This window comes from Diceros bicornis, chromosome 20 (assembly GCF_020826845.1).
Source record: "Diceros bicornis minor isolate mBicDic1 chromosome 20, mDicBic1.mat.cur, whole genome shotgun sequence".
Lineage (NCBI taxonomy): Eukaryota > Metazoa > Chordata > Mammalia > Perissodactyla > Rhinocerotidae > Diceros > Diceros bicornis.
In genome coordinates this window covers 19794238-19938416 of record NC_080759.1, presented here as the reverse complement: position 1 = coordinate 19938416, position 144179 = coordinate 19794238, and the positions used below count along the sequence as shown (strand labels likewise).

General features: G+C 39.5%; 1 protein-coding gene across 5 annotated transcripts; it reads right to left on the bottom strand.

Moving 5' to 3' along the window:
* Window positions 1–32848: 32848 nt before the first annotated feature.
* Window positions 32849–103892, bottom strand: IL6ST (interleukin 6 cytokine family signal transducer). Of its 5 annotated transcripts, none has more exons than XM_058564061.1 (17): window positions 103710–103891; window positions 86588–86675; window positions 80946–81024; window positions 75919–76224; window positions 74902–75022; window positions 70827–70993; window positions 69858–70012; window positions 61533–61692; window positions 59001–59083; window positions 58099–58309; window positions 57327–57509; window positions 54919–55020; window positions 54607–54753; window positions 53931–54071; window positions 50310–50406; window positions 38769–38850; window positions 32849–37910 (listed from the first exon to the last, which is right to left on the bottom strand). In XM_058564061.1, the coding sequence occupies exons 3-17, from the start codon at window positions 81007–81009 to the stop codon at window positions 37170–37172; spliced, it is 2760 nt and encodes a 919-aa protein (XP_058420044.1). In that variant the 5' UTR covers window positions 81010–81024; window positions 86588–86675; window positions 103710–103891; the 3' UTR covers window positions 32849–37169. The 5 variants fall into 5 exon arrangements, with proteins under 5 accessions (XP_058420044.1, XP_058420048.1, XP_058420047.1 ...); XM_058564065.1 differs by having other exon boundaries at window positions 76129–76224; XM_058564064.1 differs by lacking the exon at window positions 54919–55020 and having other exon boundaries at window positions 103710–103892.
* Window positions 103893–144179: the final 40287 nt, after the last annotated feature.

The window sequence follows — 144179 nt, the reverse complement described above, 5'->3', positions numbered from 1 at the left end:
TCTTTCAGTATAACCAAGATTATCATTTTATCAAGTAAAAGATTAACTTTCCATAGGTGTGTGTATGTGTAATTGTGTAACAGCTATACAACTGGATATCTAAGCACTCATGTGTACCAAAGGATTCACAGAATCAGTAATTTGTAGTCAGGAAATGATGCCTCTGTTCTTCTGCTGGATTTCTAGATGATGAAGTCCGGTGGAGGAGCCACGCACAGTGATGGCTCCTTTCTTGCCCACTGACTCCATGCTCCCGGCACGCTCTCATCAGCCCACATGATCCCACTTACCTTCCTTCCACAGAAATTAGGAAAGGAGGATGGGCAGTGAGTTCATAAAGGCTGACAATGAAAATGTGCTATGAAATGTAACTCAAGGTCTCTAATGAGACAGAAACACATTTACTCTGAGAAGGCCATGCTCTTGAGGGTGTGTGAATTTCTTGTGCACGCAATGTGAGGGTTATTTGTAGGAACTTAAACTTCATAATGTAAAATGTCTGTGTAGCTATATTTGTTTGTTTTATATACTTGAGGCTGATCAAAGAACACAAGAAAAAAAAAGCTGCACTGCCCAATAGAAATTCCCTCTCCTTCTCTGAGGCTGTTTTTCTTTTTCTCCTTCCCTGCAATGGAAATATGTGAGACAGCAAAGCTTTGACTCAAGCCTATACCAGAGCCCAGGAAAATTTCCAAGACCCTTGAGATGCCCAAGGACCAGGGGCTTGTTAAATGCAGCAAGAAGCATCTTCCTGGCACCATGAGGATTAGCAATGAATTACAGTAAAATCTGGAGTGACAAGAGCGAGGAAGCCAAAAGGCACCCAGGTCTGCCCACCTAGGATGAGACGCAGAGTTCTCCCAAAGAGGGTGTCACAGCCTGTAACAGCCCCCAGGGAGCTCTGATGGGCCCAGCAGTGTGGGGAAGTGTCCATTTCATCTACAGCACCAATGGGGGAGGGGCTGACCCAGGGAAGATGCACTGTCTTTGTAGTGGACACACAGGATGAGCAGTTGCACGGACAGCAGTTAAGATCTGTGTCAGCAGAGTCAAGTCTGTGATGGAGACGCGTATTGATGAAAACACACACACAGAAAACCAGTGTCTCAGGGAACCCCACCAGAACCACGCGGTCCTCTTGGTTCTCCAGAAAAGGGAGCGCAGGTTTAGAAGAGGCACGGGTCCTCAAAGAAATCTTTTACCTAACTGTGGAGCTAATGTGGCCAGCTCTCTCTGCTCTCTACTTCCTGTTCTCTCACACAGAGCTCACCTCCTGGCATAGCAGCTGCCTGGTGGGAGTCTGTGTTAGACAAACACGGTCTTTCCCTCCTGAGCAGGGAAAAACTCAGCTCTCCACCTCCTGTGTGTTTCTCCTTTACTTTTACACAGAACGCTTCACTTCTGACACGGTCACCAAATGTGTGGGGTGTTTTCCCCCCACACCAAGCAATTCCCCACGACACCAGCTGGGTGTCCTATAGTTTAACTTGATTCTGGCACTATAGTGTCAGATCCCACAAGTTAAGGGCTTAGTGTCACAAGACTGCTCCCACCCCACTTCAGATGCAAATCACAAATAGTAGGTCCCCAGGTTACCCACCACTTCCATCCCACTTTGCTATAAATTGGAGGTTCCCACGACCCCTACTCGGGTTCCATTAATTTGCTGGAGCGGCTCACAGAATTCAGGGAAACACTTACTTATGTTTACCAGTTTATTAAAGGATGTGATAAAGGATACAGAAGAACATCCAGATGAAGAGTTTCAAAGGGCCAGGTCTGGGATGGTCCCAAGCACAGAAGCTTCTGTCTCCCATGGTGTTGGGGTGTGTCACGCTCCTGTAACGTGGATGTTGTCGCCTGATCCCTGTACTTTTGAGATTTTATGGAGGCTTCCTTATGTAGGCATGATCAATATTAACTCCATTTTCAGCCCTTCTCCCTTGTCAAGAGAATGAGGGGTGGGACGAAAAATTCCAAGCTTCTACTCATGGCTTGGTCTTTCTGGTGACCAGCCCTCATCCAGGAGCTATCCAGGAGCCCATCTAGAGTCTCCTCATTAGAACAAAAGACAGTCCTGTCACCTAGGAAATGACAAGGGTTTCAGGAGCACAGTGTCAGTAACTGGGGTCAAAAACTGGGGTTGTTTTAAGAAACTTCCAAACTATTTTCCAGAGTGATTGTTGCCATTTTACATGCCTACCAGCAATAGATGTGTGATCCAGTTTCTCTGCATCCTCGTCAGCATTTGGTGTTATCACTGTTCTTTATTTTAGTCATTCTGATAGGTGAGTGGTGATATCACACAATCTCTGTGATGGCATTAATTTTTGTAAAAGACAGAATGAACCTCAAGTCCGTTCTGAGTGCCCCCACCCTGCAAAAGTGCCAAACTCAAGAAGTCTGATCCCGGAGTGTTCCAATGGTGGGTGAGGCAGGGTCTCTGAGGCAGCCCATCATGAAAGGTGGCATCTAAGCTTTTATTATCACAGACATTTATCTCCAGGAGCCACTGTAGTCAAGAAGTCTGCTTGTACTTGTTCTGTTAGTCCTTACTTAGTATTGTGATTACTATTGTCAGTGATGAGCCATTTCTAGTAAGGACTGTTCAGGTTTTGATCTTGGTAGCAGAGCCATTGATGAGATGATTCTTTTCCAATTCTTTCTCTTGGGAGCTGGCATTTTAAACTTGGACCTTATTGGCAAATGTACTGGGGTTTACGTTTGTCATAAATACCTGAAATACCTGAACCTCTTAATCTCAAATTCGTGTGCCCAATATGCAGCAAGCCAATCACTGAGACATCGGTGCTTGGAGATGGAGAAAAGTTTATTCAAATTGGCCAAAATGAGAAGGCGGGAGGACAGGTTCTCTCAAATCTGCCTTAACAAGAGAAGAAAGCAGGGGGTTTTACGGAGCTAGGGGGCTTGGCAGGAGGAGTTTTGGAGAAACAAAGGGTCATCTGTGTTTCTTTCACTCCCAATAAGCCCCTGGGCAATGTGACTTCTGGGTTTGAATGGCAGCTGCGAGCTGGTTGTCTGGTGATCCTTGAAGGCATTCTTTTTCTTCTGTAAAACAAGGTCATAAATCCTTGTGACCCTTGAGTCACCACTCAGGTTAAACAAGAAAACAGCAAATTGACAAGATTAATTTCTTTTCATAACAAAGTCAAAAGGTAATCTTATTGAATATTTACAGTAACCTTCAGGTACCTACCTTCACAATGTTCACTTATTTCAAGGCTGCAAGAAATGGTGAAGCCTGTCTCTGTTTGTTTGGTTTTTTTTTGGTGAGGAAGATTGGCCCTGAGCTAACGTCTGTTGCCAATCTTCCTCTTTTTGCTTGAGAAGGATTGTCTCTGACCTAACATCTGTGCCACCCTTCTTCTATTTTGTATATGGGACATGGCCACAGCATGGCTTGATGAGGAGTGTGTAGGTCCACACCTGGGATTGGAATCTGCGAATCCTAGGCCACCAAAGCGGAGCATATGAACCTAACCACTATGCCACCGGGCCGGCCTCAAAGGCTGTCTCTGTTCATCCAGAGCCCTGCAGCCATGGGTCTCTCTTCCTTCTCTGGTGTCCCTGGAGCCATGTTCTGACGCTGTCTTTGTTACTGTTTTCACCAGGGCCAGCACTAACTCTGGAGAAGGTGAGGGAAGCAATCTGTACTGGTTTTGCTCAGTCAGTGACACTACTCCCACCACATCATCCGGCCCCCCCAGCCACTGGTTTCCCTACACCAGGGCTTCTAATCCAGGCCTATGACCAGACGACTTTGCTCTTCCTCGTCATTAACTCATCCCACAACAAAACTTCCATCATAGGTTCAACATTCCTGGCCTTGCCAAATAACTAGCTAGTGGGATAAGCTGCCTGCAATGTGGCAACAGTTATAACCACCAGAGCCTGGGATGGGGTTACCCAGGTGTCTTCAAGGGCAGGCAGGTGACAGCATGTGAGGCAGGGGCTGTGCCAGAATCAGGAGGGTTTGGGCAAATGGCAAATGGTGCAGCAGCAAATCCCCATCTATAAGGATTTAAATGATTCAAAATGCTGGTGTTTGCAGCCCTGGATTAAAGGGTTAACCTCTTTAAGGAAAGCAGAAAAGTCGCTGTTTAACATCCATGTGCAGAATCAGATCAGTAAAAGAAAAGGGCAAAGCCCTGTTTTAAGGACCCAAGTTTGGTTTTTTAAGCGGAGGGGCTGTATGAGCTGAGAATATGGGTGGGAGGATTTCTGGGAGGAGTCTTCCTTGAAAATCCTGGTAGGGCTGATGAAGTTTCCTTAGAAAAAGAGGCGCTTCTCCTGCAAGAAAAGTTGCCAAGGGCATTGAAGTTAAGCTTTGCTAAACTAGGCTAGTGGAAGGGAGCCCTGCCAGCCCACGGGCCATCATGATTCTCAAAGTTTAGGGCTGTTATATATACAGATAGACACAAAACAGGAAGGAAAAAGAGCCTGAGAGCTGGAATCTGTGATCTCTTTTTGGGTCTGGGACTAGCAATAGAAAACCATGTCCTTCTGGAAATCAAAACAGCCTCACCCTGATAAGACCAGCAGGCCGAGAAGAGAGGCTGTGGAGCTTTAGGAGCGTCAGAAGCCTCAGGGCTAAACTTCTGGATTTTAGAAGGTTTAGAGTAAGATTTATGTCCCGAGGTTTAGACTGATAATCTCTAGTTATAGTGAGATCAAGTACTGCTTTCTAAGAATTCACAAACAAGGAAAAATAATGATAAAGATTTAAAAGACATAGACACTAAAAATAAAATTTGTTGAACATCTCTGTACCAGGCATTGTCTCGATCTTCATAACAGTCCTAAGGAGGAGGTATAATTATCCTCTTGTTACAGATGAGGACACTGAGGATCAGAGAGATGAAGAAACTTGTCTAATCAGTAAATGACTCGAGGGACCATGGTCTTTCTATTCTGATTTTTATGGAAAAAACAATATGGATGGAGTGATGTTCAGGGCTCTGGGACTTCAGTTAGAAAGGTTTGGGAAGAAGCTTGATCCTTGTTGGATCTATGTTGGTCTCACAGTATAGTGGTTCATGTTCTGAACCAAAGTTGGACTTGGTAAGGGATTGTTGTCTCACTTCTGGATGCCTGTCAGGTAAAGAGCAAATCCTTGAGCAAGATCTAGAAGGTTCTTTGTTGCCTAGTTTCCAGTTACAATTCTAGCCCATGTCTCCCCATCATATGCCCAGAGAGTGCTTGTACCTGTGCTGTTTCTCTTTGCTGGGTGTACCCTGAGTCAACCTCATTGATACTTTCCTACCCATTTAAAATAACTCAGCTTGGGCCGTCTCCTTGGTGAGGATGTTCTGGGCCTTGCCCCCTCACTTCCCAGTGTTGGGGAAGAGGGAGAATCCCTCTTTCCTTTAAGGGAAAGAACCTTTCCCTTAAGGTTCTTATAGCTGGTCAAATAATTAAAAAGGCAAGTTAGCAGGAGAAAATAAAACAAAGTTTAATAACATGTATACGTAGGAGAAACTCAGGAAAAACTGAGCAACTTGCTAAAATGGCAGAGGTTCTAATCTTAAATACTATCTTCAGCTAAAGACAAAATATTGGGGGTAGTGGGAGTCAGCTATGGGAGATTACCAGAAAAGCACAGTACACAAGAGTAAGGTTAATATGCAGATTTAAGTCTTTGCCTTTTGCACTGATAAGAGTTTCTAGAGATAAGGTTATCCCCCCTTCTTCCTGGTACAGAGAGGGAGACACCTTTACAAATGGAGATTTTCCTTATAAATGTAAATGTCTCTTACAAAGGCTAACTTCTACTTTCACTTGGTTTTCAGAGCTTTGATAAAAATGGGCTTAGGAAGTACCCTCCCAGTCTATCCATACTGGGAGTTATCTATGGTGATGGTCTGTCCCTTTTTTTTTTGTGAGGAAGATCAGCCCTGAGCTAACATATGCCAATCCTCCTCTTTTTGCTGAGGAAGACTGGCCCTGGGCTAACATCCATGCCCATCTTCCTCCGCTTTATATGGGATGCTGCCACAGCATGGCTTGACAAGTGGTGCATTGGTGCGCGCCCGGGATCTGAACCGGCGAACCCCAGGCCGCTGCAGTAGAGTGTGCACACTTAACCACTTGCACCACTGGGTGGGCCCCAGTCCCTTCTACCTTAAATTCTTTTAGGCAGTTAGTAGGTGGGGAGGTCAAAGTTTCTTTCAGAGTCTTTTGTTCTTGAAAATAATCAAGGTAAAGAGACATATTTTGAGGTGGCTAATTCTGATCCCCTACACCAGTCTGCCAGACAGCATCAGTCACTCCTTGCCTGTGTTCTCATAACCCTGTTGCATGCTTCTCCAGGAGGCGTTGTTGCGTTGTATCACAATGTGTGTGTGTGAGTCTGATGCTGTCTTAAGAGATCTGTTATTTTTAAATACTTCTGCATATACCGTGCCATAGGATGTGTGCACAGCTAGTTTAGGCTCTAACCAAAGGTTTCTGGACCCTAATCAAGAGTGCACAATCCAGAGGCAAAGCATGTCTGTTATTCATATCTCTGTCAATAACGAGTGCCTTGCCAATTAGCATAGTTCATGTCAGAATTGTTTTTTAATTGGTGAAACTAGTGGCATTTGATTGACACGATGAAAATTAGGAATAGGATCTCCTTGGTAAATATAAAGATATTCAAGATAAGCGAATTAGTTAAAAGAAACTCTCCACTCTTGCCTGAATAGGATATATGTATTCAGCTAGAATTATAACCTGCACCCTTAGAATGATGGCTTAGGTAAACCTTTATCTGGGCTTGGGTCCAGCCATGAACTCTGGAGGACTCTGGTTGCCCCGTACTGGCTATACTGGCAATTGTCTTGAGAGAACCTTGCATGGAAGTTTGTATGAACTACTTTTTTGCCTGTTTACTAATAAATATTTAGTTAATAATTGTCTGTAGGTGCAGCAGAATTTGGCTGGAGGCTTGCTTTTATCATAGCTGGGTAACATGGTTGTAGAGGAGAGTAGCTAACATACCTGATTTAACAGTTCCTCGGTGGCTCCCATTTTAGCGTGAGTAATCTGTCTCAGGGCGGTTTGCAAGACCCACTCACCAGAGTGTGAGTTTCTGGAGGGCAAAAACTTATCTGATTTACATAAGCATCTGTGAAATGGTTGAAAGTGAAAGGCATCTGGGAGACGGAGTTTAGATGTCAAAATACCAGCATTTCAGGGAAAAATGGCACAGCATAATTGAATTCAGAAAACACGGGGCCCACGATTGCCATGTTTAAGGGGGTGCGGCTCTCTCCCCAATGTCTGGTTCTGAATTGCAGACCCAGTGACTGAGGACCTGAGCAGCCCCCATGGGACACACCTTACAAACTCACACTACTAAGATTCACAAAGACCATATTCCCTGAACCCAGGAAAATATTGACTGACTCGGGACTCTCAAAGCAGAGCTACCCGCTCAGAATCACCTGGGATGCTTGTTGCAAATGCAAATTCCTCATCACATTCCAGACCTCCTGATTTGGCACCTGTTCTTATGGGGCCCAGGTGTCTAAATTTTTAACAGGTTTTCCAGGGGTTCTTCTCTATTTAATAACAATGAACCTAACAATTGTCAGGGGAAATAAAGAAGCATTACCACATTACAGAGTCACTTTGATTGTAAAAATGCATCCTGATTCAGAAACATTAAAATGTGGGTGAAATGTGCATCTTAGAATAAAGGCAAAATTGCATCACATCTTCCTAGATAACGTATTTGCATTTTAACCAGGCCCTCACTGCCTAAATGAAGATATGAGGTAAATGTGAGGTTTTTTCCCGGCCTGGAGCAAGCCAATGAGAGATACTTGGGGACTGGGCAGTCTCTCCAGGGCCTCTCAAATCACATTAAACTGGTTTTATCTCCTCACTCTGTCCCCACGTCCTTAGACATGCAGGAGCTCCCTTCATTTTGAGATTGATTGATTTTTTTGAGGAAGATTAGCCCTGAGCTACTATCTGTTGCCAATCTTCCTCCTTTTTTTTCCTCCCCAAAGCCCCAGTAGATAGTTGTATGTCATAGTTGTACATCCTTCTTAGTTGCTCTATGTGGGACGCCTCCTCAGCATGGCCTGATGAGCGGTGCGTAGGTCCTCGCCCAGGATCTGAACCGGCAAACCCCGGGCCACTGAAGCAGAGGGTGCGAACTTAACTGCTATGCCACCAGGCCAGCCCCGCACTTTGAGATTTAAATACTGAGGCATAGAGTCAGAGTAGACAACCCTGCCAAAGCCCCCCTCTAAGGAAGTCAGTGCTAAGGCAAAACACACCAGCAGACTTCTGACTCTCAATTTCTTCACTGAAGAAGCCACAAGCCTCTCCTTCCCGTAGGCTCTAGCACGAAGCCTTTCACAGATGAATTCCTAACCTAAAGAGTTCCTTTCCTTTCCTTTAAAATTCATAAAGGCCCAACAAAACAGATTAGAGCACTGAGTGCAAATAAATCTACCCACTAGTAGCTCTTACATCCCTATTTCGTTCCTCAGGAAAATAAGAAGGGAAAATATACTTTTTATTATTCTCTAGAAAGTATTTCTTTAAAAAGCAGGTTAGGGTGCCTGCCCGGTGGCATAGTGGTTAAGTTCGAGCTATCTGCTTCTGTGGCCCAGGGTTTGCCAGTTTGGATCCTGGGCTCAGACCTACTCACCGCTCATCAAGCCATGCTGAGGTGGCGTCCCATATAGAAGAGCTACAACTCTACGATTATAATATACGACTATATACCGGGGCTTTGGGAAGAAAAAAAAAGAAAAAGAGAAAGATTGGCAACAGATGTTAGCACAGGGCCAATCACTGTCAAAAAAAAGTTAAAAAAAAAAAGAAGCAAGGTAGGAATGATGTACTTCTCCTTCACAAACAAAACTTTTCAAAATTTCCAGTTTTTTAATTCTCCTCGTCAGTCAGTGGCATCTGCTGAGGATGTCCTGTGTGCAGAGAATTGAAATACACCATGGGGAGGCTTCGGGTGGGGGAGAGTCAAAGAAATAGAAAATATGGTTTCAACCCTCAGGAAACAGAAGTTCCAGCTTAAGAGACAAAAACACCCCACAGACCAGATGATTGTATCTCTGAGTAAAATTCTGGAAAGCATTTGTTCACCTCTTTTTATTAACCTGTCAATAGCCATATCCCACAGTGGGGTAAAGTCAGCCATGGAGGAAACTTTGAGGTAAAGTCAGCTGGAGATGGGGTCTAAATCAGGAGGAGTGGAGGATCACGGCAGGAACAGCATTACAGTCTGAATGTTCCCGATTCAGGTGAAGGTACATAGTGGGAGAAGTGAGCAGGTCAAAGGGCAGCAGGCAGCAGCAGAACCCAGGTGGCATGGATCATGTTCTTTGGGATCACTTAGACCTGGTGGCTTCCCGTCCTTCACCACGCACAGTTGTGCCATGTTGGGCAGATCGCCTTCCTGAGCCTGTCTCCTTGGTTATGAAAACGGGAGGATTAGCTCTACCTCATAGGGTTGCTTTGAGAATTAAAATAATGTGCAATGCCTGGTACGTAGTAGACATTAAATAAAGGAGCAGTTTGCCTTCGGAGTAGAGAATGATTAAATGTGAAATGGGTGAAATGAGAGAAGGGGTTGAGGTCACTGGCAAAAGGAAAGAGAACCCCAAATGTTTAAACTCTGTAGCGCTTCCCCAGGAGACGAAATCCACACCACTGCATAGAAGCTGTTTTTCAGCTTCTTTTCAGATATTGAGCTCTGAAAAAACAAAAACAAAGCAAAAAACAAAAACGTGGCAGACTGCTGACCATGGCACAGGTGGAAATCTTGAGGCGTCAAAATTACCGGACACACACGGGTTTCAATCACTAAGCTGACCCCAATACTATGGCCACAAAGATTCTAAGACTTAAGTATAAGGAGAAAGCCAAGATGAAAGAAGACCCCCAGAGGAAATAAACATGCCTATATTATTATTTAAGCAAGTGATTTCTGATGACAAATGGCACATTAAAAAAAATCTCTCATCTGACATGGACTTTATGTGTTAGGGCCCAATACACTTTGGACACTATCTGTGATTCTTTTTCCTGGTGGAGGAGAGAAGAAAGTTTTGCTCTTCGGTTTTTCCATCTCTGTTTTATGGAGAGCTCTATCAGTCAGGGAAGCAGATGTCACACTCAAATTAGGATGATTTGGAAAGGGTTTATTTACAGACTGACTGCAGCAGTGTGGGCATAGAAGAAGCAGAGGAGATAGGGGAGTGGCCTGGGGCTGGTATCAGCAGAGCTGTTACCATCCCTAGGCCGGAGTCTTTGAGGGGAGGAGAGAGCCATGTAGGAGGGGACTGCCTTGAGAGAAGACGTAATCTCCAATTGAGGGACACAGTCGGCCTGAGGTGACCTTGCAGGAAAAGAGCCAGGGGAATAAATATTGAAGGGTAGCAGAATATGTCACCCAAAACACGCCTCTTTGGCATACGGATTATTCTGAGCTGATTATTTTGATAACAGCAGACACCGGAGAAGTTCTGAAAACAGAGTAGAGGTTACCCTTTTGTAAAGGACATTTGCATTTATAAAGAAAATTTCCATTTATAAGAGTGTCTCTCTCTCTCTCTGTACCAGGAAGAGAAAGATGACTCTAAATCACAAGAGAACATAATCAGTGGAGAAGCACCTACTTAAATCTGTATAACAACTCTTACCCTTGTTTACCTTGTTTTTCCTGGTAACCTCCCCATAACTGGCCTCCTCCTGCACCTTGCTTGCTTTTGTCTTTAACTGAAGATGGAATTTAAGCTGGAGTTCTAAACCACTGGGGAGAGTTACTAATTTTTTACTGGATATCTCCCATGTACACATGATGTATACATGTTAATAAACTTCTGTTTATTTTTTCTCTTGTTAATATGTCCTTTATTACAAGGGTCTCAGCCAAGAACTCAGAAGGGTAGAGGGAGTTAAACCTTCAACATATGAATTTTGGGAGGACATGATTCAATCCATAACAGTCGGCCATCGGGTTTATACCAGTACACTCTTTAAATGGTTGCTATGAACAGGTAGGTAACTGGAGTAGCTCACAGAACTGCCAGAACCTCTCATTTTCATTCAAGTGCCCATCACATTATTCTTCCAAACACCCTTTTCTGGTATTGGATATCTACTTCTACCCCTCTGACCATAAGTCCCTTGAGACATAGGAATCTTACCTGGGTCATTGATTTCTAGTTGTCAGATCTAGTGAAGTTTGTTCTAATCTAGAGCTTCATTCAATCCTGCGAGTAACTTTGCATTCTTACCAGCAACATGAATCAACAAATTCCCTTGTTACTGAATCTAATTTGAATTGTGTTTCTGCCACTTGTGTCCCCAACTCTGGACTAGTCCTGACTAGGGATAGAGGGCATTTATCTGTGAGAATTTTGTTCTAGTTGCATAGGGGCAGGAAAAAATTAGAAATGTCACTCACAATTGAGATTTGAAGCCAGTTTTCTAAAATAGCAACCGGCCTATCCATATCCCTAGCGGATGGGTCTACCCCTTGAAGGGATCCACAGAGCTGGGGAGGGGACATAGCTCTCCTGTTTAGTGATCACTGCAGCCAGTCATGATGTTTCTCAACACTGACCTTTAGAAAGATGTCACGTACAATATCACTGTTTATATGCGGCATTGACAGGATCACTTAGGTATCAGAGAAGGGTTAATCCTAGATCCCCCTGCCTGCTCGTTTCCTCGTTCTTGATGAGATGGGTGGGTTGCAGCCAGGATGCTCTGGAGACAACAGCGGCTTCATCAACCCTCTAATAAAATGCCTTGAATATATTGCCTCAGAGGCTGCAGACAGCTACCGTGCTAAATTATTCACTCTGACTTTTACTGGGTACCTTCCTCCCATTTCAATTACTTGGGATTTTTATAGAAAATTGGCTGTGGGAATTTGACTGCTCCAACTGCCTGGTAATAATCTGATCTGGATAGTAAACTCAGCATGGGTTGATTCTGAGACGAGGCAGAGCGTTCTCAAAAGAATTCGTGAGGAGCTGCCCTCAGCTGCCGAGAAAGCTAGGAATCTGTTTATACAAAATGATGCTATTTATTTGTGAGAATTTTGTGCTGTTTACATAGTAGCAGGAAAAAATTAGAAATGTCACTCAATCAAGATTTGACTCTGGTTTTCTAAAATAGCAACCAGCCTTTTCAGAAATGCTTTGACTACTGTCAAATGGGGCTATGAAAATGCTTTTGAACATCTGTGTTATAATACAAAACAATTTTGACATACACACACACAGCCATAAACATAGTGGCTAAAAGCTTGGCTGGGTGCTTACTCTGTGCCAGGTACTGTGCTGTGTTTATATTTGTTAGCTCATCTAATGCTAACAACAATCCAACGGGATAATGGCTGTGTTATCCTCATTTTGCAGATGAGAATATTGAGGGTCTGAGAGATTAAGCGACACAGTGAGTTTAACATAGCTTCTAAGCGGTGGTTTGATTTTAGAGTCTGATTCTTCTTGACAAGCTAAAATACTTTACAGTTAGGCCATGTTTGAAGCAGACAAAAGTAAATATTAAATTCTTTAATTAGTTTGTTTACACTCCATAGTCAACTCTACTCACTTCTTGAGTTTTCTTTCGTTAAGATCAATAGTGTCCATAAATACAAGGAAAGTGTTTTGGGTCCCCCCAAACACACTGCATTGTGTTTCACATGTGGACTCAGCCTCACTTGACTCACATCTACAGTGGTGATTATTGCCCGGTGTGAGAACTGGGGGGTGTCCAAGCTTGAGGGCCTAACCTATGTATCCTAGGTCTTCAGACATGCCTGGGTGGCCAGTGGGGTGGCAAGACTCATCCGTTAGTGTAGTGAAAGTCATTTACGCAAACTCGGCTCAAGGATGGGCGACCAGCATCGGAGAGAGCTCAGTTAGAACTTTCGGGATTTGCTCTTTTTCTGAATCCCCAGAACACGTGCAGAGTCCTGGGGAGATGAAGTAGTAAGATGAAGAGAGCCAGGAGGCTTTTCACTTGTCTCTGTGGCCGCTTGAACGCAGAAGGCAGGGTAGCCCAGCACTGCTGCACTTCAGTGAGGGGACTGCCGGAGCACGTGACACAGAGGCCAGCAGGTCTCTGAAACAGGGGAGATGGGATCTGTCCTAGATCTGGCACCGAGAAGCAGCAGTCTCCAAAGCAGGAGAGAAGGAACGAGCGGGTCCCACATCGCAGCTATAAGAACTTGAGGAGGGAATGGTGCTCTCTCTTGATAGCCAGGTCATCTCCATCCCCACACTCAATACACCCAGGAGCTTCCTCAACTACTTAGGAGATTTTAAGGAAGCCAGCCTCCCCAAAAATGTGTGAGTGAGTTGACGCCAGAGAAATAGTGTCCTGTTGCCATTAGTGAGATTCTAATGGTGTGGGAAATGCAGATCAATGCAAATTAAGAAAAAACTTGTTTTTTTTTTTAGCTTTTGCAGCTTTTTTTTTTTTTGAGAAGTATGCAAAGAAAGACAAATAAGGCTCTTTCCAACCTGGACCTTGGGTGGAACCCTTGGCTCTTCAAAGATCTCATTTGATATACCATTCTTCTTCCCCATGCCTTTCGCGTCTGGAACTTTCACTAACTTTAGGTCATAGAAACAGAATAGGAGTTTTTTTTTTTTTTTTTTTACCTCAGCTATGAGTAAGCAGATCTTTAAAAGTGTGCTCCGTTCATTATAAAGGAATGTGGTTAGTAAGGATCTCAATGTTTGTGGAAGGATCACAGATATCCAATAACCCATTGAGCAGCTATTAATCTGAGAATACACATTGACTAAATCCATCAGTGTCACACCCAGCATTTTACTAGATCAAACTACCCTGAAAATAAATTAATCAATCAATTGCATGCTATATAGTGTCAATCAAATACCACACTATGTAGAGGCTGCATAAAATGATACCCTCCAAATGGTCCTAAGCAATCGTACTCATGATGCTGAATTCTCTTGGTAGTCAAGTCACTTTCTAAGATCTCTCCACTGTGTGACTTCTCATCGTGGGCAATTCAGAGAGACAGGCTCCAGGGTATTATTGTTAGCAAGTCGCAGTCTCCTTAGCGCCTAATTTAGCTTTCACTCTTTCTAGTGATCAAATGCCTGACAGGGGTGTTATTTTTCCCAATGTCTTTACCGTGAGCCAGGCATGGTACATGGGGACATAGAGGTGAGAAAGCAAGGAGAATTCAGTTCCACATGTCACATATTCTGGAGCACCTGAAGCAGTTCAGAGCCTACAAGTACCTTATTTTGTGTTTCTGGGACATTTTGGAAGAAAAATTTTAATCAAGATCTCTGCCAATATTTCAAAATTGAACTAAAAATTCATGATACTGCGGCAAAAGATTCCTTGATATTTCAGCTTCTTACACTGTTCAATTTTCTGTTTAATGGGAAGAGAAAATAAACTGTCCCTGTCAATGGGGAGTACTTCAGGGCTTGTGTGATCATGGAAACTAAAAATCCAGAGCAGACAGCTCTAAGGCAATAGGGAAGTTCCACTCAAATTTGGTGTCCAGCAGTTTCCATCTCCAGGGGTGCATGGAGGAAAAAATAGCTGTCAACACTGTGCCCCGCCACCCCTCACCCTCAGGATATGTGGCTTTGCAAAGTCTCTTGTAAGCCAGCTCAGTACATCTATTCCTGATGCAGTCACATGAAAGTCTACAGTTTTTCTCCCTGTGGCTAGGGTGTCAGAAGAGTGCTTTCCTTTTATATTTTGAAATTTATACGTTCAGTCAAAATAGGCTAATTGGATATTATAATGAATATGTGTGTTTTTGAGCACCAGAAATCCTATGGGGCTATGCCTCTCCCAATCTCAGGCCATGGCGTTTGGTGAAATGGTCCCATCCTGTATCCCTGTGTGTGTGGTGGTGGTGGTGGGGGGGTGCATTGTATTAGTTACCTATTGCTGTATAACAAATAATCCCACAACTTAATGGCTTACAACAAGAAACACCATCTCATAGCTTCTTTGGATCAGTAATCTGGGTGCAGCTTTCCTGTCTGCTTTTGCCTCAAGAGCTCTCACAAGACTGTAATCAAGGTGTCAGCAGGGCTGTAATCATCTCAAGGCTCAACTCAGGGGAGATCTGCTTCTAAGCTCACTCATATACCTGGTGGCAGGCCTTTAGTCCTTGCTGGCTCTTGGACAGAGTCATCAGTTTCTTGCCACATAGGCCTCTCCATAGGACAGTTCACAATACGGCACAGTGAGCAAGACGGAAGTCATGATCTTTTTGTAACATAATCTCAGAAGTGATAGCCCATCACTTTTGCTGCATTCTGTTCATTAGAGGTGAGTCCAGCTTACACTCAAGAAAAAGAAAATATACAAGGGCATGAAAACCAGGAGACAGGAACCAATGGAGGCCATCTTAGAGGCTGTCTACCACAGGGTGTGCTGACAAGCCTGGAAAATCATCTGGAGTGTTCCATTTCTCTGGCCACATGATTGGCTCATGGATGGGCAGACAATCCAAGTCAGGCGAATGAGACTTAACTCTGGAACTTTGGCTAGAACTCTTGGGAAAGAGAACTTCTCTTTCCACTGGAGTTTCTAGGATGTTGGCCTGGAGCCTCAGTGGCCACCTCTGTCACCATCTTGGGAAAACACCTTGAAAACAAGGCCAAAAGAGAGGAAAATATGACCAAAAGATGGAAGTGAAATATCCCTGGTGTCATTGTTTGAATACCTTCGACCCAGGTGTATCTAGAGCCAATTCTATCCCTGGATTTTCTGTGACATGACCCAATGAAAAGCTTCTCTTTTTTGTTTAAGCCAACTTGAAGTGGATTTCTGTCACTTGCTATTGAAAGATTACTGATATACAGATATAGTATAATAAAGACACTATAATTTTTTTTTTATATTTCTGTCTGGTAAAAAAAAATCAGCAAAAGCTTAGGGTTGGGTAGTGAAGATAGACCAAATCACTCCTTATATTTGTAGCAAACTATTTTTCAGTACCTTAAATTTACCAGGTCTGGGAGAATTTCAACTCCCTTGTCCTAAATCCTTGTTATCACAACAGCAGAATAGTTCTCTGTTGCCCTTCAGATGCTCAGCTGACTCCTTGTGTCCGGCTGAACTTGGGTTTGAGAGGTACCACTGCTCTAAATCAGTGTTTCTCAACCAGGGGTGATTTGGCAATATCTAGGGACATTTTTGTTGTCATAACTGAGGGAGGACAGTGCTAAGCTACTGTCATGTAATGGGTAGAGGTCAGGGATGCTGCTAAATTTTCTACAACGTACAGGACTGCCCCCCCAAAACAAAGAATAATCCAGCCCAAAATCTCCGTAGTGCTGAGGTTGGGAAATCCTGCTCTACACTGCCTGTGGGTAACTTAGCAAATTACAGTGGGGGATTGCGTTAGCTTGTTTCTGGTTAAATAATAATACAAGAAGGTTCAAGCTTGAACATGTCAGAACATGTTGGCTTGGAGGAGAGCCTGTCTTCATCCTGCCTCCCATGGTGAGTCCTAAAGTTGGATAGTGACACAACAGGGAATGGATTCTTAATGTTTTTCAATACCTATTCAAAAACTGATTCTTCAGACATATATTCACATCCTCTGTTCTGTTCTCATAGAATAATTTCCATTTCAGGATGATCTGGGATGCTGAGTAAGGAAAGAAAATGATTTAGGATCTACTCATGAGATCTGGTTCCATATCATCCTTATAGACACAAATCTCCATTGAGATCCTGATTTCAAAGATTAAAGGGTTTTGCTTCTAGCTGGAAAACAGGGCAATTAGTTTTTTTTTTTTTTTTGGTGAGGAAGATTGTCCCTGAGCTAACATCTGTGTCAATCTTCCTCTAATTTGTATGTGGGTTGCCACCACAGCATGGCTTCATGAGCGGTGTGTGTTTGTGCCTGAGATCCAAACCTGTGAACCCTGGGCCGCTGAAGCAGAGCACGTGAACTTAACCACTATGCCACGGAGCCAGCCCCACAAATTTATTATTTTATAGTTCTATAGATTAGAAGTCCAGCACAGTCTCACTGGGCTAAAATAAAGCAGGGCCATGTTCTTTCTGGAGGCTCTAGGAGAGAATTCATTTCCTTGCCTTTTGCAGCTTCTAGAGGCTGCCTTTATTCCTTGGCTTGTGGCCTCCTTGTGGGGGGCATCTACAAAGCCAGCCACGTATCTCTGACAGTTCTTCTGCAGTCATTTCTCTCTCTGCTTGCCGGGGCTAGGTTCAGCCTAAGGCCTGGAGCACATCACTAAGGCCCCAACCAAAGCCTGGCTCTCTATCTGTTAACTTTCTCCTGAGATGCCAGTGTCTGTCTACTTCTCAGTGTTTCTGGCCCATGGACCAGCGTTGTCTGAGACCAGAGCCCAGTGGGAGCTAGATAGGAACCAAGCCCAGACAGAGATCAAGATATCATCTAATTGCTAACAAAGCTGCCTAAAGAACCTGGCCCTATCTGTGGCCCAGTGGGCTTGCTAATGGTGACCCTGGAATTAAACCAACTGGGTCATGGGCCCAGCTGGACTCCCACAGGCCTTGCTCTGCAGGGACAGGCCCCCTACCTCCTGTGGGGCGGAGAGCTGACTAGGGCACATCGTCCTCCAGATAGGCTGGCTCCTAGACAGAAGGAGCTGAGAGAGCAGACCTGGGGGCTGTCCTTGGCTGACTGGGCCTGTGGGGGCCCTGGCCCATTAGAACCACATGAGCAGGTTCCTGAGAAGAAACAAAGGCACGTGAGGCTGGGTCCAAACAACTTCAGTCTCAGTTTAGAATTCCAAAGTATTGATGACGTTCAGGACAGTGCAGGGCTCAGCACACCATCAACGAGTGGACAACCCAGGGTGCTGGAGGTGTCGACACAGTGACTTGATACATACACATCTCAGAGCTTCTTTACTCCAAATCTTCCTTCTTAGGAAACAACCCGCAGGATGAAAAAAACTTTCAGTTGCCTTTCCAAATAAATAATAAATGTTTACTTGGAAGCTAAATTGAATGTTTTCTCTATGAGAGGCAGCATGTAAGTCAAGCCCCTCCCAAGACATGTTTTATTAGCCAGCCTTTGTTGTCCTCCAGGAAAAAACATGAATTCTAGGAAAAATGACAGGCTTGCTGGATGTTGATTTCCTCATGGTAAGATGATAGCCTCTGTTGGGGAAGAGGGAGAATCCCCCTCCACCCTTTCCCTTAAGGCTCTTCTGGCTGGCCAAATAATTAAAAGACAGATTAGCAGGAAAAAATAATGCCAAGTTTAATAACATGTATACATGGGAGAAACCGTGGAAACTGAGTTTCTCAACAAAATGGCAGAGATTCTCATCTTAAATACTATCTTCAGCTAAAGACAAAGGAGGATATTGGGAGTGGGAGAGGAGACAGCTATGGGAGATTACCAGAAAAGCACAGTAAACAAGAGTATGCAGATTTAAGTTCTCTCCTTCTGTATTGAAAAGAGTTTTCAGAGATAAGATCATCTCCCCCTCTTTCCAGTACAGAGAGGGAGATACCTTTACAAATGGAGATTTCCCTTATAAATGTAAATGTTTGTCTGGCAACCCTTCACAGGGCCACCTAGAGAATATGGCAAAATGTTTGATAAGATGGGCTTGGTGGTGCCTTTCCTATTGTAACATCTATTTTACATTATAGTACAGCCATCATATGATAGTGGCTCCTTCCTGAAACAGGTCTTCTATGTTAAATTCTTTAGGCAGTTTGGGGAACGTCAACTGTCCATCAGAGAAAATAATCAAGGTGAAGAGACATATTTCAGGGTGGCCAATTTTGATCTTCCACACCTCCTAAGCTGACAATTCCGTACATTTCCCTGGTTGGTTGCCAAGAACAATTTATACTTTAACCAAAGGGAGAATGCTCCATCCAAAGGCAGTGTCTCTTGGACACAAAGCGATATTTTCCATCATAGTCAGACTTCTCTTTCTTCCCTAGATCCTGGTCCTTTCGCTATCCCTCCCCCTGTCAAGAAACAAAACAAAAATACCAAAAGAAACAAAAAACCAGAAACAAACAAGCAAAAAAACCTAAAACAAAAACTTCTAAAAAGAGCAACCCCAAAACAAAACAAGGAAATGAAACTCCAGGGCTCCTACTGTCTGAATATCATCTTTTGAGTCCTCCTGCCCTCCTTGGCTGGGAGAGCCATGAGTGAATGAGCTGGGGATGGTCCTTCCAAGGTCTGTGGTGTCAGGTGGGGACAGGGTGGCACTGGGGACCCGTCACTATGCTGCCCATGGCAGGGTGGACGTGCAGGCCCACAGACCAGCACTTCCCTCTAGGGTATTCCTGACTCCTTAGGCCAGGAGGGCAGTCAGGCTCCTTGAGCACCTGGGAACAGCTCATAGTTGTGTCTGGCATTGGAGCCACAGTCCTCAGGGGGGCAGAGCCACCCTCAGGGCAAGTGAATACCAATGGTAACCCCAGCTTCCTCCCCACTCCCACTGGCCTTGGCGCCCAGCATCCTTGGCTGGTGAAGGGCAGCAGGGAGGAAGTGACTCATGGCTAAGCCTCCAGGGCATTTGCACACTGGTACCCTAGCTTCCTCAGGCCACACCCTCATGGGATTAGGACAGAGCTCAATAACAAACCAGGAATTCTCTGGCACACTGCTCACCAGCAAGACTATGGAACCCCAGCAACAAAGCCCTCTTTTCTAGGCTTACATGGCTGCCTCCTTCTCCCTCCTGCAATCTGCTGTGCCCCCAGCTCCTGAGGGGCTGTGTGGAGCCCTGGCTTTGGTTAGAGTGCCCAGCCATGTGGGTCTGATGGGTTTCCCAGGGTGTGGGCTGTGCCATGCTAAAACTCAAAAGTCCAGGCAAACTGGGATGGTGTGACCCTACAATGTCGCTCCTGGGCCCATCCCCTCTTTAAAAGTTATGTTACCTGTTCTGGTGTTATCTTGAGTGTGATGCCCCCAGCTGCCCCCAGACCCTCAGCCAGCTTATGCCCAGTGACTCTACCCCTCAGGGAACCCCTCCCTGACTGCAACACAAGCTGGGGTGTGAGTGTGGCCCTTGCTCCCCATGCCTTGGCAGGCTTGCTCCCCAGGTCCATCAGCCTCCCGTAAGGTTCCAGTATCCCTCCCAGTTCCCATGATGTTCCTCGTGACCCCAGCTGGCCCCCTCTGTATACCTGGTCATGTCACAGAGAACGCCCCATGAAACATTCATTCCTTTTCTCACAACAAACTGGACTGTCTCCTGGCTTCACCCCTGTGGCCGATGTCCATTTTAACCTGTTTTTGCCATTGAGTCAGGTGGGTGTGGGACCTAGACCTCAGGGTTTGCTCTGTCCCATCTCCTAGGATGACCTGGATCCTAAACACAGACCCCCCCCCGCAACATCCCCAAGGGGCACTGGTGTCATAGAAGCATTCACTCCTCCCAGTGGACCAGAGCCCTGTCAAGCCCTTGGCAAAGTCTGCTGTGTCCATCCTTGTCCTCACTTTGAGGCTCTGACCAGGCCCCTCAGATTAGATTGGTCAAATGTCCCATCTCCTGTAACACGATGGAGAATAGAGTGATCTCTGGGCCGTCTGTCAGAATTGTGCTTGATGAGTTGGGCATGAAACTAGGTGGGGATGGAATAGTATGTGCTAAAAGCTGGGACCCCTGAGAGCTGTCATAGGACCCAGGGAGCCCACATACTGTCAAATATATTGAAATTTCCACATTTCACATTAATTATAATTTTTTTGTCATAAAAATTTTGGAAGTGTTTTTATGTTTTGTTTTTGAAATTATTTGGCTATGTGGAACTTTGTTTTATGATTTCTCAGCAGTCATCCTGCATCTGTAGGGATTCTTGTGAATTGAGAAAATCCATCTATTCTAATCTAATTTACAAATTGTTTATAAATGTAATAACATTTTTATGAATTCTAAATGAAGGTGATATTATGTTTTATATCCACTGAATTAAATATCCTTCAATTTCAATTTTGCAATTTTCTTTTCTTGCTTTTTGGCCAACAATTGTTTTTTTCAGGTTGCTGTGTATGTTCGTAGGTCCCTGAGACACTCACTGGCCTTGGATACTGGGCCTCCTGTGCCAGAGCATAGAACATCTCTGGCTAAGTGTTGTGATTGAAAACACCAAACTGGCAACTACTTGGAAACTGGTGGAGGCCAACATCTTTAAAACGGGACGTGGAGCAAAAAGGAGGCAGTGCTGTTTACTGGGGGGGAAGGGTGGTTCCAGGAGGAGGGCTGGGGCTCAGGGGTCAGCTTGTGTTGTGGGTGGAGAAGCAGGGCAGGCCCCACAGGGCTGATGGGATCCAGCCATAGGTTCCCTTCCGTCCATGTTTCCAAATGGAGCCTGGCTGTTAAATGGGATGCGTGAACAGGTGATCCCGATGGGCCCCTTTGAGTTTGGTAAACTGGGGCCAGGTGAGTCTGATCCTTTGAGTGAGTCTGCCTCTGACCATCACCTGGGCCCCTCCTTGCACACGTGCCCACTCTCACCCCAGATAAAGGCCAGGTCCGTATGGTCAGAGTACTGAAGGCTGCACCTCTGCAGGGTGCGGGTAGGGATGGTGGTATAGGTTAAGTCGCCAGAAGCAAACCCAGAGACACAGATTCAGGTGTGACTAATTTATTACGGGCGTGTTCCCAGGAGAAACTGGTAGAAGAGTGAGGGGAGCTTCATGGGGAAGGGGAAGAAGCCAAGCAGGGTGGGATTTCAAAGTCCCGCAGAGGGCAGTCCCAGCCTGATTCTGCTGAGGCCGCGGGAGGTAAGTGACTGGTCCCCAGCGTGTGTCCCCTGCCAAGGCAAGGGCCCTGGGTTCTCACATTCCTAAACCTCTCAGTCATTGCTAAGGGCTTCCTCACTGGGTGGGTAACTTGCAGGGACTTTTGACCGTGTGGAAGCCAAGGAGGCCGGCTGCCTGGGAGGAGCCGCAGGGGCAGGCGGAGAGAAGCAAGGCTCGCCATGGGAGGGCTGCCAGATGTTGTAACCAAAAGTGCAGAGCACGTGTTTATTTAACATGCACCAGATACTATGCTGTGTGTGTTTGTCAAAGATTGTCATTTAATATTCCCGTGGAGGCTCTCTGAGGGGCACCCCTGATTTTTAAGGTGGAGCTTGGTGGTTTGGAGCAGGAGCACTGCAGTGGGACCTGTCTGAGCCCCAGCTTTGCTGCCTGCTGGCCTGTGGCCTCACATGAGCTCCTTGACCTCCCTAAGCCTCAGTTTCTTTATCAATGAAATGGGGGGAAACATTGTATCACTGCCTATAATTAAGGGGAGATTAAGTGAAGTCTTGATTGTTCTGAGCTGCACACAGCACGAAGTAAAATCCCAGTGAATAACAGATATGCCTATTGTGTTTTTTAAAAAAAATTTTATAGTATTTTGAATGTGAGGCAGCCTCATCTCACAGGAGAGTAAATGGCGATGGAAGTTTTGAGGAGTAAAGGAAAGGTAAAGAATAGTTCTTGCCGTGACGAAAGAATTTTACATGTGAAATTGGCGAGTCACGGTGCTGGTCTGCCCAAAACTATTTGGCATGGAGGAGAAGAGGGTAATTAGGTTTATCCAGGGTATGGACTTCTAGCTGAGTGGGACAGAGGGAGCGACAGGCCCTTGCAGAGTTTTGGTGTGGGTGAAGGCAGAGGAAGCTGATAGAGAAGGGCGGAGGCATTGGTTATGGAAATGGAGGCCTAAGGAGGGCCAGGAGGTGGCCAGGGGGTTTCCTGTGGGAGTGTCAAGTGAGTTGGAAGGGGAGGTGGTTGGAGACGTAGGATTAGTGATTTGGAGGCGCTGGGGTGTGGTGAGATCAAATTCAGGGTGTGATCGTGGGCTTGTGGGGCTGAGGGGAAGGAGAAGAAGTACTCTGGAGATTTTGAGGGAACTCAGAGGCCAGGTGGGTTGTTTGCTTCAGGCCTTCAGGCCGGCCTCAGCACGTCTTAGTGTTGTTCATCTCCCTCAGTGTTCTTCAGAGCTTGGAAAAAATTACTGATATCTTCTTTGTAAGAAAATTGAAAAAACTGTACTGTATCCCTTTGCTTATGATTCTCAAGCCTTTGCCTCTAGCCCAGATATTGCTGCTGTTCCAGACTCCTTTTCACGCACCACACACACACTTTTAAAGCCAACTTGGCTTGAACGTCCCCACCTTGTTCTCTTCCCGCATTGACTGCCTTTCCTCTTACATTCGGTGAAGCAGCTCGAGTGGCTGCTCTCCCTCACCTGCCCGTTGAATCAGTGGAGCACGTACTGACGATCCCACCTCATTAAGACCCTTTCCTACCCATTCCTTCCTCTCGGTCTTCCTGACTCGCCGTAGTTCAAGCCTTTACTCTCTCTCCCTGCGTTCCAGCAACAGCCTCCCGCTGCTCTCCTTTTTCACACCCTACCTTAGAACCAAGCATTTCTCCCCCCTGAACACAAAGTGGTCTTTTAACTTTTTAGGTCATATTCCTTCTTAGTGGACTTAAGTGGCAGCAACTTTGCCGCCAGCCCCTCCAACCCAAGCTCCTTCTGAGGCTCTCTCGTGTCTCGAGCTGTCCTAGACTATCTTCGGTCCTGGAGGCGTGCCAGGACGTTTGTCTCCGTGCAGACAGTAGGTGCTTCCTTTTCCTTCTCTGTCTGTTGAACTCCTTTTAAGATTATGTTGGAACAGCAATGGTAGAACCTTCCCTAATCTCCTAATGTTAAATTAAAACTCCCTTCCATTGTATGTTCTGGAACTGACGTTCAGTCTTCCTAAGGTATATTAGAAAGGAAAAGAAAACTTAGAAATGCAGGTTTGTGTTCTTTCTCCCTACCTTCCACATAATTTTAATAACACTCAATGCCATTTATTGAGTACTTATTATGGACCAGTCACTGTGCTAAAAGTTTTATGTGTCTTATTTCATTTAAGCCTCACAACATATCTGTGAAGTAGGTTCAATTATTCCTCTCATTATAAAAAAATAGAGCTAATGAGGTGACATTGCCCAAGATCATAACACTTGAAAGTGATGGAATCGGGGTTCAATAAAATTCAGGTCCATCTGAGAAAGCTGTGTTCTTAATATACTTAATGCCTCTCTCTATCTTCACAATTTCAGTGTTTTGTAGAGTAGATTGGAAGCTTACATGAATTTAGTTTAGGAGTTTTATGATTTCAGGCCTTAAGTTCAAGTCTTGAATGCATTATGTGGTAAGATAACGGTCTACTTTCATTCTTCTCCATGTGGCTGTCCAGTTTTCCCAGCACCATTTATTGAAGAGACTGTCCTTTCTCCATTGTATATTCTTGGCTCCTGTGCCATAAATTAATTGACCATATACGCGTGGGTTTTTTTCTGGGCTCTCTGTTCTGTTCCATTGATCTATGTGTCTGTGTTTATGCCAATACCGTACTGTTTTGATCACTATAGTTTGTAATATAGTTTGAAATCAGGGAGCGTGATACCTCTAGCTTTGTTGTACTTTCTCAAGATTGCTTTGGCTATTTAGGATCTTTTGTGGATCCACATACATTTTAGGATTGTTTGTTCTATTTCTGTGAAAAAATGCCATAGGGATTTTGATAGAGATTCCATTGAATCTGTAGATTGCTTTGGGTAGTATGGACATTTTAACAATATTAATTCTGCTAATCCATAAGCATAGAATATCTTTCCATTTGTTTATGTCTTTTTCAATTTCTTTCATCAATGTCTTAAAGTTTTCACCTCCTTGGTTACATTTATTCCTAGGTATTTTATTCTTTTTGATGCAATTGTAAATGGGATTGTTTTCTTAATTTCTCTTTCTGATAGTTTGTTATTAGTGTATGGAAATACAACTGATGTTTGTATATTGATTTTATATCTTACAACTTTACTAAATTCATTAATTCTAACAGTGTTTTGGTGGAGTCTTTAGGATTTTCTATATATAATATCATGTCATCTGCAAATAGTGACAGTTTTACTTCTTCCTTTCTGATTTGGATGCCTTTTATGACCTTTTCGTGCCTAATTGCTCTGGCTAGGACTTCCAATACTATGTTGAATAAAAGTGGTGAGAGTGGGCATCCTTGTCTTATTCCTGATCTTAGAGGAAAAGCTTTCAGCTTTTTACTGTTGAGTATGATGTTAGCTATGGGCTTGTCATACATATTATGTTGAGGTATTTATTGTCCCTCTACAACCACTTTGTTGAGAGTTTTTATCATAAATGGATATTTAATTTTGTCAAATGCTTTTTCGGCATCTATTGAGAGGATCATATAATTTTTATCCTTCATTTTATTAATGTGGTGTATCACATTGATTGATTTGTGGATGTTGAACCATCCCTGTATCCCTGGAATGAACCCCTTTGATCATGGTGTATGATCCTTATAATGTATTGTTGAATTCAGTTTGCTAATATTTTGTTGAGGATTTTTGCCTCTATGTTCATCAGGGATATTGGCCTATAACCTTCTTTTTTTTGTTGTGTCCTTGTCTCGTTTTGGTATCAGGGTAATGCTGGCCTTATAAAATGAGTTTGGAAGTATTTCCTCCTCTTCTATTTTTTGGAAGAGTTTGAGAAGGATTAGTATTAATTCTTTGAATATTTGGTAGAATTCTCCAGTTGAAACCATCTGGTCCTGGACTTTTATTTGTTTTTGATTACTGATTTCATCTCCTTACTAGTAATCAGTCTGTTCTATTTCTTCATTATTCAGTCTTGATAGGTTGTATGTTTCTAGGAATTTATCCATTTCTTCTAGGTTGTCCAATCTGTTGGTGTATGCTTGTTGTTGTCATTGTTATTACAGATGACGTAAATGAGAGTCAGAGAAGTTGTGCCAGGTTTGTCTGCCTCCAAAGCCCATGCTTTTCCTAATGGGCAACCTTGCATTGTTTGTTCATTCCTATCTAGGTCTACTGTGTAATGGGGGGAAGGTTCAACTTGGGCGGGGTCTGAACTAGCTGTTACTGAGAACCTGGGGAGTGTCTCTGGGAAGGAGTTCCACATGTTCCTACCTCCATCAATGCCATCTTCCTTGATGCTGTCCACAGAACCTCAGATGAGGCCTGCAGTCTCAAGGCAGTGTTCTGGGAGGTTAGGCAATTGACAGGAGAGGAATACAGGAAGGGGGATGAAGGCAGAAATTGACTGGGCAGGGGATTGACTACAGTTGCCTTAAAAGAGGAAATGAGGTATTTCTCAGCTGTTTGCCATTAGTGGTTGTCTGGAGACACCTTTGTGACTTTCCCAGTCTAGTCACGCCCTGGAAACCGTCCCTTGCTGTTGGCCCCACCCTCCCCAGCTCGTAGGCATGGTCAGAGACGTGGCATGGACATGAGCCCCTGAAACCAACAAATTGGCCTCCCCAGGACAGAAACCTGCTAGTCCTAAAGAGGGGAGATAGGGCCTGGTGTCATAGGCCAGGAATCTAGAGCCTCAGGCTTCCCTCATCATCTGTAGGATGTTTCTCCTTGGACGTGTCATCCACAGCATCAAAAGTAGGGTAACCTCTTCTTCATCTCCCTGGCTCACTTACCCAGATACACCTCCTTTCCCTCTTTCCTGACCGGCTATGTGGCTTCTGAAGTGTCCTGTGAGCTGTCACTGCCTTCCTATTTTCCTCCTAGTCTAAGCCCCCTTAACACTATTCTCCTTAACACTTCCCATCCCAGGCTTTACCCTCTTTTGTCCATTCCTCATTCAAGTGCTAGAATAATCTCGAAGTTATCCCACTTGCCCAACTGGAGAACCTGAGAAACTCCCAAACTCTTGTGATGACGGAAAGCCTGGCCCTCCAGCTGGCTACACCACCACCAAGCAGGGCACGGACTGGAGTGGCCACCTGCTCACCCCCAGGGTGGTGCACATGCATGGAGTGCTTTCAGTTTGTGTGTCCTGGGTGTCTCGCTGGCCTCACCCTAGCCCCAGCCCTGACACCAACTCCTGTCTGTCCCACCCACTTCATTTCTTCCTGTTCCCTGCCCCCTACGGGAGGCCTTCAACATCACCAAACCCTGACACTTCATTTATCATGGATCAGAAGGGAATCTGACACCTGCAGAATTACTTGCATAAAGCCTCCTTGTTTAAAAATGGAGCTGCCTTGCTTTCCATGATTCTATTGGAGAAGGGAGAAACCTGCTCCATGTTGCCTCAAATTCAGTAAAGAGCTTGCGATTGCATGTCTCTATTGAACCTTCTTCGATTGAGGTTGGAGATCTATGATTAGGTGTGAACTCAGGGCATTCCTGTTTCTGTCCTGGGAGCAGAAAAAGAGCAGGATTACCTCCCCCAGCACTTGACTGTGGGTTGCAGATCAATCCAACTGTGGCCACACTGAGAGGAATGGAGATAAGGCAGCTGGAGGTCCTTGATGGCTTGAGGAAATCACACTTTAGGCCAAGGGCTTGAAGCAGGGCAGGTAATATCTGGATGGTGCTCAGAGAGGTCAACAAAAATTCTTTTGCCCAATCATGAAATTTAAATCACACTGTGACAAAAAGAGTTATAGTTTAATCTGACCCAGAGAACTGAGGCAACATTAATTTGAGAACAGTTTGCACACACTGGCCCCTCTCCTTTTCACTTCTTCATAATTCCACAGAAAATTCTTTTCTTCCAGGAAGGCATGCTTGATGAATACAGCTTTTCTGGAAATATGAGTGTTTTCCCCAAAATCATTTTCCAGAAAAGGAGTCTCCTAATAGTTAATTCCTTACAAAGTTTCTTATATTACAGATTGTCTCTTCATTACTTTGGAAATAAGATTTATGTTTGGGCAAGACCCATTCACCAAAACAACCTCATTCATGCCAGTTTGGGAGGCCTGTGGAGATCACCAGAAGAACTGCCATAAAAGAAGCCAAAGGCAAAAAACAAAGATTTAGTAATTACTCCTGGGGTATGATCTCAATATTAAATATGTTAGATTTCATTGTAAAGTTTTTTACAGATCCTTTTAAAAGGCAAAATGGTAAGAGGTTACATTGTGGAGATGATACATATGCACTTCTAGGATAATTGGGGGAAACAGTTAACATTAAACAAGCAGATACTTAAGGCTTGGAACACTGTTTCCAATGACAGCTTCATCACACTGTGTCCCAAACAACTAGATGGAAGCGACAGGGATGAGCTCTGGAAAACCGTGTTGATGATTCACAAAGGGGAGCTAGTGATGACGAGAAAGACCCTGTTGTCCCAAGGCATGTGGAGATTTGCATAGAATTATTTCATAAGGTGTGACTGAAAAAAAAAATCAATATTCTATATTTCTGTATTGTATATGGTCTGACTTGAAACATGATCTATAGGTAGACAACTGACTATTTAATCAACTTCTCTAAAGTTTATACATTCAAGTTGTCCAAAAATTTTTCTTTAGGATCTTCTCATTGAGAAATTAGGGGATCCCTCTATATTTGGGGCTGCCTTATATTCGAGCCTAGTGGTAACTCAGACCCTGGTTTAGGTTGCTTGCACTTATTTGCCTTTTCACCTTTTGTGTGTGTGTGTGTGTGTGTGTGTGTGTGTGTGTGTGTGTGTGTGTGTGTGAGGAAGATTGGCTCTGAGCTAACATCCGTTGCCAATCTTCCTCTTTTTTTTTTTTTTTTTTTTTGTGAGGAAGATCAGCCCTGAGCTAACATCCATGCCAATCCTCCTCTTTTTGCTGAGGAAGACTGGCCCTGAGCTAACATCTGTGCCCATCTTCCTCCACTTTATATGGGACGCCGCCACAGCATGGCCTGACAAGCGGTGCATCAGTGCGCGCCCAGGATCCAAACCTGGGCCACCAGCAGTGAAGCGCGTGCACTTAACTGCCAGCCCCTATTCGCCTTTTCTGATGTGGTTTTGTTTTCAAGGCTGAGCCTGATCCTAAGTGTTTATTTCATTTCCAGACAATTTCTGAGGGCAGGGAGGTGTTCTTTTTCTATTGTAACCCTCCAAATAGAGTTCTTTCCTCCTGCGGTGCTGTGAAGTTCACTGGTCTGTCCTCTCATTTGCCTTGTCTGCAGGATGAGGAAACTGAACAAGAAGATCTGTAAGGATCCATCCTAGCTTTAATTATTTTTGACTTTTTGTTTTTTGACTTGCTGAATGTATGTGTTGCTTGATAAAAGCCCTCTCCTTTGGTGAGAGTGGGAATGGGAATCAGGAGGTGTTTTCACGTTGGAGGTGGAGAAGAGGGCAAATTCCTGACTGCTCATGGTACTATGCAACTGGGCAAAATGAAACCTGAGACACATGCTAAAAATAAAAAAAAAAATTAACAAATTTAAAAATCTGTTCCATCTATTCATCCATCCATCTCTTCCTATAAGCAAGATTTACCCAGCACCTGTAGATACCAGGCACTGTGCTGGGTGCCAGGCAAACAGAGATGAATAAGTTGGGGAACCTGCCTCTGGGGGCTCAGCTCTAAGGTCAGAGAGAGACAAACACCGGCCATCTGTCCGGTCTCAGGACACAGAAGGCCCTTAACTCTGGGGGTAAGGAGAGAGGAGGAAAATGCAAAGTCTCACCCAGGAGGATCTGTCTATTCTTGGTGAATAGGCAAGCATTTTCTAGGTAAACAAGGGATTAGGGCCGGGAGAACATTGGGGGAGGAAACCATGTGCATAGGCTGAGAGGTGAGATGAAACACAGTATGTTCCAGAAACAAGAGCATGGATATCTGGAGAGGAGGCTATGTGAAGCTGGAAAGAGAGGCACAGCAGGACCAGGAAAGACCATGGAGCCTGAGAAGCAAATGTGGGCGGTGTGGTCAGAGCAGCTGGACTGCAGCAGGCCCTTCGGGCTGCCAATGCTGCCCCTTAGTGGATCGGAGAAGATGGGCAGATGCAGCTGGAAGCCACACTGCAGAGGAGAGGCTCCAGAGGGGGACAGGCTGGGATGGGTACGTGCACTTGGCAGCAGACCTGGGAAGTCTGTGGCAGAACCACCTGGCACAGGAGTGTGATCTGAGCACCTAGGGAGGGTGCCCTGCCCCCAGATCCTTTTGTCACCAGCTGCAGGGGGCCAGATTCCACCCCAGAGGATCTTTTCTTTGGCCAAAGTAATGAGACTGTAGGAGTTGTGTTATAACGCATTCTGCTCAAGAAAGTGGGACATATTTACCTCCCTTTTAGGTGTTGCCATAAGTGGTGAGAACAAATGCATGTGCTGCGGGGAGGCCAGGCTTCAGAGCTCAGACGAGGGCAGAGAGAAGGAGAGATTCTGACTAAGAAACACTGCTCTGGGCTCAAGGCTCAGCACATTTAGAAGTAGGCAGTTGGCGAGGGGGGAAGCTTGAGGGCACTAGATGACGGTGGGGAGGTCAGGAGGCAGAGATAAGGAGGGGGAGAGAAAACTCAGAAAGGAGAGGGAAGTAGAAGTGTGTGACTCAACAGGTGGGCCATGGGCCACCAGCCACGGGCCTCGGGCATGCTGATCATCAAGGTATTTGCTAAAAGCACTTGGGTCCAGTGAGTATACAGCCCAGAAGGTGGGTTTTGGAGTCACATTAGCGTTGGAACCCCATTCTGCTACTTGTCAACCATATGATCCTGAGGCAAATTGTTCAACCTCTCTGAGCCTATGAGTCTGTAAATGGTTTTGATATTTATCTCCTAAAGATTTTTAAGGATTTAATGACCCAATGTAAACATTCCATGGATGGCATGTGTTTATTCACCTTGATACACCCTGTCCCAGCATGTGGCCCTCAGTAGGTGATCAAAAATGTCTTGGGCATGCAGGGAACAGCCCCTCACTCCAGCAACATGAGCAGCCAACAATTTCTAGTCACAGTCCTAAAAGTGGAACTTATATTTTTCTCAGAGGTCCTTTCCTAGGCTCTGATGCCACTGTGCAGCCCAGGTATTGTAAGTCTAGACTGAACAAGGGGCAAAATGCACACGGACTCTGACCCAGAGCCAAGAGTGACTGCTTTTTCATTCTGAATGTTTGTGCAGGATTATGTTTTCTATTGTCAGAAGTTCAGTGCCCCAGAGTATCCCTTTACTTACATATTCTCTTTTAAGCCATTCATTTAAAAGCACGATCCCCTTCCTGGAAGCTTTTAGAACCAACTCTAGAGAAATTTATACTAATTCATTTAAAAGCTATCATGTCAACAGCCTTTTTCTATAGCCAAAACTGTAGGGAAAACAATTTCTCATAGGGAGAGGATCCAGATTGTATCTTGGACCCATTAAGATTGTTCTAGCAAAGGGGGCCTGGACTGAGTCATAAGGTTGGTCTCATTCAGTGTCTGAACAAGTGCTTTCGGAGATAAACTACTTCTGATCGCTCACTCTGGCCACTTTGTCTTGAAAGGACTGTTCACAGCCCTGCCTGACGAGGCAGCTGCAGTGAGAAACACTTGATCTGCATTGCTTCCCCCCCGCCCCAACTTTATTTTTGTGTATGAGGATTCCCATCATATATCTCACCATGTTATCCCAGTAAGATTCCAATTTCATACAAATATATAAATACATAAATTTTAAAAAAGTAAAAATAAGAAAAATTTTTAACTAAAAAATGTTCAAGAATGATGAAAGAATTCTAGTTATAATTTTCTGACATATAAAATGACATAACCATAGTCACAAGGAATAAATGTAAAAGAATGGTTTTGAATGTCCACAGATTTCTAAACCTAAGCTATGCCCTCCTATCTCGTTAAAACCTTTAGCAGTTGAGAAAAAAGAACTATAATCTAAAAATAAATGTTAAACTTTGAATTTAAAGGTAGATTTTTCTCCCTTAACGGAGATAGAACTGTTTTAAGCTGTTGAGAAACCAAGTCTCCTTTCTAAGGTCTTTCTAGGTCAGCCAAGAGCCAGCCTAAGTGAGCAGCTACAGGCACAAGAGCCATTTACCGTCCCTCTGCTTCCTCCCCTTTCCTCTTTTTCTACCCCAGTTCTCCTTTTCTCCTGCCCTTCTGCTTACTCTCTCAACTAGCCAAAGTCTCGGACTTAAACATGTAAAAGCACGCACACAGTTTGTTGTACTAAGTTTTATGTTTATAATCTGAAAGTATGGAAGAAATGTTTCATATTACTTTAAAAAAAAAAAAAAAAAAGCTTAAACCAAAAGTTAAACAAAAATGTTTCTGTGCCTCTAGGCTAGGGAAACAATGCTGAGGGAGCCCTGTAATCTTTTTGAAGCAGGATGGATTGAATCCATATATAAATTAGGGTACCACAAGAGGTACCACAAAGAAGTCAGGCTGAGCTTGTAAGCCTCATAGCCATCTATAAGATTTTAGACAAAGGAACATACAGGCCAAAGCCAAGATATTCTTTCTATAACCTTTAGTATATATGTGAAGGGATGAAGTTAACTTGTTGCCTGGTTTGTGGATTTATTTTTGACTCACTGCATAGTTTAGATAAAATCACAATATGCAAATCTAACGGTTCAAATATTCTCCCAGGTGGAATTGGTGACTAAGTTAGTTTCATACACTACTACCCAGCAATGTATCAAGCTGGCTTCATGCCTCACTGTGACAAGCACTAGACTCCAGCCGAGTGTGGGCACAGACAGGCCACAAGATGGCACAGCACCTCTGTACTTGGTTGGTCCCTTGTCAACCCAGTAGGAAAAAAATCCACTAGGAGGTAGGATGCTGGGACTGCAGAACTCACCTTAGTAAATGTGGAAAACTGGTAAAGGAATTTACCTTTGAGTAAATTCTGAGTCCATTCTATATAGTATTAAGGCCAACATAGCTTGATTTTCTTCTAAATCCTATTCCATTATGCTAAAGGAGCATGTAAAAAGCCACAGAACCCTCATAAAGCATCTAGTTTACACTAAGACCCAACATCAGTAGGAATAAATACTGTTACTTCAAACATTACATGTAACGACATCAAATGGTACTGACCACACAGAAAAAATCTGAATAAGAATTTATTTAAATTTACTTAAAGGATTAGAGCTAATATATAGGAGAACATTTACAGTAACATTTAGAGTTATGTCAACATAAAAACCATTAGCTGTGGTTACGATTAGCACATGCAATTTACTGCAAAGGTAAAAATACATACATCACTCTCTCTAGACAAGTCTTCTATGTGAAGTTAGATTAGATGGGGGTAAAACAGCAAGTGAACCTGAAGGGATTGCACTTAGAAGTAAATGGGACACAGCTAGTATATAAAGAGGAGACACACCTAATGCTAATCACTGTACTGTAGTACTAGCAAATTGCACTTATTTTTAGAGTATATTATTCAATATACATATACATTAAGACTAAAGAATTTTCAAATATCCACCTTTAAAATATCCTTTTATTTCTGATGATCTCATGTTGGTATTCATGTAACAGCATCTGGAACATGTAGTTATCATTCAGACAAAGTTTGTGTTTAAGGGACAAAAGACCTGGACCATCTATCCCCATTGGCCTTAAATGCATTTTCATCACCATCTATCAACTTTAAAGAACAACTGGGTAACGAAGTTAAACTAACCCATTTGAAGGAACTGCTGACTACAAAAAACCCTTAAAAATGTAGGAAAAAGTGGATAACAGAAGAGCTCACCCAGAGCTATCTTCTATTTTTAATGCAGCGTATGCTAGAATATCATGCTAACACACATACTAGTAGCATATATGATTAAAAAATAGATTAATCCAAAAGATATTACATTCGGCTTTGGAAAGTTTTGTTTTGTCTTACATCTGAACCCTGTTTATGAGTAGACTGAAAAGGAACTGCTGTCAAGGACCTGTCCAAAGAAGAATTAGGCTCTAAGTTTGCTAGTTTTGCTTTCTTTGAAATCAATGACAATACACAATTTTAGGCTAAACCTAAATACCTTGCTATTTTATGGTTTCATATTCTCTTAATTTACAGAAAAGTGCAAAAAAAATTTTTCAAAGTAATGTTAACCTGGGCAATAGACTCTAACATGACCTACAACAGAAACCTATCCCAATAATTTTTAACAATGAAATTTTAAGTTGTCTATAGCTTATTATTTTGACATTTTACCCATTTCAACAAAATAAAACTAGTGAAACAGAAGTGTATGGTTTAGAAATTTGTTCTTAAAACCAAACAGAGGAGAACGATGTGAAATATAACAGAATGGAGGAAGAGCTCACCTACTTTATTTATACTTGGTCAATATGTGCCAGGTAACAGAAACATTTCATGGAAGTCTATATAATTATTCTACTTCTACATTTATGGCATGATTTTAACTAGTTAACTGTGTGGGTAGAAAACAGACATCTTTTAAAATTTGATTTCTATTTATAAAGCTATTTTAGATGTTCCACTTTATGAGCTTTCATAAATGTTTTAAAAGTATATTTCAACTTCATTAACCTTTAACTTCACAATAAGCTAGGGTCATTGGCTGACATGAGTAAAAGGAATAATGTTGAAATTATACGCACAACTAGGTAGAGAATAGATGTGAACACAAAACGTGAATGATTTTGCTTTTCCTACTGCTTCTACTCACATGTTGGCTATGTTTGTGAGTGCTGACTGATCCATGTTAAAAAGGGATTAAATTTTTAGATTTTAATGGGTTTGAAGTTGGATAGTTCTCCAATAGTTATTCAGCATCATGCCTTTATGAGGGATGGGGATAGGATACCAAAGAAAGACACCAGCAACTAATAGTCAAATTACAGTAGCAGTACATGTAACATATGCTTGATTATTATTATTTTTAATCCTACAAGAGGACAACTGCATCAGAAGGAGTGAATTAGTTTTGTCCACCAAGAGACTGTTTTCTGATGTGCATTACTTTAAATTTTTGGATCTAAAGATTTAATGAGTAATAAATCCACTAACATATATAGACTAATTTTCACATAAATAAACCAGATTTGTTTCTCTGCCTACCTAAAATATAATTTACATGCATCAAAACATAGATTATTCTAAGACATGCCTTAGGAAAGTAAGTTTCATGTTGCTTTTCTCTTTCTGGGCAAAGATGTATATTACATATTAGTGACCAAATACATATTTATTTCTTGAATGCATTTTTGCACAGTAACAATTTAATGTCCCAAGTGCTCTTGTGGCTGGTAGGCATTCACTCACTGCACCATGTTCTACACAAGTTTCAACAGACAAATTTGTTATACGATGTCCTTTCTTAAATGACTCTTCATTCTCATTCCCTTAGATCATGAGTTCACATTTTAAAAGTGCCCCCCAACCATGTACAAACTTCACACTAGAATATTCTTCACAACACTGCTATTTGTAAGAGGAAGGTGAGAGCTAAACATGATTACAATAACATGACTACTTATTTTGAGGGAATAAAAAAATGTAATCAATATAAATTTCATGACACATATCTAGTCCTGATTTGGACCAGCTTTTGACGACCAACTTAAACGGTGGTGATGCCATTATCCTGTAGTGTGAGTCTGGGGTCTCTCTGTCCCTACTTGACCTCTCTGTGCCTAATTTTCCTCATCTACTTCTAATTCTGTCGTTCTACAAATCTCATGTTGGTTTTGCCTAAAGTAGAACTGGATGTATCAGAATAAAGCATCTGCTCTGTCTCACAAAGACCATATATGTGAAAGAACTCATGAAAAGTATTAGGCAAGAATACAAAGGAGAAAGTATAATAGGAAGTCTCATGTGAACAATATTTTGAGAGTAATGAGTAGAATCATATTTCAACTGTAAATGTATACCAATTTTTCTTAGCCTTTTATTCTTCAATAACCTCTACAAACGTTGGCCTGGTTTCTGTAACTTAAATATCACAGAAAAACAAAACCTATTTTCTCCAAACTTACTTAATAGCAGTAGTCAACCACTAATGATTTATGACAACAACTTCTCACTTACTCAGCTCCTATCTTTAGCCCCCTGCCTCCTTGTCAAATGGAAATGGCATAAACGCAAAAGTGGGTTTAGCACTAAACTCTGGAGGCCTGGCTCACTTCTGCACTGAAGAACAGAACATGTGGAAAGAGGTTTAAAATATAACTAAATCACAATGTAAAACTAAGTTCCACCTACCTCAGAACTGGCAGGTATTAAAACACTATTCATTAAGTGCCTCTACAATAAGGATATTTGCTGTGATATTTACTAAGATCAATATGTACATTTTTTGAGTTGGGTTTTGTTTTTCTGAGTACTGCCCAAGTCCTCTTAGTTTGCTTCAAACACCTAGTAGAAAAAAGAACATTTTTGATCTTGGCCTATTCAGAAATAAAAATAAAGCATATTAAATTAAAACACAATTTTAAGCCCAAGACATATTGTATAAAGTGCTTCATCAACCAAATTCTCGGAAGTCTTAACAAGAAGGGTCAATATGTTTATATACACATATAGAAAAACGTTAACAAAAACGTTAACAATTTAAGCTCTTATAAATGGCAAAGAATTTTAAATGCTTAAGATAGCTTGTGGTATTCATTCCTAGCTCTTATCTGGGCACTCAAATGAGTTTGTGAAATGGATCTTCAAAGAGGTTGTCAGTAATTGTCAATAATGATAGAAAATTTTTGAAAATTTGTTGATTATTGTTAAAAATTTAAGATTATATAATATTCAAAAATTAATACTTTTAATTTGCCAAGTTAAACTCCAGAAGTCCTTTTCTCCAGTAACTGGCAGCATCATTACCAATGGAAGAGAACTAATATTTTATATGTTGGTATGATTTTAATGGAGCCCAATTTTTTGTGTTTTTTTTGTCAGACAACAAAAGCTGGGCTTATATAGTAATGCCATCTGAACCTCTTTTTAAATTATGTTGGCAGCTGAAGTAGAGGGTCTAGACTTTGCTCCCCTAATTTTTTACATTAACTCTCCTGAAGCCACTTTGATGACTATTTTGATCACTAAAATCAGTATAGCTGTGCTCACTGCTTACTATTTAAATACTCTCTGCTTTCTAGGTAGCAAAGCAAAAAGTTTTACTTTATAAATTTCAGACAAGCTTTCTATTTTTCTTCAGTGCAAACATCCTGAAACAGCACAAAGTCATTCAGCTATTCAGAGGATGAAGTCAGTTTATGTAGTGCTTAAAGTGGAATCCCAGATATTCTGGAAAGGAAATAGCCCATGTGGGAGGACAGTACATTTTTGTCCTTAAGGGCAAATGAACATCTTCAGTGAGCGAAGATTATTTTTATCTGAAATTCCAGATAAAATATTTTTAGCTTTACTTTAACAGGTACTGCTGTGTAAGAGAACAAGTCTTTCACTGAGGCATATAGCCACCTTGTCTTACAGTCTGTGGTAAGTAACTTTTAGGCATTCCTTCATCAATCGCAGCCTCCATCCCAACTGTTTCAAATCTCTCTACTTGCTCCTCAGTACCTGGACCAAAAGAAGCTGCTGTAGAAACTTCCTGAAACATTTTCATTTGCCCAGATCCACTGGACTGTGAAATATGATCTGAAATCTGCTGCTGTTTAAGTCTAACAAAATCTTCTTGATTGATTGATGAACCTTGCTTTGACCTTTCAAAATGTGAAATAACTGGACTGGTTTCACGTTGACCGCAGTTTTGTTTGAAATACTGTTGCCTAGGCAAAATGCCGTCACTGCCCTCTACGTTATCTACTAGCTGTAGATCTTCTGGTCTTTCTTCGGAATCTAACAAAGGCTGGGTGGACTCGGATCTTGAGAAGACCTGGACTGAAGGAACCTGGTGTCTGTAGCCACTATGCACCACAGTGGAATACTGGACAGTGCTCGAAGTGTTTTGTGCAGATTCATTTTCATCACTGCTAGAAATGCTTGGCCTAGAAGACGACATGCACGAAGACCCTCCAATACCACTGCTGTGTCCTTCAGTACTGATTTTTTCCCTCTTGAATAGATCTAATGATTTCATATCTTCTGGAAAGGTCTTTTTGTCATTTGCTTCTATTTCCACAACACTTACATCAGTGAAATTGCCATCTGAATACATCTGATCTTTTGAATTAAAATTATGCTAAGAAAGAGAGAAAAAGGATTATATACCTGGTATATGTTCATTTGGAAACACTGAAATAAATATATATGGCAAATATTAAGTAAAGACACAGAGGTAATGCATCTCTGAAACTTTTCAGCAACTTTCAAGGGTGCAGAGATAATCTATATCACTAAATCACTGTCAAGTACCTGAATCACAGACATTGTGAAATGATTCTAAGAAGTATAAATCAGGCTGTACGTCCTCAGAATTCCAAATCAATATTGTTGGTGTTACATTTTGATAAGCTAAGAGTCTATAAATAATATTTCATTCGTGCCTAGAGTAGGATTAATTGGATGGAAAAACTAGGAAACATTAAGAAAAATCAGACTAAAAGGACTAAAGTTTCATAGAATATAAAATACACAACACATTTTAATCTGTTAATATAAAATTAAAGGATTATTAGAAGGTAATAAATACAAATCATTTCTTCTTAAGAGAAGTTCAAAGATATTAGCGTAGGAGTCCAGAAATCATTTCATCAATGTTAAAATGGTAGAATGTTACATTTTATTTTAATATCCAATTCAAAATGCTTGCCTTACAACACAGTTAACACATAGCAGTATTAACACTTTGAAGTTGCAAATTGAAAACTTAAATATTTTTAATGTTTACTGAATAAAATTAGGAATATCAGAACAAATATGCTGTGATGATAAACTCCTTGAATATGTAGGTATTATTTAAAACTTTGATTAAAATTTTCATTTATGTACTATTTTTTGTTTACTTTTTGATTCAGTCTGATTATCTTTTGGTCAAACTCTACAAATGTATTCTAATATGCTTGTATATTATAAACAAGTCAGAAACATTTTGTCTTACCCTTGGAGGTGTGTGAGGTGACCACTGGGCAATATGACTCTTTGAAGGATCTGGAACATTAGGCCAGATGTGTTTTTTAATTCTAGAGAGAAAAGAAATACAGCATATGTAGAACCCCATGTAATGAACAACAAATAGTCCTTATTTCTAAACATGTTCATCTAAGAATCTTAAGAATCAAACCAATTAAATAAACCCAAAATACCTACTGTACCCTAAAGCCAACAAAAAAAATTATTTTTCTTGTAACCAATATAAAAATACTGTTAAAAATGCATAAGGATCTTAATCTAGTCATAAAAAATTGTTAAGGCTAGAGAGGAGGCTGGAAAGATGAAAGCATAGGAGGACTCTGAACTCACCTCCTCCCATGGACACAACAACTTTACCACTACCTTTGGAACAATTACCCTGAGAGAGAACGGGAAAATGGATAGAAAGAACCCTCACAACAAGGGACAGCGCTGACTGAGGTGGAAGAGGCAGAAATTCTGTTCCGGAGAGGAAAAAGCCACATTCCAGCTGTGGCACTTCATGGCTAGGAGCAATTTTAAGCTACGAAGCTTTCCCTGGAGGAGTGGGGGATCTGAGTGGGAAAGCTTTGCCACAATAAGCAGTTTCTGAACTCTGCACAACCAAGACAAGTGTCATAATATCTGGCTTTGCTGGCTATTAACAACAACAGGGAATACCCCCAGAAAAGCTATCCAACATAAGAGGAAAAAAAAGCTTACTCTTAAAGGCCCCACACACAAATTCACCCATTTTGGAAAGCAACCTAAAATCACCAGAAAGAAAGGTACATAATCTTTTGTTGAAAAGAGACTCACTTGATAGGTTCTGGGTGCAACTCAGTGAGGCAGGAGGTGGCTGGGACCGCCTCCCCAGAGACTGAGACATTGGTGGCAGCCATTATTATGACCTAGTAAAAGTGTGCTGACACACTGGCAGACGCCATTGGAGTTCTTCCCCTGACCTGTTAGCATAGTGGTTTGCCCCACCCACTAGAGCACTGATTTAATCCAGCTCAGCTAGGACAGGCAGCTGGTCTTAGGGACTGGCCCCACCCAACAGTGGGCCCACATAGGTGGGGCATGTGGGACCTCTGCAGCAGGGCAAGTGGGTCTGCCTCTGCCAGGCAGGGTGTGCATGGGGGTGGGCCTGCATTGGCAGAGTGTATGGGGCCTCTGCAGCAGGGTACGTGGGTCCACTTTAGTGGTTTGGGGTGTGCGTACAGGGCAGGATTGCACTGACAGAGTGTGTGGGCCTGCAGGTGGTGGGGCTTGTCAGCTGCAGAAGACTTGTGCTTCTCAAACAGCCACACACGGGATCGGCCCCACCTTTCAATGCCTGAAACAACTGTGTGCTGCCACACCTGGGCTGGCCCCACCCAGCTGCACTACTGAGAGTGTTGACAACAGCCTTGCAGGCCGGAGGCCTACAGCAATTGTAAGCCCCTGAGCCTAGCAATAAGCCACACTGGGAGCCTACTCACTTATCAGAAAAATTGCAGCAGGAATGTGCTATTAGACCTTGTAGCCAACTGTGGTGGGGCTCCCCATGCCTGATAAAGTGACTGAAGGGACCACAGCAGCCTCATGCAGCTGAGCATTACAACCAGCTGGACAGGGGGACAGCCTAGCCTCCCCAGGCATCTGCAGCAAGAGCAACCCTGCCACAACAGAAGGACACACATAGTCCATATAGGGGACACTCCTGGAACATCTGGAACTGGTGACTAAAGGGAAGCACACTGCTGGGCCTCATAAGGCATCTCTTATATAAGACCACTTCTCCAAGAGCAGGAGATGTAGCTGATCTATCTAATACATAGATTTAAATACAGAAAAAGAGGCAAAATGAGGAGACAAAGGAATATGTTCCAAATAAGGGAACAAGCCAAATCCTCAGAAAAAGAACTAAACGAAACAGAGATAAACAATCTACCTGATAAAGAGTACAAACTAATAGTCATAAGGATGCTCACTGACCTTGGAAGAAGAATGGATGAATTCAGTGAGAACATCAACAAAGAATTGGACAATATAAAAAAACCAATCAGAACTGAAGAATACAATAATGGAAATGAAAAATTCACTAGACAGACTTAATAGAACAGATGATACAGAAGAACAGATCAGTAAGCTGGATGAAAGACTAGAGGAAATCACTCAAGCTGAACAGAAAAAAAAAAAAAGAATTAAAAAGAACAAGGACAGTCTAAGAGACCTCTGGAACAACATCAAGCACACTAACATCCATATTGTAGGTGTCCCAGAAAAAGAAGAGAGAGACAAAGGGGCAGAGAATCTATCAGAAGAAATAACAGCTGAAAATTTTCCTAACCTAAGAAAGAAAACAGACATCCAGGTACAAGAAGCACAGAGAGCACCCAACAAGATGAACCCCAAAGAGGCCCACACCAAGACACATTATAATCAAAATGTCAAGAATTAAAGAGAGAATCTTAAAATCTGCAAGAGAAAGGCAACAAGTTACATAAAAAGGAAACCCCCTAAGGTTATCAGCTGACTTCTCAGCAGAAACCTTACAGGCTAGAAGGGAGTGGCACGATATATTTAAAGTGCTGAAAGGAAAAAACCTACAGCCAAGAATACTCTACACGGCAAGGTTCTCATTAAGAATGGAAGGTGAGATAAAGAGTTTTCTAGACAAGCACAAACTAAAAGAGTTTATCACCAATAAACCAGCCTTACAAGAAATGCTAAAGGGACTTATATAAGTGCAAAAGAAAAGACCACAAATAGGACTAAGAAAATTATCAAAAACAAAACAAAACAATAAAATCACTGGTAAAGGCAAATATACAGTAAAGGGAGCAGATCAAGCACCAATGAAGCTAACGTGAAGGTCAAAAGACAAAAGTACTAAAATTATCTCTTTCCATGATAAGAGGGTAACGGATACACACACACACAAAAGAGGTTAAGTATGATATCAAAAACATAAAATGTGGGAGGAGGGGAGTAAAAGAGCAGAGCTTTTAGCAAGAGGTCAAACTTGAGATCATCAACTTAATATTGATTGCAATATATGTAGGTTATCATATATGAACTTCACAGTAATCACAAACCAGAAACCTATAATAAATATACAAAAAATTAAGAGAAAGGAACCCAAGCACAATACTAAAGAAAGCCATCAAACCACAAGGGAAGACAGCAAAGCAAGAAGAAAGGGAACAGAGAACTACTAAAACACCCAGAAAAAAAGTTAAAAAGTGGCAATAAGTACATTCTTATCAATAGTTACTTTAAATGTCAATGGACTAAATTCTCCAATCAAAAGAGACAGGGTGGTTGATTGGATAAAAAAACAAGACCCATATATATGCTGCATACAAGAGACATAGTTCAGACCTAAAGACACTTACAAACTGAAAGTGAAGAGATGTAAAAAGATACTCCATGCAAATGGTAATGAAAAGAAAGCTAGAGTAGCAATAATTATATCAGACAAAATAGACTTTAAAATAAAAACTGTAAAAAGTCAAAGAAGGGCACTACATAATAATAAAGGGAACAATCCAACAAGAGGACCTAACACGTGAAATATCTATGCACAAATCATAGGAGAACCTAAATATATAAAGCAATTATTAACAGACATAAAAGGAGAAATAGACAGCAACACAATAACAGTAGGGAACTTTAACACTCCACTTACACCAATGGACAGATCATCCGAACAGAAGATCAATAAGGAAACGTTGGCCTTAAATGACATACTAGACCAAATGGACTTAGTAGATACATACCGGGCATTCCACCCAAAAACCAAAGAACACATTCTTTTCAAATGCACATGGAACATTCTCCAGGCTAGATCACATATTAGGCCATAAAACAAGTCTCAATAAATTTAAGAGGACTGAAATAATACCAAGCATCTTTTCTGACCACAATGGTAAGAAAATAGCAATTAACTACAGGAAGAAAATTGGAAGAACCACAAATATGTGGAGATTAAACAAAATGCTACTGAACAACTATTGGGTCAACAAAGAAATCAAAGGAGAAATCAAAAAATACCTGGAGACAGATGAAAATGAAAATACGACATGCTAAAATTTATGGGATATAGCAAAAGCCGTTCTAAGAGGGACGTTTACAGCAATACAGGCTACCTCAACAAACAAGAAAAATCTCAAATAAACAAGCTAACAGTGTACTCAAAGGAACTGTGCACCCAAAGGAACTGGAAAATGAAGGAAAAACAAAGCCTAAAATCAGTAGAAGGAAGGAAATAATAAAAATAAGATCAGAAATAAATGAAATAGAGACTAAAAAAAAAAAAAAAAGAAAAAAAATTAATGAAACAAAGAGCTGATTCTTTGAAAAGATAAAATTGGCAACCCTTTAGCTAGACTCACCAAGAAAAAAGAGAAGGCTCAAATAAATAAAATCAGAGATGAAAGAGGAGAAATTACAACAGACACCCCAGAAAGACACAAGATTATAAGAGAATATTATGAAAAGCTATATGCCACAAATTGGATAACCTAGAAGAAATGGATAAATTCTTAGAATCCTAAAAACTTCCAAAACTGAATCAAGAAGAAATAGAGAGTTTGAATAGACTAATGGCCAGTAAGGAGATCAAAACAGTAATCAAAAACCTCCCCCAAAATAAAAGCCCATGACAGACAGCTTCTTTGGTGAATTCTACCATACGTTCAAAAGACTTAATACCTATCCTTCCCAAGCTTCCTAACTCATTCTACAAAGCCAACATTACCCTGATACCAAAACCAGACAAGGACAACCAACAAAAGAAAATCACAGGCCAATATCACTGATGAACACTGATGCAAAAATCCTCAACACAGTACTAGCAAGTCGAATACAACAATACATTAAAAAGATCATACACCTTGATCAAGTGGGTTTATTCCAGGGATACAGGGATGGTTCAACATCCACAAATCAATCAACATGATACACCACATTAACAAAATGAAGAACAAAAATCACATGATCATTTCAGTAGATGCAGAGAAAGCATTTGACAAGATACAGCATCAATTTATGATAAAAACTCTGAATAAAATGGGTATAGAAGGAAAGTACCTCAACATAATAAAGGCCATATATGACAAACCCACAGCTAATATCATTCTCAATGGTGAAAAACTGAAACCTATCCCTCTAAGAACGAGAAGGATGCCCACTTTCACCACTCTTATTTAACATAGTGTTGGAAGTCCTTTCCAAAGCAATCAGGCAAAAAAAAAAAAAAAAAAAGAAAAGGGATCCACATTGGAAAGGAAGAAGTGAAATCATCACTATTTGCAGATGACATGATTTTATATAAAGAAACCCTAAAGAATCCACCAAAAAAACTTTTAGAAATACTAAATGAATACAGTAAAGTTGCAGGATACAAAAGCAACAGATGAAAATCAGTTGCTTTTCTAAACACTAACAACAAAGTAGCAGAAAGAGAAATTAAGAATACAATCCCATTTACAATTGCAACAAAAAGAATAAAATACCTACGAGGTGAAAGACCTGTATACTGAAAACTAAAAACAGTGTTCTAAGAAACTGAAGAAGACACAAATAAATGGAAAGATATTCCGTGCTCTTGGATTGGAAGAATGAACATAGTTAAAATGTCCCTACTTCCTAAAGCAATCTACAGATTAAATGCAATCCCTATCAAAGTTCCAACAACATTTTTCACAGAAATAGAACAAAGAATCCTAAAACTTATATGCAACAACAAAAGACCCCAAATAGCCAAAGGAATCCTGAGAAAAAAGAACAAAGCTGGAGGTATCACACGCCATGATTTCAAAATATACTACAAAGCTATAGTAACCAAAACAGCATGGTACTGGCACAAAAACAGACACACAGATCAATGGAACAGAATCGAGAGCCCGGAAATAAACCCACACATCTCTGGACACCTAATTTTTGACAAGGGAGCCGAGAATGTACAATGGAGAATGAAAAGTCTCTTCAATAAATGGTGTTGGGAAAACTGGTCAGCCACATGCAAAAGAATGAAAGTAGACCATCTTACACCATACACAAAAATTCACAGTGGGTTGAAGACTTGAATGTAAAACCTGAAACCATAAAACTTCTAGAAAATATAAGCAGTACGCTCTTCGACATTGGTCTCAGCAGCATATTTTCAAATACCATGTCTGACCAGGCAAGGGAAACAACAGAAAAAATAAAATGCGACTACATCAAACTAAAAAGCTTCTGCACAGCAAAGGAAACCATCAACAAAACGAAAAGACAACCTAACAGCTGGCACAAGATATTCGCAAACCATATATGTAATAATGGGTTAATATCCAAAAATATAAAGAACTCATCTCAACAACAAAAAAACAACCAACCCAATTAAAAAATGGGCAAAAGATCTGAACAGACATTTTTCCAAAGAAGATATACAGATGGCCAACAGGCACATGAAAAGATGTTCAACATCACTATGGAAATGCAAAGCAAAACTACAATGGAAAACTATTATGGAAATGCAAATCAAAACTACAATGAGATTTCACCTTATGCCTGTCAGAATGGCTATAACGAACAAAACAAGAAATGACAAGTGTTGGAAAGGATGTGGAGAAAAGGAAACTCTCATACGTTGCTGGTGAGAATGCAAACTGGTGCAGCCACTATGGAAAACTGTATGGAGAGTCCTCAAAAAATTAAGAATAGACGGGCCGGCTCCGTGGCGTAGCGGTTAAGTGCGCGCACTCCGCTGCTGGTGGCCCGGGGTTCGGATCCTGGGCGTGGACCAATGCACCACTTGTCAGGCCATGCTGTGGCGGTGTCCTATTTCATATGGAGGAAGATGGGCACAGATGTTAGCCCAGGGCCAGTCTTCCTCAGCAAAAAGAGCAGGATTGGCAGGGATGTTAGCTCAGGGCTGATCTTCCTCACAAAAAAAAAAAAAAATTAAGAATAGAACTACCATATGATCCAGCTATTCCACTGCTGGGTATTTATCCAAAGAACATGAAAACACAAATGCGTAAAGATATATGCACCCCTACGCTCAATGTGGCATTATTCACAATAGCCAAGACCTGGAAACAACCTATGTGCCCATCAAGGGACCAACGGGCAAAGAAGATGTGGTATATATACACAATGGAATACTACTCAGCCATAAAAAAAGATGAAATCTTGCCATTTGCGACACATGGATGGACCTTGAGGGTATTATGCTAAGCGAAATAAGTTAGAAGGAGAAAGTCAAATACTGTATGATCTCACTCATAAATAGAAGATAACAACAAACACACACAGAAACTGAAATATAATGATGTACACATGAAATTTATATAATGTTTAAACCAATGTTACCTCAATTAAAAAAAATTGTTAAGGCTAAAGCTATTTATCAGTATTCAATTAAAAAAAAATCTATGAAACCAAATCCTGCAATAAAAACCACTTAAACACTCTAGCCAGATCACAAAACGTTGTGGCACACCCCCTCCCAACAACAACAAAAAAAGTAAAAATGTTCAATTTCCAACTGAAAGAAACCAGATAACAAATTTTCACATTGGTACCAGATAAAATATGATAAATTTGATTTCTTTCAAGGACGAAAGTCTAATAATATAAAAAATAATTAATTTAGAATAGCCCCATCATCAAAAACTGACGTATTTTTACATTAATATAGTTCCTAGCCCAAAGTCAGAAGTCTGTAAGTGTACATAAGTATACAGAAAGTGAGTCATCTTAAGAATAAGCTCAGCATTATTCACAATAGCCAAGAAGTGGAAGCAACCCAAGTGCCCATCGACTGACGACTGAATAAAGAACATGTGGTATATATCTACAATGGAATACTACTCAGCCATAAGAAAAGACAAAATCGTCCCATTCGCAACAACATGGATGGACCTTGAAGGTATTATGTTAAGCGAAATAAGCCAGACAGAGAAAGACAAACACCATATGATTTCACTCACATGTGGAAGATAAACTAACACATGGACAAAGAGAACAGATTAGTGGTTACCAGAGGGGAAGGGGGTTGGGCGGTAGGGATAAGGGGTAAAGGGGCACATTTATATGGTGACTGACAAATAATAATGTACAACTGAAATTTCACAATGTTATAAACTATTATTATGACCTCAATTAAAAAAAAAAGAAAATTTGAAACTAATAAACATCTGCATAGCCACCACCCCAAATTCACACACACACAAAAAAAGTTCAAATATAAAAATAAAAATGAGTAATAAGATCCTACCAGACTGACTCTACTGTGGGAACAACTACAAAATCTGGACATAATACGAAAAGCAATCAAGTTAACAACATAGATGAACAATCAACCAATCACTGGATAAATTCCTTGAAAGACAAATTACCAAAAGAGACTGAAAAAGAAAACTTCAATAACCCGATATTTATAAAGAAATTGAATTTTTTTTGTGTGTGTGAGGAAGATCAGCCCTGAGCTAACATCCATGCCAATCTTCCTCTTTTTGCTGAGGAAGACTGGCTCGGAGCTACCATCTATTGCCAATCCTCCTCCTTTTTTCTCCCCAAAGCCCCAGTAGATAGTTGTATGTCACAATTGCACATCCTTCTAGTTGCTGTACGCGGGACGCCGCCTCAGCATGGCCGGACAAGCGGTGCGTCGGTGGACGCCCGGCATCCGAACCCGGGCCGCCAGTAGCGGAGCGCGCACACTTAACTGCTAAGCCACGGGGCTTGCCCCCCGAAATTGAATTTTTAATTAAAAATCTTCCCACAAAGAAAAATCTCAGGCCCAGATGGCTTCATTTGTAAATTGTATCAAACATTTAAAGAGGAAATAATACAGATTCTACAAAAACTCTCCCAGAAAATAGAGGAGGTAACAAGTCCCCATTAATTTTCTGAGGCCATTCATTTTATGAGAGAATCTATATTACCCTGATTCCAAAACTAGACAAAGACATCATAAAAAAAGTACAGGCCAATATTATTCATGAACACAGAGGCAAACATTATTAACACGCTGAATCCAGCAAAAGCCAAGGAATGAAAGGATGGTTTAAAATCTGAAAATCAATGAATAAAATTCACCATATTCATGGAAGAAAAGAGAAAAATCATATGATCATCTCAATAGATACAGAAAAAGCATTTGACAAATTCAACAACGATTCATGACAAAAACTCTCAGCAAATAGAAATTTTAAAGAACTTCCATAATTTACAGCTAATGTCACATGCAATGGTCAAAGAGCGAATGCTTTCTCCCCTAAAATCAGGAATAACGGAAAGATGTTGGCTCTCACCACTTCCATTCAACATTGTACTGGAGGTCTTAGCACATTCAGAAAATGAACTGAAAGCCTAAAGATTGGAATAACTATCTTTACTCACAGGCAACATGACTGTATATGCAGAAAATCCTATGGAATCCAAAAAGCTACTAGAGTAAATGCATTTATCAAGGTCTCAGTATACAAGATCAATATATTAAAAAAAATAAATTATATTTCTATACACTAGCAATGAACAACTAGAAAATAAAAATTTTTTAAAACTCCATTTACAAGAGTATAAATAATACTTAGGAATAAATTTAACATAAGATATGCAAGGCCTGTCCACTGAAAACTACAACACATTTCAAAAGGAAATTAAAGGAAACTCAGAAGTATACCATGTTTATGGACTGAAACACTCATGTGATTCATGAACATGTGAACTCATGTTCAGATTGCATTTTTCCCTAAACTGATTTATAGAGTCAATAAAATCCCAATCAAAATTCTAACATGCTTTTTTAAGAAAATTGATTAGCTGATATTAAATTTTATATGAAAAGGCAAAGCCAAAATAATTTTCAAAAATAAGATATTGGAGGAATTCCACTACCTGCTCTCAAAACTTACCATAGGGCTATAATAATCAAGACAATGTGATATTGGCATGAATAGACATATAGATCAATGGAGCAGAATTGAGAGTTCACAACTAGATCCAGATTTATACAGATAATTGATTTTGGCAAAAGTATCAAGGCAATTCAATGGGAAAAGACAGTCTTTTCAATAAATGATGCTGGAATGGCTAGCTATATCTACAGAAAAAAATAAACTTCGACCCTGACCTCACACCATGCACAAAAATTCTAAATAGATAATAAACATAGAGCTAAAGTGATTAAAATTCTAGAGGAAAACATAGGAGAACATATTTGTGACACTGGGTTAGGCAAAGATTTCTTAGAACATAAAATGTAAGAACCATACAAAAAAAATCTAATAAAATAGACTTCATCAAAATTAAAAACTTGCTTTTCTGAAGTCACAGTTAAGAAAACAAAAAGGCAAGCCACAGACCAGAATTTGCAAAACATATATATTTTTTTTTATAATTTTATTTATTTATTTTTTCCCCCAAAGCCCCAGTAGATAGTTGTATGTTATAGCTGCACATCTTTTTAGTCGCTGTACATGGGACCCGGCCTCAGCATGGCCAGAGAAGCGGTGCCTCAGTGCGCGCCCGGGATCCGAACCTGGGCCGCCAGCAGCGGAGCGCGCGCACTTAACCGCTAAGCCACGGGGCCGGCCCGCAAAACATATATTTGACAAAAATTTTGTAACCAGAATATATAAAGAACCCTTACAGCTCAATATTGACAAACAACCCAACTTAAAAATGGGCAAAAGATTTCAAAAAACACATTACAAAGCAAGATGTATAAGTGGCACATGAAAAGATCCATTACTAGTTATCACGGAAATGGAAATTAAAACCACAATGAGATAGCACTATCCACCCATGAGAAAGAATGGCTAAAATTAAAAACCCTGACAATACCAAGTGTTGGTGAAGATACATAACAATTTGAACTCTCAAACTGCTGTTGGGAATACAAGATGGTATAGCCCCTCTGAAGAACAGTTTAACAGTTTCTTATCAAGTTAAATACGCACTTGACCATACGACCCAGCAATCCCACTATTAGGTATTTACTCAAGATAAATGACATATGCCCACACAAAGATCTGTATGCAAATACTCACTGCAACATTATTCATCATAGCCAAAAATGAAAGAAACAACCGGAACTTCCATAACAGATGTATGGATAAATAAATTTTGATACATCTATACTATAGAATACTAGTCAGCAATAAAAAGGAGAAAAAGATTAGTATATGCAACAACACAGGTGAATCTCAAAAATATTCTAAGCAAAAGATGTCATACACAAAAGACTACATGCTGTTTGATTCTACTTATATGAAATCCCAGAAAAGGCAAAAACTACAGTCACATAAAGCAAATCAGTGATTGCCTGGAGCCAGGGCTTGAGGGAGAAGAAAGACTACAAAACAGAATGAGGAAACGTTTTAGGGTGATGGACATATTCTCTATCTTGACTGTGGTGGTAGTTATACATCTGTATACATTTATAAAAATTCAAACTGTACACTTAAAATGGGTGAATTTTATTGCATGTAAATTATAGCTCAATAAAACTGGGGAAAAATGCAAAAATATGAATAACGGTACTTACAGGTCTCGCTTATTAAAGCAGAACAATACTCCCAAAAGGGTTGTCAATAGGAATGCTAAGCAAACAGGTACAACTATGGCTTCAATTTCTCCTTGAGCTAAAAAAACAGAAAAGAGTAAGAAGGAAAATAATTGTTGACACATACGTTAAAGAGAAATAATGCAACTTCCCAACCAGATTACTGTTGAAAAGATGAAATACTGTCTTAATTTTTTTTACAGTCTCTTCAAACTAAGTATTTTCCCCCCTCTGTTCTTGACAGATCATATCCTAGCCACTTATGCCTTACACAGTAAGGCCACAGAGTAAGCATACAATATTATGTTGGCTGGGGGAATAAAATTAGTTCAGTTGATTGGATAGATAATCCACCTGGTAAGTTAGAGCTTTCAAACTTAACCATTTATTACATTTATGATCTGCACTCGGCAGAATCTTAGCAAAAGCTTATCTTTGAGTTCTATGAGTATTGGGTAGAATTGCAAAAGCTCTAAAACAATCTTAGTAATTGAACTACAGGGGCCGGTCCCGTGGCTTAGCGGTTAAGTGCGTGCGCTCCGCTACTGGCGGCCTGGGTTCGGATCCCGGGCGTGCACCGATGCACCGCTTCTCTGGCCCTGCTGAGGCCGCGTCCCACGTACAGCAACTAGAAGGATGTGAACTACGACATACAACTATCTACTGGGGCTTTGGGGAAAAAAAAAAGGAGCAGGATTGGCAATAGATGTTAGCTCAGAGCCGGTCTTCCTCAGCAAAGAGAGGAGGATTACCATGGATGTTAGATCAGGGCTGATCTTCCTCACAAAAAAAATAAAAAAAAAAAATAATTGAACTACAAATGTAACCTACAAGGAATAAAAATGTAACCTTTAGGAAAATTTTTAATAGTTATTTACTATTTTTAAAAATGATATATCTGATAGAGGGCTAAGAATTTTAGGAGAATCTTAAATGGCACAAGGAGTGGCAGAAGCAGGAATATCATCATCTAAAAAGCAACAAGCCTGAGATTCCTAAATACCACACGAACCTCTATCTGCATTTAAAAGAGGGCTTATTGATCAAATGAATCCACTAAATTTATATTGGAGATTTTTTTTGTGTGTGTGAGAAAGATCAGCCCTGAGCTAACATCCGTGCCAATCCTCCTCCTTTTTTTCCCCAAAGCCCCAGTAGATAGTTGTATGTCATAGTTGCACATCCTTCTAGTTGCTGCATGTGGGACGCAGCCTCAGCATGGCCAGAGAAGCGGTGCATCCGTGTGCACCCGGGGTCTGAACCCCGGGCTGCCAGTAGCGGAGCGTGCGCACTTAACTGCTAAGGCACAGGGCCGGCCCGGAGATATTTTTTAATGATTTACCTTATGGTTGTTTCCGGTTAACTCCTCTAGCCCCCTTTTAATTAGTCTTTTACAGCAAAAATGTATGAAAGTAATATTGCAGTCATATAATATTCACTAAGTCTTATCTCTTTATCACACATATCCCTTTGTAAGCAACTTTACATCCTACGAAACCCAGGAAATCAAGAAATCAGATCAACCCTTGGGAATAAACTATAGGTTGGCAAATATTAACTCTTGAATGCTAAGGTTCTCATACATATATACACCAAATCAAATTCAGGCAGAACCTTCCTTTTATTGCTGCTAAACTTCTGCTTATTATATTTTCATGCTTTGGACCTTTACTCATGCTGCTCTAAGATGGCTGCTTCTTCCTATCTGTCCACATCCTAACTTCAAGGGCTCAAGTATCTTTGCTCCACAAAACCTTTGTTGAAGGTAAAACTCCCCCCACCAATATCTTTGAATTCCTATTCTAATTACTGTCTAAATGGTCCAAATGGCTTTCCATTTGTTTTGTTTACTTATGCTGTATTTTTTCAACTAAGCTATAAGGTCCTTGGGAGCAAGGCCCATGCCACGTGAAGAAACCATAATGAATCCATAAAATAGGTCAGTGAAAAAAGCAGGTCATGAAGTAATACTACTAGGTATGATCTAATTTTGGAAAAAATGTATGCATAGAAAAGACTAGAAGGATATACAAACATGTTAAGAGATTATTTTAGATGAGGGATTAGGAATGATTTTTCTTCCTCTTTGTATTTTACTGTATAGTCTAAATTCCCTATAATGAACATTACTTTTATAATCAGGATAATGTTTAAAAGTTTATTATTTTTACTTTTCTAAAGATCATGGCACAAAGTTTTATTTCAAATATTATTTGTTACATATATATTCGATTAACGTGTCACCACAAATCTTATCCCAGAAACTATATTCACTATTGGCCATCACAGCAAAGCTGAGGATCTTTTATTAACTATTTTACGTAGTCACTCATCCATTTATTCTCTCATTCAACAATCATTCAACCAACAAGGAATATGGAGCTTACTATTTATTATTTACTGTGTTGGTACTTGGGGGTAGGGGTTACAAATACAATTACAGTAAAATAAGGTAATTTCTATAATGATTCAAAATGTAGTAAGAACAAAAAAGAATGCAGCTTAAGTCTGCCTTAGGGAGGCTACAGAAACAGCCAAAACAGAGAAGGTGAGAACCTAACCTAGAGCAACACACCAGGAAAAGACAGAAAAAGGTGGAGAAAATGATGAGAAGCTTAGGGTCAAAGAAAAAGATTATGAAAGGGCATAGACAAGTAGTAATTAGAAGGCATGATCAATAGGACTTGATACTTGGCTTATGTAAATTAAAAAGATACGAAGAAATTGCATCTACATGTCTGGTTTTGGCAGAGTTGGATGGTTGCGGCATGGAACAAAGAAAGATAAATGTATTTGGGAAGGAAAGAGAGGATGGCTGAAGTCATAGACAGGGAGTTTGAATAGGCAGATAAGAAAATAAAGCCAAGAACAGAGCCCTGCAGAATACAAACAATTTACAAGCAGAGTGAAAAGGAAATCAAGAAGGAAGTACTAGAAAGGGAGTAGACTCAGGAGAGTGCTATTAGAAAAACAAAGAAAAAGTTAAAAGAACCAAGGTAAGAGGCAGTTTCAAGGATGGAGAGGCCAACAGAGTCAAAGACTGAGAAGTGTAGGAAAAAAAGATGAAGCCTAAAAAGCATGCATTGGATATGACAACTAAGAGGTCTTCTATGAGTGACACCAGAGAGGTTTCAGTGGACTGGTGGGCTGGAAGCCCGATTTCAGGAGGTTAAAGACTGAGCTGGAGGTATGGAAGAGAGGAGACTGCAAGGGTGGACTAGTCTTTCCAGCAACCTGCCTAAAAAAGGAAGGAACAAGAGAAGAAGGAAAGAGACGACACCCAAGTTTTACCAGTGAAAAAATGAACCCATTTAGAAAGACATACAAATTCTTTTGGGATTTATAGAGTATAGGTGAAATTAGTCAGAAACAGTTAATGAAACTACAAAAAAGGTGAAGAAAAATATTTTCTATAGTTTAAAGGAACAACCAAAACCAGAAAAACAATATAACAATCATCATTTATTAACACTTCATTTCTATGAACCCAAAGATGTACTTTTAATAAAATTTTAGCATATACACTAAGTCAGTATTAGTATGATTAAATTTTAAAAAGAAAGAAAGAGAAGAAAAGAAAGATCAAAAGTCATTATTTCTTACCAAACTTCGGTGTGGTAAAAGTGAATTCTGGACCATCCTTTCCACCTTCGTCTGTGTACGCTGCCATTCGTACCATGTATAAAGTGTCACTAGTCAAAGAGGACAGTGTATATTCTGTGTGGGAAGAATCCACATTCACAGCTAGAAGAAATCAATAACTGTGCTTTATTCAACTACTCAATGTTTTTGCTTCATTTGGCCTATATTTGACATTGTGAAAGCATTAAAAAAGGAATATAAATATAATTTATCAGAAAACTTTCATAACTCTGACAATATTATTCTATAAGTGCAACACAATATTTCTTTAACAGTACAACCATAAGGCATATTCTCAGGTGTCTCTTTTTGAGGATAATATACTATATAGTCATTGTCACTTAACAACAGGGATACATTCTGAGAAATGCATCATTAGGCGATTTCGTCGCCACGTGAACATTATCGAGTATACGTATACAAAGCTAAATGGTATAACCTACTACACACCTAGGCTACATGGTACTAATCTTACGGGACCACTGTTGTATGTGCGGTCTGTTGTTAACCAAAAACATCGTTATGTGGTGCATGACTATACTAAGATGCGTAACATAAGAAAGTGAGACTTAAGTTAGTATTTAAAAACTTAAGGAAAAAAACATCTGCTTCTTAATAACTGATATCGTTTTATTACCAGTTTCATTTCCAATGATAGTTCTATAAAATATAGTATAATTTCTGATAAATCCATTCTGAACATCCACAGGAAGTTGGTCCCACTCTAAGACAGCTTCATTTTTCCCCACTTTTTTTGTCCGAACAGTAGGTCCTTTGGAAGGTGCTGGAACAGAATAAAGGTATTTGCTAACTGAAAATCATTAGAATTTAGTAAAATTTTATCATGAAATTATTTGAACATAATGAGACATATTTTCATTTAAAGGGCTAAAATGTCTTTGTTAATACAAAACCCAACATTTTTCAAAGAAAGTGAGTTTGTACTTACGAGCTTGTTTAAGGTATGCCTTTATAGACTCAGGGCTTCCTGGTCCGTCAGCATATACTGGAGTAACTGTTATCAAATAACATTTGCTCTCTGCTAGGTTCCCTAAAGTAAGAATAGTAGATTAAGCATCTTTTTTCCCTATAACAAAAAAGTCTAATTCCATTATTTATTTTTATATTATAATTTCATGATCATTGTACTTTTAACACTTCAGCTTTTTAAGCAAGCATTGCCTTTTGTGTACCAGACTCAAGCTTAATAAAGTAAAACTGTTAATAAAAGTAAAAGGTTACTTTTATTGCCAATACAGTGGATAAAAAAAATTTTATATTGTCAATAAAAGTAACAATTGCGTTTATATTCAGGATTTACAAAACAGTGATCTCAAATTATCCTGGGTCTTACTTATAGTTTGACAATTTAGTACATCTTACTTAATTCTCTGAGGACTGCCTAATGAGCAAGCCACTATTAAGAGCTAGGGAAAGCACTAATGGCCCTGGTTTCTCAGGCAACTGGGAAAAAAAGAATTAGTGTTATTTCCCCCAGAAAGTCACACAATTTTAAAAGAAAAAATTATCTTTAATACTTCCTTTATTTATAATCTCTCCAAATTAACAAAGTAATCTATCTATTCCTTTAGCACACAACAGTAAAATTCTTCTTTTTCTACAGCATTTTATCTGTCCATATCAGAAAATAAGGTGTTTGTTATACTGAAGTTTATACTGTCAACAACAACTTGTATTTCCCTATTGTTCATGAAGTTACATATGCTCCTTTACCTTCTTACACAGAGTTTTCTTGATGACTCAATAATATCAAGAGGATGAATAATTTTTATATTCTGCTGTAACACAGCGATATTATCAGGGCTACTGAGCTATATGGGGCTACCTGTACAACCTGAAGGTCTCCAGAGTCTATGCTATGCTTTATTTAAAAAGTTTCTGGGCTGGCCCAGTGGTGTAGTGGTTAAGTCCAACGCGTTCTACTTCGGCAGCCTGGGTTTGTATCCTGGATGTGGACCTACACCACTTGTCAGCCATGCTGTGGCAGCGACCCACATACAAAATGGAGGAAGACTGGCACAGATGTTAGCTCAGGGTGACTCTTCCTCAAGCAAAAAAAAAGAGGAAGATTGGCAACAGTTGTTAGCTCAGAGCAAATCTTCCTCAGCAAAATAAAAAAGTTTCTATTGTCCAGTTATTACCAATCTGTCTCCTCTCTAGCTCTAATCTGCTTTTAATTTGATAAGGTTGATAAACTAGAAACCAAGTTTATTAAAATTGTATATTAAATAATAGGTTAATGAGGGGCAAACAGCCTATTTTACGAATAAAGCTCACAAATTTTAATGCATGTATGTCTTTGCTTAGAGCTTTTCTCTGATTAATCGTATTATTTATAGCTGAATTCTAATGGTTATCCTTCTTTACTAAAAAAACACAGAAGCTGAGTGTTTTTGTTTTCTCTTTAAAGTTGTTATATCACTTTAAAGCCACTTAATTAGTACTATAAAACGCAGAGCAATCCACTTTGGAGCTCTATAATATCATTACTTTCTGTCCTTCATTAGTACTTTTAAATACATAGTACAACTAAGAGACATAAGAAAATCTGAGCTCTAGTTCTGCATCCCCTGTTCAACAGCTATAAGAAGTCAATAAGCATTGAGGGTATTATGCAAAGTGAAATAACTCAGATGGAGAAGGTCAAATACCGTATGATTTCCTTCATTAAGTAGTAGATAATAACAACAATAAACAAACACATAGAGACACAGAGATTGGATTGGTGGTTACCAGAGGGGAAGGGGGGAGGGAGGAGGGCGAAAGGTGGTGTGTGTGTGGTGATGGGTTGTAATTAGTATTTGGGTGGTGAACATGATGTAATCTATGCAGAAATAGAAGTATAATGATGTACACCTGAAATTTATACAATGTTATAAACCAATGTTACTGCAATAAACAAAAAATTTAAAAAAAAAAGTCAATAAGTTATCCAGATGCTATCGGAAAGTATTTTCTCACTGAAAGATGAGGGAGTTAAATCAGGTACAGAGAACATACAACTAGTTAGCAGCAGAGCTTGGTTAATCTAACATTTCTCTCTTACTTTACAGGTTTGTGAGCATTCCTTTGATGATCAAAACAACATTGGAGCATAGAAAGAAGATAGTTATTAACCCCGCCTTGTCCATAAACAGACTCTGCAGTTCAGAGGGATTAAGTGTGACTTGCTGAGTCATACATCTAGTAAACTAGATGTAACTAGTAACTATGATAAATTAGAAGTCTTTTCAATGGACCGCAATGCCTATAAAGCAGAAAAGAATATGTAAAAGAAAAATCTGTCTAAAGAGTTAGAAAAAGGATATCAGCTTAAATGTTTCTAGCCAGGTATACCTCTTAAATAGGTGCGATGTACGGTACCGTCTTCTTGTTGCCAGTCTGGGATACAGGGCAATGTATCCGATAACACACACCACTCAAGTATATATTTGTTTACAGATCCATTTGTAGCAGTCCATTCTACCCAAAGCACATTATCTTTGGGAAAGGCTTTAAGATCCATTACAGGGTGAGTAGCTTTAAAAACAAAGTTTGAATACTGGTATGATAAAATGAACATTTAAAAATTTGAAATTTCGATATTTTACACTCATTTTTATAACCATGTGCTCTATCTTGCTATCAGTTTTTGTAGCATATAATTTTAACATGTATTTGCATAAATAAAAGCACTTTATTATAATTCACATGTAAAGTAGTCAATTTATTTTGAAACTTAAATTCTCCCTCTCCTAAAACTCTCCTAATGTTTTGTGCATAGAAACTGCAATTTTTTCTTCTTTGAAATCTACAGATAAAGCTATAGATAAACAATATATTTAAGTCATATGCATATAAAGTTCACAAAATCTTAAAACAATATTTAAAAAAAACAGATAAGTAATCAGAAAATGATTAAACGAACTAAGTAGCTTTCTGAAAAGTTTAAGTGAGCCACATAATGATGGAACAGATTATTTGGCTGCTGACTGATTTCTGAAAATACAATCATTGCTGACACTGAGGAGATAGTCTTAGAATACTTATGCTTTTTTATGGGAGCCCTGACCATACTTAACCACCTTTTCCCATCCATTAAGTCAGGCTCCATCTCACAGACACAAACCTTGAAAGTCACAGGCAGGGATAGTTAGAACAGATGCATCTGATTTGCCAACCAGATTTCTTGCTGTTAGAGTTGCTATATAGCGATCATTTGTGAGGTTTACTGTCAGTTCTGTGCCATTAACTGTGTAATTTTGTAAACGTGATTTCCATCTTGTGACAGTCACTTCATAATCCAAGATTTTTCCATTGGCTTCAAAAGGAGGCAATGTCTATAATAAAATAGTTTATTTTACAAATGTATTTCTTTTATTAAAGATTAACGTAAATCTTAAAGTTAATCAGTTATTTAATTCTGCTTTTAATGTTAAATCTCTAAATATTTACTTGGAAGGGACTGGCAACTTCATTTTGAACTCACTACTAAAGTAAAACTACTACATACTGAATGAAGAGTAAAGGCATGACTTCAACTAAGAGGAAAAGTAGCAACATTCTTTCAGCTTTTAGTTCTGTATACAACTCTGCACTGTGGCTATGTGGGTCTAAATTATTCTATGCCTGAGTATTCCTCTCTACTTTTCAGTATGATCCACTCATGCACATTTATGAAGTGCAAAAAAATTTTATATTTCCTATTATTGGCATCCATTTAGATTACCCAAAACCTTTATTAATTATTTTCTGTGAGGAATTCAGGAAAGTTCAATAAAAGACAACATCTTTCTTCTGACAGAACGTTCATAAAACTGTGCTAAGTATCTATGAGGTATTACATGCAGTTTATGAATCTGACTTCTGTGTAGTATATACAAAGCTCCATGTGTTTATTTATTAAAAAGTTATCAAATGCTTTGCTGATATTAAGATAGATAAAAATTTAAGTTAAAAAACTCCACTCATAATACCATATAAAATGTATTTATATGAGATTAAAAAATATAAATATGCAATTTTTTTTACCTTCCATATGAGTTGCACAGATCTATGGCCATGAGTACGGGATGGCTCGATCTTATACCAGAAACTTGGTGCCTTGGATGGTCCTAAAGGAATACATAAACTTTTTAAAATAAAAGTTTTTACTGTAACAATAAAATAAAATCCTAGAAATTATAATGTTCTTGCCCTTCAATGACATGGTGTCTTTAACTCTTTCTTTATACCAGCATTTTGCCAACCCAACACAATATGCCTAGGACTTCCTTTATTTAGGGTAAGAGCTTGATGATTTAGATTATATTGGGAACTGTTTTCTAAGCTTAAAATTGTAAAGCTACAAATATATCCTAAGCAATAACCAAAGATGCAACACTATTTCTTACTACAAAAAATAAAATTGAAAAATCATATTTAAGATACATGATTAAACCCCCTAAACATATATATGTAGGAATCTAAAATAAATTAAAATAAATGGAGTAAATGTAGTATAAGTTTATTACCTTATGTTGGGATGATTCAGTGTAATAGGATATAATAAAAATGAATTCACAGGATTGTTGTGATAATCATCAACCACGTCAAAAAGCACTTTATAAAACAAAGTATGAAATGCTAGTAATTAGGATTTAAAAATTCTTGTAGGGTCAACTGATTTTTCAAAACTTTTATAATATAATCACAAAATACGGTAGTCAGTAGAATAAAAAAGGATCTGAATAAAATCTAAGCAGTGATGTGCTGATCATGAAGAGGCAATTACAGATGACGAAACAGAGAAACGAGGAAAAGCAGACCAGGAAGGCTGGGGAAAAGGCTTGCTGGTACAGGGGGTTCAAACATATATTTTAGAGTATAGTGCAGCATCCAAAAAGAATAAAGAACATGAAATTATAAAGAAAATTTTATAGTCCAGAAATATTTCCTGAAGAGAACCTAGAGGCTTCATTTACTAAGTTAAAGAAATGCTTAATCCAATGGTTCATAACTTTTTGGGCTCCAGACATTTCTCTGGTTTGACAAAGGTTATGTATCATCTCCTCAGAAAATGCACAAAGCATCAACCACAATATTCTGTCTACATTTTAAAGTAGTTCAGGGCCGGCCTGGTGGCTTAGCGGTTAAGTGTGCGCACTCCGCTACTGGCAGCCCGGGTTCGGATCCCGGGCATGCACTTACGCACTGCTTCTCCGGCCATGCTGAGGCCGTGTCCCACATACAGCAACTAGAAGGATGTGCAACTATGACATACAACTATCTACTGGGGCTTTGGGGAAGAAAAAAAGAAGGAGGATTGGCAATAGATGTTAGCTCAGAGCCAGTCTTCCTCAGCAAAAAAAAAAAAAAAAAAAAAGTAGTTCAGGTACTCCCCCAAACTGACCTAAGTACCTTTAACGGCCCCAAGAATCTCAGTTTAAGAATTCCCGGCCAAGACAACGGAATCTGGTTGAGGACCCCAAACCCGCAACAGCAGGACTGCTTTCTTTCCTGGCATTTACAAGAATGAAAGAAAATTATTAGCAGAGAAGTGTACTTTACTTTTCTGCCTATGGCATTCTCAATTCACATAAGTATCTAAACCTTTAGCAGATCTGGAATTGAAGGGATATAGACGGTAGGGGAGGTTTTAAAGCCATGGCTGCTGCCACTGACACCTAAAGTGTGAGACTGTGATAGGAAAATGTTCAAAAAGAAAAATCTATATGCCATAGGACTATTTCTAGATGGCTACAGAAGAAATTAGTAATGTTAGCTGCTTTGGAGACGAAATCTTACTTTAGACCATATATCCTTTTACACCTTTTAGATTCTATACTATATGCATTGTATAATCATGGGAAAAAAAGAAAAATGAAAATCAACCAACCAACCAAAACTCCAGGATCTTTTTCCAGGGGCTTATCAAGTGCTGGTAGAAAAATATAAATAAAAAATATAGGGCCGGCCCCATGGCTTAGCGGTTAAGTGCGCGTGCTCCGCTGCTGGCGGCCCGGGTTCGGACCCCGGGGGCGCATAAACGCATCGCTTCTCTGGCCATGCTGAGGCCGCGTCCCACATACAGCAACTAGAAGGACATGCAGCTATGACATACAACTATCTACTGGGGCTTTGGGGGAAAAAAATAAATAAAATTATTAAAAAATAAATAAATAAATAAAAAATATAGTATAAATATCTTTCTGATGGTGAAAGTCTAAGGTATATTTTGCTAGATAGAGCGCTTTTAATGATTCAGGATATAATTCTCCACTTAGGGATATTTCTGGACCACTCTCCTTTAAAAAATGTTCTGGACTTATCAACCGTTAAGTCAATGGTTTTCTCATGGTATCTAAGACACCATCCCATGATAATTTTTTAGGTATCAAATAGATTTATACTATCAATAATGCAATTATATTTTATATCTTGATGTCCTTAAAAATAAAAGTGTAAAACACTAGCTTGGCTAAAATGATCACAAAATAAGAAGCAATGAGGTCTAATATGAGACACAGTTCATAGCCAGAATTCCAATGCTAGCTTTATTTCTTCATATACTTATTGACTTACTATCTTCATATGTGATCCCACTTGCTTCTTCACTCCAGTCACTCCAGAATCCTTTACCATCTGCCTTCATACAACGAATCCTAAACACATATTCTGTAAAAGGTTTAAGGTCCTGGACAGTGAATGAAGATCGAGTGGATGCTGTATCTTCAGGAGGAATCTGAAAATAAAGTGAATTGACCAACAATAAACCCAATGGTATTTACTATCGGTCTTCTAAAATGCTTAAGATTTTAGAAACTAATTTAATGAAACAAGACTAATAAATTAAACTCAGGATCTGGAGAGAAATAAATGTAAGTCAAAAAGCAGTCAAAATCAGTAAAGTTAACAGATTTGGGAAGTATGAAAACATCTATTACTAATCCTTTCTTTCTTTAGTTTTCTTTCTTCCATGGGGCTTATAACACTCAGGGTCTCAGCAGGAAAAAGATGGCACATTCCAATTAGAATTTAATTCAAGGAGAGTTTACTAAAGGGAATAAGGGCAGAGTGTAGGGAAACCTTAGATAGTGTAGTCAGTACTCTGAGGCTTGTAGCTATTACCACCCCTAAGCCCAAAGGGATGAGGGAAGGTACCAGAACCTGGAAGAGGGTCAGATAGGAATAACTTGAGAGGAGCAGTGACCTTAGGCTGAGACACCTGGGGCAGCTCTAGGGAGGAAGCAGGGAAAACAAATGTCCTGATCTCACTTCTATCTCTCTCTCTTGCCAGGTCCCCTCCTCCCATTAACCAAACTCACTAGGCAACTAGAGGGAATAGGAACCCACATATGAAATCCATACAAGTCAGCAGCCCAAGACAAAGAGTAGGGTGAAGAAGGGTAGAGTATAAGATCTGGATAGGTAAAAGGAAGATATCTAGCCCAATCAAGAAAGACTAAAGCGGGGCCGGCCTGGTGGCGCAAGCGGTTGGGTGCGCGCGCTCCGCTGCGGCGGCCCGGGGTTCGCTGGTTCGGATCCCGGGCACGCACTGACGCACTGCTTGGCAAGCCATCCTGTGGCGGTGTCCCATATAAAGTGGAGGAAGATGGGCACAGATGTTAGCCAAGGGCCGTCTTCCTCAGCAAAAAAAAAAAAAAAAGAGGAGGATTGGCGGATGTTAGCACAGGGCTGATCTCCTCACAAAAAAAAAAAAGAAAGACTAAAGCTATCATTGTAGATAAACTTGGTTTTCAGGAAAAAAGAGGAGACCAAACATAGATAAATAACTGGTTCTTTCTAGTATCAATTTCAATACTGGATAACAAAATAAGTGTCAGTCATTTTTGTACCAATGAATTAAGATGCTATGATATTAAAAAATATTTTAAAGAACTCGGGTATAGTATCCTCTCTGTACAACAGGAAGCATTAATCCATTTTGGTTTGTTGCTTTTTCTGGTTATATTCTGAGCCCTTTAGATAAGTGGAATGGAGGACAAAAGTAGTAAGGTCATGGGCTCAATTTCCTTATAAGCTCATTATTGCAACCAGAGAAACAAAGCAAAAGCACACTGTTAGTGGTAAATAGAGTTATAACAAAGAATATTAAGGGAAGTTCAATGCCATGGGGACAGCCTTTTAAAAAGCGCCAAGTATTCTTTTTGCTGACAGTATCATCTTTGGTTACACTGTTCTTTTCCTTTTCAGTCTTACAAGTTCCCCACCAAACCTATTCTCTACCTCAAGGGTTGGCAAACTTTCTATAAAGGGCTAGATAGTAAATATTTTAGGCTGTGGGCCAGATGGCCTCTGTTGCAACTACTGGACTCTTCCATTGTAGCACAAAAATAGCCAGAAACAATATGTGAACAAATGTGTGTGGCTATGTTCCAATAAAACTTTATTTACAAAAACAGGTGGCAGGCTGAATTTGGCCTGTAGATGTAGTTTGCCAACTTCTGCTCTACCTTATTCATATAATCTCCTCATTTTCACTCCATGTAATCTGCTTATTATTTGTGTTCCTTTCACCTCCCATCAAAAATGCTATTCCCGAGTGACGTCAGCATCATGGCGGAGTGAGCTTTCCCGTGAATTCTTCCCCCACAAGATACAACAAAAGTAACAGCCACAGACCAACAACGGAATCCCAGACAGTGAAAAGCTAGAGCGGAGGGATCCACACTGCCGCACATCTGAGAGCGGAACGTGCTGGGCCCCCGGAGGAAGTGGGGAGAGGTAAGGAGAACTCCGCTCCCTCCCCATCAAATCAGCGATCCGGTCCGCGTGGCTCCCAGAGAGGGGGGAGGGGCGGCCCTCGGCGGGAAACTGTAGCTCTTCGGGCTCTCTCAGCCAGTGGGAAACTCCCGCACAGAGGGCTCAGAGGAGCCACAGGGCTACCATCAACATCTGAGCAACCCAGAGAGCGGATAAAGAGGGGCAAACGAGAAGCCTCCCACGTCAGGGACCCAGAGGGCAAAAGAGAGAGCTCCCCCCTCCCCGCAACCCGGAGTCTGCAGCTCGACCAGATCTAGCGGTCCGAGGCAGACCTGAATAAACTGGACTGGACCCGTGGATCGCAGTGGGGAAAAAAAACAAAACAAAACAAAACAAAACTGCGGATCGCAGCAGAAAAACTGGGGCAGAGCGCAGGGGGCTTAGACTACACAGCCCTTTACCACCAGACAGTGGCGGCAGGTGGAAATTGCAACCAGAGACTTCCAGGATGAGGAAAATCAAAACCAACACAGGAACCACAATGCAAAAATATATGAAATCACCAGACCAGAAACAAAATGACAAGCACCCAGAAATCAACCCCGAAGACACAGAAATCCATAAACTAAATGACAGAGATTTCAAAATAGCTATCATAAAAACACTCAACGAAATACGAGACAACACAGACAAACAATTAAATGAGATTAGGAGTTTCTTCACAAAAGAGATTGAAATCATAAAGAAAAACCTATCAGGGCTGATGGAGATGAAGAACACAATGGAGGAGATAAAGGAGAATCTGGAATCTTTAAAGAACAGAGCTGACAATATGGAGGAAAGAATTAGTACTTTAGAGGATAGGAATACAGATATACTCCAGATGGAAGAAGAGAGAGAACTAAGACTAAAAAGAAATGAAGAAAGACTCCGAGAAATATCGGACTCTATTAGAAAATGTAACATAAGAATTATAGGTATTCCTGAGGGAGAGGAGAGGGAAAGAGGAACAGAGAGCCTATTCAAGGAAATAATAGCTGAAAATTTCCCAAATCTGGGGAAGGAGCAGGAAATACCAGTAAGCGAAGCCAACAGGACTCCTATATATATTAATAGACAAAGGCCTTCACCACGACACCTAGTGGTAAGGCTAGCCAGGGTCAACGACAAAGAAACAATATTAAGGGCAGCTAGACAAAAACAAAAAATAACGTACAAAGGAACTCCCATCAGGCTCTCAGCGGATTTCTCAACAGAAACTTTTCAGGCTAGAAGAGACTGGAATGATATATTCAAAATACTAAAAGACAAAAACTTTCAGCCAAGAATACTCTATCCAGCAAAAATATCCTTCAAATATGATGGAGAAATAGTAACTCTCCCAGATAAACAAAAGCTAAGGGAGTTCATGGCCACGAGACCGCCACTACAAGAAATACTCAAGAAGGCCCTCAGGCCTGAAAACAAGAAGAGAAAGGGAACACAAAGCTTGGAGTAAGGACAAAAGTAGGTAGACAAAATCAGAGAAATAGTAGATCTTTACCGGAATAGCTTAGCAACCACTTAAATACTAAACTCAAAGATCAAAGGAAGAAATTCACCAAAAATAAATTTAACCTCATCACTGTAAACACACAGCCACAACACAAGATAGAATAAGGTATAACAAGAGCAACTTAGAAGGGGAAGAGGAAAGTGACTGAATTGACTTAGTATAAGGAAATAGGAGGCTATCAGATAATGGACTATCTCATACAGAAGATTTTTCGCCCAAACCTCAAGGTAACCACTAAACAAATAATCAAATTAAAACCACATATGATAAACAAAGAGAAAACTAGAAGAATCATAAGACAGAACAACCAAACTGAATTGGCAGTCCAAAACAAATGGGACAAGAAACAAAGGAAATGCAAAAGAACCAGAAAATAAGTGACAAAACAGCAACATTCAATCCTCGTATTTCAATAATTACCCTAAATGTAAATGGATTGAACTCTCCAATCAAAAGATACAGAGTGGCAGGATGGATTAAAAAGCAAGACCCAACAATATGCTGCCTTCAGGAAACACATCTTAGCACTAAAGACAAGCACAGGCTCAGAGTGAAAGGATGGAAGACAATACTCCAAGCTAATGGCAAACAAAAGAAAGCAGGTGTTGCCATACTCATATCAGACAAAGCAGACTTCAAGATAAAACAGGTTAAGAAAGACAAAGAAGGGAAATATATAATGATAAAAGGGACACTCCATCAAGAAGACATATCACTTATAAATATATATGCACCCAACATAGGAGCACCAATGTACATAAAACAACTATTAACAAACCTAAAAGGAGAAATCAACAACAACACAATAATAGTAGGGGATCTTAACACCCCACTTACAGCAATGGATAGATCATCCAGACAAAAAGTTAATAAAGAAATATTAGACTTAAATGAAAAACTGGACGAGATGGACCTAGTAGACATATACAGAGCACTCCACCCAAAAACAGCTGACTACACATTCTTCTCAAGCGCGCATGGAACATTCTCTAGGATAGACCATATGTTGGGAAACAAAGCAAGCCTCAATAAATTTAAGAAGATTGAAATCATAACAAGCATCTTTTCAGACCATAAGGCTATGAAACTGGAAATGAACCAGGAAAAAAAAACTGGGAAAGTGACAAAAATGTGGAGATTAAACAACATGCTACTGAACAACCAATGGATCATTGATGAAATTAAAGGAGAAATCAAAAACTATCTGGAAACAAACGAAAATGATAACATGCCATATCAAACCATATGGGACGCAGCAAAAGCGGTCCTGAGAGGGAAACTCATAGCGATACAAGCCCACCTTAACAAACAAGAAAAAGCCCTAATAGGCAACCTTAAATTACACCTAACAGAACTAGAAAAAGAAGAACAAACAAAGCCCAAAGCCAGCAGAAGGAGAGAAATAATAAAAATCAGAGCAGAAATAAATGATATTGAGACCAAAAAAACAGTAGAAAGGATTAATGAAACAAAGAGTTGGTTCTTCGAGAAGATAAACAAAATAGACAAACCCTTAGCCAGGCTAACTAAGAAAAAAAGAGAAAAGGCTCAAGTAAATAAAATTAGAAATGAAAGAGGAGAAATTACAACGGATACCATGGAAATACAGAGGATTATAAGAGAATACTATGAGAAATTATATGCCAACAAATTGGACAATCTAGAAGAAATGGATAAATTCTTAGACTTATACAACCTCCCAAAATTGAACCAAGAAGAAATGGAGAATCTGAATAGACCAATCACAAGTAAAGAGATTGAAATAGTAATCAAAAACCTCCCAAAAAATAAAAGTCCAGGACCAGATGGCTTCTCCAGTGAATTTTACCAAACATTCAAAGAAGATTTAATACTCATCCTCCTCAAACTATTCCAAAAAATAGAGGAAGATGGAACACTTCCTGAATCATTCTATGAGGCCAACATCACCCTGATACCAAAACCAGACAAAGACAATACAAAGAACGAAAATTACAGGCCAATATCGCTGATGAACATTGATGCAAAAATCCTCAACAAAATATTGGCAAACCGAATACAACAATATATTAAAAAGATCATACACCATGATCAAGTGGGATTTATACCAGAGACGCAGGGATGGTTCAACATCCGCAAATCAATCAACGTGATACATCACATCAACAAAACAAAGAATAAAAACCACATGATCGTCTCAATAGACGCAGAGAAGGCATTTGACAAGATACAACATCCATTTATGATAAAAACTCTCAATAAAATGGGAATAGAAGGAAAGTACCTCAACATAATAAAGGCCATATATGACAAACCCACAGCTAACATCATACTCAACGGGGAAAGACTGAAAGCCATTCCTCTGAGAACAGGAACGAGGCAGGGCTGCCCACTCTCACCACTCCTGTTCAACATAGTACTGGAGGTTTTGGCCAGAGCAATTAGGCAAGAAAAAGGAATAAAAGGAATCCAAATAGGTAACGAAGAAGTGAAACTCTCACTATTTGCAGATGACATGATTGTATATATAGAAAACCCTAAAGAATCTGTTGGAAAACTGTTAGAAACAATCAACAACTACAGCAAAGTTGCAGGGTACAAAATCAATCTACAAAAATCAGTTGCATTTCTATATGCTAATAATGAACTAACAGAAAGAGAGCTCAAAAAGATAATACCATTTACAATTGCATCAAAAAGAATAAAATACCTAGGAATAAATCTTACCAAGGAGGTGAAGGACCTATACAATGAGAACTACAAGACATTATTGAGGGAAATCTACGATGACATAAAGAAATGGAAAGATATCCCATGCACGTGGATTGGAAGAATAAACATAGTTAAAATGTCTATATTACCTAAAGCAATCTACAGATTCAATGCAATCCCAATCAGAATCCCAATGACATTCTTCACAGAAATAGAAAAAAGAATACTAAAATTTATATGGGGCAACAAAAGACCCCGAATAGCTAAAGAAATCCTAAAGAAAAAGAACAAAGCAGGAGGCATCACAATTCCTGACTTCAAAACATACTACAAAGCAATAGCAATCAAAACAGCATGGTACTGGTACAAAAACAGACACACAGATCAATGGAACAGAATTGAAAGCCCAGAAATAAAACCACACATATACGGACAGCTAATTTTCGACAAAGGTGCTAAGGACATGCAATGGAGAAAGGAAAGTCTCTTCAATAAATGGTGTTGGGAAAACTGGACAGCCACATGCAAAAGAATGAAAGTGGACCATGTGCTATCGCCGTTCACAAAAATTAACTCAAAATGGATCAAAGACCTGAAGGTGAGACCTGAAACTATAAAACTCATAGAAGAAAATATAGGCAACACACTATTTTGACATTGGGTTTAAAGGAATCTTTTCGGATGACATGCCTACCCAGACTAGGGAAACTAAAGAAAAAATAAACAAGTGGGACTTTATCAGACTAAAGAGCTTTTATAAGACAAATGAAACCAGAATCAAGATGAACAAACAACCAACCAGCTGGGAGAGAATATTTGCAAAACATACATCTGACAAGGGGTTGATCTCCATAATATATAAAGAACTCACACAATTGAACAACAAAAAAACAAACAACCCGATCGAAAAATGGGCAGAGGAAATGAACAGACACTTCTCCAAGGAAGATATACAGATGGCCAATAGGCACATGAAAAGATGCTCAACATCACTAATCATCAGGGAAATGCAAATCAAAACAACACTAAGATACCACCTCACGCCCGTTAGAATGGCTATAATCACCAAGACAAAAAACAACAAATGTTGGAGAGGATGTGGAGAAACAGGAACCCTCATACCCAGCTGGTGGGAATGCAAATTGGTGCAGCCTCTATGGAAAACGGTATGGAGATTCCTCAAAGAATTAAAAATAGAGATGCCCTATGATCCAGCCATCCCACTACTAGGAATCTATCCAACGCACCTGAAATCAACAATCCAAAGAGGCTTATGCACCCCTATGTTCATTGCAGCATTATTCACCATAGCCAAGAAGTGGAAGCAACCTAAGTGTCCCTCGACTGACGATTGGATTAAGAAAATGTGGTATATATATACAATGGAATACTACTCAGCCATAAAAAAAGACAAAATCGTCCCATTTGCAACAACATGGATGGGCCTGGAGCGTATTATGTTAAGTGAAATAAGCCAGAAAGAGAAAGACAAACACTGTATGATCTCACTCATATGTGGAATATAAACCAACACATGGACAGAGAAAACTGGACTGTGGTTACCCGGGAAGTGGGGGTGGGGGGTGGGCACAAGGGGTGAAGGGAGTCATATATGGGGTGTTGGACAAACAAAAATGTACAACCCAAAATTTCACAATGTTAGAAACCATTAAAATATCAATAAAAAAAAAAATGCTATTCCCTACCACCCTGCATCACTTCCATAATTTCACTTAAAAGCTACTGTATGCAGCAAAACTATATTTTCCATCTGGATGTCTTTCTGTCTGCCCTTGCTTGAAATACAGATCTAGAAGAGGTGTCAAGTAAAATATTTCACATAACCAGACACTTAAGACATTCAGAAAATGATTGGGACTTTTAGGTTAAAGGGTTGCAAGAAAGACCACTTGAATAAACGGTAACTTTCAATTTACCTGGCTCCAAGTTGAGGCATCTTTGGTCCTATATTGAATGTTATATTTCAGTGTTATAAAATTCTTAATATTTGAGTTGATCCATGTCAATTTTAAGATACTAGATAGTTCCTCTGAGTTGTTGACTGACAAATTATGTGGTGCATTGGGCTTCACTGAAGAATAAAATAAATTCCAATGTTTATCATATTTTAATTTCACAACTTCTTATATAAACTCCAATATACTCTTTACATTTTCTTTATTTCACAATATTAATTTATTCTTACCAAATGAACTGATTTCTCTGAAAACAATGCTACACCATAGTATTATAAATGGAAAGAAAAGCTTTCTAAAGAAACTTTAGTTTTCTTTGTCACTTTATTACATTTGTTAATCTTTTCACGTTCAGATATCAAAAGATAATTAAATGTTTATGATATATATAATTTTAAAAAGAATAAAAATAGAACAGGTATACTATGATTACAATGCTGTAAAATATTTGATAATTGGACAAATACTAGAATATCCAAAGTAAAAACAGCTGTGAGTGTCCTGGGATTATGGATATTTTTCTTTTTCCAAATTATTCTTAATGTTGTTGATAAAATGAATTTGTATGGCCGGCCCCGTGACCTAGTGGTTAAGTGCATGTGCTCCGCTGCTGGTGGCCTGAGTTCGGATCCCGGGCGCACACCAATGCCCAGTTTGTCAGGCCATGCTGTGGCAGCGACCCATATAAAGTGGAGGAAGATGGGCACAGATGTTAGCCCGGGGCCAGTCTTCCTCAGCAAAAAAAGGAGGATTGGCATGGACGTTACCTCGGGGCTGGTCTTACTTACAAAAAAACAAAAAGGAATTTGTAAAAGTCACTAAGATAATAAAATAAATGCTTGTTTCTACATTAATTAAAATCTAAAAACTACTTTAATTTTTAAACCACTGTATATTCTAATAAATTCTCAAATTCAGATTTATAACTACCTTTATCTATAGGATCAAAATTGATATGATCTGATGTAACCTTCCCAAGGGCATTCTCTGCTTCTACCCAGACTTCAATGTTGACAAAATACACAGGAGAATAATCCACAGTGCATGAGGTGGGGGTATCACGTTTTGCTTCACAATCATCAAACTTCTCTGTTGCCCTAAATGCAAAAAAGGAGGAATCAGTCATTAAAAATAGATTTCAAAAAATGAGAGTGAAAAGGCTACTCGAAAAGAGTTTGATGAGACCCAGATTATTATAGCTTGGAATAAATAAGTTAATTCCCTTAAATTTGGAATAAATTATGATCACTAAAAACAAAATTTCTTAAAAGGTAATTTGTTTTTCCTTACAACTGAGTTTGATGTCTATCCTAAAATGCAGGGGCCTGCCCGGTGGCGCAAGTGGTTAAGTGTGTGTGCTCCGCTGCGGTAGCCCGGCGTTCGCCGGTTCGGATCCCGGGCACGCACCGACGCGCCACTTGGCAAGCCATGTTGTGGCAGCATCCCATATAAAGTGGAGGAAGATGGGCACAGATGTTGGCCCAGGGCCAGTCTTCCTCAGCAAAAAAACAGGAGGACTGGCAGATGTTGGCACAGGGCTGATCTCCCTTACCAAAAAAAAAAAAAATGCAAAATTATTTTCAAGTTTTTAGTCCAAGAATATTACATTTAGAATATGCTCTATTCCCGTTGACCTTTCTCCAAAAATTATTTAATTCCTGTGATCTTAGTACTGTTTCTTTCCTTTCCTGAGAGGGAACCTTTCCTATACCAGCAATGTCTTCTTTAGGCCCAGTGTGCTTTTTCTAAGCACAATATGCTAGGAGGTGATAGGAGGACAGGGATAAGAATTTCTGTCATCCCCAAAAGTTCCCTCAGCCTCTTTCTAGTCAAACCCAGGCAACCACTTTTTGATTTCTATCACCACAGAAAGTTTCAAGTGATATTACTATATTTACTCACATATGTTTAAATTACACATCAATTAAGAATATTTATATATACACACTATTTTTGAAAATAAAAGAAAAACCAAAACAAAACAAGTAACCTCTAGGGGGAGGGAGGAAATAAAGTATAGCAGACAGGGAACTGAGACTTCTGTGAATATACTTTGTTTTATAAATTTGACTTTTTATATTAATTTATTATTTGACATAATTAAGAAAATTCCTAAAAATCAAAAGCAAAATGAAACGTATGAACTCTTGTATTGAGCTGGTGGTATAAAACATAGAAAGGAACTATTTCAAGTAACTTTAAAAACAATATTAGGGGCCGGCCCCATGGCTTAGCGGTTAACTGCGCACGCTCCGCTACTAGCGGCCCGGGTTCGGATCCCGGGCATGCACTGACACACCGCTTCTCTGGCCATGCTGAAGCCGCGTCCCACATACAGCAACTAGAAGGATGTGCAACTATGACATGAAGCTATCTGCTGGGGCTTTGGGGAAAAAAAGGAGGAGGATTGGCAATAGATGTTAGCTCAGAGCCGGTCTTCCTCAGCAAAAAGAGGAGGATTAGCATGGATGTTAGCTCAGGGCTGATCTTCCTCATAAAAAAATATATATATATATTAAAATTCTTTTTAGTAATCATATTGTTGGTCCTAATATTGACACTGTTATTCTGCAGCTGTTGTATTTATTGTGGGACAAAGCAAATAAATAATTATGTTGGTGGTGTTGGAAATGAAGGTTTTCAGCATAGCAGAAAGAAGATAACAGAGAATTAGATAGATGAAATGAAGTAAAAACCCATAGTCTGGATTTTAAACTGGAAATATCAGAATGAGTTCATGATGTATTTTATCTTAAAAACATTTCCTAGCTCTTTCCACTGAAAAGGCCCAGAAACAACAATCACCCAGTAGCAATGAGTTCCCCTAGCACCCAGACTGTAGTCTCTGACTGGTATTTCACACTAAATGGATAGGTCTAGGGGAGGAAATATATTAAGATGAACTTAGAAAATCATGTCATATCAGAAATCAAGAAAGCTATCAAAGACTAATGAAGTTGTATCCAAAGGATGAGCCAATCTGAGTAAGTTCACTAACCCAAGATGGAACAGTTTAAATATCAAGAAGAATAATAACCATAACACATCAAATATGTTTAAATATGAATTCATAATGAGGGAAAAAACCCCTCATTATCTATCTACCTTTAGAGCATACTAAGGAACCAACTAATTATAAAACTGAATAATAAAGGGAAAATACCATTTTGCTTCTCTTATATGAACTGTACCTCAGGGTAACCAACAGTTGACGAAGGGAGGTTTTCTTTAAGAATTTCAGGTAAAAAAAAAAAAAAAAAAGATAGAATATCACTGTTTTGTACCTTATATACAAATAATGATCACTGATGACTGCTCAAATCTTAAAGTGAGAAACTAATGGGAAGCAACATGGTTAAATCCCAGAAACATTCTGCTGAGTCACAAAAACCTTTCGCAAAAGAGTAGATACTGTATGATTCCATTTCTATGATATTCTGAAACAGGCAAAAATCTAGAGCAAAGAAAAATCAAACAAGCAGTTGCCTTGTGGGATGAGGTAGGATACGGTGGTGGCTGGGATTAACTGGGAATGGGCATGACGGAACTTTCTATGGATGTTAGTAATGTTCTATATCTTGATAGGGGTTTGAGTTACACAGGTGTACGCATTAGTCAAAACTCACTGAATGATACATTTAAGATATGTAAGTATATTTTAAGATATACATAAAGTTTACCTAAAAACAAAAACATACCTGTAAACATGTAGTTAATTACATCTAATTAATGATGTAAATTCTCAAGTGTTCAAGGGTGAAGTATACTAATGTCTGCAACTCACTTTGAAATGATAAAAGAAAGGTGGATTGATAAATGGAGAGAAGGATGCACAGACAGTTATGCAGTAAAGCAAATATAGTAAAATGTTAATTGTGGAATGTAGTAATGGGTATGAATAAGCATTCACTGTAAAATTCTTTCAACTTTCCTTCATGTCTGAAAAAAACTAATGAGGAATTTTATAATGAATGGATCAGGCTGACAAAACCTGAAACCACTGCTTAATCTTAGCATCAGAAAAAGAAAAACAATCAAACATTATGTAGTGGTTCCTGATGCAGGTACACACCACTCCTATGAATTATTTTGGGGGGGGGGGGGCGGGGATCAAACCCAAATCTGATCAAGTGTCTAGATCTAACAGCAATATTTAGGAAATAAAGGGGCAGAGGAATATATTAAGCAATATATAACCGTTATTTTAAAAACTGAATTGCAAAGAAAAAGAAAGGAGAGAGAAGCAAGTAGAACCTATGGTTAAGGGAGACTTACAAGACATATCAATTTGCAATGTATGGGGATTATTTGATTTGAACAAATGTAAAAATATATACATATATTTATGAGACAACTGGGGAAATTTGAACCCTAACTGAAAATGTCACAACATTAAAGTATTTTCAATTATAGTCACGCAACATTTAAGGATGAGGATATGTTCTGAGAAATGTATCGTTAGGCAATTTCGTTGTTGTGTAAACATCCTAGAGTGTACTTACACAAACCTAGATATCACCTACTACAAACCTAGACTATATGGTACTAATCTTATGGGACCACTGTTGTATATACGGTCTGTCATTGACCAAAACGTCGTTATGTAGTGCATGACTGTACATTTGGGTGTAAAAATGGCATGTAGTTATGTTTTTCTAAAAAATGTCCTTTTCTTTTAGAGATATGTACTAAAATATTTATGGATGAGATGATACTAAAATATTTATGGATGAGATGATACAATGTCTGAGATTTTCTTTAAGACAATCTAGGGTGGGGTATTATATAAAATAAGACTGGTCATGAGCTGATCATTATGAAACTGGATGATGGGCACACGGGGATTTACTATACTATTCTTTTATAGTTTCAGACATTCTAAAATAAAAGGTTAAATAAAATGTTTAAAAATTTACATTTAATATTACTACTTGACGTGATAAAAATTCCAGCACAAATGATTAACTTAATAAATTCAACATAAAACAAACTTAAAATAACTTGCCATTCAGATTTTAAAGTGAAGTTGGTTTCCAGGTATGTTTCCCTTCCAGGAGCCCACTGACACATCATTTTCTTTCCTTCGTTCACAATGCAATTCAAATTTTTAGGTTTTTCTGGAGGCACTAAAAGGGAAAAATTAGCAATTTTCAAAAAGTTTTATATCCACAAATAACACGCAATTTACAACCTAGACATTTACAACCTAAATTAGATAGAAAAAACAAACCCAAGCAAAAAGTGTGGACATAATGAAAGACTGGTGACTAAAAAATTAATTTCTTTTCTATTTAAACTCAAACTTTCTAGATACTAATATACATTTTCTATCATAATTGTCATTAACTTGTATGTATCAAATTAATTTTCTACACAAAATCAACTTTCATTTATAACTGGATCATCTGATTTCTCCATTAAGTGTATTTTAAAAAGTAATATTTGCATATTAGTAACAGGCAATTAAATAGAAGCAAAAATCATTCGTTTATATTTCTCTTTCTAGTGCCTTCCCAAACTCTACTGAAGGAAAAGCAAATGCCAAAACCGTAGTTTTGGGTGATCCACAAATTTGATAATCCACTCTTGGATCATACTAAGTTACTTATTCACTTTGACATAGAAGAAGGACTTTCTCCAGTACTTATTCACCTTCTTTAGGTAGCTGTTTTACTTGCGCATTTTCTCAGTAATTAAGGGATACTGAAAGTTACTATGAATACGTTCACAGATTTCAATTCAACAACACTTTTTTGGGAGTTTCACATCAACATATTTTTCTAGAATACTGACAGATGCTTGACTTTCAGGAAAGATATTAAACCTGTGTTACTCTTCAGGCTTTTTATATATAAGTAATGCAAATGTAGTTCCACTTCTAAGCTTATTTTAAAAAAATATATATGTATAAAAGTCACGAGCCGACAAGTTACTGCATTTCATAGAGACAGACAGACACTAAAAATGCAATTCAACAGTCATGACAAAGTCTGAAATAAGACAAAAACAAAATAAAACTTACAGCCTGAAATTATTCTGATTCCATAAACATTCTGATCAATCTGTCCAAATGTACGAATGTTGCAAGTGAGTTGACTATTTAATAAAGGTATATTTGTAAATGTGACACTAGATGCTGTTCTGTTTATGACAGTATATTGTTCTTTGGGAACAGTAACATGGTTTGTTTTCCAGAAAATGTAATTAGCATTTACATGGAAATAATCCATACATTTTTCCTTTAGCACACAAACTGCAGTGAAATTAGAACCAAGTTGTACAACTGGAGATTCAGGGTTGATATAACCACATGGATCTAGAAGTCCACCTGAAAAGGAACAACAGAAAATATAAAAATGTTTTGTATCAAGGCGGTCCCTCAATCTTCACTAAAATATCTCTAAAGACACAGAAAAAGAAGAAACAGTGAAAATTAATACGGTCAGAATTTAATGCCTAAATTTCTAAAGAAATGTACAAATTGTAAGGCAGATGGAGCTGGATTAAAAAAAACCTATGTAAGCTTCAGCCATTTTTTTAATAATATTCTAACTTTGCTTTAGGAAACACACACTGCCTGCAGCATGATTCATACTTGCTCCATCAATCCTGTTCCTTGACTCAGATCCAAGGTCTAAATTAAACCTTCCAGAAAACAGGCAGTGGTAGTCTCTGCTACTCTCCAGTCCTGAATGCTGTTGGGGGTGCAGATAGGGGCACAGAGAGATAGCATACATCATTCATATAACAAAATTCAGACAGCAAAGGAAACAGCAAAGGAGCAATAAAAAACAGAAAGAATAGAACAAGATGGCCAAATATATTAATTTTTACAATAAGTTGTATGGGATAAAATCCCATACTAAAAAACAAAGAATCACATTGTATAAAAAAATAAAAGACAATATGCTTTAACTATCACCTACTCCATGTTGATGACATCTAAATCCCCATCTCTAGTTCTACCTTCCTATGTTTTCAATAGCTTGTGAGACATACCCACCTGAGATATTCCGTAGGTACTTTAAAATGAACATGTCTAAATGAACATGTCACTGTTTAAAATGAACATGTCTAAAACTGTATCCATCACAGTCACTTTCAAATTTATTCTTTGTCTACCTCTGCTAAAAGCACCATTCCCATCTATTCATCTAGGCCAGATACCTTGTGTCACCTTCAGCATCTCTAATTAGCTTTCTCCTACCTCCAACTTAATAATACTACACTGAGTCTTGTTGGTTCTATATTCTTACCATGTGTATTAACCTCTTCTCACCAACCCTATTTTGACTGCTGAAGCTCAGGCCATCATATTATAGCAGTCTGACCTCCTTCCAGTTTATGCTACATACTATTGCAAGAGTTACTGTTCAAAATTTTGATTATGCCATTTCCCTATTTTAAATTATTTAATGGCTACCTATTACCATCAAGATAAAATTCCCAACTATTTGGCATGATTCTAATCTACTTCTCTAGCCTCACTGTTCAGAATTTTTTTCCTTTTTTTGCTGAGGAAGATTCGCCCTGAGCTAACATCTGTCACCAATCTTTCTCTTTTTGCTTGAGGAAGATCTGCCCTGAGCTAACATCTGTTGCCAATCTTCCTCTATTTTGTATGTGGCACAAAGGATAAAACTACCTTAAAAAGATAAACAATTATTTTCTTATTCCATATCTCTCAAAGTCAGCAGGAAGATTTAAAAACAGTTTTTGCAGTCAAACTTGTATTCCCAACTGGAATCCTGAGACCTCTCATTGAAGGTGGAATCTTCAATGGAATCCTCGAACCTCTGTTAAGCGTGTTTCAAGCCCAGAGTCGGAATATGTATTTCTGTTTCAAAATTTATAATATGGCCTGTTTATACGACCTTGCCATTATTTATACATGTCTACTCTAAATCCCAGTGCACACATTACTCTAAATTTTCAATTGTATAGAACTTCATCTTGTGGAGTATTAAGTTACCCTGTGATAGTGAGCCAGTCCTTACAAATTCCTAGATCTCACTTTATTCCTTGGTAAAATTACTCCTGTTTTACTTTCACTAAATTAATTATAGGGAATAGTAAATAGGAAATACACTTTAGAGTATTAAAGAACATGAGCTATAACCAGAGACTCAATATTAATAATTCTTATTCAGATAGAATGAGAGAAATACTAGAAATGGGCAAATGTTTCAGTTCTCAAAGTGAAACAGAGGCTCATTAAAACCATCCTATGCCAAATTAATCCCATTTTTATAGGGCTATTAGGCTATTTGAGATTAAATTGTAGAAGGAGAGTATTTTAATTTAAAAAAAGGTATTTGATAGACATTAGTTGGGGTATTCATGTGGACAAGATGAAGAAATGTGGATTGGAATATACTGTAACAGATATTAGAATAAGCACTGCAAAACTGCTGATATTTGGCTGTTCTTGATCTAAAAAAACAGAAATTCCATAATTTCAAACTAATAGATTTTTTTTAAAAAATTTTATTTATTTATTTTTTTGCTGAGGAAGATTCACCCAGAGCTAACATCTGTGCCAATCCTCCTCTGCTTTGTATGTGGGTCGCTGCCACAGCATGCCCGCCGACAAGTGGTGTAGGTCCGCGTCCCGGAACTGAACCCAGGCTGCCCAAGTGGAGTGTGCCAAACTTAACCACTAGGCCACAGGGCCGGCCCCCAAACTAATAGATTTTTAATTGGTTGACTACTCATATATAAAAAATATTGACTAAGAAAAAAGTCAATGAGAGGAAGGTCTTGAGTAGAGTATGCTGAAGTGCCTGCCCTCAGTCCTTGGGGCAGACTGTATTTTCCAAAGATGGTCACATCTATATATTTATCCCATCCCACAGGCTCTTCTTACAATGTGACTGATAATACTCCCACAAAGATGTGAGGTCTCAATTCCCCTCCCATCTTTAGATCTGTGTGGGTGCTTATGTCCACTCTAGCCAACAGAGGGTGCTACGTGACTTCCAACGCTAGATCAATAAAAGAATACAGCTTCCGACTAGTTCTCTTTTTCTCTTGGGACATTTGGCCTAGGAAACCAGCCACATGTGGAAAGGAAGCCACGGCCACACGGAGAGACCACGTGTGGTGTTCTGGCCAACAGCCTGAGCAAAGCCCTCAGCCTACATAGCTAGTATCAACACTAGACATATAAGTGAATGAGCCTTCAGATGATTCCAGCCCCCAATCTTTGAATATTGAAGCCCCAGACACCACAGAGCAAAGATGAACCAGTTCAGCTGTGCCTGTTTATATTCCTGACCCACATAAACCATGAGAAATAATAATTATCGTCATTTTAAGCAATGAAGTTTTGGAGTAATTTGTGAGGTAGCAATAGATAATGTAGTCCTTTTATTTTCAACATTTTTATCAACAACTTGGGGGAAAACAGAGAGAGACACACACACACTTATCAAATTAGCAGAGGACAAGACTATGAAGGATTGCCAACACTTTGGATAATAATGTTATGATTCAAAATTATGTTAAAAGGTTAGACTGATAGCCTAAACTAATAAAATGAACTCTGCCGGAGAGGAAAATACCTCCTATTTAGGTTGATAAGAAATAAATATAGGGTGAGGGAGAAATGGCTTAAAAGTAATTCATGTGAAAACAACCTGAGAATTTTCACTGAGTGGTAGCTTAATAGGAAACTACAGTTTATCTTAGCTGGCAAAAAAACTATGTTGCTTTAATAAAAACGATGTTCAGATCAAAGTAATAAAGTCACTATACTCAGACTATGTCTTAATTGCATTATTTTTTTTCCTAAGTGCATTTTATTCAAACCTTAATAATAAATATATAATTACTATCCTTTTTATAAGGCTTACTGTGGGCCAGGCTCTATCCAAATGCCTTCTGTATACTAATTCATTTTATCCTCATAATAACCCTAAAGGGAGGAACCATTATTATCCCTATCTTATAGATCAGGAAACTGAGGCACAGATTAAGTGACTGGCCAAAGTCCTACAGCTGGTAAGTGGGAGAGGTGGGATGGTATTATATTTTAAATATGCTATGGGCAACAAACAGAACAATCAGGAGGGTACTCAGTACGTACACGGTTGGAGCCAAGTCCTATAAAGAATGATGAGGATAAGTGGGTAAGTTTAGTTTGGGAAGAGAGGGCTTAGAGACACATGAAAGCAGTCCTTCAATACTTGAAGAATTGAACAGTGCGAAGAGAAAGTAGGCCTACTCTAGAACTAGGATTAATGGAAAAATAGTTAAAGGAGGAAAATTTGAGTTCAAGAATAAGGAAAGACTCTAAATAAGAAAGATTTTCAACATAAGCTTTCCGTCACTGGAAGTATTCAAAAAGAAGCTGCATTCCTGGATTTGGAGACAAGTTGACTTAGAGCAGTGCTTCTCAAACTATCTGTGGTGAAGGACTGGTTTGGGTTTTTTTCCCCCAATCCTTTGCAGACTTACACTTTTGTTCTATACTATGTCCCATGAGACAAGTCCACTGATCACATGCTTGGATGTCACAGCTATGTCCAATTGTTAAAAGAGTTTCTAAACATTTATTCTTAATTTCTGTACTTATCTCATTGTGGATCAGTAGTCAGACAGGCATCAGGCTGTGGACCAGTTTAAGCAGTACTGCTCTAAGTGATCTTTTATTCTGGTATCACAATCACACTGCTGCTCAGTGACACCTTTGGCCATTAAGGAGTAAAGGGTTAAAAGTTAACAGATTTTCTACTTCTTTATTTAAAGAAAAAAAAAAAACATTTTTTTCCTTCCATACCTTAAAGTTACTATTAGTATAGTTAAATAGCATTTAGGATTACTGAGTGACTGTTTCTCAAATTATACAAATTATAATTTAACAAGAGTATTTTTACTTCTTAATATCATTTTTAAAACAACATTATTCTCTCAGTAATGATCCTAGAAAGAATAAATATATAAGCATAATTATATAATTACTAAGCATAAGCTTAAATACATAATTATATAAAAAATATATAAACCTAATTTCTGGGGTCAGAAGGTCAGGTATTTCATAAACCTTACCTATAGAGTCAGTGGTGAGGAAAACTAACAAGGCTTGCACTATCCAAGTTTGCAATGTCAACATCTTGCATAGATATTTCTGTAAAAGACAAATGTAATATTACTTTTAGTATTTTTTCTCATTACACATAAGAGATACAATTTCTAAAGCTCTTTTGTTTCCATTGTTTCCATTGTGTAGCTGTTTTCTAAAAGGCAGTAAAATTCTTCTGAGAATGCAGAAAACAAGTTTAAGTTTTCACAATATTTTTCTTTATTCCCATTGAAGTTCGGGCTACGTAAAATATTGCTGGAAAACATAATTTATACTTTAAGGATAATTAAAAGAGGAATCCTGTTTCTTTATTATGCGAAGTCTTGCAATATTAGTAAGTACTCTGTGAGACTGAGAACTTCAGAGAGAAAAATTTCTCCACAGCAAAACCCACCATAAGCAACCTCAAGATACTTGAGAAAATGGAAAAAAAAGTTTGCAATTCTCATAGCATGACCAAAATATCCCGATACATGAAAAAATGCCTATAAATCACTAAAAAATTCCAAATCCCGTAGAAAAACAGGCCAGATGAGTTGAACAGGCAATTCATAGAAAAGGAAATACAAGTAACTCAAACATATGAAATGATACTTTCAATCTCACTCATAGTGAGAGATGCAAATTAAAACTACCCAGATAGGAATGCAAGATGATACAGGCACTCCGGAAAACAATATGGCAGTTCTTTACCAAGTTAAAAGCACACTGTAAGACTTGGCATTTCCACTCCTAAGACTATACCCAAGAGAATAAGAATATATGTCCACACGAAGACATCCTTTATTCTGGAAGGAACCATTATCTCTATTTTCCAAGGGTGTAAGCAAACCTGTCCTTTGCTCTATGGAGAGAAGCCATTTCTATCTTCTAATATCCTTGAAAAAATAGTCTAGAAAAAACGTAGTCAGGGTTTTTGTTCATAAGACATGCAGAAGTGCAAGAGACTCATGGGGAATTATGTCCTAACCAATTGTACACTAAAAATTGGTGAATTTTACTGTTTATAAATCAGACCTCAATTAAAAACAAACAAAACCTACCCAGACAAGGGGAATAGCCAAAAGAAATGAGTGCTTAACTCCTCCAAAAGACATGTACAAGAGTGTTAATGGAAATTTTATTTGTAAAAGCTGAAAAGTAAAAGCTACCAAAAATTCATAAACAGTAGAATAGATAAATTGTGGTATATTCAAGTAGTTGAATCACAGCAACAAACAGAATAAATTACAGGTACTCACAACACCATGACTGAATCTCACATATAATAAAGAAAGAAACCAGACACAAAAAAGTATATTCTACATGATTCCCTTTATATGAAGTTCAAAAACAGACCAACTTAACCCGTGGTAATAGAGGTCAGAATAGTGGTTATTTTGTGGGGGGGAGAGGAGGATAGAAGGGAGCATTCTGGGATGCTGGACATTTCTATATCTTGATCTGGATGGCGATAAAAATTCACCAAGCTGTACCCTTATGATCTGTGGACTTTATTGTATGTAAGTTGTAATTAGTAAAAATAGTAAATAAGCAAACAAAACAAAAACTATCCCAATATCATTCTCACCTCTAGTATTGGCAAAAATATAAAAACTAAACAGTTCTCAACACAGTGTTGTGAGACTACAACATAAAGGCAATCGTATATACTGCAGGTTATAATGTAAAATGGCATAACCTTCCCAACAAATTGTACACTTAAAACTGTGAATTTCATTTTTTGTAAATTAGATTTCAACTAAAAACAAAGAAAAACCCTACCCAGACGAGGTGTATGACCAGTTTTGTACTATGAATCAAAATTAAAATACACATAAGTTTAAATCTAATGATTTTACTCCTAGTATTTTATCCTATAGATATGAGCAAAACAATACATGTACAAGGTTATTCACTACAACATTGTTTTTAATAGTAAAAGGCTGAAGCAACCTAAATGTTCATGAATAGGGGACTAGTTAAATTATGGCATATCCAAACATAGTATACATGCAGCCACAAAAAAAAATGAGGAAGCTCTATATGTACAAATATGTAATGATATCTAAAATACATTGTTAAGGTACAGAACAGTATATTTGTTATTTGTGGGTAAAAATAACAACAAAAAACAAAACACACTAATTTCCTTATATATGCATAAAATATTCTCTAGAAGGATAAAAAGTTGGATATGGTTGTCACTGGGTGTTTGAGACACCAGAGTGGGAGGGAGACTCTCTACCATATACTCTTTGCACCTTTCCAATGTTGTACCATGTGACTTTATTTTATCTTATTATTTTTTGTGTGTGTGAGGAAGATCAGCCCTGAGCTAACATCTGATGCCAATCCTCCTCTTTTTTCTGAGGAAGACTGGCCCTGAGCTAACATCCGTGCCCATCTTCCTCTACTTTATATGGGACGCCGCCACAGCATGACTCAACAAGCAGTGCATCGGTGCGCGCCCAGGATCCGAACCGGCGTACCCGGGGCCGCCACAGCGCAGCCACCGGGCCAGCCCCTGTACCATGTGACTTTAGTACTTAGTCAAAAAATAAATATAATTTAAATTAAAAAGTACCACATGTGTAAACTTTCCCTCCCAAATAAAACTATTAACTTCTTGATGAGGGCTTCATTTGGAACATACAGTCCCATATTAGAAAAATCCACCACATCATTCCACTGTTCATCAAAACAACAAAACAAAGAAAATATTTGAATACACTGGTAGAGTACTATGTGGTCATGCCATCCTGACCACTCACCCTACCAAGTACCTTGTTCACATTGTAGAGAGGTTTCTCTATAGTTCCTGAAAATTGTCAATCTTTCTATTAACATACTATATATATATATTTTTTTTTTTGTGAGGAAGATCAGCCCTGAGCTAACATCCATGCCAATCCTCCTCTTTTTGCTGAGGAAGACCAGCCCTGAGCTAACATCTATTGCCAGTCCTCCTCCTTTTTCTCCCCAAATCCCCAGTAGATAGGTGTATGTCATAGTTGCATATCCTTCTTTTTTTTTTTTTGTGAGGAGATCAGCCCTGAGCTAACATCCGCCAATCCTCCTCTTTTTTTTGCTGAGGAAGACGGCCCTGGGCTAACATCGGTGCCCATCTTCCTCCACTTTATATGGGACGCCGCCACAGCATGGCTTACCAAGCAGTGCGTCGGTGCGCACCCGGGATCCGAACCAGCGAACCCCGGGCCGCCGCAGCGGAGCACGCGCACTTAACCGCTTGCGCCACCGGGCCGGCCCCAATGCATATCCTTCTAGTTGCTATATGTAGGACGCCGCCTCAGCATGGCCGGATGAGCGGTGTGTCAGTGCATGCCTGGGATCCAAACCCGGGCTGCCAGTAGCGGAGCATGCGCACTCAACTGCTAAGCCATGGGCCGGCCCCCAGCGTACTATATTCTTATAAGAAAACACTGAAACAAGGGGTCCCATGAAGGTATTTATGATTACTTCAAAGCAACTGCTTTGAATATAGATATATATTTCTCTATATATATTTCTATATAGATATATAGAATATAGATATATATTTCATGGCACTGTTCAGATATATCGATATATATCTGAACAGTGCCATGAAACACAAGTACAATCATGCATCGCTTAATGACAGGGATACATTCTGAGAAATGTGTCATTAGGTGATTTCATTGTTGTATGAACATCACAGAGTGTATTTTCACAAACCTAGATTGTGTGAGCATCACAGAGTGTACTTTCACAAGCCTACTACATACCTAGGCTATATGGTACTAATCCTACGGGACCACTGTTGTATATGTGGTCTGTCATTGACCAAAACATCGTTATGTGATGCGTGACTGTAAAAGGAGAACAGGCAATGGCAGATTTCACATTTTAACAGTTAGAAAGTAATGTTTCCTAATTTTCAAAGTATTGTCACTGACATGGGATAAAGCAACATCTATTAAGGAACTTGATTTCATAGTCCAAACTTAGGAGATGGAGAGACAGTAATGCTATCTAAAATATTATATGCAATATAGTCAACTTCATTTTGGGGCTTTATCTATTTTAAAATTGACAGAACTGACAATACTCTGCTTATTTTTCCCCTCCTTTCATTCTGTTAACAGTAAATATTCAATGTAAGATTCTATTATTAGCACTATTCTCTTTCCTCATATCTTGCAGAAATTTCTATACATATTATAACTACATATTGCATATATTAATTTTCCTTGAAATCTGCATGTTATCTTGGAAGCTTCTATGAAGCCAAAACATGACGACTAACCACAGACACAGGAAAGGATTATTCCAAGAACAGAGTGGTTCTTCTTACAGCAGCAATTCCCGTGTACCTGCTTCACCACAGTAACGTGCTGAAAGGAGCCAGAAGATGCATCATAAGTAGTTCACTGCTACTAATGCTAAAGTAACAAAGTTCATGAATAATTTACCTAAAAAAATTAAAACAAATTCAAGATTATCCCTATAGTTGTTCATTCTCATTCACTTTCATTCCCATGGATTTTCTCAAGTGGAAGAAAAAGCAGTGGAGTTATAATTGATAAATATTTAATAGTTTTGTTCTGGGCCGGCCCCGTGGCTTAGCGGTTGGGCTCGCACGCTCCGCTGCTCGTGGCCCGGGTTCGGATCCCGAGTGCGCACCGACGCACCGATTCTCCGGCCGTGCTGAGGCCGCGTCCCACATACAGCAACTAGAAGGATGTGCAGCTATGACATACAACTATCTACTGGGGCTTTGGGGGGAAAAAAAAATAATTAAAAAAAAAATAGTTTTGCCCTTTATAAATTATTTTTATTATCTATGGCTTGTGATTTTTGAGTTTCTTTTCTTTTGACCCAAGGACAGAATCAAAAAGCATGAACACATTTACATTTACACTGCATGTGAGGAAGAATGTCAATATAAACACTGTTACTATAGTAACATTACTACTATAATTGTAGAATAGCAGATGCACTACAATTGCCAAACAGAAGGCAAAGTAAAATTTGTTGAATGAATTAGCTGAGCAGGGATCAGAATGGGGAAAATTTCAATATGGTATCTTTGACATCTTTTACACAGTACCGTATTACTTCGAATAAATTTGCAAAAAGTTGGTCATGCCTACACTGTATAAACTAATCATTATTTTAAAAATTATCCAAATCTATTCTATTCCATTCCTACTAATTATGAATTCATAACAACACTTGTATACTATTTTACATGACACGAAGTGCTTTCATGTAAATTATTTCACTTGATTCTCCTAATATCCTAGAGAAGCTAGTGGGTAAGGCAGGGATTATTATTTTATTTTTTTAAAGAGTTTATTTTCTTAAAGCAGTTTTAGGTTTACAAAAAAACTGAGAGGAAGATACAGAGGTTTCCCACATACCCTCTGCTCCTACACATGCATAGCTCCCCCCATTATCAACATCACTCACCATAATGGTACATTTTACCAAGGAAGAACCTACATTAACACAGTATAATCACCCAGTCTATAGTTTACCTTAAAGCTTACTCTTGGTGTCATATATTCTAGGGGTTTGGAATGGCAGGGATTAATTACTGGAACTTTACAAAAGAAAAAACAAAAATTCAGAGTAAGTTACTTACCCAAATCACAAAATTAGTAAGCGAAGGAGCAGAGACTTGAGACTAAGTCTTCTGCCTCCAAATGTCATGCTCTTTTCATTGGGTCTCACTGTAAAGAGAGGAGAGCCTTGTTCAGAAAGCTGGCTTGGATAATATCTTTTTTTCTTTTTTGGTGAGGAAGATTGGCCCTGAGCTAACATCTGTGCCAATCTTCCTTTACTTTGTATATGGGATGCCGCCACAGCATGGCTTGATGAGGTGTGTAGGTCTGTGCCTGGGATCCAAACCTGTGAACCCTGGCCCGCCGAAGTGGAGTGCACAAACTTAACCCCTATGCCACTGGGCTGGCCCCAGGATAATATTTATTATATGTGTACTTCTTAGATCCCTGCCTGCTATTAAGCTTTCAGGTTTTCAGAAAGTATCCCATTTTAGACATCTTGTGAGCTTCAGATAAAACAATCCTATAAAAACTTGTATAAGAGTATTCAAACATCCTAGTGTTGTTTTGATACATACTTGGAAACCTTATCTGTTCCCCCACGCCTCATCTGAACTTCCTTGATGTCCATGTAGTATCATAGAATCATGAAAGGAACATTTTGCTGAATTTGACAAGTGGTTAAAGTAAATCTTTAACAGAATCATACCTTTGGTTTTCTACTAGCAGTAACTTAAGGCTATTGACTCTTCAATTGCCAAACTGTTTTATACACATAGACGTAAAAATTCATTTTAAGGTTTGATCAGTATTAGGTTAAATTCTAGCATAAGTAATGGTGGTTCCTCTTCGAAATGTAACAAGATAACTTCAAACTTAGACAAGGACTTGAATCCTCCATGTTTTACACACATTAAGCCTCTGATATAACTTAATAACACAAGAAATCAAATTTTTAACAATGAAATTTTAAAATGCAAAGGAAGTACATAATTATTTTTAAATTTTCAAATGAATAGAAATTGAAAATATGTCATGTGAAAGGCCCCTATAATCCCACTGAGATAACTACTGTGAACAATTTAGTGGATAATCTTGTAAAATTTTCAATGTATACATATATATATATATATATATATTTTTTTTTTGGTGAGGAAGATCAGCCCTGTGCTAACATCTGCCAATCCTTTTTTTTTTTTTTTTTTTTGCTGAGGAAGACTGGCCCTGGGCTAACATCCATGCCCATCTTCCTCCACTTTATATGGGATTCCGCCACAGCATGGCTTGCCAAGCAGTGCATTGGTGCACACCTGGGATCCGAAGCGGCGAACCCCAGGCCGCCGCAGTGGAGCGTGTGCACTTAACCACTTGTGCCACCAGGCTGGCCCCTTCAATGTATATATTATAACTTTATATTGTCTAAATATACATTTTCTTATTTTACAAAAATGGGATCACAATAATGTTCTGTAACTTGCTTTCTTCACTTAACATTACAAATTGGACACCCTTCTACGTCAATATATGAAGATTAATTTCTTGTAGCCTTTGCTCAAATTCACCTTCTCATACAGGTCTTCCCTGACTGCTTATTCCCCCTTTTCTGTTTTTTCTCAGTAGCACTTAAAACCTTCTGAAATAGGTTGTCAAGCATTTCTTGTAAAGGGTCAGATAATAAATATTTTAGGCTTTGTGGGCCTTAAGGTCTCTGTTGCAACTAGTCAATTTTGTTGTTGTTGTGAAAAAGCAGCCATAGACAATATGTAAACAAATGGGCATGGCTGAGTTCCAATAAAACTTTATTTACAAAAATAAGATGCATGCTAGATTTGGTCTGTGGACCACAGTTTTCCAACCCCAATTCTAAAATACTATTTAACCTATTTATTTTGCTTATTGTCTGTCATGGGTTGAATTGTGTGCCCCCCCAAAAGATATGTTGAAGGCCCAACTCCCAGTACCTCAAAATGTGACCCTGTTTGGAAATAGGGCTGTTGCAAAAGTAATTAGTTAAGATGTCATACTTGACTAGGGTGGGCCCTTAATGCAAGATGACTGGTGTTATAAGAAGAGACAGAAACACATATGAAAAATGCCATGTGACAGCAGAGGCAGAGATTGGAGTGATGCAGCTGTAAGCTAAGGAATGCCAAGGACTAACGGCTACCACCAGGAGCTATGAAGAGCCAAAGAAGAATTCTATCCAGTCTTAGAAGGACCTCTGGCCTCCAGAACCTTGAAAGAATACATTTCTGTTGTTTCAGGCCACCCAGTTTGTGGTACTTTTTTACAGCAGTGCTAGGAAACTAATACATTGTCTGTGTCCCCAAAACAGAACGTAAGCAAATGAGGCAGGAAATTTTGTCTGTTTTGTTCCCTGCTATATTCCTAGCATCCAGAATCATACCCAGCATAGTAAGCAACTAATATATTTGCTGGATGAATAGAATGACTTCCTTGTGTTGTTAGCAGGTATATATTTATTAGTGTATAAATATGCTATAATTTAACCAGTCCCAAGTATTTGCATGGATATAAGCTTTCATTTCTCTTGAGATAATACCTAGGAGTGGAATAGCTAGGTCATATGGTAGGTGTATGTTTAGCCATACTCTTCTTTGGTGATGTGCCTGTTCAAATATTTTGCTCACTTTTTAATTGAGTTTGTTTTCTCATTATTGTGTTTTGAAAGTTTTAAAAATATATAGATATAAAGTCTTTATTAGAAAACTGATTTGTAAGTATCTTCTCCCAATCTGTGTCTTGCCTTTTCCTACTCTTAACAGTGTTTTTAAAGAGCAGAAGTTTTCCTTTCAATGAAGTTCAATTTATCAATTAGTGCATTTGGTGCTACATCTAAGAAATCTTTGCCTAACCCAAAGTCTCAAAGGTTTTCTCCTATGTTTTCTAGATAAAAGCTTTAGTTTTACATTTTACACTGAGGTCTACAAAATATTTCAAGTTAAATTTTATATATGGTGTGAAGTAGGGATTCAAGTTCATTCTGTTACATATGGATAACCAACTGTTTCAGAACTATTTGTTGAAAAACTATGCTGTCTCCAGTGAATTGCCTTTACACTTTTGTCAAAAATCAGTTGTCCATATATGCGTGGATCTATTGCTGTACTCTATTCCAGGGGCGGGCAAACTTTTCATATAAAGTGCCAGAGAGTAAATATTTTAGGCTTTGTAGGCCATAGGGTTTCTGTTGGAACTACTCAATCTGCTGTTGTGGCACAAAAGCAGCCATAGAAATGGGTGTGGCTGTATTCTAATATTTAATAGGAGGTAGCCCAGATCTTACCTGTGGTCTGTAATTTTCCAACTCTGGCTCTATTCTGTTCCACTGATCTATTTGCTCATCTTTATGCAACTACTCCACTGTCTTGATGACTACAGCTTTATAAATCTTAAAATTAATGTTCTGTGTGTACTTAAAAAGCACTGCTATTGCTGGGTGGAGTGTTATATAAGTCAGTCAAGCAAATTTGGTTGATAGTGTGATTCACATCTTCTATATTCTTAGTGATTTTCTGTCTACTTCCTCTATCAATTATTGAAAGTACTAATATCCCCAAATACAACTGTGGCTTTATTTATTTTTCCTTGCAGTTCTGTAAGTTTTTGCCCCATGTATTTTGAAGCTATGCTATGAGGCACATAAATATTAGGTCCTCTTGAATTGACTCTTTTATCATTGTGCAGTTATATTCTTTACCCTTGGTAATAGTCTTTCCTCTGAAATTTACTTTGATATTGTTATAGCCAATCCAATTTTCTTTTCATTAGTGTTACCATGGTGTATCTTTTCCCATCCTTTTATGTTTAACCTGTTTGTTCCTTCATATTTAAAGAGCATTTTTTTTTTGTAGGCAGCATGTAGTTGTATCTAATCTGACAATTTCTGCTTTTCAATTGGGTATTTAATTTATTTACATTTAATATTATTATTGATATACTTAGATTTAAAACTATCATCTTCATATTTGTTTTCTACTTACCAGTTTTTTGTTCCCCTTTTCTTCTTTTTCTGTCCTTATTTTTGTTAACTAAATATTTTTTATGATTTCCATTTTGTTTTCCTTGTTGGCTTATAAGCTATAGTTCTTTGTTTTCCTGGTGGCTGCTTTAAGGTTTACAGTATACATCTCTAACTTACCACAGTCTATCTTCAAGTGATATTATACCACTTCACGCATAGTAAAGTATACAGGCATACCTCAGAGACATTGTGGGTTTGGTTCCAGACCACCACAATAAAGTAAATATCGCAATAAAGGAAGTCACACAAATTTTTTGATTCCTAATGCACATAAAAGTTATGTTTATACTACAGTGTGGTCTATTAAGTGTGTAATAGCATTATGTCTAAAAAAAATGTATATACCTTAATTAAAAAATACTTTATTGTAAAAAATACTAACCATCATCTGAGCCTTCAGCAAGTAGTGACCTTTTTGCTGTTGGAGGGTCTTGCCTCAGTGCTGATGACTGCTGACTGAACAGGGTAGTGGTTGCTAAAGTTTGGAGTGGTTGTAGCAATTTCTTAAAAGAGACAACAATGAAGTCTGCTGCATCAATTTACTCTTCCTTTCATGAACGATTTCTCTGTAGCATATGATGACATTTGACAGCATTTTACCCATAGTAGAAATTCTTTCAAAATTACAGTCAATCCTCTCAAACTCTACCACTGCTTTATCAACTAAGTTTATGTAATATTCTAAATTGTTTGTTGTCATTTCAATTATCTTCACAGCATCTTCACCAGAAGTAGATTCCATCGCAAGAACCACTTTCTTTGCTCATCCATAAAAAGCAACTCCTCATCCGTTACGGTTTTATCATGAGATTGCAGCAATTCAGTTATATCATCAGCCTCCACTTCCAATTCTAGTTCTCTTGCTATTTCCACCACGTCTGCAGTTACTTCCTCTACTGAGTCTTGAACCCCTCAAATTCATCCATGAGGGCTAAAATCAACTTCTTCCAAACTCCTGTTAACGATGATATTTTGACCTCTTCCCATAAATCACTAATGTTCTTAATGGCATCTAGAACAGTGAATCCTTTCCAGAACGATTTTAATTTACTTTGCCCAGATCCATCAGAGGAATCACTATGGAAGCCATAGCCTTACAAACTGTATTTCTTAAATAATCAGACTTGAAAGTTGAAATTAATCCTTGGATCCATGGGCTAGAGAATGGATGCTGTGTTAGTAGGCATAAAAACAACATTAACGTCGTTGTACATCTCTATTAGAGCTCTTGGGTGATCAGGTGCATTATCAATAAGCAGTAATATTTTGAAACGAATCTTTTTTTCTGAGGAGTACACCTCACCAGTGGGCTTAAAATATTCAGTAAACCATGTTGTCATCCAGGCTTTGTTGTTCCATTTACAGAGCACAGGCAGAGTAAACTTAGCATCATTCTTAAGGGCCCTAGGGTTTTCAGAATGGTAAATGAGCACTGGCTTCAACTTAAAGTCACCAGCTGCATCAGCCCCTAACAAGAGAGTCAGCCTGTCCTTTGAAACTTGGAAGCCAGGCACTGACTTCTCCTCTCTAGCTAAATGGCCTCTTCTTCCAATATAAGGCTGTTTTGTCTACATTGAAAATCTGTTGTTTAGTATAGCCCCCTTCATTAATTACTTGAGCTAGATCTCCTGGATAACTTGCTACAGCTTCTACATCAGCACTTGCTTTATCTTGTTACTTTTATGTTACGGAGATGGCTTCTTTCCTTAAACTTCATGAACCAACCTCTGCTAGCTTCAAACTTTTCTTCTGCAGCTTCCTCACCTCTCTCAGCCTTTGCAGAATTGAAGGGAGTTAGGGCCTTGCTCTGGATTAGGCTTTGGCTTAAGGGAACGTTGTGCTGGTTTGATCTTCTATCCAGACCACTAAAACTTTCTCCACATCAGCAATAAGACAGTTTCACTTTCTTATCATTCATGTATTCAATGGAGTAGCACTTTTAATTTCCTTCAAGAACTTTTTCTTGGCATTCACAACTTGGTTAACTGGCACAAGAGGCATAGCTTTCAGCCTGGCTTGGCTTTTGACACATCTTCCTCACTAAACTAATCATTTCTAGCTTTTGATTTAAAGTGAGAAACATGTGACTCTTCCTTTCACTTGAACACTTAGAGGCCACTGTAGGGTTACTAATTGGCCTAATTTCAATATTGTTGGGTCTCAGAGAATAGGGAGGCCCAAGGAGAGGAAGAGAGATGGGGCAATGGCAGATGGGTAGAGCAGTCAGAATACACACATATATCAATTAAGTTTGCCTTCTTATATGAGTGCTGTTTGTGGCGCCCCAGAACAATTACAACAGTAACATCAAAGATCACTGATTACAGATCACCAGAACAAATATAATAATGAAAAAGTTGGAAAAGCTGCGAGTATTACCAAAATGTGACACAGAGACACAAAGTGAGCAAATGCTGTTGGAAAAATGGCATCAACACACTTGCTTGACACAGGGTTGCCACAAACCTTCAATTTGTAAAAAATGTAATATCTGCAAAATACAATATAGCTAAACCCAATAAAGCGAGGTATACCTGTACAAGAGTATATATCCATTTCTCCCCTCTTGATCCTTGTGCTATTTTTGAAATACGACTTACTTTTACATATGTTATAAACTTCACATGTACTTTACAAATTTTATAAACTATATTGTCATTATTTTTGTTTAAAAAGTCAACTATTTTGAGAGACTTAAATAATACGAAAATCTTGTATATTTACCGACGTAGTTACCATTTCCAGAGTTTTTCATTCCTTTGTACAGATCCATACTTCCATCTCGTATTTTCCTTCTGCCTGAAGAACTACTTGAACATTTTTTGTGTGTGGGTCTGCTGGTGATGAATTCTTTAAGTTTTTGAATATCTAAAAAGTTTTTCATTATCATTTTTCAAAGATATTTTCAACTGGCTATAATTCTTGATTGATAGTTTTTTTCTTTCAATACTTTAAAACCGTAGCTCCACTAACTTCTTACTTACATTGTTTCTAATGAGAAATCTGCTACCATCGTTATTTTTGTTGTTTTGTATAAAAGGTCTCTTTTTTTCCTCTGGATGTGTTTAAGTTTTTTATAACTAGCTTTATCGTGACTTTTGAGCAATCTGATTGTGATGCACCTTGGTGTAGTTTTCATGTTTCTTGTGCTTAGAGTTTGTCAAACTTCTCAGATCTCTTGGTTTACAGTTTTCATCAAATCTGGAAAAATTCTGGCCATTATTTCTTTAAATATATTTCTGTCTCTGCCCCTCCTGCTCCCACTCTTCTTTGAGAACTCCAAAAACATGTATATCAGGAGGGTGTAGTCCCACAGCTCACTGACGCTCAGTTCATTTTTTTTTTCTCTGTGTTTTGTTTATAATAAACAAAATTGCTGTGTCTTTAAGTTTACTAATCTTTTCTTCTACAATGTCTAATTTTCCATTAATCCTAACTAGTGTATTTTCATCTCACACATTGTATTTTTCACCTCTACAAATTCAATTTGTTTTTTTTTTCATATCTTCTATAATTCTACTTAACTTTTTGAACATATAGAATACAGTTATAACAACTGTTTTAATGTCTTTGTCTGGTAATTCTAACATCTGTGTCAGCTCTGTGTTAGTTTTGATTAATTGATTTTTCCCCTTTCCACACACTGTATTTTCACGCTTCTTTGCATGCCTAGTAATTTTTGAGTGGATGTCAGACATTGCGAATTTTACCTTGTTGAGTGTTGGATATTTTTGTATTCCTATAAATACTCTTGAACTTTGTTCTAGGACACAGTTAAGCTAACTGGAAACAGTCTGATTCTTTCAGGTCTTGGTTTTAAGATACACTGGGTGGGACCGGAGCAGTGCTTATTCCAGGGCTAATTTTTTTTTTTTTTTTTGTGAGGAGGATCGGCCCTGAGCTAACATCCATGCCAACTCTCCTCTTTTTGCTGAGGAAGACTGGCCCTGCGCTAACATCTGTGCCCATCTTCCTCCACTTTATGTGGGATGCTGCCACAGCATGGCCTGACAATCGGTGCATCGGTGCCTGGCCAGGATCCAAACCTGGGCTGCCAGCAGCGGAGCACGCGCACTTAATCACTACCTCATGGGGCCAGACCCTCCAGGGCTAATTATTCCCTACTATTGAGATAAGACGCTTTTGTGTACTCTATCCAATGCCCATGAATCAAGATGGTTTCCAATCTGGCTGGTGAAGACAGGCACCATTCCTGACCATGTGGAAACACCAAGCACTGTTACCTGTAATCCCTTCAGAAGGTTCTTTCCCTGGCCTTCAGTAGTTTCTTTACATGCATGCACTTGTCAGTACTCAGCCGAATGGATGAAGGGGGCCTCTGAATCTTTCAAGAGTTCTCATTTCAAGAATTTCAAGAGTTCTTCGGTACTCTGTTCTGTGAACTCTAGAAGACTTTGGTGTCCCCAGCCATCTCTTCAACTCAAAGAGTGTCCACTGGGCTTAGCCTGGATTTCCCCTACCTGTGCCACGGTCTGAAAACTCTCTCAAGGTAATAAGTGCAATCACAGGAGTCACATCATTTGTTTCCCCCCATTGCCTTTCATCATCCAGTGTCCAGTGTCTTGATTATCATTGTTTCATGTATTTTTTCTGTTTTATGGCTGTTTCAGACAGGAGAGTAAATCTTATCTTTGGTACCCCTTTTGGCCAGAAGTACACGTTGAATAGTCATCTGAATATCAAATCAGAAAAGGATTACACAATCAAACTATTGTCAAACTATTTTGAATATTGGTGTGAAAAAGCCTAATTAAAGTATGTGCAAATTTATTCTTGCAATATATTTGAAAACAAAAATCAAACCAAACCATAAATACTAACAAGTATTTAGCCTAAAAATACAAGTATGGTTCAACATAAGAAAATATATCAATGTTACACACTATATCAATAATTAAAGAAGAAAACTACACAATCATTCCAATAGATGCTTGACAAGCATCTGATAATATTCAATTGTTCACTTAAAATTTAAAAATAACAACAAAGTGTCAGAAAACTAAGACTGAAAGAGACAATCCTTATCTTCATGAAGTATAACAAAGATAAAAGGTTAGACTCTGGAATCAGACTGCCTGTGTTCAAATCCCAGCTCCTCGATTCCTCAAAAAATTAAAAATAGAAATACCTTATGATCCAGCTATCCCACTCTTGGGTATCTACCCAATGAACCTGAAATCAACAATCCAAAGAGGCTTATGCACCCCTATGTTCATCGCAGCATTATTCACTATAGCCAAGACATGGAAGCAACCCAAGTGTCCCTCAACTGATGACGGATAAAGAAGATGTGGTATATATATCCATGGAATACTACTCAGCCATAAAAAAAGACAAAACCGTCCCATTTGCAACAACATGGATGGATCTGGAGGGTATTACGTTAAGTGAAATAAGCCAGAAAGAGAAAGACAAAAAGTGCATGATTTCACTCATATGTGGAAGATAAACCAACATACGGACATATAGAACTGTTTGGTGGTTACCAGGGGCTAGGGGGGTGGGGGATGGGCACAAGGGGTGGAGGGATACACTTATACGGTGACTGATAAACAATAATGTACTACAAAAATTTCATAAAATAAATAAATAAATTAATTAATTAATTAATTTAAAAAAATCCCAGCTCCTCTATTTTTTGTAAAACATTGTAGGCAAGTTATTTAATATCCTTTGCTTTCATTTTCCTTATCTGTAAAAATGAGGATAACACTACCACGTACCCACATACTACCTAGGACTTTTGTGAAAATTAAGTAAGTCAATACACATAAATTACTTAGAATCTGTCTGGCTTATAGTACATACTCAATAAACTGTAAAAGCCGTTATTATCAGTGCAGCTCTTGCTGTTGCTGCCACAGTACTTTACGAGAAACCTATAATTAACATCATATTTAAAGATAAAAGTTAGAAGCATTCCTATTAAAGTCAAGATTCAAACAAGATGCTTGGAGTCACTTATTCAACACTGTTCTAGAGGGCTTAACCAAAAATATAATAAATAAATAAAATATAAAAAGAAAAAAGAAAAACTTGTAGATGATATAATCACCTATCAAGAAAAAGAATGAGAATCAAATGACAAACTATTAGGACTATTGAAAGTTTAACATAATAGTTGAACAAAAGATCATAAAGGGTCAGCCTGGTGGCGCAGCAGTTAAGTTTGTGCATTCCGCTTCGGCCGCCTGGGGTTCGCCAGTTCGCATCCTGGGCACAGACCTACTCACCACTCACCAAGCCATGCTGAGGTGGTGTCCCACAGAGAGCAACCAGAAGGATGTACAACTATGACATACAACTATCTACTGGGGCTTTGGGGAGAAAAAAGGAGGAAGACTGGCAACAGATGTTAGCTCAGGGCCAATCTTCCTCAAAAAAAAAAAAAAAGGCAAAAAGCAAACATAAAAAAAAATTCACATTTCTAAAACAAAAAAAATAAAAAAGATCATCAAAAAATATAGTTCTCCGGATATGGAGAAACAGGAACCCTCATACACAGCTGGTGGGAACGCAAACTGGTGCAGCCTCTATGGAAAACGGTATGGAGATTCCTTAAAGGCTTAAAAATAGAGACGCCCTATGACCCAGCCATCCCATTACTGGGAATCTAGCCAACGAACCTGAAATCAACAATCCAAAGAGGATTATGCACCCCTATGTTCATTGCAGCATTATTCACCATAGCCAAGAAGTGGAAGCAACCTAAGTGTCCCTCGACTGATGACTGGATTAAGCAAATGTGGTATATATATATACAATGGAATACTACTCAGCCATAAAAAAGGACAAAATCGTCCCATTTGCAACAACATGGATGGGCCTGGAGCGTATTATGTTAAGTGAAATAAGCCAGAAAGAGAAAGACAAACATGGTATGATCTCACTCATATGTGGAATATAAACCAACACATGGACAGAGAAAACTGTACTGTGGTTACCAGGGGCAGTGGGGGTGGGGGGTGGGCACAATGGGTGAAGGGAGTCATATATATGGTGATGGACAAACAAAAATGCACAACCCAAAATTTCACAATGTTAAAAACCATTAAAACTTCAATAAAAAAAAAATATATATATATAGCTCTCCTATATACCAGTTATAACCAATTAGAAAATGTAATAGAAAAAATCCTAGGGCCGACCCCGTGGCTTAGCAGTGAAGTGTGCGCACTCCGCTGCTGGCGGCCCGGGTTTGGATCCAGGGCGTGCACTGACGCACTGCTTCTCCGGCCATGCTGAGGCCACAAACCACATACAGCAACTAGAAGGATGTGCAGCTATGACATACAACTATCTACTGGGGCTTTGGGGGAAAAATAAATAAATAAACAAAAAATTAAAAAAAAAAAGAAAAGAAAAAATCCTATTCACAATAACATCAAAAACTATAATATATCTAGGAAAAATCTAATCGGAACTATAAAAGAACTTTATGGAGAAAACTATAAAACCTTACTAAAAGGTTCATTAGTAAGACCTAAATATCATGGAATGAAAAAATATATACACAGTAGAGACATCAGTTCTTCACAAATTAATATATTAATGCAATACAATTTTAAGCCAAATTGCAAAGTGGTTTATTATGAAACTTTACAGACTAATTTAACATTTCATATAAAATACTAGAGAAGAATAGCCAAAAGCCAATTTTCAAAAAGAATAAACAAAATACTTGCTGTACCATCTATTAATACATACTATAAAATTATAGTAATTAAAACATGGCATCGGCACAGGAATAGACAATTAAATCAACAGTACAAAACAAAAAGTCCAGGGCCAGCCCCGTGGCTTAGTGGTTAAAAGCGCGCGCTCCGCTGCTGCCAGCCTGGTTTCGGATCCCGGGCGCGCACCGACGCACCGCTTCTCCGGCCATGCTGAGGCCACGTCCCACATGCAGCAACTAGAAGGATGTGCAGCTATGACATACAACTATCTACTGGGGCTTTGGGGGAGAAATAAATAAATTACAACAAAACAAAACAAAAAAAAACAAAAAGTCCAGAAACAGACACAAGTAAATATAAGAATTTAATATGTGATTTTAAAAAAAGTATCTCATATCACTGGGGAAATAAAGGACTATTCAATAAACAGTATTAGAACAACTGGCTCCACAAGCAAAAAAATAAAGAGCCCTACTTCATCACAGATGCATATACTCCAGACTGATTAAAGACCTAAATGCAAAAGTAAAATTCTAAGGGTACTGGAAGAAAATACAGAGTATGCCTATGACCTTAGAGTTAGAGAAGGCCTTTTACAAATTATCATTGACTGTTTTAGACATATGAAAAGTTTAAAGACTACTTTAATGACCATCCATGTTCTCACCATAGCTTACGAATAAAACATTACAAACATAATTGAAGCCAAATAAATAGTTCTTGCCCTTAAGAAGTTCAAAGTTTAGAGAGGTAGAATATGCACAGAGTGCTACAGCAGCATAGAGAATATCCAATTCAGACAGGGCCCAGAAGAGCCCAGTTATGAAATAAAAGTTTTCTAGACAAGGAAAATAGAATACATATGAGCTATACATCATCTTTGACACTAATTGTCAAGTGAAGATTACCAATGGCAAAATCCCAGAGCGTGCCAGTCTACAAACCAGAGCTGTGCTATCTGAAACAGAGCTCTGATGAGTTTACTTTGTGTTAGGGAGTGGGGTGGGTAATACACACAACAGAACACCCAAACAAAAACAGACTGTACAGAAGACCAATATGAAATGCACTATTCAGAAGTAATTACGAAACCGATCTACCTTAGAACAAAGGATGAAACTGATTTGTTTGAGTAAAGAGAAAATAAAAATTTGAAGGCAGAATGTTCCAATTTTAACAGGGCAACAGATTTATCATGCTGAAAGAAATAAAGCTCCTGCTCTGGATATGTATACACGCAGCTTTAAAACAATAATCTCTATTACAGCCACATTTCAATAGATGTAGCTCTCATTCATGATCAATTAGCTAACTTAATTCTCATTAAATCTCACTAAGATATACTAGATAGACACAGAATACAAAAGCGACTGTAGCCATTGTGACAATATCACAAGTGTTTCCGAAGCATTTCACATTATTGACCATCTCTGCTTCTTGAATTTCTCATACCTCCTGGTTTCTACGTAATCATATTATGTGGTTGAATTCTTTATCCACTTTACAGAATTCTCTGCTAGGGTTTATCTCCTGACTACGAATGTACCCCAAAGTATCTGGCATCTACTACTCTTTTAAAATACCAACTTCTTTGAAGACATATGACTTCAACTATTACCTTCGAACAAAACAATTTCAAGAATTCTGACTGGGACCTTTATTAACTCCAGTTATGTATCATGGTCTTAGATATTCTTCTGCCTCTGACTCAAATGAATTTAACATGTCTAAAAACCACACACACATATACACAGGGTCATGCACATGTACATACATAAATGCACACACTTTTTTTTTTATCACAGCACTTATCTTTTTTCCCCATCTAAAAACACCCACCCTTGCCTAAGTCAATGAGGTCCATTGTTGTCTCTTACCTATCTATTACATTCAGCTTTTCTCAATTACAAATCTTATGCAGTCTTCTTTCATAATGTCTTTCCCATTTGTCTCTTCTTTTCTACCTAATTTAGGCACTGATCACCTCAATACTTATAATTGCCTTCCTGCTTCCAGTCTCGTTCCTCCCTCCAAATCATTCTGAACATGACTGGTGGATGAATCTCTCTAAAACACTACTTTAAACTTGTTGCTCTTTTCCTTAAAAGTTTTTTAAAGGGTGAATAATAATGCCAAATATTTTAGCTATTTAAGAACCTAAAACTTTGGCTTCAGTGTGCCTGTCCAATCTATCTTCTCCAATATTCAAAGTCCATTCTAAAAAAACCTCTCTACTCAGACTTCTCCACCAAGCTACTCCACCACTATACTTCTAGAGAAGAGTAAGCAATCTGGTTTCTACTCCAATCATGCTGAAATTATTTTTGCAGTTTCCCAAATGCAAAGCAAATATTTAAGCTCTTCATTTTACTGGACCTCACCATGCCATTCACAATTCGGTGTTATCTATCATCATTCCCTACTAGCCACCCCTATGGATTCTAAGCTCAAGCCACAGCAAACTACTAGACTTTGCCTAACACACTTTGTTATTTCAGAGTTTGTGCTTTCACATATGCTATTCCCTGCCTCCAGAATGTCTTTTCCCGGATTCTGCTTTGCACTGTTTATAACTCAGATGGAAACATCATCTCTTCTGTGGAATTTCCCCAACTCTTGCAAACATCTTTGCTCCCAATGCACTTGTATATAGTTCCCTAATACTATTCATAACACTGTACTGTAATTGTTTATATGTCTTGATATTGTCAGAATCTAACACACAGTCATATGCTGCATAATGACATTTCAGTCAACAACGGACTGCATATATAATGGTGGTCCCATATATAATGGTGGTACCATATAGCCTAGGTGTGTAATAGGCTATATCATCTAGGTTTGTGTAAGTATATTCTATGATGTTAGCACAATGACGAAATCGCCTAAGGACACGTTTCTTAAACCATATCCCCATCGTTAAGCAACGCATGAGTATACTTTGAGGCAAACAATTAAGAGCGGGTTTTAAAAGACCTACTGGTGTGGCCATATTATTCCAGTCACTGTCACTCAAGCATACTACGTGAAGAGGCACTATTTGTATCATGGTTAAGAGCTCAGATTCTGAGACCAGGCTGTCTAGGTATGAATTTTGGATCTACCACTTATTAGCCGTGTGACACTGGGCAAGTTAATTAACCTCTCTGTGCCTCGATTTCCCTCTTTGTAAAAGGAAGATAATAAGATCTACCTCATAATGTTATGAGGATTAAATGAATTAATACAAGCAAAATGCTCAGGATAGTGACTGGCATAAAATAAGCATTACATATGTATTGGCTACTATAATTAATATACCTTGGTTATTTCCTACCTTTTCCACGTAGCCCTCTATTTGGAATGGGCTCCCTTCATTTTTCTCTTTACCCAAATCTTACCCAGGTTTCAAGGCTGACCTCTGGTAAATCCTTTGATCATTCCAACCCTTAAATGATCACTCTCTAATTTAAATATCTATAGCATTTTCTGTATCATTCTGCATTTAATTAAAACTGCCTGCCATCCTTGTAATTTTTCACATAACATTTGTCAACCCAATTTCTCTAAACTCTTTGAAGGTCCTGATGACATCTCATGCATCTTTGTAAGTTCCTACAGCCAGTAGTACGTGCTTAGTATTTGCTGTGTAAAATAATAAAGCTCAGCAGAAACTTCAACTTGACCACTCTGTCTTTGCAATTAAAGAAACGGAGAGGACTGTGAGAACATTCCATGCTTCTCTAGGAGCCAAGCTGCAAACGTATCACGGCCAGGGAATTCTCCCATTAAAATCAGAAGCTCTGAAATAGCTTCCAGGGGAGAAAACCCTCCCTGCAGAGGAGTTATGAAGAGTCCTTAAGTTCCCAAACTAAATTGTAGTAGTGGCTTCTCTACGAGAAACTTGTTAGCATGACAAAATGACGGACTGAGATTATAGGATTTGGAATTACACAGATCCAGGTTTCACAGGGACCCTGAGCCTCAGTTTCCTTCTGTATAAGGTGGGTATTCTAACACCTACTTCACAGGTATATAATAATCACATTCACCCTAACAGTTAACTGAAGCACAAAATTCTCTTCGGAAAAATTTTAAATAAACTGAAAACACTGCAATCCATAAATAAAAATGAGAACATTGAACACATTTTTCATTACATAAGAAAACAAATTAGCTGGCAGCAGTACTTATAATATTCTAAATTACCTATGAGAAAATTAAACATGTATAGTATTGTCAAGTTATACAGATCTGAGATGAGGGAAAAATTCCACTACAAAATTTATCCTCCTTTTCTGACACTTTCTCCATCCTGTAATTTTTTTTCTTCCACTTGTGATTAAAAACAAGTATTCAAAATTATCCCAGAAGAGAAATATTTGGAAAGCACAATTTAACTTAATATGAAGTTGGTTCAACAAATGTAGTGTTCCGATTTATGGTCCAAATATACTTCCAAATAGGAATTAACAAGAATTTAAGAAATGAAGATAATGGCGAACAGCTCATATGATGACCTGAGTCAGTAATTTCAAATTAAGAGTTGTTCCAACTTGAAGCTGGCAGTCACAGTCTAAAGGGTTTGTTTACAGCACTGACTAAACCAAACACTCCAGTCTTTTAGAAGATTCATCCTGGCGCTCTAATAATTAATTCTTTTAAGCAGTATAATTGCCAAAGTGCCCAATACTACACAAATTAAACTGAAATGAGTTTCCTTCTGAAGGAAAAAAGAACAAAAGTGACAAAACTTATTTTTAGCCTGTGATATTTTTTCAGTTTGGGGTTACGAATAAAACGCTGTTCATCTACCGAAAAAAACAGAACTTTGCTGCTTGGAATAATCTTTAAGCTTGGGAGAGGGGGTGCAATTTTAAAGACATGGATTTGGTGCCTTTAGGAGACAGCGGTATGTGGGATTCATTAGCACCGGCACATAATAAGAGATCAAAAGAAAACAGACGTTAGTTAGGAATGTTAATAAGTATGGTGAACTTCCAGCAATGTTGAAACGTTACAATTTAAGGATGAAAAAATGGCTTTGGGTAAGAGAATTAACCTTCGGATAGAAAATGAAAAGTCCAGGGCGGGGCTAGTGGAATTTAAGGGGAGATGGAAAGAGAATTGCGAAAAAAGTGGGGATTTGGTAACCAAAAAGGGGTATGACCCAGAAGGTAGTTTTGGGATGGGGGCGTATGTGTGGTGTGGTGTGGTGGATATAAGGTTTGTACTTAGGGTCGAGAAATCTAGGTGACAAAATTGGGGAAATCAAATTCGGAGGTGTGGGAACCCGAAGGAGAAGGAATGTGGGAATTTCCAGGCTGGGGCTAATAAAGTTCGGGGCGTGCGCGCTGTCGGGGCGCCCCTGCCCGGGGAAGGGTGGCCCCCTAGCGTGCCCCCTCTCCTGGCCGGTCCGCCCCGACCGAGCCCTTACCCTTCCGCTACACGGCCCTCCGCACCAGCACGGCCCCTCCTCACCTCAGGCCGCGGCGCCTCGCTCCTCCACGTCTCCACAGCGCACGTCCCCCTCGGCGCCAGGCCGGGCTGGGCCCGTCGGCCGGGCGGCCGCGGCCCCCAGCTCAGCTGCGCCCGGGCGTCCCCCGCGCGGTTCCGCGGGCCTCTCGGCTCCCCGGCCCGGCACCGGCTCGCTCCCGGCTCCTTCCCGCAGACGCGGCACACAGGCCTCCTCCCACCGCGGGGCGATGTGCCCCACTGATCCCGCCCCGCGGCGCCCCCGCCCACGGACTTGGGGCCTGTACGCTGATTGGCCCCCGCGAGACCCGGCGCGCCCGGGCATTGGCCCAGCGGCTGCCCGTCGGCGAGGGGGCGGAACGCAAGGCGGCTGCGATTCCCGTAACGCGGCTCCCGGCGTCCCGGATTCCGGTGGCTGCGCCCGCGTCGCCTCTCCCAGACGAGATCGAAGGGTTCCCCCCACCTCCTCTCTGCGGGCGGAAGGAGCGGAATGTTCCATTTTTCCGTGGAATAACGGGGTCGTGAACTGAAGTCGGGTGCTGCCCGCCCTGGCCGCCCTTCCTTCCCGCTGCGGCTCCTTCGGGCTCCCTTTGCGGCCTTCCACGGGGGACTCAGAGCCGCGAGGGACCGCCGGGCACCCTTGGGGACAGGGGAGGCGTGGGAGCTCCTCGGGAAAAGTGGGGGGCTCGGTGGTCGTGACTCTCGTGCGGCGACGAGATCCCCGCAGATTGTGGCGGCGGCGGCTTCGGTCCAAGTCTTATGTAAACGAACCTTGCCACTATATATATTTTTAAGTTAGTATATGAGTTTGGTTGTGATTTATCAGTGAACCCCAGAGCTGGTGACACGCCAAGAAACTAGCTTTTCTTTGCGGTTTATGCCTCCCAATCTGTGATCAAAATACCGAGTAAAAACCAATTTCATTACATTCTCCCACCCCCAGCCTGTAAAAGGGCCCTTCAGGCTCGCTTTGATGTAGTTTTTCCAGAGCAAGATGAGAAGCGTAAAAGATAAGCTGTGTGTGTGTAAAGAAACACCTCCAAGGCCAAGGTCTTTTGTGGAAGGATGGCAGACTATAGGAGGGGAATAATGGTTTAATGGACTTGAACAAATTATACCCATAAGTTAACAGACAATTATAAGGTTCTTCATTATATGGAGGACACAGACCAACTTATCATCTCTTAGTTGTTGATCAGATAATTCTTAAAAGACACGGAAAAGTGGGCCTGCTATGTGTCTAGTGCTAAATAAGTCCCCGGCAAGCTTGGGGTCGGTGCTGCAGGGGTGACAGAGCTCCATTGTGTTCAGCTGCTGCTGCTCTCTGTCATCCTATATCTAACCTACAGAGTGTGACTGGATTGTATTCTAGCTCTGCGGTTTATAGAGGTGTTTATTTTAAAACTTTTAAAGAATTTTCTTAAATTAAAAAATTTATTTAGATCTAGCAAAATTTTATTTAGGGCAATGTATAGTGCTTAAGTGTACTTTTGGGTTCCAAATTACCGGAATTTGAATCCTGGTGCTAATTCCCATATCTGTGAACTCAGGCAGGTCTTCTCAGTTTCTTCATCTTCGAAATGAGAATAATGTACCAACCTAATAAGATTGCTACGAGGATTAAATGAGTTAAAATTCATGAAGTGCCTGGCACATAGTAGGTGCTCCATAAATGTCAACTGTTATCGTTATTGAATGTCTACTATGTCAGTGCTTCCTAAACCTTTTTCCATCACAGCATAATTGAAAATGATGACATTTCTCTGGCACAGGGAGTAGACAGAGGGGATCAATATCTCACAGCACACTCACCTGCCTTGGCCATTGGTCAGGAAAGCAAAGGACTGAGTTAGTCCTTTTGTGGATATCTTTGTATTGGCTCAGCCCGGCCCAAACCCCTAAGAAACTCTTTTTGTGGGGATGGTTAAAGTCCTAGGCTAAAAAAATGAGTCAATATTGTGATTTTTCAGAACAGCAAGAGCCCTTCTTCCCTCTGCTGGAATTACATGACCTTACAGACACCTCTGTAGGGTACTGGCCCTGAAATAACCACTTTCAAGTTAAGGATTTGTCATTAGAAAGCCCTGTCAAAATGCAAAGATAAGTGGGAAAAAGTGACATATCAATCGAGAACTTTCAGTTTATGCCTTGGGACCATTTGGGAATTTAAAAATTTCAAAAGCGGAGGGTGGGGAACCTGTATAGTGAGAGGGCAACATGAGGACACTGAGGTTACTTGAGAGTAGGTGAACAAAGCTAGGAGAAAATGCTATGGAACAAAGGTGATAAATGTGGAAGACAAACCTGGCCTGCCATGCATTTTGTTTAAATCTGGCCCTGACCAGGAAGTACATGGATAGCCATTTACTTCCTTGCCTGTTCCTAAGGTGTTTCTGAAACTGCCTAGGAACTATCTCCACGTCCTGCATCAACCTAATGACATCAGCATCCATTATAATGACTCAATTAGCACCCTAACCTCACAATTTCTCATCATTCTCTTTTCCAGTGTTCTTCAACTTCACTCTGTATCAGAAACCCACAGATCTAACCACACCTTGGATCGAGTCATCGGATGAAATTGCTCCACCTGCAAAATTTTGGATTGTGAGTTTCTCTCTCTACCGAGAGCTACCTACCCTTCTAGCTCTCTTACTCACTCACTCCCATTGTCTGCAATTTGTCCTCAAGGTGACCTCCAGTCTTTGTTCTCAGAGTTTATCAGTAATTTCCTACCTTCTCTTATCTTCCTAAACTGTGAGAACCTTTTATCAACCATTTTACTGCTCTTATTAGTATCTTCAATGCCCTTGACCTTCAGCCATGTTTACCTTGTCAATGCTATTTCCTATTTCCCTTTTCCTTGAACTACCAGCCCCTCCCCAACATTTATTCTTAGTACAGAACCTTGTTTCATTATTCCCTGTAAAAACCAAGCCCATCATTTTTGAGCATCCTTAACTTTTCTCCAATTTAGGAGACAACTATGTATTTATCCTTTTCCTCTTTTTCCCATTGCCTAACAGGAAGAACAACCCATATTCTTGTAAAAGTTTTCCTCTTTCTATGTTCTTCGTCCTGCTCCTACCAAGTTCAGCCTCCTAGTTTTCTATTTTTCATGATTAGCCTAAAATACCTTAGAAAATTAAAAAAATTAAATACTAACTCAATGGTGAGTTGGGGACAGCTTTTCTGTATATGTTAAAACCTTTGTAACCTAATAGCATCTAATTCACCAAACAGAATTAAAAGTAATTAATTCAATATAAGTCTCAAAAATGAAGCAATTTAAGCTACATCATAATCCACTTAGTAAAATAAGTTTGCGATGAAATATGAACTTAAATCAAGTTGTAACTAAATTTCCAAGCTAGAAAACAGGAAAAATTCATTTCATAGCAACGAAACTAAGCAACATTACGACTCCATTTCAAAAATCTTACTGAAGAATAATGTATATTCAGAAAAATGAGCATACTATGAGTATAACTTGAAAATTTTTCACAAACTGAACACAGCCATGTAACTTGCATCTAGATCAAGAAACAGAATATGACCAGCTCCCAAAAGGCCCCTCCTGCTCCCTTCTAGTTACTGGAAGGCCACTGGTGACCACTATTCTGACTTCTGGCACCATAGTTTTATGGCTATCATTTTAAAATTGAGAAGTTAGCAGAAACTTCTTAATGTTATTAGTACTTGCTTATTTTATTTCATTCTAATGAAATAGTAGAGCAGGAGAGTTTGAAATGAGATAAGTACTGCTCTGTATAAAGGTTAAGTACAGATGTGAATTGAAGCAGAGGGAGTCTAGCTTCTCGTTACTCCAGACCTCTGGGAAACCCGGTGAAATGGCCCTGGGCTGGTCAGTGATCTTGCATTACCCTCTTCCACAGGGAGCTTGGATTCAGAGAAGGAAAGGCCAGTGCAGAAGCGTGAGCAGCGCTTAGGTGCATCCTATTCACGGATACATGCATAGGACAGGGAAATCAAGTATTGTGACTGCAGCTTTGGAATAGCCCACGCTAGCTTCAGAATACCATCCTGAGGAGTTTGAGCATTCTTTGCTCTTGTTAGCTCTGACAAAACATGTGCAGAAGCAAGGGCTTTCCTTTGTTGACCCTCATTTGAAAGAATACTCTTCGGTTACAAAATAGATTCCTTGGCTCCAAGTCTGATACTTATACTAAAACCAGATAGGGGAGAAATACCAATATGAATTTTTAGAAAATATTTTTATTTTTTATTCTTGTATGGCCAAGAATTCCCATACCCTTGCCTGGGATTTGGATAAAGACATAGTACTAATTGTATTAAATAATGGCTAGGCAAATGTGTGTCTGTCTCCTCAAGGGAAGATGGCAGTGCCTACTGAAAAGGTAAAATTAAATGAATATACTTCTTGAGATAACTGGAATTTTCTGAAAATTGTCCTCTGATTTTTCTTTACAATTTTAGGAGTTGGTCATTTTCCATAATCAACAAATAATAAATGGAATTTAGTGTCAGAGTCAAATGAAACTGGAAACAAAGCTAATCTAGCTCATATTTCAAATGATGAGAATTATTATTTTGCTGTAAGCAGGCAGGAGATAGACAGACTCTTAGGGTGAACTCTGTGACCTCTCACTTCCTGGTGTTATTTGTGTTATTTCCTTCTCATGAGTGTGAAAGTATGTACTTGACTATGTTAAATAAGATTATAATGCCCATCTTACTAGTGTCTCTTTGTTGTGGCTTTGAAAAATCAAATTGCCATGTTGTGGCCTCTATGTTACATGAGACTGTAATGCTTGTCTTGTGAGGAGGCTCTTTCTCTCTCTCTTGCTGGATTTGATGAAGCAAGCTGCCATATTGTGAACTGCCATATGGAGAGATCTATGTGTCAAGGAACCGAGGGTGGCCTCTGGCCAACAGCTAGTGAGAAATTGAAGCTTTCAGTCTTACAACCTCAAGGAACTGAATTCTGCCAACAAAACAGATCCTGCCCCAGTCAAACCTCAGGTAAGACAGCATCCTCAGCCAACAATTTGATAGCAGCCTTGTGAGACCCAAAGCAGAGAACCTAGTCAAGCTGTGCTCAGACTCCTGACCCAAAGAAACTGTGAGATAATAAATGTGTGTTGTTTTAAGCTGCTAAGTTTGTAGTAGTTTGTTATACAGCAGTAGAAAACTAATGCAGCGTGCAAAAGTTGAAAGCTATTCATGTAAATGTTCCTAATGAATGTTGTTTTTACTCATTCAAATCAAGCACTTCTTAAGTCAATAAGAAGATATGGATCTGGAGAAGGAAATTATATCAAACTGGAGGCTGCTCTGGTGTCCTGAAGACCCAAGAATTAAGGGGTCCAATTTATTCAATTTATTTATTCCATAAACATTTATTGAGCATCAACTATGTATCAGGCACTGAGATATGGATCTAAACAAGACACGTGTTGTTCTTCAGCACCTCAAAGTCTAATGAGAGAGAGACATAAATAAAGCAGCAATTATAGCAATATCATAATGCTGTGAGGAAGGTGTTAAGAGAGCATTCCAAGAGTGCTCATGTATGAATACTTCAGAAACTGGGGGTATAAGAACTCTGTACCTCTCTCTACCTCCAGTCTCACATGCTCACACCTTGTGGTGGATTAAAAACGGTCATAAATTCTTTGATACTCCTCTTTGGAGAGATGAGGTCTACTTCCCCTTCTTTTGAATTTGGGTAGGCTTGAATACTATACTGATCAACAGAGTACAGAAAAAGTGACTCTGCCAGTTTGGGGGCTAGCCTTTAAGAATAGATTTCACCTTGGTCTCTGGAAGTCCTGAGCCACCATGTAAGAAGTCCAGCTACCTTGTTAGACAATATGGAGAAGGCTGAGATGACATGGACGGGGGTAGTGGCCCAGCTGCCGAGGCACCAGGCATATGAGTAAAGCCATCTTGGAACCTCCAGACCAGCTCATGTATCAGGTGAATACTACTTTAATGCCAATCAGTGCCACATACAGCAGAAGAATTGCCTAGCTGAGCCCTGCCCAAATTCCTGACCCACAAAATTTTGAGATATGATAAAATATTTATTATTTTAAGTCACTAAGTTTTGTTAGGGAGCAATAAATAACCACAACGAAGCCCTCAAATCCATCATGCAAAATGCTGAAAATCCAACCATCTCACTCTGCTTGAAGGTCTGCCAATGCCTTTACATCACCTAAGCCCCTTTTGTATGTCATAAAAGTCCTCAGTGACCTGATCCCTACTTAATTCTCTATCCTTTTCTCTAATATAACCTCCAACTCCAGGCTGTCATATTAGCAATTTGCTAATGGTTCCTGGGCCAGCCTCCAATATACTGTTCCTGCTTCCATGCCAAGAAAAGATAGTTTATGCTGTTCCCTTGGCTTATTATTGCCTTCTTCATTTTCTTCACTTAACTCTATCACCATCTTTCAGTATTCATCTTAGAAGTTATTTCCTTCTCCCAGAAGTCTTCTCTGACTTCTTCCTGCTCTAGACCATGAGAAACTCACAGCAAAAGAATGCAAATGATTCCAGATGATCTCCTCTACCTCTTTTCCTCCAGAGTGAGCTAATTCTGGGTCAGTAGGAAAGGGCTTCTGTCCTCAATCTTGACATGCCCTGGCATCCGGTAAGATGAACAATAGCCCCATATGATTCTTGGGTGTCCTCACCCCCACATTAGGCAGCTGTAGAGATGTCCTTGTTCCACTTGGACTCTGGATGTACATTCCATGCCACTATCCACTTTCATGACTTATTGTCATGACTATTAGACCCCTTGGGCCCTTTGTCAACTAAATTCTGTGCCCTTTTGGGGGCATAGGGGCAATTGAGCTCTTCACCTGTGCCTCTCTGGGTCTGCTAGAGATTCAGAGGGGCTGCCTGAGGCTTTCCCTACCTATGGCACTTTATGTGACCATATTTGCCTTACTACTGTCACAATACTGTGGGCTAGGAAACATCTGCTAGGCTGCTGCCTTCTAGGATTTCACACGGTTACAGATCCTCAACATCATCATGAGCCTCCATCATCTTTCCCCACCTTGGAGCTAACCTCAAAGTGAGGGGCATAGTGGAGGACCCTGTCTTACATCTTCACTACCTCTAGTTCTCTTGCTAACACTCATTTCTCTACTTTTGCCCTCTCCAACTTGGAAAGTCTTTATCTAGCCTAGAGGTGGGGGTGGTGGGAGGTTGATATCAATGGCACAGGCAATTAAAACTGGTCAGAAAACACTCTTCCCAAGTCTTTCTGTCTTATACCTGGACCAAGGCTTTTGAACTTGCAAGTCAAGAGATTGACACTTTTATTCTCTGCTAATGCTATGATAATTTTTCTAAAGCAGTGGAGGAGAGTTAATAAATGAGGAGTGCAGAGAGAAAAAAAATAATTTTGAATGAATACTTTACTAAAATATCTTGACATACCAGAATCAAGTTTTTAGCTCTCCCAAGTTTATGCTCCCTCTTCTCACATCTGCCAAGACAGTCGTGTGTAAGAAACCCCAAATTAGAATGAAGAGTGTCTGCTTCTTTAATCTGATTCCTGCTGTGTAGGTAATGAGAAGAGGAGAGAGATCAACCAGATGAAACCTTGCTTTCAAAAACATGGGGCCATGGGCCGGCCCTGTGGCTTAGCGGTTAAGTGCGCGCGCTCCGCTACTGGTGGCCCAGGTTCAGATCCTGGGTGCGCACCGGCGCACTGCTTCTCCGGCCATGCTGAGGCCGCGTCCCACATACAGCAACTAGAAGGATGTGCAACTATGACGTACAACTATCTACTGGGGCTTTGGGGGGAAAAAAAAAACATGGGGCCAGAGCTTAAAACTAAATATTTTCCCAAGGGCTGATTGACTTGGGAACTGAGCCTCAGAGGTCACGTAGAAAATTTCCCAGTGACATTCAAGGCAGCCCACACTCTCTATTATGATAAATAAAGGGAAAAACTGAAACAGCTGCCTGGCACTGAACTTCTCTTTGTGTCCAGCTCTAGTTCTGCCTTGTGGAGCTGTGTGAAAGAGGGTAACCAATGCCCAGATGTGTCCCTACACATCTCCTTCCCTTTGACCATTTCTTCATGCATTCATTTCTCCTTCACCCTCTTACCTCTTAACATCATTATGAATGTTTTTTCATACACTGCCTTTTTCTGCATGCATGAAGGCAGAACAAGAAATGAAAGAATAAACAATAGCTCTCATGTGTTTACCTGTAATGGTAGGAGGTAGCGAAAGGAAACCGTTTGTCTCTAAACTTCTCTAGCATCTAGCTACAGATGGACTGAATGATCCAACCTCAAATGCAGAAAACTATTTTAAATCATTTAGACTGTGATTTTGATTTTAAAAAGGATAAAGTGATTTTTTTCCCAGTAGGAATAAGTTACGCTGTTTTCTCTAACTGAGCAGAGACAAATTTTCAATCCCTGAAAAACAAGTATAATCATAACAGCCACCCTTTCTTGAGTGCCAGCTATGTGACTAACTACCTATACAGTCGTCCCTTGGTATCCACAGGGGCTGGGGGGAATTGGTTCCAGGACCCCCTCGGATACCAGTATCAGTGGATGCTCAAGTCCCTTATATAAAATGCATAGTTTTTGCATATAACCTATGCACATCTTCCCATATACTTTAAATCATCTCTAGATTACTTAGAATACCTAATACATGTAAATGCTATGTAAATAGTTGTTATGTTGGATTGTTTAAGGAAAAAAAAGTCTGTACACATTCAGAACAGGTGCAACCATCTTAGGCCTTTCAATCCGTGGGTGGCTGAATCCATGGATGTGGAACTCGTGGATACTGGCCAACTGTATTAGGCACTTTATATCCCAATTAATCTTTGCAATAAACCAATGTGGAAGATGTTGTCATTCCCATTTTATATATGGGAAAGCAAAAGCTCTGAGAGTTTAAACAATTGGCCAAGGCCGCACAGCTAGAAATTTGTTCACGGGCCTGGAATTTAAGTTTGGATTGCTCTCAAAATCATGCTCTTTCATGATACCACATTGTCACCTCACCACATGTCTTACAAGTCTTCTCATGATTTTCATGATTTTGAGCTGTGTCATAAATGTGATGGATAAAGAGGTTGGGATAAAAATGTTTTCTACCACAATGCTTTGTCATGCTGCTCCCTCTGGATCAGGGGTGTCGTGGCGGTAGTTTTTATGAGTGAGGATTATTGTGTGAAAATCAGAGTGATGATAACAAACTGTGTTTACTATGTGCTGGACATTTTTCTAAGTGCCTTATATCTTAATTATCCATTTTCACAACAATCCTGTGAGGTAGGTATTATTATTATCCTTCTTTTAGAGATGGGAAAACCGAGTCTCAGAGTGGTGAAGCAATTTTCCCAAGGTCTCTGCCACTACATAGAGGCTCTGGGATTTGGATCCTGAGACTGTGCTCTTAAACGCTACGGGAATGGCTATTCATAAATTACAGGGTAAAAAGTTACTTTTATAATTTAAAATATAGTCAGTATCAATTTCTGTATAAACTAGGGCTCCTTATGCTACAAGTGACAAAATAACACAATACGTTTCTGAGAAGTCCAGAGGCTCTAGGCAAGCTTTGGTCTGATGGCTCAAATGATGTCACCAAGGGCCCGGCTTCTCTCTCTCTCTCTACTCTGCTTCGACGGTATGGCTGGAGCCTCGGGCTCTAGTCAGTGGTTGCCTGAGTCATTACCATACTTCACTCTATGGTGACAAAATGACTGTGGCAGTTTAAAGTCTAACATCACCACACCATTCCAGTGGGAGAAGAGTGAAAGTTTGCCTTTCACAAAAGCTCTAGCAAACGTCTCCTTGTATTTCATTGGCTCTAATTAGGTTACATGTCCATGCACAAATCCTGGCCAGGGGAATGAGATAAGCTGATTAGCTTCAGTTCACTGGCTCCCACCTCTGTAGCTCACCCAAGACACATGTCTGAGAATGAGAGGAGGGTGGTTCCCCAAAGCAAATACAGGGGATTATTTCCTGGAGGAGGATGTACACTGGGCAGGAAACAGCAGTTGTCCATGGCACCCACACGCCTATGACCTAGAATTGTTAATATTTTGGTATATTTCCTTCAAATCAAAACTTATTTTCTAAAATATTTTTTACTTGCATATACTTTTTGTTTTGTTTCTTCATTTACCATTATGGCGTAAGCAATTTTGCATGTTGTTAAAAACTCATTTTACTGACTATACTCATAGTGCTTTTATTGCTCAATGAAATCTCCCAATAGACTCATGGATATAGATATTGGCAGTAGATGAAGCTGGAGGGTATGCTAACTTTAAATTAGGCTGGGTATAGTCTTGGAAGGAGGCAGCTACCTGGCTGCTTCCTACTACTCTTGGCTGCAGCCAAGCCCCAAGCCCCTCTCTGCATGGCTTCTGGGGTTTGGTTTGCAAGAGGAGAGAATGAGGAGAAGGTAGGCTCAAACCTTCCAGCTACACTTGGTCCACTTTGCCCTGTTGCCACAATCCCCCAATAGAAAAACTAGACACCATCACATTTTCCCTCATGACCTGAGAAACTTTCTAGCATGGGTAAAAAGACCAAACAGTGGGAAAACAACTAATTAGAATTATGGCAGATCATGGGTGGAAGGAGCCACCATTGTATGACTCTGAAAACCATCAACATGCCCCTGGCATCAGTCTCTGAAGACATACAGTATCGCCTCTATGTGAGATGTTTTTCATTTGGTTGAAATTTTCACTTGTAAGAGGGCCAGTTTCTTTAGGATTTGGCCAGAATATTTCAGATCCTGAATTTGTGGGTCCAAACTCATTTGTGCTTATTCTAAGTAGAATAATCAGGTTGAACCTATGGATTAACAGTTGACATTGTGCCAAACAAAATATTTTCTTCTTTGAGGCAAGTAATGAGTTCCAATATTCTTCTTGAGCCTTTCTCTGCTAAGGAAACAGGTCACATCATTAAAACTGCCTTGGAGGCAATTATATGGTAACATTTCTTAAGCTAACATTCTAGAAGAGAGGGAACTAGACCAATACAGAGAATTATTAATTGCTATTTTTGTGCCCTGAGATGACCTGACATTTTGTGTGTTAGTCTCTAAGTGAAGTTCACAGTTATCACATTATGTGCAGAGGTACAAGGCACTGCACAAGGGGTGGGTGGCTGCTGGCTCTGATTTCTGTTCTGCAGGGCCTTGGTGGAAGCAACAAATTAGGCAAATAGAAGCAGGCACAATGCGTGTTACATGTTGGTTTGTTTCATGTTTGTTATTTATGATGATGGATCTGAAAGGAATCACTGGATGATAGGACTGAAGACCAGGTGGCTCTACCACTTAGTAGCTCTATAACTTTACACAGGTTACCTATCTCATCTGAAACTCCATTTCCTTATCTGTAAAATGGGAATACAATTTTTTTCAACAAGTTATTATGAAATCTAAATAAGACAATATATGTAAAAGTGCTTTAGGTAACCAACATTTTATAAATGTTAAGGTGTGTTATTGTTGTTATGATTATTATTACTATTAAGTTTACTATTAAGTTTAATGGAAAGACTTATAGATTGACTAGTTAACTTCGATAGCTTAGTAGGAATCCATGGCTTAGGGTCTCAAAATAACGATGAAAACATAAATGTCAGAATCTTATTTTACACACACACTGCAGTTTGTTTAGTTGGTGCCCTTGGTGACGATGGGGTAGATTTTTTTACCTTTCTAGTTCTTGCTTCCCATTTGCCAAGTAGTTAAGGCAGGATTCTTTCCAGATTCCAGCATCATAGCTTTTGAGAATTGATAGAGACCCCAGAAATTTGACTGTATGTCCAACCTTCTTATTCTACCGATGAGGAAATTGGGACTCGCTCTGGTTCCAGTTAGTCCCTCATTCAAACAAATAGTAAATGGCGGAATTGAGATGACAACCTACAGTCCCAAGTGAATGTGATACTGGACTGAATGACTTGGAGTAGTCTGGATCTGATGTTATACCGTAAAGTGATCCTGTCACATGGAGATACAGAATCTTTTGTGTGCAAATAACCAAGGTTCTTGAGTAACTGTCTTAAGAATGGGATGAGAATCTCCAATGGATTTTTGTCATTTTTCTGATATCATTAAATTGTATTATCTGTAAGAATATTGTTTAGAAAACATTGCCATGGTATAATTCTTGTTATTTGCTTAGGATAAGAAATTATACCCACCATTTATCAATCACACATTATGTGCCAAAGATTCTACTTAAATTAGGTAACTTAACCTTCCCACCAACCTGGAAAGTTGGTACTACTCTCCCATTTTACAGATGAAATCAAAGCTCAGAAAGGTTTGGGAACTTACTCAAGGTCACAGAGCTAAACATCAGAGCCAAGACTCTAAGCCAGGTCTGTAAGGCACTGAAGCCCAGGCTCTTTGCACCACTTTTAGTTAGTGAGTATAGATGACTCAGAGACTAAGACTGTTTCATTGATGGCCACATCTTTTGTTCCTAGCCAATTAGAAAATAAAACTTCTGCACAATCTGTCCTAAACCAGAGTTGCTTGCTCAACACAATACACACTGTTAAGATTCTCTACTTCAAACAGGTGTTTAGAATCCTTCCCTTTTACAGTGAATTCACACTGGTTTGACCCCAGCTCTCCAAATCTCTCCATTTGATTTTGTCCTCTTTTTCCAATTTTCATAAGCACTTCAGGTTCCTTTCTTGAGTGTGAAGGGAAGGAAAAGAATTACTATATATAGTCAAATATGGAACCTTGGTTAATAAACATAAGAAGTAGGGGCCAGCCCCGTGGTTTAGCAGTTAAGTGCGCCCGCTCCGCTGCTGGTGGCCCGGGTTTGGATCCCGGGCGTGCACCAATGCACCGCTTGTCAGGCCATGCTGAGGCGGCGTCCCACATACAGCAACTAGAAGGATGTGCAATTATGATATACAACTACTGGGGCTTTGGGGATAAAAAGGGAAAAAAAGGAGGAAGATTGGCATGGATGTTAGCTCGGGGCTGATCTTCCTCACACACACAAAAATAATGATAATAATAATAAAAGAAAGGTTCTAAAAATAAATAAATAAACGTAAGAAGTAGAAATTTAGGCAAACACTCAAGTTAAATAGAATTTGGTTACTGCTTAGCATTAAGGCATGACAATAAATACTCTTTGGATAACTAACTGAAAGACAGACCTGTCCCTTCTGTTTCTTGGGAACTTTATACATACTTGAACATTAAGCAAAAGATCCTGGAAAGAAAGGGAAGAAGTTTTTCACGATTCTACAATTTGGTTGAAATAATCTTATGTGTAGAACATACACATCATGCGTTCCTTTGGAAAACCACATTCCATGTGCAAGGCACGTGGGCTGTGAAGGGGGTGGGCAGATGACTAAGTTGGGATCAGAACATCTCTGAGTCTTGGCTCTGTAACTTCCTGACTATGCAGCCTTTGGCAAGTCACATAATAACTCTGAATTTCACTTTCCTAATGGGTAGAATGGGACTAACAAAGGCTGTCCCTGGCTACTGCACAAGGATGGTATGAGGGCCAAATGAGAGAAGAGATGAGAAAGGGCTTTCTAAATCATGAAGTGCTGGGCAAATATAAAGAGTTAATATCAACCACAGAACTTCCTTACTTTGTGTGTGACTACCTGTGATAGGGTGGCGGCTTGAGGAGGTGGTATGGGGAAGTGTTGTGCTAAGGAGGATATTGGTAGTTTTACATTCAGATGCTAAACCACAGCTGCCGAGCAGGCAGAGGGCCAGGGCAAGCCTGCTCTCTCTAGCTGCACTTGAGACTCCACTTTTCTTGCTTTACTATTCATTCACTGTCTTGCCTATGAACAGGGAAGTGTAAGGCCCCTCACTTGCCACAACCAAGTGGGGAGGAGGGAAGCCAGTGCTGAGCAACAGAGAGGTTGAGTCACTAACAATAACTACTATTTGTGAGTGCTTAGTATGTGTCAGATGTGATGCTAAGTGTTTTGCATACATCATCTTACTTATTTCTCATGTCAGAAAATGAGGTCAGTATGATTGTTATCCACATTTCACAGATAAGGAAACTGAGAGTCAGAGAAGTCAAATAACTTGCCCAAGATATTAAGTAGATGGCAGTCTCCACCAAAAGTCAAATCCGGGTGGTCCGATTCTAAAACCGACATCCTCAAAGACCTATACTGTCTTCTTAGAAGCCAGAGTAATCTCTGGCTCACGTACATTCTCACACTCAGCTTCCTGCTGCCAAACACAACCCCATTGGTGGTATCCAGTTTCCAAAACAACAGATGCTGAGAAGGAAGGGGTTAGGTGCCAATGATGTTCTGGCAACTCCATTTCCTACTCACCGCATAGACCTTCCTCAGTGCAGTAATGTCTTGTTCTGTGGGGGTGGCCAAGCATTTATCTGATAGCCTGTATCTTTTTGCTACTGGAACTTCTGGCTAATACGTGTCATAAAGTTGTCATAGTAGTTTAGGCCACAGTAGGATTAGGGTTGTAATTAAGGCAGGGTTTGGTGTGGTGGTCATAGCCAAGGAATGTCTGTGACCTGGGGATAGGGGGCAGTTGCTAATAGTGGCAGCAACTGGTACCAGACCAAGTCCTCATCTCCATAGACCAATGGAATCACCATCTATAGCAAATATTTCCTGAGCATCATTGGAGTGCCACATTCAATGCCAGGTGTCAGATACTTACACATGATAAGGCACTTAGACGTGAGAGAAAGCAGTAGAAGGCAGTATATGAAAAAAACAGATAAGTGGCTCAGAAAGTAAGTGAAACTGAATTTTAGAGAGGAGGAGACAATTTGGGGTGGCACAGTGAGGGTGACTTTATGAAAGAGGGAGTGAATTGGACTTTGAAGGAGGGGTGGAATTTGACTATGTGAAAAGGGGTGGGGTTTGAAGGGAGCAATATGAGAGAGGATGGCGTTGTGGGAGAAGGTAGAGTGCAAAGGTTGGTTCAGAACAAGTGGGAATGAGCACTGGTGTGTGATACTTTTGGCTAGTGCAAACAGAAATGGCTTCAACAAATTATTTCTTTCACATAGTCCTGAGGTTGGATGGGCTTCTGGATTGCTTGATCCAGCAGCCAAATAGTGCCAGGTTCTTTTCATGTCACTGCGCTACAGTTCACAGAGTCATCTTCAGCAGTCAGGCAATATGTTCCTTGTTCACATCCAACAAAAGAGAGATTGATTTATCTTTCCCAGAAATCCCAAATTAGCCTCTCTTAGCATTTCATTGGCTCAAACTGGTCTTATGCCTGCCTGTTCCTAAACCCATCACTGATGAAGGAAATGGAATATTATGATTGGCTTATACCAGCGGATCTCAAACTTTACCCTGCATTGGAATCACCTGGAGGGCTTATAAAAACACGTATTAGGATAACTCCTACCTCAGAGTTTATGATTCAGTAGGTCTGGGGTTGGAATTTACATTTCTAACAAGTTGTCCTGTGATGCCAGTACTGCTGATCTGAGTCCACACTTTGAGGATCACTATCTTAGAATAATCATTTGGAGTGGAATGGAGGTGGGGGCATCAACCACAATGTCTCCTATAGCTATGGCCACCAAATGTCCTGGTTTGCCTGGCATAGTTCCTGTTTATGCTTGTTAAGCTAGTGTAATTATGCCTCCTTTCTCTCTCAAAAGTGCCCTGGTCATTTTCACATAAAAATTACATGATCACCTTAACATAGGGTGCTTTGAGTTCATGTCAATGACCCTTTTCTACAAGTGAGCACAGGCCGGTGAACTAAGATTCATCAATAAAATATGTGTTCCAATTGGGACATCTCTTCTTTGTCCTGTGTCCAGGGATCTAAAAGAGAGAGAGAAAAAAAGCCATCAGTATCAATGATGTTTTACACTGTTGGATCCTGACTGATATGTGTTAGGAGCATTGCTTTTAATTTGTATGGAAACTATTCTCTACGCATCATAAGTATAGCCTTTGGTATCTTTTTTGCTTAACATCCTTAACAATATAATTCCTTTTACTAAATAGTAAGGCATCTATTGTAACGAACTCATTTTTGTCTTATGTTCATTGACTTAATTGTTACAAAAATATGAAACATTTTATATTAAGCTAAAATATCATATTTTTAAAACTTTGGCCATAATGCAGCTCACAGTAAAACAGTTCAGAATTAATAAATAGTGTTGGTTGCCAAGTATTTCTGGTTCATCCAGAACTAAAAGTTTTTATTGAAATTTACTACATCTGGCAGTCATAGTAGAAGACCGTGTAATTTCTGGAAGAAAATTAGTGAAAGAATATTCCTGTTTTCCTTTCTTAATCTAGTTTCTTTTTCTTGGCTTTTTCTACCAAAGGCTACCAAAGACTAGGTTTGAAATGATCTTACACATTAGACACCTCCAATCTTATTCATGGAATCAGATTTAATCTCTTTGAGTTTCTTAAGAAACTGATAACAAGCAGTGTTTGGGATGCAGTTTAAGAGTTTACTTAAACCACTTCCTCCAAACCCCACACAAAATCATAAACCCAAGCAAAATCCAGATGAGAATCATAGACATCTCACTGCTCTTTGCAAAACCAAGAATTGTGAAATTTTACTTAATCCAAAATTGTTTGAATTTTGTTGTTTTAAACCTTTTACTAGACTTTTTTTCTTATGCCAAAAAAACCACATATGGTTTCAATCTTTTGAGAGAAGGACAATTTGGGATGAATCTAGTAGAATAGCAACATTTAAAAAGTTTAAATATGGTAGAATTTTTGAGTTGGAGAGATCCTAGCAGTCTTCTGTTCTAAACTTTCATTCATTATAGAAATCTCCTCCCCAACGTCACTGAGAGATGGTTCTTTCGACTGAGTGACTACCTCCAGGAAGAGGAAAGCCACGGCTTCAGAAGGTGGGCAATTGGTTTCATTGTTGAACAGCTTTAGCTAGAAAGTTTTCTTACGGTGAGTTACAACATGTCTCCCAATATGTTTACTTTAGAGGACTATAGACTATGGACTGCATTGTGTCCTCTCAAAATTCGTGGGTTCAAGCCCTAATCCCTAATGTGACTGTATTTGGAGATAGGGATTTTAGGAGGTAATTAAGATTAAATGAGGTTATGAGGGTGGGGTCCTAATCTGATAGGACTGGTGCCCTTATAAGAAGAGGAGGAGAGAGAGATCTTTCTCTCCACTGCATGGACCAAGGAAAGGCCATGTGAGGACACAGTGAGAAGATAGCCATCTGCAAGACGGGAAGAGATCTCTCACCAGAAACTAAGTAGACTGGCACCTTGATCTTGGACTTCTGGCCTGCAGAACTGTGAGAAATAAATTTTTGTTATTTAAGCCACTCAGTCTGTGGTATTTTGTTATAGCAGCCTGAGCTGACTAAGACAGACCATATGTACTGCCTTTTCTATACCAGAGCTCTCAGCTATCATGCCCATTTTAGCACTTACAGTCTTTAAAATGAACATTCACTGTGAGTTCCATTTTCTTTGTCTGATACAATTTCCAGATTGCTGTCCATACTGACTGCCCATTTTGAGATAACTCCAGCTTGTGTCTGTCTCATCAAAATAATGTTGCCCAGGGGCTGGCCCAGTGGCGTAGTGAAGTTTGTGCACTCTACTTTGGCACCCCAGGGTTTGCAGGCCCGGATCCCAGGCGTGGACCTATACACCACTTATCAGGCCATGCTGTGGTGGCATCCCCCATACAAAATGGAGGAAGATTGTCACAAATGTTAGCTCAGGGCTAATCTTCCTCATCAAAAATAATAATAGTAATAATAATAATAATAGTAATAATAATAATAATAAATGTTGCCCAGAACTGAACATGATAGTCTAAGTTCATTCTGACCAATGCAGAATTCATTAAAGCATTATTTTCTGTGAGCTAGATTCTTTATCTTCTTGTGGGCCATACATACTATAATATTGGTTTTGTTTTTTCAGAAACATATTATTTGCAGGTTAAACCTGTGGTCACCTAAAATCTGCAAATTTTTTAGATGAGCTTCTTTCTGGGCCCTGGAATCCAGTAGGGTCTTGGATTACTGAGTATGAGAGCATATGAAAAAATGTAGAAGTTTAAAGAAAACTGATATTTCACCTTATAGATGAGAAGTCCAAGAGCCAGTTTGTTTACATAATATATAAGTCAATTATATACTATGTTGGAAGGTGCTAAATGCTATGGAAAACAAGAAAAAGTAGAGCAGAGTAGGGGGTTTGGGGACTGCATTCTTCTGGTCACAGCATAGCAAGAAGCACTGGCTCTCATTAATATGATTGTCTCTTTTTCTGTTTCTGCTGCCTCAAACCCAGCCATGAGTAAATTGATTAATTTAGAAATTTATTATGTATTTCACATATTTAATATCTCTAATGCAGGGTTGTTGTAGACTATGGTAATTAATTCAGTTTAGGAAATAGTCACTGAGTTATTCATTTAGAATAAGAGCTTGTGATTTTATTTATTAGTGGTGTATCTGGTTTTGAAAATGCCTTCATTTAATCAATTGATTAAGCATCCATCATTTAGTCAACAAATACTTATGGACTGCTTGTTATGCAGAAAGCTGAATTATATGTACATGTATTATAGTTATAGTTACAGAATTATGCACTGTAGAATTCCCTTTTAAAAAGGTGGAATTAGGTGCTTAGAAATATTATGAAGTTAAATGTGGCAGTATTTTCTAATCCAAAGAATATAGCTGTGGTATGAGCATTTTTCTTTTTTGCTTTATGGTTATGTAAGAACATGTTAGTTGGTCTCACAATACCTCTCTGGTAGATAGATTAGCATGTTTTGGTAGATAGATTAGCATGTTTTCCTCCTTGTACATGTGGGGAACCTTGAAATTCCAGGAAGATAGGTACCTTACCCTTAGTCACTTAGGGAGTGTTAATAATAGAATGGAAAACTTAGGTTTCAGGGTCATTGTCTAGCAACATCTAATCTTGAGCCAATTAGTGTAAGAGGTCACACAACTTTGGCTCCAGGTCTCTTTGGGAGCCAAAGGGCCTTCACTGTACTACACACCGAGACCTTTGTTTCTGGGGTCCACATCCTTGGTGTCAAAAGGCCTCATGTATGAAAAGTTCTCAGGGTGCCACAGGTCACCTGTCTCAGCCAGTGGGGTTCAGCCCTCCCTCTGGTCCAGTATCAGCAAGTACTTGAGAGTGTATGGGTGAAAGTGGGAGCAGGAGAAAAGGACAGAAAAACCAATTACCATGTTTATTCTAGATTTTTTATCTTACTGATTCTAGATTTTTTACTTACTTTTTATCTTATCTTAAGGTAAGATTTTTTATCTTATCCTTCTTAACCTTCTCCTATCCAATTACAGAAAAAAAGAAAAATGATAATCACAAAAGAGTTCTAGATATGTGACCCTGACCTATCATGCTCAGGTCTTAACTTTTGGATATTGTTACCTAGGAATTTTTAACCTGGTTACTAAATGGGCAGAAGGAGTATTAAGCCATGGGGATGTATTAAAAATACCTGGGAGAAGGGTGTTAAAATATGAAGATCTCACACTAGCAAAAGTTCTCAGCTCTAGCTCCACATTAAAATTAGTTGAGGGGGCCGGCCCCATGGCTTAGTGGTTAAGTGCGCACGCTCCGCTGCTGGCAGTCTGGGTTCAGATCCCGGGCGCGCACCGACACACTGCTTCTCCGGCCATACTGAGGCCGCGTCCCACATACAGCAACTAGAAGGATGTGCAGCTATGACATACAACTATCTACTGGGGCTCTGGGGGGAAAATAAATAAATAAAATCTTTAAAAAAAAAATTACTTGGGGAATTTTAAAAAAATACCCAGGCCTGGGGCCTACCTCCAGGCGTTCTGAGTTCTTTGGTCTGAGGGACAATCCTGACTGATATTCTTTTAAAGCTCCATGTGGTTTTAATGTGCAGCCAGGATCAGTGTCCTGGTCATGCCCTATTAACGGATAGGAGAGTGTCCTCCCCCAGCTGTGTGAGTATGGAGAAAAAAGCCTGAGAACCATCAATCCAGTGATTCTGAAAGTATGTTTTACACACCAGCAGCATCAGCATCACCTGGGAACTTAGAAATGCAAATTCTTGGGCCTGACTCCAGACCTGCTAAATCAGAAACTCTCAGGGTGCGGTTCAGGAATCTACGGTTTAAAAAGCTCTCCAGGTGATTCTGATGTATAGCAAAATTTGAGATCCACTGTCCTAACCTAACCTAAAGGATTCTGAACTTGCAATTTGAATATAATTGAGTTAGACACCTGTCCTTTCTGATAAAGAGAACATCCTAGTTATACACACATGAGCATAGATAGGGCTTTGTTTAGCTAAAGAAATTAAAGTGTGGCAATAGAAATGTTAGATGTTAACTAGGGAGGACTCTGGGGGTTAGGGCAGAGGTTGTATATTTTTTTTGTTTAAAGCTCTAGACTCCTTCCCTGCAAATCATACCACGTGGACAGCCATCCTCTCTCCTTGAGCTCTTTTTGCATTGTCTATGAGTTTATATTTTAACCGACTCTAGACAGGCTCTTCCCCATAACCAAACAATGTTTTCAAAGACAGTAAAGATTAGCAAACAAAGCCCTGTTCCAGACAAAAGGACTGGAAAACACTCAAAGCCACCCTGAGCCAAGACATCTCCGTGGGAATTAACTGGGTCCTCGACTACAACAATAACACTGATGATGTCGTGTCAGACTGCTGCGGTCATCAGAGTTGGGGCAGAAGAGTGAAGTTTTCTGATCCATTTTGTCCCTCAGTGACCCCTTTGGCTCTGAGAGAACCTTTAGATATGGTTTTTGGAGGTGGGATGACGAATGTTTTCAGACATCCCTCATATCATCCTATTGCCAGCTCTCAATCATATCGATGACGATTTGAGCAATATCTTAAAGCAGGAGAACTGTGGTATCACAGAAAAAGCATCCTAGTTGAGCCATGCAGAGTCAAACTTCTTTCTTGTGGAGGAATCTATTATAATCTCAGAGACCCAAGGATTAGGTTGCTTCAAGCGCACCTATTTCAAATAGCTAATAAATTCCTGAGGAATAATCACTCTTGCTGGTACTAAAGACATGCTTATAGTCAGAATGTGATGGTAATGATTCACTCTGAGATTTCATGTCAAGCCACAGGAACTAAAAATGTTAGTATATTTCCCAATGTGAAACACGACCTATAATCTTAATCCATTTAACTTCCTCAAATTGCGGTATTACTCAAAACAGCCTATTTCTTCACTGAGCACAGATGAATTTCCTCTGTGGTAATGGTCACCATCTAATCCAATGATATGTCCAGGCTTTCCTCACCACCTGTGTGTTCTTCAAGGAAATGTTAGCAAGCAAGCGGAATTGCTTGTTCTAGTTAAGAGCTTGTTCTTGGGATCAGATTACCCGTGTTCAAATCTACCAACATGGCTTGGGGATGTATGTTTGGATGGATTTCTTCACCTTCCTAAAGTACAGTTTCTCCACCTGTAAAATGGAGAAATAATAGTACTGACCTCATAGTATTAGCAATAGCACAGAGTGTAGTATATAGGGAGTGCTCAATAAATATCAGCTGTTAGCTGAGGAGGCTGTAGCATAATAGTTAAAAGCAGGATTTTAAGGCCAAACTGATTCAAATCCTAGCTCTGCCACTTATTAGCTGGATGACCTTGGACAAGTTTCTTCATCTTTCCGTGTTTATATTTCCTCATTTATAAAGTGAAGATAGTCATATTATTTCACAAGTTGCTGGAAGGATCAAATGAGTTAATACATGTAAAGTGCTTAGAACAGTAATTGGCACATAGCGAGTCTGGATTAAATATTAGTTAGAACTATGATAGAGGAACCATGACATAGAAGTCCCATCAGGACATAGTGGTGATGGGTCAAAAGCCTGATCTCAGGTAGAATCAGACTAATATTACTCTCCTTAACTTCATTACCTGAATTAACACTGGCTAATTCATCAGAGATGGAGTTGAAAAAGGAGTCTAGAGAGAACTGGGACAACCTGCTACCAAATTTGCTCCTCACATTTGTCACACACCGGGAGAGAATATAAATGAGGGCTGCCTGCCATATTTTAGATGCTTAAAGGTTATACATCAAGCTAAAAAACTGATAAATAAAACATTTTCTATCCTCCTATCTTGACAAATATACCTTCATAACAGCCTGGAAGTTCAGGTTGGAATGTAGAATTCTGAGTTCCATGCCAGAAGTTAGACGTACAGAGAGCCGATGTCCAACCCCTGGCCCCCAGGCCCTGGACTCCAGCCTCTTGCCTTGTCTAGCTTCTTCCTGCACCCAGCCTCAATGTCCAAGGTCCACCCCCAGAGACCCTGCCTCATACACATCCCAGTGGTGACCATGTGCCACCTGGCAATTTCCAGGGAAGTCTCAGGCAATGTTCTGCAAGTTGACCTGGGTTCTTTGGGCAGAAATTTCCAGAGTCTTGGGTACCAGGAACTCAATCTGAAGGGAGAGTGTTATGGACTGAATGTTTGTGTCCCCTCCTAGATTCATATATTGAAGTCCTAACCCACAATATGTCTGTATTTGGAGATGGGGCCTCTAAGGAAGTAAGTAGAGTTAAATGAGGTCATGGGGGTGGGGCCCTGATCTGATGGGATTAGTGTCCTTATGAGAAGAGACACCAGAGAGCTTGCTCTCTCCCTTTCTCTGTGCACATGCACTGAAGAAAGGCCATGTGAAGACATAGAGATAAGGCAGCCATCTGCAAGACAGGAACAGAGCTCTCGCCAGAAACCGTCCATGCTGGCACACTGATCTTGGGCTTCTACCTTCCAGAACTGTGAGAAAATAAATTTCTGTTGTTTAAACCCTGCAAGTCTTTGGTATTTTGTTATGACAGCCTGAGCTGACTAATTCAGAGAGTGTGGGTTCGGCTCCTGGTGGGCACACCCCTTGGCCCTGCAGATGCCTTGATTTGTGTGGAGAAAAGGCAACCAGACTAAAGCTAGAGTCCCTCTAGAGAGAGGACCTCAGGGCAGGGATGCCCTTGAGCCCCCAGGATGGTACCTCTCCCCAAAAGCAATCAGAGAGAAGCAGAGAAACTTTGAATTTCATTTGTACTTGCTCTAGGCAGAGAGACTCAGTGTGGGAATTGAGACCAAGAACTAAGTGGACCTTGACAGTTATGTTCATGGACTATTGAGCTAGAAATTACCTTAAGGATCATCTAGCCCTCATTTTTACAGTTGGAGAAACTGTCTACAGACTTCCCACAGGTTATTGTAGAACCTTGCTGAGATCTTGGGTTTCTAAAATCTTAGGCATATAACCTTTTATTTGTTAGGTTAAGTTTCCCAATTTGTGAATTAACTTTCAGAAGCCTGCTGAATTTGCTAGGAGAAGAACTTTGGAGAATGCTTTAAGAATTCTTTCCTCATTGCAGGCCAGAGCTACTCATGTCTGCTCGACCCAGGCTTGATGAGGTAAAAGCATTTGGTCAAAAACATACATAGCTGCCATGTAATTATTGTGTTTCTCTTTACACTTATTAACTAAAGAAAAAGAGCATAATAACATTTTGGGGGTAGGCTTTGGATATTTACAGACTGTCATTCACCCCAATGAGACAAACATATGACTAACAGCAAATATAGTCCTATGAGGTTCAAACAAAATGTTTGTTGACATTAAAAGTCTATTCAGGTCACATGAAGAAAGCACTTTTGAGATGGCAGAGGTGGCCAAGCTGTGGCTCAGTCATGGAGCTCATATCCTCGCACATTCCTGAGAGCCTAGGGGGTTAGGAAGGGGGCACCTGGGACTTCAGAAGATCACAGTCTAAAGAAATAAGTTAGCATCCTTCATGTCTGTGGTTCTATGTAGCTTCTGTCCTTCCTTTGATAATAGGCAACCTATTCCACAATGACAGTCTTTCTAGGCAGGGAGAAAGGTCTAATTATAATAATAATTTTCATTTATCTGGGCTATTTTCATTTTCAAATGACTCCCACACATTTGGACACATTTGAGTTGATTGGCTGTGCACTTTCATTATTCCTATTTAAGAAGTGACAATATTAAGATTCAGAGAGATTAATTAAAGGATTGGCCCAAAGTCATACAGCTGATAAATTTAGAGCTGAGTTCATGTCTTCTGGCTTCAATTCCTCTGTAGTGTGCTGTAAAAATAAAACGGCCAGAGAGGTCTTATTCAGACCTTGGCTGTGCTTATCAAATGCAATTATTTTAAGAAGGAAAGCTGATGTATTTTTTCTCCCAATAGGGCTCTGAGTTTGTGCACATCCTTTGCTAACAGCTTGGATAGTCCAGGTGGTTCCCAGACCTCTCTCTTCTGTTTCCAGGAGGACAGAGCTATGGCCCCTTTCCCTCTGCAGCTCTGCCATTGACAGCTGCCACTGCCGCTGCTCTTAGGTTGAAGGGGTAAGATTGGGGGGGTGTCTCTAACCAGTGTTCAGTTTATCTCCTGAAAGGAGTAAAAACCACTCAAAATAATGTTCCAAATAATTCTGTTAAAACATAATCTAGTGTTCCTTGGCTTTTTCCTCATTATAAAAATAATCTTATAGATTTCTTTGTGGAAAATTTAGAAGGTGCAGAAAAGTATAAAGAGGAAATCAGATTCCCCTGTAATTCCACCTCTCTGAGATAATCACTGTGAATATCTTGATGTGTTTCTTTAAGTCTTCCTGTTCTATATTTAAAACACTTAGACCATACTATATGCATAGTATTTTATATCTTGCTGTTTTTAAAATTTAGCATTATGTATTACTGCATTTTCCCATGTCATTAAATATTTTAAAAAATATGTATATTTATTTTACAGATGTACTACTATTTATTTAAGTGCTTTCCTGTTGTTGCATGCTTAAGTTTGCATCTAATTTTTCAGTTTTATAAATAATTCTATAATAAATATTCTTAACATGATTCTCTATTTCTATCTCTAAATCCTTATTTTTTAATTTTTATTTATTTATTGTTTTTCCCCCAAAGCCCCAGTAGATAGTTGTATGTCATAGCTGCACATCCTTCCAGTTGCTGTATGTGGGACACGGCCTCAGCATGGCCGGAGAAGCAGTGTGTCGGTGTGTGCCCGGGATCCGAACCCGGGCCACCAGCAGCGGAGCGCGAGCACCCAACCGCTAAGCCACCGGGCCGGCCCTCTCTAAATCCTTAAAATTGTATCTTGGAAGTGGAATTATTGGATCAAGGACCACAAATCCTTTTAAGATCCTTGATACTTAGAGTCAAATTGCTTTTCAAAGAGGCATTACCAATTTATTCCACCACCTGCAGCATAGAAGAGTGTCTGTTCCACTACATCCTCCCAACACTGACTCTTGCCTAATGGTTTAGCACTGGGATCACGCTCTTGAATCAAGTTGTCTAGGATTGAATCCCAGCTCAGCCACTTCCTAGCTGCGTGGACTGGGGAAAGTTGTTTAGCTGCTCTGGGCCTTGGTTTCTCTTCTATTAAGTAGGCATAGCAATACTGCCTACTTAGTAGAGTTATTATGAAGTTTAAATGATATATTACAAGTAAATACTTAGAAGGGTGCCTATCACATAGTAAGTACTCAATAAATGCTGCTCTATTATCATTAATAATATTCTCTTCCAGTTTGATGTATGAAAAACTGTATCTCATTGTTGCATTAAATTGCATTCTTTGATTAATAGTGATAGTAAGCATTTTTTATGCTTATTGACCAATTTGTGTGTGTATATGTGAATTGTCTATTCATACCTACTGACTACTCTCAATTGGGGTTGGTGTTTTCTTGTTATAGATTTGTTAGAGACCTTTATATATTAAGAATATTAACCTTGTGCATGTCATCTATATTGCAATTATCATGAACAGTTTTTAATTTGCTTTTAATCTTTGTTAATAATTTTTTTTGTTATCTAAATGCTTAAATTCCTATGTGGTCCAATATGATGTTTTCTTTGACATTTTTTTCTATTGCTTTTATGCTTAGAAATCCAGCCCTCCTCTCATATTCGTTTGTAATACATAATTTACCATTCATAAATTGAGTTTTTATATATTCTAAGATCTGTTTTGAGATTCACTAAAAGATTCCATTTTTTCATCAATACAATAGTGTGTTTTAATTATTTTAGCTTTATAATATGTTTTAATATTTGATAGCTTTTCTCTTTTAAAGTTTCTTAAAATTTTTGAAGGCTTATTCTTTCAGTGTATTTTAACATCATGTTGTCAAGTTCCCACACATGAAAAATCCTTTTAAATAGATTCAGATTAAACCTATAAATTAATTCTGTTTTAGAAACATGGAATATTTCTTTCTTTATTACAATTTGTTTTTCAAGTTTTGAAGTTTGCTGTTTTTGCTTTTGTGGTTGTTTTCATATATGCCTATACATTTCTTGCTAGGATTGTTTCTACAGTTTTTAATATTTTTGTATTATGAGTGGGCTTGTTCCTCCCACTATATTACCTAACTTACTGCTGATATATCGGACATTTACAGATTTCTGGATATTTTGTATTTGACTACTCTGAAGGACTTAAGAATTTCAAAAGGTTTATGGTTGAGTCAGTTGGGTTTTCTAAGTACATAATCAGATCATCTGGAAATAACGTTAATCTTTTTCAAATAATTATATCTCATTTCTGTTTCATGGATATTGTCAGTTGCTGGAAATGTGTGGAAAATGCAATATCTAAAGCAATCTCTACTTCCTTGCTTTCTCCACTCCTGTAGCAGAAGAGCTGAGGATGAGTTTAAGGGGCGGGAGGAAGAGTGGAGCAGGGATGGTGCTTATCTGGGAACAGGTAGAGGATCCCTTGGGGCTAAAGATAACACTTTCTGCAGCCCAGAGCACTAGCTCCTGGTTTACTGTGGTCAGTGATCTGCGGCCTTCCTATTTCCCTTCCCTCTGCCTGAGCCACATGCATTCCTCTCCCTCCTCCCTCAGTGAGGTTATGGCAGTGGCCACAGCCTCTGCACGGAGGAGAGAAGTTGTTCACCTGCTTCTTACTCCGGTAGCAGCTAGTTCATCTTTGGCTGAAGATCAGACCTTGGATCAGCTGCAAGGGCTCCTTAGTGCACCTACCCTGATGTGATTCTTCCCTTCTCTCCAACTTCCCTGCTCCCACCTTCCTCTGAGCTACCAGCAACTCTCACTTTGACTCCTGCAATAGCTTTCTAAATGGCTCCCCTCCAATCCATTCTCCTCACAGGGTAATATTTTAAAAACCAAAATCACAATGTACTCCCTTATTAAAAATCTTTCAGCGGCTCCCCATAGCACTTAGAATAAAATACAAACTCCTGAACATGGCCCCGTGTGATTGGTCCCTTTCTATCTTCAATAGCATCTTGTACCATCTCTCTTCTCCTTCTTCTCTGGGCTCCCCGCACTCTGCCTTCTTTTCTGTCCCTAGAACACACCAAGAGCTTTTTCACCTTAGGGACTTTTGACTTGCTACTCCTTCTGCCTAGAATGTTCTTTCTCCAGCCCTTGGCATGTGTTCACCTCCTCATCATTCGGGCCTCATATCTAGTTTCCATATCTCCATCTTTTCTGCTCTCAGAGTGCCCTGTTTGTGTTGTTCATGGCACTTACCACAATTTGTAATGATCTTGTTTATTCATTTACTTATTTACTGTGTGTTTGTCACCTGGAATGTAAACTCTATGACAGCAGGAAATTTTGTCGTGTTTCTATCTGAATACCTGGAATCTAGAACCGTGGCATAGAAGGTACCTGAAGAACACTGCGTTAGCCTGAGTTCCTCCTAGGAAATGGATTCTGCTACCAGGGCTTGTGTGCACTTTGGGAAGTGATCCCATGTAAGAGGAGTGAGGTTGGGGAAGTAAAATAGTGAAGGAGGAAAGGCAATACAAATGTCTGTTCTCAAGTGGCCACTGTGGTGGACCACTCAAGACAGGGGATCGTGGTGATGGGCATCTTCTGTGGAGCCACGAAGACTGTGTCTCAGAACTGTCCATTTAAGGGACAGAAGAAGAGGGTATCTGCCCACCAGATTCTGTTGCAGTTCTGGTCAAGGGCTCACATTTCCATGGGTACATGCAGGACCAGCTATATAATTTGTGAGGCCCAGTGCAAAATGAATTATAGATCTTTGTTCAAAAAGGATTAAGAAATTCAAGACAGTGATAGCAGAGCCTTAAATCGAGCCTGGGGCCCTTCTGAGCACGGGCCACTGCACAGGTCTCACGGCCAAGCCCTCATGCCCTAGGTGTATGCCTGGATGCTAAGCAGGTTCCTGCAGGCATCCCGCTGGATGTCCGAGTATCAGAGAAGCCCCAGAGCAGAAGAGCTAGAGTGATGAGGTGCAGCTGAAGCAAGGTGCTGTCGGGTTACGCCTGCAAGAAGCAGGTTACTCAGCAGCAGCTGGAGCAAAAGGTGGGCTGAGAGGATGTCAGGCGGGGCCACTAGAGGTATCAGATACAGAAAGAATAAACGACTTAAGTGTTGCTACTGCTCACTGAAATATGCCTAAAATTCCAGAAAACCTAAATGGCAATTTTGAGAGTAATTATTCTTGTATTTTTCATGTTAGTGGATATTTCTCTTTTGCTTCACCATGAAGTATGATCTTGGTATTGGTTTAAATGAGATTATATTTATTATGTGAGAAAATGCCCTATTCCTAGTATTCTGTACAATTAACTAGTAAAATATTAAATAATGAAACAGTTTTATTTTATGTTATCTATTGATATGTCAGAAAGGACCCCCAAATTTAGTGCCTTAAAACAACTACCTTTTATTATAGTTCATGATTTCGTGGGTCAAGAATTTGGGCAGGGCTTGGCTAGGTGTTTCTTCTCCTCCGTGTAGTGTCAGCTGAGTCCTTAGTAGTACTCAACTATTGGGTAGGCTGGTCTGGAGGGCCTGGGATGGCTTTGCTTACATGTCTGGTATCTCAGCAGGGTTGGCTAGAAGTCTAGGCTCAGCAGGGACTGTCAACCAGGGCACCTACAGATGTCCTCTCTAGCATGGTGGTCTCAGGGTAGTTGGATTTCTTATATGGTGGTTCAAGGCTTCTAGAGAGTATGTTCAAAGGGACCCAGGTGGAAGCTGCAAGGCTTCTTGTGACCTAGCCCCAGAAATCACAGAATGTCACTTTTACCACATTCTATTTGTCAAGCGAATCCCTAAGGCCAGCCTGGATTCAAAAGGAGGGGAATAAACTGATCATCTCAATGGGAGGAATAGCAAAGAATTTGTAGCCGTCTTTAATTTACCATGCTCCTATTAAAGTTTCTTATAAACCACATGGTAGGACAACTGATCCCTTTGGCATGGAACTAGTGGTATCTTCAGTTAGAGTTGCTAGATAAAATACAAATATTGCATGAGATATATTTACCCTAAAAAACTATTTGTTGTTTATCTGAAATTCAAATGTGACTGGGCATCTTTTTTTTCTTTCTAAATCTGGCAACCCTATCTTCATTATTCCTAAGTATATTGTATAAGTACCAAAGTATACAGTAGATATGCTAGCATATCCTCAGCACAGCCAAGGGAGATGAGTTGAAGATCAAAGTGAGAGTGGGTCTGTCATATAAAGCAATCCCAAGGAGCAAACTGCATGGGAAGAAGGGCTGGTTTACTCTTCTGATCAACTGAGAATTAGCTAGAAGCCTTTCTGTTTTTAGACCTAGTTTCTGCAAATTTTCTAAAGTGTAGGAAAGACAACATGCAGCAGTAGTTAAAGGCCAAGGCTCTGGAGTTAAACACGTCTGGACTCAAGTGCCTGCTCTCCCCTGACCAGCTGTGTGATCTTAGGAAGAAAGTGGACTCTTCTGAATGCTGTTGCCTTATTGATAAAAGAAGGGTAATGATACCTTATAGGGTTGTTGTAAGGGTTAAATGAGTGCCTGGAAAGTACCCAGCATGGTGCACATAATGAGTGCTCAACAAAGTTACCAGTTATTATTATTATTATTTTAAATCTTAACAAGTAGAATAGGCTGAACATAATTATTTTTTTAAATTATTGAAATTTGGATGAAAATCTACTCCTGCAAAATATGTAGTTACAGTTTATTTTAAAAAATCTTAGTATTTTCATATAGCTAGGCACATATATCAACAAATATTTATCAGCTTCATTCATTTATACACACATTATAGACAGAAAGGGTGTGGTTAATGGTTCCAGTTAGTTCACTTCGAGGTAAATGAGAGACTATTCAATTTTTAGAAAAATCCCTCTACTGCACAATTATCTGATTGTGGAACATTTTGAGTGACATTTAAAGTGGTGTCATTATTTAATAGTCATGTTGCTCATGTGGCAGTGACTAGCCCTCAAACTCCAAACACTTACTCAGACTAAAAACCCTGACTAAGGTGACTACTTCTTTTTATTGCTTGCAAGAAGGTAAGAGATTTGATCTTTTGATTTTCATCCTTCTGTGCTCTATCACCCAGTAAGTGAAACCAGTACTGTTGTCAACTATTGAGTGTGCTTTGAATGTCAACTGGCCAGCACAGGGACCACTCAATATATTATTCCTCAAGGATTAAAAAAATGTGCACACTAACCAGACAAATTTGTAATATAAAACATTGGTACTGTGGGCTACATATAAGTTTATGTACTTTAAGCATTTGCACAATTTTCTAAGGCATCCTAGACAGCAGCTCTGTCCAATGAACTTTCTGAGATAGTGAGAGTGTTCTAGGTCTATACTGTCCAACATGGTAGCCAATATGCACACATGACTATTGAGCATTTGAAATGTGAGGAACTGTATTGTAAATTTCATTTAATTTTAATTCATTTAAATTTAAATTTAAATTGCCACATGTGGCTAGTGGGTCCTGTATTGCACAGTGCAGCCATTGACAGTAAATGACATTTGGGCACTCTACCAATGTTAAAATTCATCAGAAGTTCACTTCTCTTCAGTCTCTTTATGAGTTTCACTAACTCAGGAAGTTATTTCAAGCTTGTTTAAGTTTAAGGCAATAAATTCTAGATCTGGAACAAGAAGTTCCATTTCCCTATCCTGTATTCAAAGTGACATGGCTAATCGATAGTGGCGTGTTTTTCCCTCTGAGCTTAGAAGTAGCTTTACAGGGGCCGGCCCGGTGGCGTAGCATTTAAGTTCACATGCTCTGCTTTGGTGACCCGGCCTGGGGTCCACTGGTTCGGATCCTGGGCGTGGACATATTCAACGCGTATCAAGCCATGCTGAGATGGTGTCCCACATAGAACAAGTAGAAGGATATACAACTACCTACTGGGGCTTTGGGGAGAAAAAAGGAGGAAGATTGGCAACAGATCTTAGCTCAGGGCCAATCTTCCTCAAGAAAAACCCAAAAAAACAAACCAAAAAAACCTAGATAAGTCTCCATGGTGTGTGTTTGTTTATTTATTTATTTTTGTGAGGAAGATCAGCCCTGAGCTAACATCCATGCCAATCCTCCTCTTTTTGCTGAGGAAGACAGGCCCTGAGCTAACAAGGAGGAGCCAGTCCTCCTCCTTTTTTTCCCCAAAGCCCCAGTAGATAGTTGTGTGTCATAGCTGCACATCCTTCTAGTTGCTGTATGTGGGACGCGGCCTCAGCATGGCCGGAGAAGCAGTGCATCCCCAGGATCCGAACCCGGGCCGCCAGTAGCGGAGTGTGCACACTTAACAACTAAGCCACGGGGCTGGCCCCTCCATGGTGTTTAGAAAAAAAAAGAAGTAGCTTTACAATCTTTCTCACAGTTAGGCTCTGGAAAGCCACGAATCATGGAGAAGAGTTAACACTAAGCTAACTAATAAGCCCCCCTATTGAGGGCTAACTATGTGCTAAGCATTTTATCAAGGGTCAACTCAGAATTAAATCCTTCTCATTCCAACCACACAGATCTGCATCTTCTTCTTTGTGTCAGGAACCAAGATATTCTTCCAACGTGGTTGGACGTCAACTTGCCCAGCCACCTCCACAAGACAGTCCAGTCAATCACTCAAAGGACAAAGGAGCTCATTTCTCTCCTCACAATATTTGACAAAACTTCAAATATTGATCTTCCGATCTTCATTCCACTACAGTAATTGTATGTGTGTAATGGAGGCTGGACATGGGGGAAGAAAAGCAAAAGAACATTTGCTAAATGTCTCTGTCAGCACTGTGCAGGATACTACAGATATTTCATGTCATTTAGCAGCTAGAATAACCACATTGACAGAATATATAAAGCATCTTTAATTTTCCTCCTTCTCGCTTGTATCTCCCCAGACGTGAATAATTTTCGGATGTTTAATTCAGTTTACTTATAAATTCATTCATTTACTCCTTCAATGATATTATCTACTCAGTGCAAATACCAATGCTAGGTACTCAGAGAGGCATATAGACATACAGAGAGGCACACAGACAAGGTCCTGGCTTCAAGATATTCAGCTTTGTGGAGTATAAACTTAGAATAAAGAGCCACAGCAGTATAGAGAAGAGAATGTTTGAGGAGACAAGAAAGCCTACAAAGATAAGGTGGCCTTTGAAGTGGGTGTTAATGGATGAAAAAAGTTCACCAGGTGGAAAAGAAGATTCCAGACTGAGGTAAAATCATGTGTAGTAGCATGGCAGCTTAACAAAATCATGCGGCATATTTGAGAAATTGCAAGAGTGTAATTTAGTGTAATTTACCATTACTAAAAGTTCTGCTCTGGGAGTGATGTGTATAATGGTATGTTGTAAATTACTTTGCAATTTCATGATGAACTCAAAGTAATCATTTGGTATGTAAGTGAAGCTATTGTGCTAAGGAAATATCAACATATTATAATATTGAAGAAAAATCAGAGGGAAAGTGATCTGCTGCTAACCAGCTATCTGACATCAGGCGAGTAAACTTGGTCACTTTAGGTTTTAGTTGCCTCATCCAGAAAATGGAGAGTTTGATGTAGAATTTGTTTTTTATTTTTCTACTATTTTAAGAAATACAGTTATCCCAAGGAGTCATTCTCAAAATCAAGGAAAAAAGAAAATCAGTAGGTATTTATTTTATCTGCCCCAATAAGCTTACAAGCAAACAAAGGAAAAGAGGTAAGTGCATATTCAACATAAAAGTGCACAAAACTATTAAAACCAACTAAGAAGATTTTAAGGTGGAAGTTTGGACTTGAGGGGGAGCAAAATATGCCACCTCAAAAGATGATACTTTGGCATATTGATTATTTTAATTAAAGGTACTTAAGAAACAGCAGGTGCAAGAAGGACACTGATCGTCCTTTGCCCCCCGGAAAGCAGGAAATAAATCTTCCATGTGACGGTCTCCTCCCTACACCAGGAGGGTTGAAGGCATCCTATTGCCAGAGCAAGGCCGAGAAAACTATATAAACAAACTGTTACTTCATTAATTTGCTACCCCAAGCCCAAACCCCTTTGTTTTGTCAAATCTTCACAAATAATTGCTTCTTTGTATAAAAGTATAAAAGCTACCTGCTTTGGCTACTTTTTTGAGTCTCATGTTTGGGGCTTCCAAAATTAAATTTATTTTTATAATAATAATAATAATAACCCTATATAGCTGTTGCTGTTGTAAAATTCATGTATGAGCACTCATATCATATTCATATATGACAAATGCAATTTGTTCTTTACAAAGAAAGGTAATAATGCATTTATCAAATAGTTAAAAAACATTTGATTTTTCAAAACTGCTTTAGGAGGTGAATTCTCTGAGGCCAACAGGTGACTGTCTGAGGCTCCCACACACAGATTTCATTTTATTCCAACACAGTCATGAAGTGTGTGCCAGGCACTGTGCTCGGTGCCAGGAATATATCAGAGGATGAAACAGACACAGCCCTCATCCTCATCGAGCTTAGAGTCTAATTCGAGAAACACAACTAAGAAATAAATGCTGTAATAAATATCTCAGTAATGCCTTAAAGGAAAATAACAGCATGCTATGAGAGACAAACTGGGGAGAATCTAATTTAGGTTGGGCATCCGGGGAAGTGTTGATCCTGGCTGCTCTTTTCCCTGTCAGTTACATAGACCCTATTCAGCCGTCTATCAGGGATTTCTGAGTAAAATAATTCTGTAAGCATCCAAGTGATTTAAGTATTATTTCAGGATTTGGGGATCATAAGAGTTATTAAATCTCCATTCTTGGCGTGTGAGTAAAAAACTTTTTTCACTCCTAGCACATAAAAATAACAACATAATCCACATATCATCCCCTTCAGACCTAGCTAAAATTTCCTAAAACCTCCCTCATTCCATGTTCTGTAGAAGTCAAAGCCCGTTCCAACACTTCTGGAAATTCCTTAGGAGTTTATGGTCTCATGGTCACCTCTGGCCCAAACTCCTGCTTTTGCAAATGGGTTTAGATTATAAGACATATTGCTTTCCTGTGAATGTGGCTTCTGTTCCAGGCTATGTTAATCCAGATGTGAAACTCAGCCTCCTTTACGATTGCCACAGAGCTCCCACTCTCATAGGACATTTGTATGTATAGTAGACTTTTTTGAAGATTTGAGAGGGGATGGGTGACGAAGAAATTTGTATTAGTCAGGATAAGTCAACTGCTATAACAAACAAGCCCCTATTGCAATAACTTGACAACAACAGCAAAAAAGATGATTTCTTACACATATCGCCGTCCAGTGGAGGTTGACCCATGCAGTCTTTCACAGACTGAGGCTTCTCTCATCTAGTGGCTCTAGCGTCTTCTGGGCTCACAGAGTCCTCCACCTGATCCTCAGCAACCAGCCTGCGGGAGAGGGAAGAGTGTGGAGGATGATATGGGAGTTACATTAGCCAGTCCTGGAAGTGGCGTGTGTCACTTCTACCCACATTCTCTTGACTAGAACTAGTCATGTGGCTATACCTAACTGCAAGGGAGGCTGGAAAATGTAGTTTAGTTTTGAGCCCAGGAAGAAAAGAAAATGGGTTTCGTAGAACAACTAATCTGTCTCTGTGATAGGGTTTATACCACAGCAACACAAACAACTTAAAATTTAATGTTACATTTCCTAATTTTTGGGAATTCCCTGGCCTTCTCACTACTACAGATTTTTAATGTAGTGCCCAGGCTCATGCCAACTCTTTCTCCTCTCTCCACTTTATTCCTCCCATCGTTTTGTCTCTTTCCATATCCCAACCTTCCTGTTAATTTTTTCTGAAAAGGATTTTTAACTTTTTCTCATTGCTTTGTCTCCCACAGCTTCCCGAGGCTCTCACGGTCCATCTAAATGTCCTATCAGAGAACAAAGACAGTTCTTCACCAGAGAATTCTTCATAGGACATCAAATTTGAGGCCCTCTGAGATAGATACCATATGATATATGTCTGTGCTTCTCAAACTGATGTAAATGTATTCTTGGGAATATGAGGCCTTATGCCTGGAAATACATGAAGCTTCAAGATAAAAATAATCTTTTTCTGGCTCAGAATAATTCCCCCAGGGGCCATGTCTGTGCTCTCTCCCTCCTTTTGGGGAATTGTTCCTTTGTACCCCATTGTTCTAATATGCAGTCTACATCTTCTAAATATGATTGGGGGTTGTGTGTGTATGCACGCACATGTGTGTGTACACATGCATGTTGCATTCTTTCTTTCTTCTTTTATGGTGAAACTGAAATATGGGTCCCCAAATCCTGCCATGTCCTCCACTTGCAGAGAAAAGCAGAAGCAAGGGCAGGGAGGAAAATTGTCCTGGTGGTCTCGAACCCTCGAATCACTCTTTCCCTTGTCCATTCTGGCTTATATGAGCCAATAGGTGCCTTTCTCTCGCTAAGCTAGTTCAAATATGGTCTGTCACTTATAATCAGAAGAATCCTGATTTATACAATAAACATGGCAATTTTCCTGGTCATATTTTATTATCAAATTTGTGCAACTCCCCAATTTTATGTTTATTTTAAACAGTACATATATGTTATTGAATAGAATACCTGGCTATACTCTAAGTCCCTGGGGCTCTACATACTCCTCCCCACCTAGAGGTGCTTAGGTGGGAAGGTGGAGGAACACTCACTAGTCTCAGTTTGGGGCAGGGTCAAATTACTCCTCTTCCATGGAGTAACCTTTGCTAGGGGACCTGTGAACTAATGGGCTTCTTATGCACTTTCTAGTCGGTTGTATTTTGGGGTATGGGGCAATAGAAACAGAGATGTGCAAGAGAGTAACAACATCTGAAAAGTCTGCTGAGCCAACTGGCATCAGGAGAATTTGTCCAGCTTGCTTCCTGGAGGTTGTGATAGAATTTATAAATAATTTATAACACACGGACTGCGAGAGAGGCTCATAGGAGAACTCAGTGCTGTCTCAAGCTGCTGGGAGCAAGCTGTAAGTCCTCAGCTACCTACCCCGCTACAAAAAAGTGCCAGTTTTGAGTGGAAAGGAAACACTTGTAGCTCCATTTCCTCTCCGGCACAAGCAGCTCTAAAAAAAGAAGCAATGTCAACAGAACGCCTCAGAGAGGGTTGTAGCTATCGTTTGCAAAGCGATGAGGAAGCAGAGCAATAGTGTTTGAGATGGTTTGAGACGAGGGCAGGCAGAGAGGACTGTAAATTAGAAAATACACTCTAGTGGGATAGGAACATCAGATCGGATCTACCTCACTGCGCAGGGAGATGTTTTGTTTTGTTCTTTTCCTTTGTTCTGCGGTTGAAATTAGCGTTATCTTCCAATCTGAACATTGCCTACTTCTTGCTTCTTTTCTTCTGATATTTGGGAGTTTCTGTTTGAATTTTAGCCAGCTTGTTTGAGTAGATGATCAGCCACCGCAGGATATGGCTTTTTTTTTTTTTTTAAGTGAGATTGAGCACAAGCTTAGCTTCACAGTTTATGAGGCTGGTTACCCAGATACACATCTGCCCACGATTTTTATTTGTTTTCCATCATTGTAAATTTTCACAAATAAAGGGATCCAGGACTCCATAAGGAGTCTATTGTCAAATATGTCATTGACTCACTTTGTATCTTGGCCAAGTAAGTAGACAAGTAGATCTTGTTTTCTTTTCTGTAAAATAGGTATCTAATTTTCTGATAATAACCAAAATGACCTACACTAGAGTTGATTAGGATCATTGGATTTATCACATAAAAACTGCTGGGTTTTGGTTTCTGATTTGAGGTTGATTTAAAAAATAAATTGTTAAACATAATGTTTTGTGGTAAGTTCATAGGTTGCATTCTAATCTCCATCAGTAGAAATGAATTTCATATTAATCTGATTAAAATTAATCTGCTTAAGAGATAAAGTATAACATATTTTTAAAGAAGGTTTTAAATGCACCGCATTTGGCACAGTGATTTCAATTTGACAAATACTAGAACAAAACCACTGCATAGCACATGTCCTGTGATCTGTCATACATGCAGGTTCATACCGTATTCCAGGGTATGACTACTTACTCTCGTACTTCTAGTCTGTGGAAATGTCCAAATGCTATGATGATAACCAAAGAAGTAGCAATGGTAAGTCGGCAGGTCCCAGGTGTCCAAAGTGTAACTTGACTGGATTATAGAATAACTAGGTTGTCAAGCATTATCTATGCACTGGTTCCTCAAACACTGCACATTATAAACACCCAGAGAGGTTCAAAACGTTTCCCAATTTATTTTTAAATTTCAGTACCGTAAAATTCACTTTTTGGTGTCAAGTTCTATGAGTTTTGACAAATGCTTATTAACACCACCACTATCACGATGCAGAACCATTTCATCACCCCTCCAAAAATACCCTTGTACTATCTCTTTGTACCTAAAACCTGTAACCCTCCCCACCCTTAAACTCTGGAAACCACTAATCTGTTTGCTGTCACTATAGTTTTGTATTTTCCAGATGTCATATAAATGGAATACAGTATGGAAAGTGGATTCCCTCACTTCGTATAATGCACTGGAGATTCATCCTTATTGTTGTGTAGCAAAAGTTTTTTCCTTTTAATTGCTAAGTATTATTCCATTATATGGATGTATCACAGTCTGTTTATAGATCCTCAATTGAGAGACATTTAGGTTATTCCTAAGTTTGGATGGTTATGAATAAATCTGCTATAACCATTCATATATAGCTCTTTGTATGGATATATGTTTTCATTTCTCTTGGGTAAAAACCTAGGAATAAGATACCTGGAAAGTTTTTAAAAATATTTCTATGTCCATTGAATTACAATCTTTTGGGTGCAGAGTCTTGGAATATGTACTTTTAAAATGCTCCTGTGTGACTTTTTTTGTTTTTTTTTTTGTGAGGGAGATCAGCCCTGAGCTAACATCCATCCTAATCCTCCTCTTTTTGCTGAGGAAGACCAGCTCTGAGCTAACATCTATTGCCAATCTTCCTCCTTTTTTTTCCCCCAAAGCCCCAGTAGGTAGTTGTATGTCATAGTTGCACCTCCTTCTAGTTGCTGTATGTGGGATGTGGCCTCAGCATGGCCAGAGAAGCGGTGCATCGGTGCGCGCCCGGAATCTGAACCCGGGCTGCCAGTAGTGGAGCGCACGCACTTAACCGCTAAGCCACGGGGCCAGCCCTGTGTGACTTTTTAATGGGTACAGAATGTCCTTTTGGGGTGACAAAAATGTCTTAGAAATAGATATAGGTGACAGTTGCACAACATTGTGAATGTACAAAATGCCATTGAATTGTACACTTTAAAATAGTTAATGGTTAATTTTATGTTATGTGAATTTTACCTCAGTAAAAAAAAAGCTAAGGAAAAAATGCTTCCCAGGTGGTGCTGATGTTTGCAAGGCCTGATCTTGGGAGGCTGTATCCAGGTGGGTTTCATGTTCAAGATGTCTGCACATGTTAGAGGCTGGTCTCAGGAGAATGGACTGGGTTGTGGGTCCATTCTTCAAGTTGTGAATCTGTAACAAACTGAATTTTCTTTAGAAAGTTTGGAGAGTCTTAATAACTTTTAGTGGTTATAAGGTAAGCCTGTAGCTTATGTGCCCTCTTGGAGGTTGCTTCTGGTTTGGATGGACCCAGAATTCTGAGGTCATCAGAATTCTGCTGTGATGGAAAAACTCCAAGGGATCTGCATGGAGCCTGGGTCCAGCTTCTCCTGGATGAAGCAGTGTGGCCGAGATCTTTCTCACCAGAGGATTACCAAGGACATTCTAGCCCTAGAGTCTGTTGAAATAGTCTACAGAATCATTTTGGATGCTTGGGATTGGCTGGCTATCAATTCCTATCCCTCTGGGGTTTTTACTTTGCACCTGTAGAGATACAACTGCTTATTACAACACTTGAATAGATCCAATCTCATTGCATTGGCACAAGACACTTCACAGAAGACATTAAATTCATAACCCTGACTATGCCAGAGTATGGCTAGGCCGGCAGATGTGAGAAAAACTAGCCAGACATCCATTTGAGACAGAGGTGTGAGATAAAAAGAGCACAGGACAATGATATGAGAAACCTTAGTTCTGGACTTACCTTTAAAGACTGAAACAGAGGCACACATCGAAGAGAGGCGAGAGAGACAGAGAGTACTCCCTGGGTCTCTGTGGTCATCCATTCCCCATTCAAATCTTCCTTCAGACTCTGCTGCCCTAGACACCCTGATATCCTTATACTTCCTATTTTTGTTTTTTCTGTATCACTTGAACTTCTAGCCACCTTTTACAGCAGAGGATCCTCCAACATGAACACCTTCTTCTTCTGGGATTCGTGTGTTCTAGCCGCTTTGAGGATGAGGGGTTAAGCCAAAGGAAGAAGGTAGTTGAGGGTTGGAGCTCAGAGTTGAGCTCTGTCCCTCTGAGTTTTCCTGAGCCGCCACTGCAGTGGGCTGTGGGGAGTCCTTCTGAAAGGCAGGCATCATCCCCAGCCCTGTGCATCTCAGGGAGGACTCAGTCTTCAAATCTGAAAAGACAGTTTGAACTTCTTACTAGCTCCAGAGGACCCTGCCCTGGGATCCCAGGGAGTCTTTTCCCTGCCTTTTCCTTGCTCCCTGGAATGGAAGCCTCTTCGGATAGAATAGTCTCAATATTGTAGAATTTTTGATGGTTGTCTTCTCCACTTGCCTGGCCATCTTTGCCTTTTTCCTATTAGGTCTCACGAGTTGAATCATGAAAGGGCAGAAAGACAGACAGGATTGCACTTAAAATAAAGCAGAGATGGATGGATGGCCCCAGAGGAAGGGTATTATGTATGATGTGGGGGAGGGGAAAGGAGAGGTGAGGGAAGCAGGGGTGGGATCATAAGGAGGTTACAGTTTAGACCTGAACTGGTGAAGAACATATCACTGACTGAACTTCCCACTGTCTGCATCTGAACAGGAACAAAAAGAGGAAGTTACAGCCCCACCACGTACACCTGCCTTTCTCAGCTTCCCCTGCTTTCTCAGGCTGACTCAGAGTGGGAGCGTTTACTACAGACTTGGCCATGGGAAAGAGAGACAACCAGGCAAACTTTTAAGGAAGATAATCTGTTTGGCTGCCTCTTCATCTCCCTTTCTGGACTTTCTCCACCAGAACTTGGTGCCTTTACAGACTCCCAGGGTGG

Coding starts and splice junctions, on each gene's coding strand:
- IL6ST (XM_058564063.1), bottom strand. CDS start 81,009: ATGTTGACATTGCAAACTTGGATAGTGCAAGCCTTGTTAGTTTTCCTC. Junction 58,310..59,000: donor CTGTGCAACTCATATGGAAG/GTAAAAAAAATT, acceptor ATTTTATTATAG/ACATTGCCTCCTTTTGAAGC. Junction 50,407..53,930: donor TTTTACCACACCGAAGTTTG/GTAAGAAATAAT, acceptor CTGTTTTTTTAG/CTCAAGGAGAAATTGAAGCC.